The sequence below is a fragment of the Phacochoerus africanus genome, chromosome 13, assembly GCF_016906955.1.
Source record: "Phacochoerus africanus isolate WHEZ1 chromosome 13, ROS_Pafr_v1, whole genome shotgun sequence".
Classification (NCBI taxonomy): domain Eukaryota; kingdom Metazoa; phylum Chordata; class Mammalia; order Artiodactyla; family Suidae; genus Phacochoerus; species Phacochoerus africanus.
The window spans coordinates 22398477-22542655 of NC_062556.1; the positions used below are offsets into that span (position 1 = coordinate 22398477).

At 41.6% G+C, this 144179-nt stretch overlaps 2 protein-coding genes across 9 annotated transcripts; one reads left to right on the top strand and one right to left on the bottom strand.

Annotated features, from left to right (window-relative positions):
* Nucleotides 1–582: 582 nt before the first annotated feature.
* On the bottom strand, nt 583–3963 carry LOC125113238 (translation initiation factor IF-2-like). The gene is made up of 3 exons (XM_047755816.1): nt 3886–3963; nt 2905–3624; nt 583–2244 (listed from the first exon to the last, which is right to left on the bottom strand). Exons 1-3 carry the CDS (start codon nt 3961–3963, stop codon nt 1930–1932), a joined length of 1113 nt encoding a protein of 370 aa, XP_047611772.1. The 3' UTR covers nt 583–1929.
* Nucleotides 3236–121156, top strand: TSC22D1 (TSC22 domain family member 1). 8 transcript variants are annotated; one of them, XM_047756256.1, is made up of 4 exons: nt 3236–3439; nt 3881–6964; nt 118438–118489; nt 119684–121156. In XM_047756256.1, exons 2-4 carry the CDS (start codon nt 4059–4061, stop codon nt 119939–119941), a joined length of 3216 nt encoding a protein of 1071 aa, XP_047612212.1. In that variant the 5' UTR covers nt 3236–3439; nt 3881–4058; the 3' UTR covers nt 119942–121156. The 8 variants fall into 8 exon arrangements, 5 of the variants coding, with proteins under 5 accessions (XP_047612212.1, XP_047612215.1, XP_047612214.1 ...); XR_007131478.1 differs by lacking the exons at nt 3236–3439; nt 118438–118489; nt 119684–121156 and adding exons at nt 32196–32365; nt 33273–34162 and having other exon boundaries at nt 3605–6964; XR_007131479.1 differs by lacking the exons at nt 3236–3439; nt 118438–118489; nt 119684–121156 and adding exons at nt 30905–31062; nt 32196–32327 and having other exon boundaries at nt 3605–6964.
* Nucleotides 121157–144179: the final 23023 nt, after the last annotated feature.

Sequence of the window (144179 nt, forward strand, 5' to 3'; positions counted from 1 at the left end):
ACTGCACCTTCAGAATGCAAACAGGTGCAATGTAGACAAAGGATAACTTCAAGGGCTGGGTGTAAAGGAGTTAAGGACTTCATTGCATATGGCAAGAGGCATTTGACATCAATATATATAAAAAAAATCCAGACTTTGAAAATGAAAAGGTGGTAATATGATAACACCTGGTTGTTCAAGTGCTTCTGCTTGTTTTTAGGGACTTATATCTATGTACTGCAGGTCATAGATACGTTGGCAACTGGAGAAAAGAGAGAGAGGGAGAGAGACGATTTTTTCAAACTCAGGTTTCCGCAACTGCAGAGTTGCTCTTCCTACCTCCGTGGAACTTAATGCAGCCTAACCAGGAATTTGAGGTGAAATGGCCGATAAAAGGGAAATACATTTCAAAAGACCGTATTTTCTTATATCTTACCTCATGTCTTGCGTTATCCTGGAAAAGTTAAAACAACAACAACTTTCTTTTAAAAGAAATAAGATGTCCACCCTCTGAGCATCAAAACAGCCCACAACACAATACTCATCACCACCGGGTATCAGAAGTATCTGCTTTTACAGGATTATCACAATGACTCATTCTGTAACTATGGAAGACTTTATTATATGTGTTTCTTCTGCTTGGAAGCCTATCAGCACAATCACAGTGGGTATTTAGGTGGCCCAAGGGGTTCTGGGTTGTTGCTTGGGTTAATTTAAAACTTTGACCTAAGGCAACATTTGGAGAGATCGAGCACATTTTCTTTCACAGTGTAGCTCAGAGAAGCACTTTTTTGCCTTTGTACATTCCATTGCAGTTTTAATTCGTGAGGATATGTTCTCTTTTCCTGACTGTTGGAAAAGCATGTCAGAGCTGCATTTCAACCATGGATGGTGGCTATGAACCAGCTGTGTTACTTGCAACAAAAGCTATTGTAGTATTAAAAAAAGAAATGATTATTTGTGTAAAATACACAAATGGCCAGTTATATAAAAAAAAATCATCCATGTATGAATTCATGAATATCATAAAACAAGTTCGATCTTTTCAAATGTATTTGATTTTTACCACCATATCACTTGCAATGTTTTGAACACCTACTTTATACCTAGCCCAGAGCTCCACACTAAAAACACCTACTCCTCTTTTTGGGTTTAGTTCTGGGAGTCCCGCCACAAAAGATCAAAATTTTGATACAGGCTATACAAGGATGTTGAGGGTGTGTTTTTATATAAGAATATAACAACAGTGATACTCCTAACCTTTGGGGGATGGAATGAGGGGAAAAGTTGAGAGAAACCTAAAGGTAACATGTTGAATCACCAATTAGACGTCTATGGAAACCCTGCCGTCTACTTTTTACCAAGCTCCTGAAACAGGACTGTAGATCCGTGAGTCTGAGATTTAATTGAATCAGAGATCTAACCCTAAACGTTTAGTTCCTCAACAACCTAAGTAGAAAAAAACAAACCTTTCTCTCTAAGGTTTTCTACATTACTTTGCTGTGTTTTAATTCCTGGGCGAGATGTACGCTCTCAGTAGTAAAAAGTGCTTAGAGCTAGAATGTTTTGACATGTAATGCCAGGGAAGCAACTTCCAGTAAATTGCCTCCAATCAAAGCTAACATTGCTTCTGTAGAACTATGCTCGGACCCATGCAGGATTTTGTTTTTATTTTGTTTATGTTTTTAAACTTGAATCGCAGATGGTTCTCTTTCTTTTCTACCTCTAAAAGGTAGTGTTCATTTATCACAGCACTTGTATTGCCACAAAGACTAGGCCACTTTGTCTTTTAGGTCAAACCTGCAGGGGCTACAGCCTGGACAATTAAACTAGAAGATATCCCGGTTGGAGGTAAGCTCCACCTGTTGAGATCGGTTATTTACTAGGCTGGGCTGCTGCATCCCTCCAGGAAACAATGGCTTGCAAACGCTCCCCTCTCTAGAGAAGAGCCTAGGCATTTAACTGCAAACAGCTGCAACATCTGCCCGGCTGGCTCGTCCCTGCCCGTCGAAGGGCGAGGGGACCGCACGGCAGCAGCAACTGCACCGCACAAAAGGGAGCGCCTATCCTGAGGAGCCACCGGCCTTCCGCCGACCCCGCAGCACCAGTCTGGGGCATCCTCCGAGGGGGCGAGGGCGGCGAGGGCCGGGGGCGAGCCCAGGTGTGGCGAAGGGGAGGAGGGCTTCGCCACGCGCCGAAGAAGAAAGCCTGACTCATGTCGTGGCGGCGGCGGACTCCTGGGAACTGAAACTCGTGATGCTGTTGCTGCGGAGAAAAGCCTCATTACCCATTCCGCAGGCGGGGGGACACCACCCAGGGCGCGTACACCCGAGACCCGGGGCTCCAGCGGCCTCCGCCAGCCCCTCCCCACCGCGCCCCCTCTCCTGCCGCGTGCCCGCGCGCGCGCGCCGGCCGCGTGTGAAAAAGGAGCGGACACGCCTAACCTGCGCGCGCCCCGTACCCGGCCCCACCCCCATCAGGCAGAATCTCTCCGGCCGACCCGGATTCGCTCCCCCGGCCGAAACTCCCCACCCCCGCCGCCGCCGCCGGCTTCGGCGCCTCCGCCAGCCTTCGGCAATTTCCGCCGGGAGACCCGGAGCTCGGAGAGGTCCGAAGACCCGCCGCCAGATCCGGCTTTATGGCTGCGGCCCCCGAGGCGCATGCGCAGACGCCATCTTCCCTCCTTCTCCTCAGCCTGCCCCCTCCCCCCGCCACCGCCACCGCCTCCTCTCGCCGGCGGTCGCCCCTCCTCCTCCTGCGCTCGGGCGCTGGTCCCTCCTCTGCCGATGCCGCGAGAGACTCGCGGATACGGTGGAGCCGGAGAAGAGCACTAGTAACAACCACCGCAGCCCCCTCCCCGCCCGCCGCCCTCCCTCGGCAGCCACCCACTCACCCGCCCTGTTCGCCGACACCGACCAACCCCACCTCTCGTTCCTTTGAACGGCGTCGGCTGCAGTCGCTGCACCAGCCTGTCTGGCCACCAACACCGCCGAGAAAGGAGTCGTCGCCGCTGCCGCTGCCTGCGGCCCCCTCCTGCCTGGGCCGCGGGAGCAGCGGGGTGAGGACGAGCCGGCTGCGGAGGAAGAGGACGAGAAGCGGCTCGCACCGTCGGCGCTTAGCGCACGTCCCGCCGCCCTTCGGGGAGGCTCGGGCGCCGGCCCCTTCCTCCCCCAGGACGTGTGCCGAGCCGAGGCGCCTGCCCGGAGGGAGGAAAATGCTCGGGCTCCATGGCTGCCAGTGATGGAGCGGTCCCTGGGCTCCCGCTGCCACCGCCGCCGCCGCGCCCCTGCCGTGCTCCGCGAGGACCCGGCGTCTCTGCGCGCCCGCCCGCGCCTCGTTGCTGGGCTCACCGTACCGGGCGCCCCGCCGCCGCCCCGCTCCGAGCCTCGCCGCGCCGGCCCCAGCCGCGGCCAGCGTTTCCTCAGGGAGCAGCCGCCGCGAGCCCAGGGGGTTTGAAAGGGTCCGCGGGGCGTGGGGGGAGGGCCGAGCGGGGCCGGCGGGGCTGGAAGGGGAGGTTTGAGCGACACTGAGCTCGGGGCTCGCCGGCGGCGGCGGCGCTGGGGGTGGCGAGGGGAAGGCGACACTCGCTCGGCGCTGCCTTCGTGCAGAGCCACCGGGAGGGTTTTGCAGCGGCCGCCGCCGCCGCTGCGGCGGGAGGAGGGGTGGAGGTGGCTTCGGAGTTGTCCGGAGAAGGTGGGCATTTCTCGGCTTTCCCGCCCCCTCCCCTAGGCTCCCCCCTCCCTTGCTCTCCCCCTCCCTCCCGCCCCGCACCCCACGTGAAGCGGAATATAAAGGGGGGTGTGAGGCTAGAGGGGAAAGTGAATGGTGAAGGGCTGAAGGGGTACCCCCTTCGGGTCCCTCGGCCGCCCTGTTCACCCTCGTTCATCCTCCCTTCCCGAAGCTCGCCCTCGAAGGCAGCAGCGGCCGGCGCCCTCGGCTGAGGAGGAGTAGGAGGAGAAGGAGGAATCGCGCCGGGTGGAGCATCAGGTCCCGTTTTCCTCCCCGGGCGTCTTGAACACAAAGATTACGGTGCAGAAGGAAATTGCTCGCGCCTCCTCCGCCCCCCGGTCCCCAACACAATGCACCAGCCGCCCGAGTCCACCGCCGCCGCGGCCGCGGCCGCTGCAGACATTAGTGCTAGGAAGATGGCGCACCCGGCAATGTTCCCTCGAAGGGGCAGTGGCGGTGGCAGCGCCTCTGCTCTCAGTGCAGCAGGTACCGGCGTTGGTAGTAGTGCCCCATCTTCCGAGGATTTTCCGCCTCCGTCGCTGCTCCAGCCGCCACCTCCTGTAGCATCTTCTCTGTCGGGACCACAGCCTCCGCCTCCACAAAGCCTGAACCTCCTTTCGCAGGCTCAGCTGCAGGCACAGCCTCTTGCACCAGGCGGAACCCAGATGAAAAAGAAAAGTGGCTTCCAGATAACTAGCGTGACCCCGGCTCAGATCTCCGCCAGCATCAGCTCTAACAACAGCATCGCAGAGGACACCGAGAGCTACGATGATCTGGATGAATCGCACACGGAAGATCTGTCTTCTTCCGAGATCCTTGATGTGTCACTTTCCAGGGCTACTGACTTAGGGGAGCCCGAACGCAGCTCCTCGGAAGAGACGCTCAATAACTTCCAGGAAGCCGAGACCCCTGGGGCCGTCTCTCCCAACCAGCCCCACCTTCCTCAGCCTCATTTGCCTCCCCTTCCACAACAGAATGTTGTGATCAATGGGAATGCTCATCCACACCCCCTCCATCACCACCATCACATTCACCATGGGCACCACCTCCACCACGGGCACCACCATCCATCCCATGCCGGTGTGACTAGTACATCCATTCCCGCAGGGCCACCCTCAAGCCCCGGATCCAGAAAACTCTCGACAACTGGAAGCTCTGACACTGTTATGCCCGCTGCTCCAACTTCTGCTGTATCATCGGGTGGCTCGCCTGCCCCCGTCATGCCTAGTATCCGAGCTTCGAGTACGACGGGCAGTATAGGTATCAATTCTGTCCCTGGCACTAGTGCGATGAATAACGTTAACCTTGCTGCCGTGGGTAGTTTTAATCCCAGCGTGACCAGCAGCATGCTTGGTAACGCTAATGTCAGTGCCAGCGGTATTCCCAGTGCTGCTGGCGTGAGTGTGGGGCCTATAGCGAGCGGTGGTGTCAACGTGAATCTCCTGAGCGGCATGGGCAATGGTACTCTTTCTTCCTCCGCTGCGGTGAACAGCGCTGCCAGCGCCGCTGCGGGGGTGACGGTGGGCTCGAGTCAGCAGCAGCAACCCGCAGTGAACACGTCGAGGTTCCGAGTGGTAAAGTTAGACTCTAGTTCGGAGCCTTATAAAAAAGGCAGATGGACTTGCACCGAGTTCTACGAGAAGGAAAACGCTGGCCCTCCTGCCGAAGGGGTGGTGATAAACAAAGCGGTGGAAACTGTAAAACAAAACCCGCCTGAGGTGACGTCCGAGAGGGAGAGCACGAGTGGGAGCTCAGTGAGCAGCAGCGTCAGCACCCTGAGTCACTACACGGAGAGCGTGGGGAGCGGCGAGATGGGGGCCCCAGCTGTGGTGCAGCTGCAGCAGCAGCAGCCGCCGCCGCCACCACCAGCGGCCCTTCAAGCTGTGGCCCTTCCGCCGATGGACTTCGGTAGCAGCGCGGGCGCCCAGAGCCTCCCAGCGGGTAGCGTACCGCCCAGTGTTTCCCAACCCCAGGTCTCGCAAGTGCAGTTACAGCCTCCGCCTCCAGAACTGAGCTATCAGCAGAAGCAGGGTCTCCAGCCAGTACCTGTGCAGGCCGCTCTCCCCGCTGCGCCTGGTGTCCAGCCAACACCTGTTGGTGTGGTGGGCGTAACTCCAGCTTTGGGTCAGCAGCCCTCCGTTTCCAGCCTGGCCCAGCCCCAACTGCCGTATTCTCCGGCGGCCCCTGCAGTGCAGGCTCCCCTTCCAGGCGCACCACCCCACCAGCTCCAGTATGGACAGCAGCTGCCCCCCGTTTCTACACAGATGGCCCCAAGCCACGGTACGACAGTGACTCCGAATCCTCCCTCCGAGTACGTGCAGCCTCCGCTTCTTCAAACAGCAGTGCCCTCTGGTCAGCCTGCCCCTGCGGGAGGGGCAGCAGGAGCCCCCGGGATGCCTCTGGCTCAGCAGCCCAGCATCCAGCTGCCGGTGCAGCCCGCGGCCGGCCAAGCACAACCTGCGGGGGCATCTGGCCAGCCTGTGGGCCAGGCTCAAACAGCAGTCTCTGCCGTGCCTCCTGGGAGTCAAATCGCAAATATTGGTCAACAAGCAAGTATACCTGCAGCAGTGCAGCAGCCCTCCCCTCAAGTCACACCTGCAGTTCTCCAGCAAGGTGCTCCTCCGCCATCACACATAGTTCCACCTGCTCAAGCTGCGATTCTTCATCAGGGAGTTCAGACCAGTGCTTCAAGCCTTCCTCAACAACTGGTCATTGCACCCCAGAGTACCTTGTTAACTGTGCCTCCCCAGCCACCAGGAGTAGAGTCAGTAGCTCAAGGAGTTGTTTCGCAGCAGTTGCCCGCAGTTAGTTCTTTGCCCTCTGCTAGTAGTATTTCTGTTACCAGTCAGGTTAGTTCAACTGGCCCTTCTGGAATGCCTTCTGCCCCAACAAACTTGGTTCCATCACAGAATATAGCACAAGCCCCTGCCACTCAGAATGGTAATTTGGTTCAAAGCGTTAGTCAACCTCCCTTGATAGCATCCAATATAAATTTGCCTTTGGCACAACAGATACCACTAAGTTCTACTCAGTTCTCTGCACAATCATTAGCTCAGGCAATTGGAAGCCAAATTGAAGATGCCAGGCGCCCAGCGGAACCCTCCTTAGTTGGCTTACCTCAGACTATCAGTGGTGACAGTGGGGGAATGTCAGCAGTTTCAGATGGGAGTAGCAGCAGCCTAGCAGCCTCTGCTTCTCTTTTCCCGTTGAAGGTGCTACCGCTGACGACACCCCTGGTGGATGGCGAGGATGAGAGGTAAGATCATGCCATGTTTCTGCAGACATTCAACAGATGCAGAGTTAATCCATTCAGTAGCTATGTATGTGCATAAGATTAGTCGAAAGCATTACATACTTTTTCATTTTTTGTGTGTGAAAAGGCACTTTTTTCTGGTAAGTTTTCTAGAGCAGGAGTTAATGGAATGGCCTCAGCTGGATAGGAAATGGTATAATGGTATAAGCAATATGTAAACAGGATTCAACAGAATAGTTTTTTGGGTGTTACAAATAGGTTTGGGAGCACCAAGTCGTTTTGTTTGGTATAAAATGGCTTTTAGAAATATTAACCATAAGCAGAAACTTAATTTTTGTTAACCCATATAATAGTTAATCTAAGTCTTTTGAATTCCTAAAATTGTTAATGACCATCTCTTGGCGGGGCAGGGGGGACTTGCGCTTCCCATGTTTGTTTCTCCTTCACTGGACTGAACAATCCTTTTCAGTTCTACAGTGTTTGATCTTAGTCTGTGAAAGATAATGTTACCTGCTTTTCCTACTCAGATATTATAGGAAAGATGACCTAAGCTGAGTTATATAGGTTGCCCTCAAACTGTAATTGACCACCTTTTGCCTACTTATTTTATGGTCCTTTTTCCTGAACAGTAAAGAAATGGGAAATCTTAAAACGTGTTTTGTGGAGGAGGAGGGCATCCACTGTCAAAAAAACAAAAAACAAAAAACACAGGTTTATCTTTGGTAGTAGTATGCGGTACATTTTTCCTTTTGCATAGTGGATCAAGGTGGTAGCCATTTTAAAGAGTCAAGGAAGAGAAAGTCTTGGAGGTTTGAATTTATGGACATGAAACTGACTTTGTTCTCCTGCTCATCTACTCCACCTGTTCCCCTTTTCCCTTACCCAAGAAATAGGTAGAAAGTCTAAAATACATTATCAAGCAGTGTTTTCTTAATTGGATTGGAAATAATGAGGTATGTACGCTTACTGAAACAAATTATGTCTTTGAAGCTGGCTAGTTAGAAAAGTTGACCTCTCTCTTGATACTGCGTGGCTTTAAACTAAGTTGATTTTTTAAAGGAATGCTCTTTTCACACATTTGCCAGTCTGTGACTAACCTTGATCAAAATAATATAGGAGTTACGACAAAGGCTGTTCATGTTCACTCTGGAACTTTGAATAAGCTTGAAAGATACTTAATTATTTTAGTATGAGTCGAAGATTTTGGGGATTGAACTTTTATGAAACCAGTTGGAACATTTACATTCTAAATGGGTATTTGAGGTTTTCATTTTGGAAAAATTGGGCATATTTCAAAAGAGTTGCAGTTTTAGAAAAACAGAGACCAAATGTCTCAGGGAGGTTTTCATGATTTTTCTTTTTTAGTTTCTTGAAAGATGTAAAATCATGATTAATTGAAATAATTTAAAATCCTGTCTTTCAAGATTTTTATTGTTTTTCAAATAGTCATAAAATTAAAATCTTGTTGCCCAGCTGTTTTCTGTATCATGTGTGCAAAACTGTACTTTAGAAGATAAATGCTCTTCTAAGAGGTGGTTTCCTTTAGTCCTATTATGATTTTTGTTAAACCTTTAAATTTATCAGATTGTGCTGATACGGGCAATTTTAAAGAGTTACTTAGCCCAGATATTAATGTTTGCCAAATCTAAAGGGTGTGATCTCAGCAAATCCCCTGTAAAAATGGGTATATAGCATATGGATGCTCAATTGAGAGAAATAAAAAATGGGTGAGATAACACAAATGAAAACCACATATTTTGAATTCAAACCTTCCATGGTTTTTGCTAATTACCATTTGTGGTCTCTTGGCATGACTTTCCCCTTTTCTTCCCCCTCCTGCTGGTAGGGCATGTTAGAGCTTTCCACACTTGGCTGTTCCAGACAATTAAAGTCAGATGTTGCTACTTAACAACTAGGTTTTTAACTGTAGAGCTAGAGTCCCAGTTTAAAATATTAGTACAAAATTAATTTTGCATATAGCAACCGAGAAGAAGTTTAATTAGGGGCAGATTATGTAGAAAGATTTGAAACTAGAAGGGCAAAAATACTGAGAAATAGGACTAAATACCGGTGTAGCGTAACTTGAGTTGACTGTACCTGTTTTGAATTAACTACATATTTGAGCCTTTGTTAACATCAAAGTTAAATCATCAAGATGAGAAATTTTTTTTTTCAGAGATGACCTTTAAATCCTGAAAAATCAAAATGATTCACCCTGTAAAGGTCAGGTAGAGTAAATTGATTTAATATTTTCTTTATTGTGTTTTTACCGCAGATTATTTCTTTTATCACTGTAGTTGGGAGAAAGAAGTGTTTCATTTAAATTTGTTCTTGGAAGGGAATTTGAGAATATCTACAAGAGAAAAAAGTGACCGTGATTAAAAAAATTCTTTTTGCTTTTTCTTCCCACATTAGTTTCTGTGTCACTTGCATCTTCTGGGCTTGGGCACCTATTCGTACATTGTAATGTCAACATTATGACTTAGAAAACACGTTAGTTAACAGTAAAACTTTTGGGTGGTAGGACAGATGAAGATTGGTTATTTGGTCATCTCTTGAAATAAGTCTCTAACACCTTCCATTTTAAAATGTCCATTATACATGTGGAAAATGCTTTCAGTTGGCCACTGAGAGAGACTATAAAAATTAGAAACATAGACTGGGCATTAAGATTATATATTTTGTTTTTTAAAAATATTCTTGTTAAAAAATCTCAGTGTCCTTTTTTGGCCTTTAATGTGAACTTATTTTTATGCTTTTATGCCTCGGTTAAGATAAAGGTATTTGATATATAGTCTTGAGTGTTTTGTAATTCTTAATACAGCCTCTTGTGTGAAATTGGTCAAACTTCTATTCATCCTTCAAGACTCAGCATCCTCTTCACCAGGGCATGTTGTTTTCGATATTGAAAGCACTGCACACATTCAGTTAGAATTATGTGCACGCATTGTCTCCATAAGACTTGTGAGTTTGTCAAGGGCAAGAAGACTTGTGAGTTTGTCAAGGGCAAGAGCTAAATATTTTTTCTTTTTTGTCATTTAAAATTTATGTTGTCTCTCACCTTAAGCACCACAGTTCAAGATACAGAATCATATAATTTAATGCAACAAATTGAAAAGAAACAAATAAAAAGACTTGCTTTTTATACCTCTTTTAGCTTCTCATCCTTTGAGATGAATTGATATCTTCTAAATATAGTGCCTGGTATTCTTTGGTCATCTTTTGAAATAATATTCTTAACACCTTACACTTACCTTGTTAATGTTAATATTCTAACATTCTTACACCTACCTGATTTGAGTAGGCCGTCAGATATTTATTAAAGAGGAATGAGTTTTCTTATCAAAGAGGAGTAGCAGCATTAATTTTCCCTGACTCTTAGGGTGGGGGCATCAGATAAAATACCTTAACTGTAAAATACTAAACTGTTTAAGTTTTAATTTTTATTTAGGTTGTACCTGCACAGTTTTAAAGAGCCAAGTAGTTTACATGGTTATCAAAATGTGCTTCATTTTTGTTTTCCCTTTCCCAGAAGCCGTCACTTTCACCTCTTTTAGGTGATGATCGTGAGGTTTACCTCCTCGTCTACATAACTGCTAGTGCTGCTGCTACTAGATTCGCATCACAGCCAAGGGGTTAGGAGCATGGCCTCTGGAATCAGAGGGCTCAGTTCTCATCCACCTTCTGTCATTTACTTGTCTTTTTCGACCGCTTAACCTCTCTGGGCCTCAGTTTGCTTATTTTAAAAAGTGGGGATAACAATACCTACCTCAGGGTTGCAGTAATTCTTTGGAATTCTTTGGAAAGCCCTTAGAACCATGTCTAACTCATATATGTGTGTGTTAAATAAAATACTCCTTACTTTTGCTTTGGCTTTATTAACTTCCGGGATAGAAGATGAAGATTTAGCTTTGTCAGCACCTACTTGGCTGGTCTCCCTTCCTTCTGGTCCCCTTTCCTCTTCATAGTTAGGATTGCATCACTTGATTATTCATTGTTCTTGTAAAACATGGTTAGCTTTCCTGTCCTGTTCAGTGTCCTGCACTCCTCCCCCCACCCATCCCAGCCATCCAGTATATATCGTATACTTGTGTGTGTGTGTGTGTGTGTGCGCGCGCGCGCTCACACGCGCGTATCTGTGTACTATGTAGCATACAGAAATGTTAATGCCCTCTCCCCTGGCACCGCACCGCCCCAGAAGTTTTCATCTGTCATCATAGTATGTTTCCTCTAAGTTGCCTTTCTCTCCGTTTTTGTGTGTTTGGGGTTTTACCTTTTGTGATAGAGCCTTTTCTCCAGTGTCTGGCGGTTCTTGGTCTTCTGGGTGTACCTAAGTGTAGGAGACGGAAGAGCTGTGGAGAAGTTCTCCTTGTGACTTGTTGACTCTTGGCTCTACCATAGGATGATCTGGCTGGGAATTGAGTGTCTTCATCACGGCCCCGCTCACCCCCACCCATCTAATTTTCTCTGTGGTAATCACGAATTCAACTTTTCATCAAATGTCTCTTGAGATGGTCAGGCATAGTAGGTGTTGTGATCAATTTTACCTTCCTGGAAGCCTCTCTCACATTTCTCTGACCTCCATTCTGGACTGATTGCCTCCTGGACTTGGTATGAAACTCTTAATATTGTGGGATTCCTTTCACTCTCTTTTGAGGTTGGATCTCCATTTTCTAGTGGCCTCTGTGATGTTCATTCTTGATTTACTTGATGTTAGGTGAAGAATATCGGATTGAAAATTATATTTTATAATTTTGCTCCATTGCTTTCTAGCATCCATATTGCTTTTGAGAAGTCTGAAGTCATTCTGATTCTTTATATATTACATGTGACCCATGTTGTGTGTGTTTTGTTTTTCTTTTTTCCCCTTTACTCTTGCTTATGCTCTCCTCTCTCTCATTCATTAAATCTAAAATTTTAGTTTTTAGTTTTCTGCAACTTTACAGTGATGAGCCCTTCTGTGGGTTTCTTCTCTTCCAAGGTGTTGGTACTTGGTGTGCCTTTTCAATTTGGAAATATCTTTCAATTCTGGGACTTTTTCTTGAATGATGTTGTTGATTATTTCCTTCCAGGTTCTCTTTTTCTTTGTCAAACTCCTTTTACTGGGATAATGGACCTTCTTGACCAGTCTTGTAGTTTCCTCTCCTCTTTTCCATCTCTTTTTCTTTTTTCTCTACTTCTGTTGAGTTTTCATCTGTAATTACATTTAATTTCCAAGAGCTTTTGTTTCGTCTTTGTCCTTGTTAATGGTATCTGTCCTATTCTCATAACAATAGTACTTTGTCTTAGCTGTCTTGATACATACATGTTAGCTTTTTAAAGTTTCTTCTCCCTCTGATCTGTGTCCTCCAGTTTTTACTTTATTCCTTTTTATTTATTGGTCTTTATCAGTCATATTATAACCTTTCTTAGATGGTTTGGTGTGTGAGTGGAGGAGAGTAAAATGCTGATTAGAAATTCTCAGAGTCTTGTTAGCTTTCCTTGATGGTAAGTAACCTGGCAGGGTATCCCCGTATATGTTTCTTCACTCAGGCAGCGTGTTTTCAGTATATTCTCCTGCATACTGCTGTGCCCTCTTTCCTCAGTCCTGGAATCTTGTGTTTTATATTCATCAGACAGTACATTTTCAGCTGTTTTGTTGGGCTTGGGGAGGGGTGGTTGGGACTCTGGGGTTGATTACTTCAACAGACTTTGAAACAATCTTCCTTATTTTAGCACTTCCTCTCCCCCACATCCCACTTCAGATGTATGTGGTACTGCCAATTCCTGAGTCTTTTGGGGATTTTACAGTTTAAATTGGGTTTGTTCTTGGCTTTCCCCACTGTTTGCTAAAGATTTGATTTCCTAGTGTTTGCTAAGTCATTTGTCACTCAACCATCTGCTTTCCAGCTTCCAAATCTTTGTTGCTATTGTCTTTTCACCCACCCTCTCAATGTTTGGGCTTACGTTTTAATATCTTAAAAAATTCCTTTCCTGTCATTTCAGTGGAGTTTTTATGAAAGGAGTATAAAATAGACATGTGTGTTTAACCTTACACACCTGTTTCAGCTGTAGAGTACTGCACTGTTACATGTAAAGAATGGTGCTAATTTTAACAATTCATGCTTCAAGATTTGATCTATAATTAGTACATAAATTTTGAGTGGAATTTCTTGGCTCATATCCAGCAGAAATAAGAATGGCATATAACTCGGTATTTCAATTCACAGGAGTGATTAGAAATGTTGGGATTAGATTCGGGTTGATATTTATTATCGCATTTAACCACTCAGCGACCTTATGATGTAAGTTTTTTTTCTAACTTACTTTTGAATAAACTGATCCTTAGTTTATTGGAGAGGCCAAGTGAGTTGTGTAAGGTTGCATACCTAACAATAAAGGAGAGCTAGGATTCAAAGCTATTTTCCGGTTAAAAATCTACTGCTGTTTCTACTACTTACAAAGCCAACACGAGGTAAGGCTGATGCCCACCAATAGTATTAGAGTGAATACCAGAAAAAAAAAGGCAGGCTTTGTTGATTTGTGTATTAGTACAAATGACGGGATTCCGTAGAACATACCAACATTGACCTCCCAACCCTTGGTGAGAAAAAAGTGGGTAAAGTCATCGCAGTGGTGTACCTGGAATGTGGTAGACATGTGGTAAATGAATTAATTGTAACATTTTGGGGGGACAGTTGTATGAAAATGATCTTTTCGGCAAAACCATTTACATTTTCTAGTACTTTAAATCCAGTCTTTGTAACATTGGCTTGACAGTTGCAAACCATGTAGATTTTATTTCTTGTTTAGAAAGTTTCATTAAAAAGTGTGAAACCAGGCAAGGCATGACCTGCTTTGGTGCAGCAATATCAGAACCCCCGTGGTCGGTTTTGGCTGCATCACCATGTTGTTAGGGGTTGACTATGTCATGGTAAGAATATGCTTTAAGGGCTCAGTCAAAGAAATTACATGAGGGGAAAAAATGGTAAAGGATGTTTATATTATTTCAAAAGAACGGCCTGTAATGGCGTTTTAGATTCCAAGTTGACTTGTTTCCTAGTCTCACTTATGTTCCAATCGCCCTCTCCCCCACCCTTCTGCTGCATCTTCCTTGCCAGCCTGCTTGACCTGAAAGGCTTACTTGACCTTTCAGCCTCCTCGCATGGCTCCTTCGTTCACCTCCTCTGTCAGCCTCTCAGTGCGGAGTTTGGATTTGAGTCCTCTCCCTACCTCCAGCCCTTGCCTTGGGTCAGGCTGTGGCATGGCTCTAAGTACGGTCTGCGTGCTCTCAGCTCCTCAGTGCCTGTCGCTGGCCCCCACTTCTTGGCTCTGGGCTGCTGCAGCCCTCTGCCTTCCTGTGACCCTGGCCTCCCCGTCTCAGCACATCACAAACTTAACCTCTGCACTACCTAACCCCGCAGAGTTCTTCCTCTTTCAGTCATCCGCATTTGAATAAGTGTTATTTCTTGCTCTAGTTCTTCGCTTTAGAAACCGGTGTCATTCTTACTAGCTCCTTTTTTTCCTCCTCATCTTCTACACCCTGACCATTTCCTTTCAAATATATCTGAATTGTATCTTTTCTTTCCCTCTCTCTGTTGCCACAACTCTAGTCTAAGATAAACACAGCCAATTCTTCCTTTAAAAAGTGCAGTGGCTTCCTTACCAGCTACCTCTGTACATTCTTGCCTTTCTCTGATTTTCTGTTCTGTACTTGGAATGATATTCTTAAAATGGAAATTTGTTCAGGTCACTCACTTGCCCCAAACCCCTAAAGACGTCCCATTTCTTTTAAGGTTACATACATTTCGCTTTTGCTTACTTCTAGTCTCTGCTGCCACTTTCCCCCTCACTGCCTGGGTTCCACCTGCCTCCTCTCACTTCCTCAGGCTGCTGTCCATTCTGCTCTCCTCCAGGCTTTGGCACCTGCTGTCCTTTAGCCTGTTCATCCCCTGGTTCCCCTGCCCCTGTTCCTCTTTAGAGCCTCACTGTCACTTTGAGAGACCCTCTCCGACCTGCCAGTCTACACTGAGGTTCTTTGTTAATGCTGCTTAAGATCACCTTCTTCTTTTAGAGTGCTCTTCACAGTTTGTAATGGGATCCTTTTTTTTTTGTGATTATCTGTTTGATGATTTTAAACTCCATGAGCAGATGATGTATGTATCCAAAGTATATTTCAGTGCTAACAGACTGTAGGTACTCAGTAAAAAAATCTGTTGAATGGATAAGTTAAAAAAAATTTTTTTTTGAGGTTGGCAGAGGCACAGCTTTTTCAAAACACTATTTATGATGCATTTTTTTTGTATGATGTATTTGAAAGGTAAATAAGTTCTTTATAGATCCTGAGTTATCACTATTTTCTCCTTTAATAGGGATGACTGAGAATTAATTGATTACTCTTTGCTGTGTTGATGAGCAAAAGAAGTAATGCTTAGTTGCTGCTTTTAACACACATTTTATGTTTATTTTGTATTTACACATGTTTATGACAGTAAAAGTTCTCCAACGTGAATGAACCCCATTTTTTCTTAAATTAGGATGTCAGTGTTCTTTATCTCCTTTGGACTGGTTCAGCTATTTAGCATATAATGATTCTCAAATATCTCTGTGTTACATTGGAAATCCTTTGGTGCAGTTTCAGCTGTTTAAAATATAAGCATTAAAAAAGTAAAATGTAAGCATTAACTTGTAAAATGCCACTTATTTGTGTTAACAAAGTTTTCTTTGTTAGTTTAGTAAGCATTGAGTCACTTGTTTAAAATTCCTAACTGACCACTTTTACTTGGGGTAGTTAAATTGTTAGGAACCTAGTAAGTAACAGGTTCTATATGGGAAGAGAACCATGAAAAAGAGTTGGCAGTGATTAGAATTAGCAATAAATGCATGTGTATTAAGTGGGAGTAAAATACTAAGAGATGAGGCCTTTACTTTTAAGGTGGGGGTAACTGAACACAGAAGGGAAAATAGAGAGTCTGACACTGTAGTGCAGTGATCATCAGAGGCTAGTGCTGAGAGTCTGTAAAGGTTTTCATATTTTTTGTGGCCATACCCATGTTAAACCTGACGGCCTGGCTCAAAAACATGTTTGTGTTGACTGGGGAGATTTACTGTGCCTTGATTTTATTAAGGACTAACTTTAGGTGGTGGTGAATGATACTGCCTTTTCTCATCCACTAAGCCATAGAGGGTACGCTTGGGCTTCATGTGGATAAGACTGATGAAATTGCCTCTTATTTTCCCGGGCATCCCGGATGATTTTTTTTAACGAGTTCACTACTCACGTCGAGGATACCCCGTGTACCTGTCCTGATACCCTGTGCACATGCCTGGGTATTCTGTTTTTGAGTAAATTGTAGATGGATGGATTGATTATAAACTTGCTTGTTGTTGATGAGACTTCATTCTCTCCCAGCTCACCTCGTGATCTAGTTTCTTTGGGTTATTAGGCTTTCTGAGTGTATGGTCCTCACATGGCAGCAAACAGCATATTGACTAGTTAGGAACATGTCAACATACAATTGAAATAATGTCTAGCATTACATTTTTTGCTGTTACATGGCTGTGATGTATATCTAGTGGTGATAGTAAGAAAACCTTACTCTTGGATGATGTGGGGGGAGGTTTTAACAAAATGATTTGAAATGGGTTGTCTTCTTGAATCAGAGCAATGTTAAAGTTGATGGAATGCTTTTATTCAGTTTTTTTGTTTGCTTGTTTTTTGTCCATTTAGGGCTGCACCCGAAGCATATGGAGGTTCCCAGGCTAGGGGTCTAATCGGAGCTACAGCTGCCTGCCTACACCACAGCCACAGCAAATGCAGGATCCGAGCCATATATGCCTACACCGCAGCTCACGGCAACGCCGGATTCTTAACCCACTGAGCAAAGCCAGGGATCAAGCCTGCAACCTCATGGTTCCTGGTCGGATTCGTTTCTGCCTCGCCACTATGGGAGCTCCTTGTTCAGTTTTCACAGAGGAAGAAACTGAGCCTTGGGTTCATTTGTTCAGTCAGTAAATATTGAGCTCCTAGTATGTATTACATACTGTTTTTATCTTGTTCATGGAGAGACTCTACACTAGCTTAGTGTTAATAGTAGTAGTAATAGTTGTAGGAGTAGTTGAAAATTACAGTACTTGTTATATGCAAGTTCTCAGCACCTTAACATGTATCAATTTATTTAATTCTCAGAACAACCTTCTGAGGAGTGAGTACCATTATTATTCCTATTTCGCAGGTCAGGAGATTGAGGAGTAGAATGATTCAGTAACCTGTTCAAGGTCACAGCTAGTACATGGAAGCTGGGATTTAAATCCAGGCTGTCTGGGCCTGGAGTCTGTGCTCTTAGTCTGTGCTCTGCTGTCTCTGTAGCATATGATCAGAACCACGGTGTTCTGACTGTTGTTGCCTCCGTCAACTTGAATGCATTGGAGGGCCCTGGGAGCTGCAGATATTTCTTACTTCATGATATACTCAGATACTCTCGTTTTGATGTTGGAAGCTTGGGTGGGGAATGCTACTCTTGTTCTTGTAACTCCAGAAGATAAGCTCCTGGAGAGCAAGGATAGTACCCATCTGTTTTAGCCCATATTCCCCCTGTGTGCAGTAGAACCTGACTCATAGTATGTTCTGAAATAATTTGTTGAATAAGTGAGATCAGACCTGTGGCAGAACAACCCCCCCCCCACCCCCCACCAAAAAAAACCCAAACAACCATTTAGGGTAGGGATGTAATTATTGCCAAATACTTTGCCATCCTGTTGCCATTACTGCCTAACTGTTTTGATAGATAGGAGTAAGCTTCAGTTCTTCTCAGATACGCTACTGTACCTGTTATCTTGAATTCCTGTCTCCCCCTCCCTGGCCACTCAGATGGAGGTGTATTTATGGAGTAGGTTCTAGGTGTAAATCATTGTATTTGGAATAGTGTGGGCAAAGGTGTGATCTGAGACCGTTCTTATTCTCAAGCAGCGAATGGGGAAATTAGAAGTGCTAAATAACAGTTTTAAACAACATGAAATAGGAAATCGAACAGAGTCAGCAATTTAGAGCTGGAAATCTTGGTCACATTCAACCTCCGGCTCATAGGAAGAGGAACAAGTTCAGAGGGGCCGCGTGAATCCCTGACATGGCACTCCAAGAGGCCTTCTAGACTGGAGCTGGAACGCGAGCCTCCAAAAAGACGTTGGAAATGGCATTGAGAGTTCACAGATGGGAAAGCAGTGTTTTGAACTGACTTTTCAGAAGTCTTGAACTGAAGGAGAATGTTTCAGGCAGGAGTGTGTTAATGGGAGGAACTAAGGAAATTTTCCGGGCCTCAGTAAGGCAGCATTTGGACTTTCAATAGTGTAGGTTTGTCTAAGGAGAAGATAAGTGATGGGATTGGGGAGTGATTTTGTGCTCACTACTTAGCACTAAGTGAGGACCAAGTAAAATTAGTATAAAAGGAATCTGTAATTTGTTTTTGTTTGGCCGCACCTGTGTCATGCTGAAGTTCTCAGGCCAGGTATCAAGTCGGAACCACAGCAATGACAACACCGGATCCTTAACTGCTAGGCCACGAGGCAACTTCCAGGCAGGCATCTGTAGTTTGGATTAGAGCAGGGGTACACCTAGAAGCACAAAGGATGAGTTAGGAAATTACGGTTTTCTGTTATTTGTTAATGAATGAAAGAAAGATTTAGTGAGAGTAGTGATTTCCATTGTAAAATGACTCGGTATAGGAATCCTTAGGTTAGCAAATTTCTCAATTTGTATAAAAATCTTGTATTCACTTTCCTAGCTTCTTCTCCCTCAAAGCAATCAATGTTTCAGTTCTCATTTTGAAAGAGAAAAAAAAAAAAATTCCCAGAAAAGCTGTCATCTATAGCTGCAGTTTTAAAGGTCTGAAGGATAAGTGGTTATAACCTTCACGTAGGATTTTTGGCACTTCAGTGTTTTCGTAGGGTTTATCTGTGTCTATAATCCAAAGCAGATGTGTCCCAAATATATTTAGTAGTGCAAAGAAATCTAAGTGAATGTGAACTAAATATAAATACTTAGAAGTGGTTCTTCATGTGAGTAATGGTAGGTGCTTGCTCTGCGTTCTAACCAGACTCCATTGCCCATGTTCTCCAGGCAGGGCTTCCTCTCCCCTCAGCATTCCTAGGTCTCCACCCAAAGGGTATCAATTTCTCTCAACAGAGAAAAAGGATTCTGAAGCATGGTAAGGTGACATCAGGGAAATAGCAAGTTACAGCAAGGTAGGAAAACCCCAAAGAAATATAGTACAGTCTTAAATATTCACCTTTTGAAAGTTAATATATTTGTTTGTTTGTTTTGGCTGCACTGGCAGCATATTCATCAGCAATTTCACTAAAAATACAAATCATTAATATTACTTAAATCTTAGTATCTATTAGGGACTTTTAATTTTACTACTGAAAATATTCTCTGTAATTTCTGCCTGTAGAGGTCCAGCTTTTATTTATAACACATTATAAACCCATCACAGAGTAATCTTACCAGCCTGTAAGCTACGAAAATATGAAGCACTTGTCTTATTTTAAAATGAGAAAAAAGCAACATGGAGTAAGTAGCATAGTGATTTGTGGATGGTGAAATGATACAAGGGAGACAGATACAGTTAAAAATACTATCTCTTTATACTTATGCAGAGCTCAGTAATTAATACCAATAAGAATTTATTCAGGTCCATGCTTCTATAAAATGATACACAAAACAGCAGTTCCTGCTGTGGTGCTGTGGGTTAAGGATCTGGCGTTGCCGCAGCTGTGGCTGGAATTTGATCCTTGGCCCAGGAGCTTTCATATGCAACCCATGGATGAGGAGGGCCCACAGTACTACTGCAAATTTGGTATCTGCGAGTGGTCCTGGGACCAATTTCCCAGGGAATGCTGAGGAATGACTATAATTAAGCATTTTGGAGGTTGCCATGGTCCACTGATAAGTACAAGAGGTGATAGCCAACAACTATAAGAAAGCGGTCCTGGGAGCTCCTGTTGTGGCTCAGCGGGTTAAAAACCTAACTAGTATCCATGAGGGTGCAGGTTTGATCCCTGATTCAGTGGGTTAAGGATCCGACATTGCTGTAGGTTGCAGACCTCGGTACCTGCATTACTGTGGTTGTGGCATAGGCTGGCAGCTTTGGAACTCCCATATGCTGCAGGTGTGGCCCTGAGAAGCAAAAAAAAAAAAAAAAAAAAAGAGGAGTTCTTAGCCTAGGAGTATGGAGTCCTTTTGGCCCTGTACACCCCGTGCGTTCCTCGTTAGAGAGTGGTACGGAGACTGATGTTCCTAATGGCGATCCTTTCTGTCTTAATTTAGTTATTTTTTCCTTAAGACATTTGAAAGCATTTTCTACTCAAAATGATTAAATTTTCCAAGTTTTTGCTAAAGAAGAAACTTTTAATTTAGAAAATCTCCTTAAGTGGAATCCAATTTCTGAATAATAAATTGATAAAGAGATAGTTTTATGACTTGAGTATGTCAGTAAATCAGATTGGTATCCTCCCATTGGTCTCAGTGAGCTTTAAATGTAAATTGTTGATATTTAGGGTATTTTTTTATGTTTCACGTGATCAAATTATATCACAGTCCTTTTTAAAGTAGAACACTCATTTTAATCAGTTGAATCATAATAGCACATTGTGACTCATCTTAATTTTATGTAGTTATAGCTTATATTCACATCGAATAATTCTATCAAATCATTGGAATAAGAAAATGCTAATTTACTTGAACATTTTTATATTAAGTTGAAAACGGTATTTACCTATTCTTTTTGCTCATTAATCTGGAAGGGGAGTGTATTTTTTTTTAATGTAAGACAATTGCATTAGTTATCCTTTTAATACAAAGGGTTCATAGTAAAGCTGCTTTCCTTCATTTTTTTATTATATTTTTCCTAATTTGTTTACAAACCAACATTGGACCTATGAAAGAAGCAGTTGGAAATTTTTTGAATTGCAGTTAACAGCAAAGACTTAAAGGATATAATAGCCTAATTTATCGTTTAATAGTAATGTAGTATAAAATCTTATTGGCATGCTCCATAATTTCACTTTCCGCTAATATAAAATAGCCAAAAGCTGTTGAAAGCCAGTAATTTTCACATCTTATAGAGTTGTAGACATTTGACTTACTGGTATGCCTTTAACAGCCTGAATTTGCCATTCTTCCCAACCCATGAGGCAGTCACTTTGAAGAGAGAATGTTTTAAAAGTGAGGTTACCTTTGTGAAATTGACAGGCTGAAAGAGACCCACTTTGGGTTTTTTCTTTATATAAAGGTTTAGTTATGTTTCCAGTTATATTCAGATTCTTCATGCATGAGGCTCCACCAGTAGCTTCAGTTATTAGCTTATTAAGAAATTGATCCAATATGTAGAAACAAAAACAAGTGGACACATGGGCCTAACAGAAACCAAGTTGTGCTGTATTTGAGCTTATAAATGCCATCAACACCAGTGGCTCCAAAAGAGGCGAATGGGGGGAAGCAGCAGAGATATGGAAAGGTAATAGAAGATCATTTTACTTTAGGGAATGGAAGGGAAAGAGGAGGATCTGATGGTAGTGGATAATTTATTAAGTAATTTTGTTGCCTGCATCTGTAAATCTAGTTATATAAAGTATTATGGAAGAATTATCTAGTTAAAACAGTAGTCTGTTAGCCTAGAAGCTTTTGACAGTATTTCTGTTCTGTCTTGGAATTGTGATCATTTCTTTATGTTAGAGATATTTATTAAATGCTTGCTAAGTATGTTAACACTGAGCATAGGTACTAAGGATGCAAAGGAAAAAGTCATGGTTTTGGTCTTCAGAAATGTTGTCTAGTACCCAGATGAAATATCTGCAAGATCTTGATAGAAGTTCTGAATTATCCCAAATTGTTACACTTCGTTATTCTGTGTATGGTGTGCATGATAATTTTTTTTTATTTCCAAAAGTCGATTAATCTAGACCGTAGACTAATGAGCATGGAGCATAATGAGGTAGAGTTTAATGAGCATTAGCCTTGGCATCCGATCAGGTATCCAATCTTGTTTATGCTGCCTCTTCGCTGGATAACCTTTGTGAGTGTTCCTGTCAGACCAATTTCCTTACCTGTTAAATGGGAGTAATAGCTACCCTTGCACTGTTGCTGGGAGGATTAAAAGAGATAAAGTGTGTAACATACCTAGCTCAGTACTTCGTTGTGTAAATGGTAATTTGGCTATTATTGTGCCAAATAAGAATGAGTCCTTTCTTAAGTACTGTAAATTAACTTTAAAAGCTTGCCTACATGTTGTGAGACTTTCTCCATACTCTAGCCTTGAAAACCAGGGATTCTGTGCCTTTGTAACATTTTTGATGTAGCCTTTCTCACCTAGGGCTCCCTAAGAAAATTAATCCCTGTAGGAAAAGAGTGACTACTCTCAGTTTACTTAAGCATAGTGAATCTCTAGCATTACCATTCTAGATGCCTAAGAGAAAAGTGAATTTATTACGTGTAATGGAAGCATCAGGGATTAATTCTTTGGCTAACTCTCAGGATGCTAGTACTATGTCTGACTATTTGAGAAATGCTTCAGCATTCTGAAAGTTAGGGAAATTAAAGTTGTTACAACGCACACTTTCTTTTTTCTTAATGGGGGCAGGAAATATGTAGAAGGCATGTAGTGTCATGTAGCCGTTTGTTGATACTCCGAAATGGAACCATTAGTCTAGTCAAATGATTCCTAAACTTTTTCTTTGTGAAGATTGTTTAAGACAGGCATGATGCCCTGCAGACCATCTGTTCTATACTGAGTCCCATATGGGTCTCAAGATTTATCTCCTTAGAATGAATGGAATCAGTTTATTTTAATAAGGTAATGAGCCAGTACCTGGCTTTTACATGTCGAAGACTCATTGCACTAGATTTTGAAATTTAGTATAAATGTTTCAAAACTAGTGTTTTTGGAATATTAGTTCTTCCAAGTGAAAAAAAAATTAGTTCTAGAGCCCAGGAATTTTGGGGAATGCTTTTTGTTTTATATCTATATCTATACCTATATATCTTAGAATATATCTTGGAGACTGACATTGCATTTGAGTTTATTAAAGACTGAGGAATTCTGCAGAAGGGAGATCATTTTATTTATTGGCTCCAATTCTTTTGACCATATAGCATCTGTTGATGTCCTATAGACCCAGTGTTTTCTGGAACACACTTTGGGAAAGGTTGATCTGCTTCATTTCATGTATGTGAAATATACTAGGTCATTTGGTTAAGTGATGGCAGCCTTCAACTGGAGTCCATGTCTACATTTATTATTCTGCTGTAACAGTTTTTCTTTATGTTCTACCATCCTATTTTCTGTAAGTATTTGATTTATTTTAGAAGTAAAAGTGTAGTTGTTGTCATGTGAGAGTATATACCAAGCGAACCATCTGGCAGAAGTTGAAGAGCATATTTTGAGAAGTACAGCACTGACATATTCGCAGCCTCATTTAGTTGGCTCTGTCACTGTGAAGGGTTTGCAGACCTTAGGGATGGACTTCATATGAGTTAGTATATTCTCAGGGGATGTGTAAAAGTAGGATAGAAAGAACTAGTTAACTCGGTAAACATTTAGAGATAGGGAAGCTAATCAGAGTTTGTTCTGTGCTTTGCTTACTGTTCAGATAGAACCTTTTACTAACTTCTGTTTTTCTTATGTTTTAGAGTTAAAGCTTGACATTGCTCCCAAAGTAAAGGAGCCAGTTGAACATTTTCATCTCATTTATCTGTTTCCTAAGTTACACTGTGGAATAAGAAAGGAGTACAAAAGGGGGTGCCAGATTCCGAGGAGAAAAATTGAAAGTCTTTTGAGGTCTAAAAGATTTATCAGGAGGGTGAAAAGAATGGTTATTGGAGATGTTCCTGACAGTATATTGGTAGACTAAGGTATTTTTGGCTCTTTTGGGAATGCCTTTGAAGATAGATTGCCATGAAACTGCAGGAAGTCAGAATTTCTAAAGCATTTGGCAGTATCGGAGTCGATTCAGGATTTGAAAGAAGAATGGAAAGAAGTGTTTTTCCTACTCAGAAGTCCTCTAATCTGGTATTCTGAGTAAAATTTAAGGGAGTGAAAAAATGTACGTAAGTTTCATTTTGTACTGGAGATATACCCGCATTTGTTTTCTTACTTGCTAAATTGAAAACTTGAGGAGCATTGGCGTTTTCAAGGACCTCATTACAATTTTATTGATCGCCCATACAGTGTTAACTAAGCCACGTGCATCTCATGTCAAATCATATTTCTTAAATTGTTGGTTTGACGGCAGTAATGTTCTTTTCCCTTCATACCTTTTCGCCATTTTCTTTTCGGCAATATTTCAAGACCGGTTTTGTGATTATAAAAATCTCATTCATAAAATGTTTGGAAGGTGGAATTGGTGATGAAAGCTAATACCAGGATTAAAGCTTTTTCTCGAGGATTTAAATTGAGTGTAATTTTTTTGGTTTGTAGTCTCATTACTGTGTAGAAATTAACAGCCTGAGGAGTCCTTGCCAAATGCAGCCTTTCTTAATTTCTGATGGTTTGCTGACGTGGGCCCTAAAGTTCAGGGTACCCTTTCTCTAAGACTGATGGATGTGTTGGCCTTAGGGCTTTCTTTTTGTCACTGCAGGCTCAGTGTCCAGACAAGTTATATAGAATAGATTAAAGGTGTCATTTGTAATTAGTTATCTGTCCTGTCTTTTAAAAATCCTACCCCACTTTATTGATAAGGAATTTGAAAGCAACCTGTTCTTATATAAAGCGTGGAGTGCTTCTAATATCATACTCATATTGATTTGAGCATATTGATTTTTTTATTAGGCTCAAGTTGGGGTGGGGAAGGGAGTGACCTTTCTTTGATCTTGCCTTTATGTACAGAAGAATTTGAGTAGATATACTGTAGGCTATTTGTAAATTTTTAAAATATTTTGAAACTTATGACAACTACAACATAATGTATACTCTGTAACACACTAAAGTCTGTTCTCTGGGTAGCAGAATTATACTCTGATTCAGAAAATAAAATCCAGGAGTTCCTGTCCTGGCTCAGTGGTTAATGAATCTGACTAGCATTGCTGAGGATGCAGGTTTTGATCCCTGGCCTCGCTCAATGGGTTAAGGATCCGGCGCTGCCTTGAGCTGCAGTGTAGGTCGAATCCCACGTTGCTGTGGCTGTGGCTGTGGTGTAAGCCGGTAGCTATAGCTCCGACTGGACCCCTAGCCTGGGAACCTCCATATGCCACGGGTGCAGCCCTAAAAAGAAAGAAAAAAAAAAAAAGAATAAAATACAGCTTGTTATTGCGAGATAACTATTTTAATCATGCTCATAATAGAAATGACTTAGATTTGTAGATATAATGTTGAAAGTACACTGAGATTCATTAAACTCTGAAATTTTTTATCCTGTGTATTTGTTAAACAGGTTAATAGATACCTGTGACATGTAAACTAGAAATTAAAATTCTGCATCTTGCTTTTTTCAGGTACTTAAAAGGTGAGAGGAGTTTCTGATTACCGTTTCAACAGACTTCTAGGTATAGGCTTTCCAGGTTCCATATAAACATGTGTTCCTAGATTAATTGTGTTGCTGATACTGAGTTTTGCTAAACTTTTTTTCTAAGTTTTCTTGCCTTGTCAAACTTTCCTGGGTTGATAGAAATGGCAAAGCAAATAACTCATCAACCCATCTATGTTTAAATGAAATTGAAGGACAGAATTTCAGAATTCTACTTAGAACATTTATTTAAGTGTTTGATCGTATACTAAGTATTTTAAAAGAAAACATTTGTTAAAATAATATGATTTGGAAAAGTATAGAATTAGTTAAAAATCATCTTGGAGACAAACTGATTTTCAATTTCCTGCTTCACAGCTTACTAGGTGTGTGATCTTAGGCAAGTTTAGTATTTTGTGTCTTGCTTTCTTTATCAGTGAGATGGTGGTGATTATATTATATGTGTCATAGAGTTATTGTGAGGATTGAGTGAGGCAGTATATATAGAATGCATGATACGTTACTTGCTATATTCTAAGCTCTCAATAAATGTTAAAAAAAGACAAAGGTTGTGACTATTGTAACTGGTTTTCATAAGTGAAGGTATATAATTTGGGAGTTTTATAATTTGATTTTTACCAAAAATGTAGGAGGGATATTTATGGCACTATATTTCTTATGGAGATTTTTAAAGAAAGTGAGCAGAAATTTTTATTCTTTCTATTTTTATAATGCAGGATTAAAATTCATGTGTGGTAATTTCAATTTGAAGACTTTATTTTTTATCCACTTTTATTATATGCTTGCTTTAGTCTAAAGGTAATTTCCACACTAGTTTAATGTAAACATAATTCAGCTTTTCTGTTTGTAGCGAGATTTTTTTTTTTTTGATCTCTCATACTTCTGAATCAAAGTTCTCTGTATAGAGAACTATTTATCAAAGAAATTAAAAAGCATAAGCAAGACTATCCCATCTGATTACTTTCAAAACATAATGTCATTTCTATTAGGATTATTTTTTTAAAAGAAAGATTGGAGCGAACTTTATATTTCAACTTTATTTTAAAGTAAATTTACACTTAACAAAAAGTTACAAAAAACAGTATGTAGAGTTCCTACATACCTTCACCCAGCTTTTCCTAATGTTCATAGAACAAATGTAGAAGTCAAGAATTAATATTACTAGTAACCCGTCTGTAAGCTGTATTTGGATTTTGACCATTGTCTGTTAAATGGCCTTTTTTGGTCCAGGATCCTATCGAGAATTTCACAGTGTACTTAATTGTCATGTTTCTTTAGTTTCCTTCCATCTGGGCTGGTTCTTCATTCTTGCTTTGCCTTTTGTGACCATGACACTTTTGAAGAGTACTAGTTAGTTAAAATATCCCTTAATTTGTGTGTCTGTGGTTTTTCTCATGATCAGATTGAGAATTATACAGTTTTGGCAAAGATACCATGAGGTGATGTTATGTCCTTCTCAGTACTTTATATCAGGAGGTACATGATTTCGATTTGTCCCACTACTGTTGGTGATCCAAGATCATTTGGTTAAGGAGGCATCTGCCAGGTCTTACAGTGTTAATTTACTTCTTTGCCTTTGTATATAAATGTCTTACAGGGAGGTACTTTGAGTCTATGTAAATATTGTTTCTCATCATACTTCCATTAATTTTAACGTCCATCGGTGATTCTTCCTTGATCAAAACCTTTTAAATTTACTTCTTTAACATATTTTTGTTGTCGATATGATATTTTTTGTCATGTATCGATAAACACAAAGGAGTTAATGTAAAGGCAGCCTAGTTCATAAAACAAAAATTTTTTAGTAGTCTTTTGTATTCATCTTTTACTAAATGCACTCATTGCGAGTGTAGTACAACACAAGATCCTGGCATAAAAATGTAGTAGAAAGTTGATCCTCCCCCTACCCCATACGGTGTCTCTACTTTAATATATGCTGGCCTCAATTATAAGAACAAAGCCAAACATCTCACACTAGCAGAATAAACAGGCGAAGAAGATGCTAGAGAGGTAAAAGCAATGGGCTGGGTTAATTATGAAAAGAATTTGCCGGGGTGATTTAGAGATTTTTCTTAAAATTACTTTCACTAAGGTCTTCTTTTTTTCTTTCTTTTCATTCAGAGAATGTCATGGTAAATCTAAATATTTGTGTTCACTCGTCTTGACCCTGAAGTTGCCTGTTAGAGGCAGCTTGACTCTAAAATTGACTTTTTTATAGTCAATATTTTTATGGTTGTCTTTTATCCTTTATTCCGTAGTGCGTTAACTACTTTAAAAATGTATTGTGCACTTCTTTTCTAAAATCTGTTTTACTTCCTCATCTTATAGTCAGTGGAACATAAAGACATAATTGGGTTAAGCTGTTTACTTCTTTTCTATCTGTTAACGAATACTTGGCATTTAAACCTAGCGGAGTAACTTGAATCCTATAACATTTTGAGATAGTATCTTTTCCAAAAGGATGAAGAGAAACTGTATTGATAAATCTTGGAATTTGGTTAGATGTTGATATCTTGAAGCAATCTAATAATTAGGGTTTTTCATTCTCATTACAACTTTCTTCTCTTTTAGGTAATCACTTTCCACATTATGCATTCCTTAAAGTAGTGAGCTTTCTTCCTTATTTTGGTGTTTGTAAGGCATATCTCATTTAACAGTATATCCAGGGCTGTGGTTTAGATAAAATCCTTCTTTTCCTCCAGAGTCAGTGCAATACCACAGCTAACTAATTTTAAAGAAGCTGGCCTTTGTTTGCTTTTTGGCAAGATGTCTCACTTTTTAAAATTGGAAAATTGAAATTGGATGTTCTGGCAATATCCATTTGTTTTCTTACTAATTTTACGGCTGGAAAAGAACATTAGGAAATCTATGATGGCTGTTATGGGTGTTGTAGTTTAGCTAAAATTTGTATCATCTCAGGATACTATCTTTGACGTTGGGGCTGACCATACTTAGAAATCCTAGAAGCTGATGACCCCTCCAGAAGAGATTCCATCAAACTAATACTTTCAATAGTTTTAATTTAATTTAGGGTAAGAAACTCTAGATACCAGCCATTTGAAAAAATTCTCCTTTTCTTGCGTTTTGTTTCTTGGCCAGGAGACTTCATTTATTTGTGAAACATTTACTGAATGTATTTAACTCAGTGTGCAGTCTAGGGGCTGGAGATCCAAAGACTGCTTCTCTTAAAGATGTTCTTTTGTTTTCTTCTTAATGCCAGCTGGAACTGTCTGGACACTTGGTGGAACTTGTGAGAAATTCTTCTTCTTTTTAGAAGTGCCTTAGAGACAGTTAAGAGTGAATGATAACAGATGACTAGGAAAAAGATATTAGAGTACTTGGCTCCCAGTTAGAGTCAGGTGTCTTGCCTTAGGAATAATATGTAAATCTCTAAATTAGTAAGTTTGACTTAGGTCTCCTATAACACAAGTGAATAGAAATCGCAATCTTTCTAAAAATGCATAAGCTTCTATTTCATTGCTTGAAAATGATTCAGTGTAGCTTTCCCTCTTTTGTTAATATTAGAAATGCTTAAAACTAATAAACAGTATATGCTCATTTAATCATTTAGTATTGGGAGCAAATAGTCTAGTTTGTACATTTCAGGAGAATTTCTCAGTGGAATTTATAAAATACTTAGACTGTTTCTTATTTGAATATAACTGGATTTTCAGTACAGACTTTTAGGTATCCAAAGTGTTAAAATGGGAGATTAATAGACCTTTTAACACCTTGTTTGAGTTCCTTTGTGGCACTTCAGCATTGCTGATTGGGTTAGTTTTGCTTTGGAATTTATTCTTTAGTGGTTGAAATGCAAACCCTGCAATGAACTGGTTTCTTTTTTCTTTTTGAATATCACCTAGAAGAGTGCTGTCTATTAAAATAGAATTAGGTTAGGTCCTACTGTGTCATTCTTATGAGTCTCCATCAGTAGTAGTCTTGCAAAGGTTGTTCTTTCTTGTTTGAGTAATGATCTCATTCTGCTTGTGAAAGTGCTGCCTTTACATTTTCTGTAAGTGATATATTATTACATTCACAGTCATTAACTCCTGGAGCAAGAGATACAGCCTTCCTCAATGATTTGGAATAATTTCTATTTATGGAAATCTGTTTGTTAATTCATTTTTGAGGATGAATATGTTGAATCCACAAGTTTAGGTATACTTCAGGCAAAATAAGAATCTGATTTGGGAAAAGTTTTCAAGTGGATCTGTTTCTCCAGCCAACTTGTGTATTTAATTTATCCTGTAACTAGAGAATTCGCTTTTTTTAAAATCTCAACTTTCTTGCATTTTTAATTTATATATTCTGTGGAGTCTGCTAAATAAATCAAAGGTTTGGAGCTCCTACTAGAAAAATTGTAGGCTTGACCATTATTAATTAATCTGAGCAAGATATAATTTCTTGGGAGTTGTTTTTCATTGTCAAAGTGAAGTGGGCTTGTAAACCTAAATTACCAGGAGTATTATCGGGTCCAAAATGAATGCTCCCCTTTTGCCTGTATTTTCAACCAGATATATTGTTAAGTACTGATTAGTATTCAAGAAATGAAGAACTGGGAAATTTGTAAAGTCCTATCTTGTTTATAGCTTTTGAATAGATTTTTTACTGTATCTTAAAGTAGTTAGGTTTTACCTAGATCTCCTTCATTTGGGAATCTTTAAATTTGCATGGTTTATAGTGAAATATTAGACACGAAAAAGAATGATTTGTTAAGGGAATTGATCAGAAGAGGCTAGAGGAGGATGACTGTTTAATAATTTCAAAAGCACTTTTGTAGTACCTGTTTCCACTGTATGGGTCCACGGAAAACAAAAGGGCCCTGATGTATCAATTTTGAGCCTTTCTCATCTGTTCAAGAGCCACGCCTTAAGAATGTAGCTGGAATACTTTGCTAATCTATTTGGGATTTTTGGACTCTTGGAAATACCTGGTTAGATTGCATTTCTTGAGACATTCAGTATCCAGATCTTTTTTGTGCTCCTTTCCTTTTGTCATCCCTCATGTTCCTCCCCAGTGTGGTTCTGCCATGAAATACTGGGTTTGCAGCTAAAAAAATAGCCTCTTCAAAACCGAAAGACTTGAGGACTTAAAATCTATTGGAAACTTAATGAAAAATGGCTGCCATGTGGGTTCCTAAAATGCTTTTGTAGTTAGTTATTTGTTACCTCTGGTTAGATGGCAGTTTCACCCCCTCGACTTCCTTTAGATTTCTTTTTTCATTTCTGTAAATGTTGGAAATTACAGATTTGATGGTTAAATTTGTAGGTTTTCTTTTCTTAGCCCAAACTGTTTTCATTTCTCACTTGTACAGAATTGAATACATTCCGAAAGTACAGAAGGGTTTTTAAGTTCATTCTTTCATCTTCAGGCTGAAAAAAAAAAACAAACCAAATCAATAATGGCGTCTAACTGTTGTTAGGTAATGGAATAACCATTCCTTTTCAGCTGTTGGCATGTTTACACACTGGCCGGCAGAGCCAGGCGGAAGTGAAGGCATTAAAACACTAACTTTGGTTGGTTGCTACCTTCTTAGTGCTGAGACTCTAACCTTTGTTGGTTGATTGATAGCGAACAAGAGAGCACAGCCCTCGTTCCGCTAACAGGTAAGGAACCCTTTCGATGACCAGTTGGTGTGAGAGAGAGAGAGATTATTTGACTGCATTTTTTTCCTTAATTGATCCCCAGATGTGAACATGTCCCTGAAATCAGACTGCCCCTGTTCCATACAGCAGGAATATGCAGCACCTATTTAGAATAAGATCTGAAATTTAATAGGGATGTATCACTCTGTACCACAAAGTATAATTGATCTGTTTTCCACTGTTACAATTTATCCTGCAGTCCCTATAACTGTAAATACATATCTGCCTATCTTTTTCTCCTTTCAGCTTTTCCTTGATCAGATGCTATGTGCTTTGACCTTCCTTCTCTTATTTACCTTATTTCTATAATAAAGAAAACTGTTTTCCAGTATCTTTATCATCTGTTATTTGGGTATATATCTTTTTGCTTTAATTTCTGCACTGTAGCCGTTAATGATTATTTCCTGGTCCTTCTTGACCCCAAACCAAATGATCATGCATTTGAAAAAGATTTTTAGTTATGTATTGCCTATGTCCACTATTCTGCCCTCCCACTTTTAAACATGAGCGCTTGAAGTATAAGTCTTTTTCAGTGACAGTGGTCATAGCTTGATAAAATTCAGGGTTAGCTTTGTATTGCTGTTAATATGGGACTGTAGTCTGATTAATTCTTTAAATTACTGAAGACTTAAAAACCGAGAACAAATCCAGCTTTTCAGGCAATTTCCGAGGTTTATAGTATTCCTGTTAATATGCTTGATTATTCTGTTTCAAGTTTCAATCCATCATCTTCTCTTTGACAAAAGAATTAACTGGGACTCCTCCTTTGATATATCTGAGGTTGAGTGCCTTTCCCTTAGTTACGATCTTGTTTCTAGTCCTAATTTATCATTTTTTCGATTTGGTCTTCCACTTGGAGTTGAGTGGTTTGTCACAGAGTGTGTTATGGCTCAGACCAAGATAGGTCCCTTCCTAATAGTTACTGAGGAATTAATCCTTTGTGGTGACAGACTTCTAAAATTCAAATTAAGAAGGCACTAAAGAAAGAATGCCCAAGGGTAGCTCCTTTTTATCCTGAGGATAAGTCATTACAAGCTCAAATGACCAGAGAATGTAATTTCTTAATAAGAATTTTTTCTTAAATCTATATTCAGCTCTCTATTTCAGTGCTTCTCTCCTACCAGAGGTGCAAGGAGTGATCCTAGAGCCACAGATACAGCCAAGACCACGGAGAGCTTTTGACGTCAGGGGTCCACTTTCTCCACTGAACCCTTGGAGGCAGAATATCCAGCTTCTGGAGAGAGTGGGAAAGGATAATAAACAAGTGGGTGCTTTCCATTATTTACTTGGGTTTATTTATAGAGTGGAGTGTCCTTCCATTGGCCATTTAATTCTGTTGTTAAACTCCTGAGGTTCATCTAAGAACCAAGTAGGGCTGCCATCTGTTTGTTTTTCTAAGAATGCTCACCAGTGCCCATTCAGAAAATACTTAAAATTTACTTAATTTTCTCTCCAGATAATTAAAGCAATGGATGATTTGGGGGGGCACTTGACTTGGTGAATGCCTGTGTGGTCCACAGGAATTTTTAACAAGGAAATATTTATTTGCCCATTTTAGCCTTTACTGGTTATTTGTGGACTTCTAAGTGCTCTTTGATATTCCAGTATTTAAGAAGTTGCATTATTTCGTCTTTGGGCAAGCTGGACATCTGGATTCTCCTAATTTACACAGTCTGATGTCGGATGTCCAGGTGTTATCCTACCCTGTTAGTGAGAACTTTTTGGTCTTTTTTTCCTACCTCAAACTTTAGGACTTCATATTAAGTAGATCTTTAACAAGATGCAATGATAGTACCGTTATGGTTTTACTGTCAAATCTAGGCTTCATTCTTTAATAAGAAAATATTAATGCATATAAGTTTCAGGATATAGTATCCCTGGAAGCTATGTGAATTATACTCACAAGTAGTTTTCCAGTCCCTAGGAATGATGTTACTTGTGGCAAAAGAGCCTTGTCCTAGATGTCCCCCCATGGCATTAAGATGGTTTTCTCTTAGTTTCTTTGATGCCAAGGGTAGGATTTGATTCCAGGAAGTTCTTATCATCGACAATGGGTAGAACGTGAACTTGGTGCCTTTGGCAAGTTTTCATTTTTTCCTTGGTGGATTCCTTCTGTGACTCCAGGTATCTTGATAATGGGAGACCGGTTTATTTGTTCTCTAATTGCCCAGATTTCTTTCAACTGGTAAACATCATACTTCAGCAAAAGGAACTCCTCTAGCAGAGCCTTCATGGATGATATCTGTCACACATGCAGCAGCTGCACTTTGGAAGGCAGTGGTGAACGGAGCCACGCACTATGTCTAGAAGACACAAGGATGAGAGAGCCACCTGATCTTGTCATTTATAAACGTTAAGATTTACTCTGGTGTACTCTTGGTCTGAAAATGGAAGGGCTCAAATAATGACATAATTTTTTCAGAGTGAAATTATTCATGGCCATGAAAATATTCCTTTCTATTCAGAAGACTGAAATAGGGGAAGCATGAGAGACTCCTTTCTTTAAAAAGCAGCTCTTTGTTCCACGTAAAAGATTTGTGGGATTGAAAATCACCTGAATGAAGCAGGCAGACTTTTTATTTTTTAGTAGCCTAGGAGATTCAGAAAACCTAATGAAGCTGTCTTGTGAACTAGTAAATAAAGGGGGAACTTCTGAATTATTCCCCGGTTAGTCTAAATATTGGGGTGCACTCTTTTGGCTTATCTTTTTCTAGTCTTGAGCCTTATTCTTATTTGTCAAACCAACGAAGATTCCAGGGTAGATGTAGAGACGCCTTCTGAGTTCAGTCTTCTAAAGTAGTAAATACCTGTTAAACTTGAAGTGTTGTTCTGCACTGCAGGCATGCTAAAGTGGAATGATACTGAAACAAAGAGGTATTTTATATGTAGGGCAAGGGCAATTAGTAGTATTAGAATAAGCCTCTGGGTATGAGTTAGTGTTTGCAGGTAGTTATCCAAACTATTGATTAATTGATGAACTTAGTGATCACAGTGTTTTACTTCTCTCTGGTATCTAATAACTGGTCAGTCAAAAGCTATTAAAAGAAGGTTTTAAAAGTTACCTGATGCTGCCAGTTTGTTTTATTTGGTATAAATTTTAAGAGTAGAAATTCTGGAGTTGATAATACAGAAGCGTCTAAATGTTTTAGGAATCTTTTAGAAACCACATTTGCTAGGTTATAACCTGGCCCTCTGGTCTTTCTTGGCTATCTATGAGACCTGCTTTTCCCTCATTAATTATAAATAAATTTTTGTATGTATAGTACTTAAAAGTATGTTTAAAAGATCAATTTGAACGGAAATTTCCCTAGAGACCTCTGAATTCCCATACACAATTAGTTTCTTATGCCTGATTTATTTTGGTTAAATGTTAATGAGATAGTTCTTACAAACACATACAAATTAAAAAATAACTACGCAACATTTTGAAAAGAACTCAGGGAACTGAACGTGAGATTTGCTCGGAAATTAAGTTAGTTGAATTCTTTGAACCACAGTACAAACCATTTTATGGCCTGTGAGGTTATTAGCCTTTTTTTTCATCTTTGAAGATGAAAAGTGATTTAATCTCTTAATCCCATTAATCTCATGCTTCAATTAAATTTTAGCTCTGTTCCTTAAAGTGTGCAAAAGAAATGTAAGTGCATTTCTATTCACGTCATGCCACTAAAAGCTATTTAAAAGTGAAATTTTATGTGTATTAATGTGAACTGATTTGTTTAACTTTTATTTTGATACATTTTTCTTTCAGATTTTTTAATATCTCGTGTCACAATATGCAATCCTATATTTTTCAGTGTTTATTTATGAATATTAATATAAGCTATTTTTTTCTAGTATGACTATTTGTATAATATTTGTATTATGTGATCATTTGAAAAACTAATAAATATCTTCTCCATGAAAAAAATGCACTTACTGATAAATGGCTTATTTTTGTTTCAGGAGTAGAAAATGAAAACTACAACAGTATTAAGTGTATTTAATTGTATGTGTCTTCCTCTAAATATTGCTGAATATATATCCTCTTCTTGTCTACCTTAACCATTTTTTGAGAAAAAAAAATTCTATAATGTTGAATTTGGGTCATTAAAATGATTCTTCATTGGGTCACGCAATGCCAAGTGTATGAAATAGGTGATCTGTTTAGTCTATTTTTGCATTTTCCTGATTAGCTTTATCTTAGCTTTATTTCCAGAATTGAAAATTTTAAGGTGCCATTTTTATATGTCAATTTTGCAAACCATTAAAACTCTTGATATTATAAATATCAGGAATACTATGGTCAAATCTTTTAAAGTGAGATTTTGAGAAACATAACACCTTACAAAATAGCATACAAAAGACCATTATTCTACCCAGAAAAAAGGTCACTTGAAAATAATGGCCGATGGGAGAACTACCCAACTCATAATAGGAGAAGAAAATATTTTATATTTTCATGTTCTGCCTTGAACAAATAATTGTAGTGGGAGAAATCTTGACTTTAGAGTGTCTTGCTCTTAACCTTATCAAGACAACAAGGAAAAGGATTCCATTTGGTTCCAATGATTCTTATCTTTCTATCTACATAAACCTAATCAAAGCTACTGGAACAATTTGCCTTTTCTGTGCAGAGTCTCTTAGAAGCAGAGGACTTCCCTTTTGATTTGAAAGAAAACTCATAAGAAGCAGACTCCTAAAATTAAAAATAAACACGATGGGGTCCTACACAAGAAATAAAAGTTTAATTAATGACAACTTGTGGATTAAAATGAAGTAATTCGGCTCCCTAAAGAAATTATACTCTGAAAAAAGAATTATGAAAGGAAATTACGATTTAGAATTGCTACTAATTTGGAGGGGTGGGAAAGGAGCTAAAATTCTTGGCTTAGTCTGGTAAGTTTGGAAAAGATGAGTAAAGATTCTGTGGACAAAATTTGGTTTTTAGAGATAAAACTATGGAAAGGTTTACAGACATATTCCCATGGGAGATGGAAGACTATATTTTATTTGAATCCACCCCAAAATTTAAGCCTTAACCATAGGTGTATAGAAGGGTGGGGTGGGGAGGGTTACATAAAAATCTTGTACTGGAGATTTCAAACATATTATAAAAATAATGGTGGAATGAGTGTTTTAAATAATTAAATTTTGGAGTTCCCTTCATGGCTCATTGGTTAACGAACTGATTAGGATCCATGAGGATGCTGGTTCGATCCCTGGCCTTGCTCAGTGGGTTGGGGATCCGTGAGCTGTGGTGTAGGTTGCAGACAAGGCTTGGATCCCGTGTTGCTGTGGCTGTGGCATAGGCTGGCAGCTGTAGCTCTGATTCGACCCCTAGCCTGGGAACTTCCATGTGCCGCAGGTGTGGCCCTAAAAAGGAAAAAAAAAAATTTTTTTTTAAATTACATTATACAGACTTTTCCCTACACCATCAATAGCATCAAAATAAAAACATTACAGAATGTTGAACATAATTTATCTCTATGTCTTTGAGGTATAAAAACATAAGCTTATTGTTTTACTGTAATTTATGGGGCTAGCTATAGTATACAGTTTTGTTCTTTAGTGAGGAAACAGTTTTTTTTTTTTTTTAATAGCTTCTGTTTAAAACAAGGCAAATGTCACATAAGCATTGTGACTGCAAAGTACTGACCTTACAGCCTCTTGTAAATATGTGCACAGATCTTATTTTATTTTGCTGTATTCCAACAGTTGAGCAAAATGTCAGTGCTTAGATGTCCTAAGCTGTTTCTTGCTTTCTTTTTTATTCAGGTATTTTAATTTCCCATTTAAAAAACTCACTTAGTCCTAAAATGGGAAAGTTTCCTGTTTCCAAAAATAAGCACATAGGCACTGTCTAACGTTTTTTTCCAGTAAATGGACTAAGGTAATTTGATCACTGCCGTAAAAATGTTAGAGAACTTTGAAGTGTGCCTCGGAGTTTTCAGGAATTATGATCAAAGGGATTTCTACTCAAGAGGTAAGGTATGGCATAGGTAGCAAAATGTTCAACCTGTGTTCAGTGTAATGTCTGATGATGAACTACAACAGATAGCTTGGATTTTCAGACAAATGTAGAATTAGGAAAATGATTTTTCTTAAAAATCTTCCAGAAGAGAGCAATGGATCAAGCACAGATTTGGTCTTGTATGACTTTGAAGTGCATTCAGAAACATAGATCCACAGCCATCGTCCCCTTTTTGGTATTTGGCCTGCTGTGCAGAGCTTCCAAGGCATCTCCTATCCTTGTTCTCAGTGTTTATGATTCATGTTTCGTTTCGTATTTCTTAGGCCTAGAGCACTCTTAACATACCGGACTTGACGTGGAAAGTCGGGTACATATTCCTTTAGATTATTGCCTGGCTTCACATTTGCTGTGTATGCCTGTTTTGCTTAAGTGATAGCTAGAATTTAGAAAACAGCTGTCCTGAGTAATTTTAACTTTGAGAAATTAATTTGAGTTTTATAAACATTTACTTGCACTGTTAACTCAGGGGAACCTGTTATATGAAAGGTTAATAAATAATATTGTTGGCTGGTATGTAAAGTCATTCAGACCAGAAAATTATACTGTTAGTCTCTAAGGTATACTAAGTAGGTTCCAAGAACCCAGTGTCAGCATAATATTTAGTTTATTAGGAAACAAAGGAAAATGCAATATTCAGTAAAGATGAGCTAGAAAAATGATTTAGGATTTTCTTTCCCCCTAGAATTAAACTCCTAGTATAATTTACTCAATGGATGGCAATGTAGAAAACACAATAATCTTCCATCCTCTCTTCTAAATTCCGTTTTATAAGAACACCAGCTAATGGTCATCTGGCTCTTACATAAAGTAATTTGCTACCTATTCCACTTTTGCTTTTATGTAGAGCAAATGATGTTGCTGTGAACTAGTGATAGGAGGCACAGCTATCGGTGAGGTAGCCGATTCCATGTTCAGGATGTTCTGATAGGAAGAAGTTGGTCCAGACTGTGCTTCCAGGTAATTTTTTATTTGAAAATTACCTTAGACATTAGGTCAGTGCCCTCATTTTATAGTAAGATTATATCCAGGCATGGCACATATTTCTAATATCACACAATTGATAAATAGCCCGTAGGATTTAAGTCTCTAGACTGCAAGCTCAGACATCTATGCTTACCTGTCTGTCAGTGGCTCATCATGTTAGTCCAGGATCTGGCCAACATAGAGCAAGCCTGACTCCCTTCAAATATGATAGCCTTCAGGTATTTTAAGATGGCCATTTTGCTTTTTGAATTCCAAGTGCAAGTTTTGGTTTTTTTTTCCTTACAGGTTAATGAGCACACCTCCATTTTCTTACTCTTATTCATGTAGCATGGTTTTTAAATCCTTAAGACTTTTGTAGATCTCTGAACATGCTTCAGTTTATTATTTTTTCTTAATGTGTGACTGAACCAATGCAGTACAGGTGTGCCCAGCATGTGTTTGGCCCTGTAATACTCATACCACTTGGTTTATCCTTATATATTTATTCAGTCAGGTGCTTCATTTTATGAGATGCTCTTGGACAAAAGAGTTACACAGTGACATGCAAAATCTTTTTTTTTTTTTTTTTTTAAATTAGGCTAGTTTGTGCACAGGCTGATGTGCACAGTTCAGTGGAAAAGAGAAGAATTGACTCAAGTTAATAGCTAAGACCTTGAGGAAGCAAAGCACAATCTTTATTTCAATTATTGCTTAATTGATTCATGTAACTCGAGATTTTATATTTAAATGACTTGTGTAATGTAAAATGTTATTTTTCAGGTTGTCCTTAGTAATTTAAGGGGAACCAGACCCACTGGAGCTAAACTGTTGACAAGGGACTGACATTGAGAAGAAAATGAACTTGTGTTCAGTAACTCCATCTAAAAATAGAAACAAAAGGCAAGGCTTCAGTGGAAAAGTTTGAGACATGCCCCAGATGGCTGGCGATGGTGGAGAAGTGGCCTGCCCTGGAAGTCTGAGAGTGTGGCCGAAATCTTAACACAACCATCTTAGGCTGCCTCTTGAAATCTAGTGCAAAGACTCCTATAGCAGCGTTGTCTTGGTATAACAGAGTTTTCAGTTGCCAATAGTGGGCTTTCTTACCCCCCAAAATTTTAAATCGTGCCCCAGTAAGAAACAAGGTGTTTATTTAATGGTTGCACGTACCTTCAGGGTATGAGTAGCTCAGAAAGTCTGGATTGAGAATAGGATATGTCCTACCTTACCTGAGTTAGAAAGAATTTTGGGACGAGTGAGGGAGAAGGAACAACCATATACATGCCTACTTTGTGCAGCTTTTGTTTGGTGCTTTACATATATTTATCTAATTTAGTTCAGTTGACCTGTGAGAAAGGTAATTTTTTATTTTACGCACAAAGATGCTGATACTCAGAAGTTACAAAAACCTGCCCAAGGGCAGGCACATAATCAATAAGCAACAGAAATGGCATTTGAAAGATGGTTTGTCAAAATCTAAAAAAATTTATTCTAGTATTGATTGTCAAACATCTTTGCCAAAAAGAATGCATATTCTCGGGAAAATTTCATGTAGAATCTCAGTGTTTAAAATAGATAAAAAGGATATTTTACTTAGTAGGTCTTTCTTAAATTGACTCTTTTAAAGAGTCATTTATGTTTTACAGAAAAACTAACCAGAAAGTACAGGGTTCCTCCCCCCTTCCCATAGTTTGCTCTAGTGTTGACATCGTGCAAGGTGTGTTTATTACAATCAGTGCATGTTATTAGTTGAAATCCGTAGTCTACATGAGGGTCCACTCATGTCACATAGTCCTATGGGTTTTGCCGTATACATAATGTCATGTATCATAACAATTACAGCCTCATGCAGAATAGTTCGACCAGCTTACACATGGTGTTCTACCTATGTTCATCTTCCCTGCTTTCTCCATTCCTGGCAATCGCAGGTCTCTTTCTGTCTCTCTAGTGTTGCCTTTAACATTTTCAGACTGGCTTCTTTCACTTGGCAAATATATGGTATCTTTTTTGACTTGATAGCATATTTCTCTTTATCACCTATAACATCATCTAGGTCCATCATCTAGGTTTCTTTATCCATTCATCTTTGAAGGCCATTTTGTCACTTCCAGTGCACCCGTGGCATATGGAGGTTGCCAGGCTAGGGGTCCAGTCGGAGCTGTAGCTGCCGGCCTATACCACAGCCACAGCAACGTGGCATCTGAGCCATGTCTGCGACCTACACTGCACCACAGCTCACAGCAACTCTGGATCCTTAACCTGCTGAGTGAGGCCAGGGATCCAACAGCAACCTCATAGTTCCTAGTCGGATTCGTTTCCGCTGTGCCGCAATGGGAACTCCCTGTGTGTAGGTTTTTGAGGACAGAAGGTTTTAGCTCATTTGGAAAGATAGCTAGTAATGCCATTGCTGGATGTTACAATAAGCCTATGCGTAGCTTTGTAAGAAACCAGCCAACTGTCTTCCAAAGTGGCTGCACCATTCTGCCTTCCCAGCAGCAGTGCACCAGGGTTCCTGTTCTACATCCTTGCCAGCACATGACGGTGTTGGTGTTTTGGATTGTGGCCCCTCTGTTAGGTGTCATAGTGGCATCTAAGAGTTTGATCTTTGCAGTTCTCTAATGATAATTATTTTCCATCTGTATGTCCTCTTTAGTGAGGTGTCCAGATCTTTTTGCCCATTTAAAAAAATCGGTTGTTTTCCTTTTGTTGAGTTTTGAGAAGTTCTTTGTATATTTTGGATACCAGTCCCAACAGTTAAGTGTTTTGCAAGTATTTTCTCCAAGTCTCTGTTTTGTCTTTATTCTCTTAACAGTGTCTCTTACAGAGCAGAAGTTTTAAATTTTAATGAAGTCCACTTCATCAATTTTTTCCTTAATGAATCGTGCTTTTGGTGTTATATCTAAGAACTCATTGTCAAACCTGTGGCCACCTAGATTTTCTCCTGTTATGTTCAGCAAGTTTTACAGTGTTGAGTTTTACATTTAGGCCTGTGATCACATTTTGAGTTAACTTTTGTGAAAGCCATAAGGACAATGTTTAGATTGGCTTTTTTTTTTTGCATGTGGATATTTATTTGTTATAACACTGTTTTTTGAAAAGACTGTCCTTTGAATTTTCTTCAGTCCTTTTTGAAAGATCAGATCAGTTGACTGTATTTATTTGGGTCTGTTTTTTGGGCTCTTTATTCCATTCTACTGGTCTGTCTTTTGCTAATACCACACTGTCTTGAATACTATAGTTTTTTGGCTTTAAAATTGGGTGTCAGTCCTCTGACTTTGTTCCTCAGTATTGTGACTGCTATTCTAGGTCTTTTGCCTTTTCATATGGACTTTAGAATTCATTTGTCCACAAAATCACTTGCTCGGATTTTGATTGGGATTGCATTGAATCTAAAGGTGAAGTTGGGAGAAGCTGATATCCAACAAAATTCGGTGTTCATATCTATGAATGTGACTACTCTCCATTTATTTAGATCTTTGATTTTTCATTGATATTTTTTGTTTTTTTCCTCACATAGCTCTTGTATATATTTTGTTAGATTTCTACCCCATTTAATTTTTTTGTGCTAATGCAGATGGTGTGCTTTTAATCCCAGTTGTTCATTGCTGGTATATAGGAAAACAATTGACTTTACCCGAATATTACAACCTTGGTATAGCTGCTTATTATTTGCAGGAGTTTGTTTTTTTTGTTTTGTTTTTTCCTTGCTTTAGAGATTTTCAGCATACACAATCTTTTCATCTGCAAAGACAGCTTTATGTTTTTCTTTTCAGTTTTTTATACCTTTCATTTCCTTTGCTTATTGCATTGGCTAGGACTTCCCAGTACAGTGTTGAACAGGAATGGTGAGAAGGGGGACTTCCTTGTTTTGTTCATGATTATTAGGTGGATAGCATCTCGTTTCTCACCACTAAGTATGATGTTAGCTGTAGGTTTTTGTAGCTAATTCTTTATCACATTAAGGAAGTTCCCCTCCAGTTCTGATTTCTCAGAGGCTTTTTGTGTGTTGTTGGCGTTTTTAAAATCAGGAATTGGTGTTGGCTTTTGTCAAATGCTTTTTCTGCATTTGCTGCTATGATCATATGATTTTTCTACAGCTGCTGATGTTTATAATTGAGTTTTGAATATTATCCACATATATGTATATATATATATATATATACACACACACACATATATGGACTAAATGGAACTTGGCCATGGTGTTTAATTCTTTTTGCATGTTATTGGATTCAATTTGCTAATATTTTGTCAAGGTTTTTTTGTATCAGGGTTAATGAGAGATTGGTCTGTGATTTTTTTTTTTTCTTGTAATGTCTTTGTCTAGTTTTGATATTGGACTTGCCTTGTAGAATGGTAAGGAATTGTTCTCTTTATTTCTACTTTATGAAAAACATTGTAGAGAGTTGGTGTCATCTTACTAAATATTTGGTAGAATTCACCCATGAAACCTTCTGGGCTTTGTGCTTTGCTTTCTCTTTGGGAAGGTCATTAATTATTGATCCATTTTCCTTAATAGATATAAGCTTTTTCAGTTTGTTTCTTGTGTAAGTTTTGGTAGATAGTACCTTTTGAGGAATTGGTTCATTTCATATAAGTTAGTAAAGTTGTAGAGATGGAGTTCATAATATTCCTTATTGTTCTTTTAATGTCCCTGGGATCAGTAGTAATGGCTCCTCTTTTGTGATGTTAGTTGTTTGTCTTCTTTCATTTTATATGTTATCTGACCTAGAGATGTATCAATTTTATTGCTAAAATAACCTGATTGATTTTGTTGATTTTTCTCTATTTTACTGTTTTCAGTTTCATCGACTTCTCTGATTTTTATTTTTCTTCTACTTGCTTTAGATTTATATTGCTCTTCTTTCTAAATACTGTTTTTGCTGTGTCCCAGAATTTTGATATTGTATTTTCACTTTCTTTATTTTGAAATATTTAAACCTTTTTCTTGAGACTTTTTTTTTTTTTTGTCTTTTCTAGGGCCGCACCCACGGCTTATGGAAGTTCCCAGGCTATGGGTCTAAGTGGAGCTGTAGCCACCGGCCTATACCAGAGTCACAGCAACATTAGATCCGAACCTCATCTGCAACCTGCACCACAGCTCATGGCAATGCCGGATCAGCTGCCCACTGGGCGAGGCTGGGGATCGAACCTGCAACCTCATGGTTCCTAGTTGGATTCGTTAACCACTGAGCCACGACGGGAACTCCTTTCTTGAGACTTCAAGCCAGTGTTTTTTTTAAGGGTGTTTTTAAATCTCTGACCATTTTGGGGTTTTCCATCTGTCTGTAAGTATTTGGTATATTGCTAATTTTTAGTTTAATTCCATTGTGGTCTGAGAACACACTTAGTATGCTTTCTATTCTAAAATTCTGTGGTGTGTTTTATAGCCCTTAATCTTGGTGAAATCTCCATGTGTGCTTGAGAAGGTGTGTTTTTGTTGTTGGACTCAGTTTTGGATGTCAGTTGATGATGATGCTGTTCAGTGCAGCTGTCTCCACTGATTTGCTACCTGGATCTGTTGAGTACTGTAGAGTAGTGTTGCAGTGTAATAGTGGATTCATCAGTTTCTCATTTCAGTCCTGTCATTCTTTGGCTCACATATATTGATGCCCTCTTGTTAATTAAGCAAATACATATTAAGGATTGTTGTGTCTTCATAGAGAACTGACTCCTGTCATTGTTAGGTGATGCCCCTCTTTGTCCCTGATAACTTGTCCTTGTTCTGAAGTCAGGTTTTCCTGACGTTCATATGAATTTTTCTTTTAATTTTATCCCGGTATATCTTTCTCATCCCTTTAATCCACCTGTATCTTTATATTTAATGTGGGTTTTTTTTTTTTTTATGAACAACCAAAGTTGGGTCTTTTTTAAAAAATCCATTTTGATAGCCTCTGTCTTTTAATTGATATGTTTCAACCATTAACATTTAAAGCACTATTGGTATAGTTAGATTTATATCTGTCTTGTTTGTAAATTTTCTATTCATTGCCTTTGTCCTTTTAACATTTATTTGGCCTTACACTATTTCTGTCTTCTCTGATATTATGTATAATTCCATTTTCTTTCTTAGCATAACAGTTATACTTCTAATGATTTTTTTTTTTTTAGTTGTTGCTCTAGAGTTTGCATTATACATTTGCAACTCCTTTGCCTTCAGAAAACACTATGCCACTTCATGATGAGTGTAGGTATCTTATAGCTGAGTATTCCAACTTCCACCCTCCCATCCCTCAAACAGTTCTTTCCTTTATGTCACCCTTCCCTGAGCTATAATCATCCAGTATACCATTGGCATCATTTTGAATGGACTGTTGGCTCCGCTTAAAAATTTAAAGGAAATGGTTTTGTTTTACTTTTTTATTTCTTCTCTCATGCTCTTCCAGAAGGAAATTGTATAGACCCATGACCTATATCATGTGTCTTTTCTCTGGAGAACTTAATTTAGCATTTTTTTCAAGGCATAATTCCGTCCATTTTTGTTGGAGAGAGTTGTTTCCCTTCACTTTTGAAGGACAGTTTTGCTAGATACAAAATTCTGGATTAGTAGTTTTTTCCCTTTTCTTTTCAATACTTGTAAGCATTTGATTCTGTTCTTGCTTGCATGTTTTTTGAAGAAATGTCTGCTGCAATACCTACTCTTATTCCTCTATAGGTAAGGTTTCCCCTCTGCTACTCCTACCCCTGGCTTCTCTCAAGATTTTGTTCTTTGTCTTTGATTGCCTCCAGTTTGAATATTATATGCCTAATTGTAGATATTTTGGTATTTACCCTGTGTCATGATCTCTGAGCTTCCTGGATCTGTGGTTTGATGTCCGTTAAAAATCTCGGAAAAGTCTCAGCCGTTATTTCTTCAAATATTCTTCTGTTTCTTCTTCTTTCTTCTCCTGATAGTCCCATTATGTGTATTTAAACTGTCCCACAGTTTTGGGATATTCTTTTTTTATTTCCCCCCCCTTCCTTTTCTCTTTAATTTAGGAAGTTTCTTTTGACATCTTTTTTAGCTCACTGGTTCTTACGCCATGTATAGTCTGTGGCTCATGAAATGCATTTTTCATTTCTGTTACTATATTTTTGATTTCTGGCATTTCCTTTTGATTCTATAATAGAGTTTTCATATATTTGCTTATATTACCCATTTGTTCTTGCATGTCATCTTTTTTTCCCATTAGCACTTTTAGCATATTAGTGGTTATTTAAAATTGTTAGTCTTAGAATTCAGAAGTCTCTTCCATACCTGGACATGGTTCTGGTGCTTGCTTTGCATATTTAGATTGCATATTTTGCTAAATAGCCTGCCTTGTAATTTTTTGTTGAAATCCTAGACATGATGTATTGGGTCAAAAGGAGCTTGGGGCAGATCGGCCAATAGTGTGAGGTTTTGCATTAGTCTTGCTAGGTGTCTGTCTGTGTGCTGTTTGCTGTGCCTGTCTGTCAGAGGCTAACATCTCCTCTAGTGTCTTTTTTTTTGCAGGGGTGGGGTGTGGGGGGAGTCCTACTCTTTTATGTTGGAATTCTTTAGAGACTCCTTTAGAACCTCAGTCTTGCCCTTGTTTTAGTTGTAATTCCCTGCTGATGTGGTGAAGTGTCGGTGATGGGGGTGGTCTTTTAGTGGACTGTGCTGGGGGCTTTCACACACACACACTGAGATGGGACAGGAAGGGTAGAGAGGGCCTGCCTGATTTGCACATTTCCCTTGCTCCATTTGGCTAGGCTTTGCTACACCCCATGTTGGTTAGCCTCTGGTAAAATAGTTTTCCTTGAGGGCAGGCCTTTGACAGGGAGAAGCAATGGCTGCTTTGGGTGTCTTTCAAAATGTTACTTCCAAACAGCTTTTTCTCTGTTCTCTAGACTGAGGCCCTGATGGGACTTCTGAAGGTTAAAACTTATGAAAATGAGGGAGGCCCTCTTTGAATCTCTTGAGTTTGTGTTCTCAGTCTCAGCAGTTAATCAGTCCTCTTAAAGTCTTTCTCCCTGTTACTGACTCCAGCGGTGGTTTCTGCTTCTGGAAAGCTGTGGTTTTCTGTGTGTTCCTGATTCTTAGTGTTCGGGGTGACACCTTGTCCTGTGACCTCAGTTCTCTGATGGAGCTAAGAGGAGTTGTTGATTTTCACTTGAGCCTTTTTCTTGTGTGCACGGAGTGACAGCTTTTCTTGTTGCATTGGAAGCTGGAAGTCAGTATGCATTTTAAATACTTGAATTTGCTTTCAATTTAGTTTGAGTCCTAACATTTGCAAATAGTGGTGCTTCATAGGAGCCCTCTAAACCATTTCAGGTCTTTAATTTTATTCATTTAACTTTATTGAGCATCCACTTACTACATTTCATGCACCTCCCAGGCATTGGAGATATTAAAATACTTCTACCCCCGTAACCCTCTTCAAAGGCTTTTCTCTCGTTCTTTAGAGTCTGGCTCTATCCTTTGTATCTTATCAAGGACTTTGTGGTTTTAGTATTTTCTCTCCCTCTCTATACTGGGTCACTCCTATCACCATCTATTTATGCTATCGATTTTCATCTTAAGAAAAGGAAGCCACCTTAACCCTTTCCTTACCCGCTAACTTCTGCAGTCTACTCACTTTAATCACCAGGAACTGTCTACTCCTATTGATACGCTTTCTCAAATTTCATTTACTTCTCGTCTATCCCAATACGGCTTTCACTTCTAATAAGCACCGTGACTATTCTTGTCCAGGTCACCCTGCTCCTCCCTTTTGCCAAATCCACTGGATGCTTAACCTGTGCCGTCTGACCTCTCAGCAGAATTCAGTGTAGTTGCACACCCCTACCATCGCACATGGCCTTTTTTGACTCCCATTAACAGCATGGACTTGTGGTTTCTCTCCCAGCTTGTACTTTTTTTTCTTGCTCTAGCTGGTCTTAAGCTTTTCATCCAACTGTGGAATGCAGTTCAGTGCTCAGTCCTTGAGCTTTTCCTTGAACCTCTTCTTCTTTTACATTTAGATGATTTTATCCATTTCCATGGCTTCGTACTTTTTTTTTTTTTTTTTTTTTAACTTTCCCTGCCCAGCCACCTTCTCAAAGCTCCTGTCTTGATTCATTGAAGTACATCCCACACCGGATTACCTTCCTCCTAGACTTCATCTCTGCAGAATCATGATGTTCCTCTCGTGTCAAAAACCATGGAGCAGTCTCTTCCTTACTCCCCATAAACTGTTCATTATTCCTTAGTCCAATTGTTTTGGGACTTTTAAAAATGTCATTATTATTATTTTCTACAGTCCTTTTAGGTTTACAGAACAATTGACCAGGAAGTACAAAGAGTTTCTATGTTAATTCCCCATCTCGTTTCCCTTTCTACCATCTTAGTTTGGTTCCTTTGTTGTCACTGAATTAGTTTTGATACATTAAAGTCCATAGTTGACATGAGGGCTCACTCTTTGTGTCATAAAGTGCTATGGGTTTTGTAAACGTATACTTTCCTGTATCCACTATTAGGGCAGCTTACAGAAAAGCTTTCACGGCCCTTAGAAATGCTCTGTGCCCTACCTTTTTCATCCTTCACCATCTCAGTCCCTCGCAGTACCGATGTTTTTGCTGTCTCTAGTTTTGCCTTTCCCAGAATATCGTGTAGTTGGAGTCATACTGTATACAGCCTTCTCTGCCGGTTTCTTTCACTTAGCATCGTGAAGACAAGGTTTGTTCTTGCCTTTTTGTGACTTGCAGCCTGTTTATTACTGTCTAGATCTGTCACAGTTTGTTCATTTCCTATTGAAGGACATCTTGGTAGCTTCCAGTATTTGGTACTTACAAATAAAGAAAGCTACTATCGACATTCGTGTGCAGGTGTTTTAAGGATGGACGCTTTCAACTCATTTGGGAAAAATACCTACTAGGGTGACGGCGGGATCTTCAATGAGAAGCCTATGCTTAGTTTTGTAAGAAACCTCCAAACTGTATTCCCAAGTGGCTGAACTATTTTGCCTTCCTACCAGTAGTCAATGAGAATTTCTGTTGCTCTACAGCCTTGTCAGCATTTGGTCTTGTCAGTGTTTTGAATTGCAGCCACTTTGAATAGATGATGGTATCTCTTTGTTTTAATGTGCAATCCTGTAAGGACATGATAAGCATCTTTTCAGATGCTTATTTTCCATCTGTGTGTCTTCTTCAGCCTTTAGATAAGGCCAATGTTTAGATTAATATATTTGTTCCCAATGTGGATGTTTATTCTAATAACCAGTTTTTGAAAAGACTTTGACCTTTGAATTGCCTTTGCTCCTTTTTCAAAGCTCAGGTTCACCTCGTACATCTCTCTCAAATCTGCCTGACTTCTCACCCTTTCCATCTACCGACCTCTCCTCTAGGCTTCCATCATGTCTTGGCTGAACTATTGCAGTAGCCCTCACTGCTTATCTACTTGTTTATCTCTTAACTTCTCTGTCCTTCATAGAATAGGATTTATTATGGTGTTAAAATATAAACATAATCATATCTGTTTCGATTGGTTTTCTTTGGGAAAACTATAAAATCCAAATTCTTAATCATGGCCTGTGATCTCACCTCCAGCTTCCCCCCTTGCTCCTGCTCTCCAGCCAACCTTGGGTTTATGTCACTTCATCTCTGAATTGTTTATCCCCTACCTTAGGGGATTCCCAGTGCCTGGAATGCCCCTTCCTCTGCATTTAGGTTCCAGGAAACGTAAATATTTCCCTTTTCAGAGACGCCTTCTCTAGTCACTGTGTCTAAACATCCAGGTCTACATCTTGATTTTGTCTGACACTGATTCCTTCCTAGTATTTTTCTCTGTTTAAAAGCAAGTATTGGAGTTCCCGTCATGGCGCAGTGGTTAACGAATCCGACTAGGAACCATGAGGTTGCGGGTTCGGTCCCTGCCCTTGCTCAGTGGGTTAACGATCCGGTGTTACCGTGAGCTGTGGTGTAGGTTGCAGACGCGGCTCGGATCCCGCGTTGCTGTGGCTCTGGCGTAGGCCAGAGGCTACAGCTCTGATTGGACCCCTAGCCTGGGAACCTCCATATGCCGCGGGAGCGGCCCAAGAAATGGCAAAAAGACAAAAAAAAAAAAAAAAGCAAGTATTACTTAATTATTGCTTGACTTCCTGAGACCAGAGACCTTGTCTGTCTTGTGTATATTGGTTCTTAGTACCTGGCAGAGTAGCTGTCACCCAGTAGGCATTGAACGACTGTTTCCATGAGGAAGACACAGGCAGCCTTTGACATGCCCAAATCTGGTGAGGGAGATCCCACATAAACAGGTGAATTGCAGTGCTGCTTCAGTGCTATTGGATAATCACTGTCATCCTGGAAAATAAGCAATGAAGGACTAAAAAATGGAAAGAAAAAGAAAAAAACCTTTGGGATTCTTAGTAGTGTGAACTAGTGATTGATTCCAGAGGTCAGTTTATGAAGTCTCACTGCCTAGGCTTATTTCTGAAGCTGCCTTGCCTAGCCCATAAATGAACTTATATTCTTTGATAATGTGAGGTCAGCATAACTTTCATCCTAGCAGGTTGAGACTTAGGATCTTAACGTGTTCCAGAAACCATCAATCTGGAGTGACAATAAGGTGCTCTGGGGACAGTCTCAAGCCTGCCAGGAGATGGAACAGCATTCTGATTGAACATTGCCTGTGGAGGCGGGGTTTGGTTTGGAACACCCAGCGCTGCCATTCACCCTGGGCAAGTCGCTTAACCTCTGTGTGCAGCTGTTTCCTCATCTGTGAAGGATGAGGACCTACTCACTGCACACGGTTGTTTTTGAGGAGTAAGTGAACCAATATATATAAAGCACTTTTCCCTGCGCCAGACACTGAAACAAACACCAAAGTGTTTCTGTTATTTAACTAAAATTGTATTACCTTAGAATACACTTAACACTGACTAACGTGCAGCTTTCTCAACAGATACCCTCTCTGCCTACGTTAGAGAGAAAGACTTCATTCTGATGCCAAACATAACTCTTACCTTTTCAGCACCGTCCTTTCCTCCTCCACCGTGCTCTGCCTCAGAGCCCCTCTGCTTTCTCAGATGCTTTTTAAAGATTTTTTTTTTTATTCCTTTTTCTGTTTCCTCCTTTCAACTAGATCTTAAGCACACAAACATGTTGGCCTCTCCAGTTTAAAAAAGTAGAAGATTTCTAACTGTTGGCACTGCCCCCCCTTCTGTGTATCCAAACTTAACCTTCTAACATTCTCTGCATCCCTTTCAGGGCCACTCACTTCTCAGTCCACTCCAGGCTTGTTTCTGCCCCTTAAGTTCATGGCAGTAACACTGTGGAGGTGATCGGTGACCTTACCACCAAATCGTACGGCAGCAAATTATACCATTTTCCTACCTCATCATTCGTATCTCTCAGCAGCCATTGAACACCGCTGGTGGCATTCTCCCTTTGACAGTTGGGAGTCTGTGCATCCGCCCTCCTCTGATGGCCTCAGATCTTCCTGGCTGGTCTTTGGTCTGATTTGCAGATCAATTCTCTACTCAGGCCATGTTTTATATGTTAAAGAGTCTAAGCCCAGGTCCTTGGTCACTCTCAATTCTTTGTATCTATTCAGACTGTAGGATTAATTACTTTCCTACGATGACTCAAGGTCAATAATACTGGTCCAGCTTTAGAGACCAAATAACCTACTTGGCATCTTCTTCCTTCCGTGTGTCCCAAGGGCACATCAAACGCATTTTAGGAAATTATGATCTTGCTCCTTCAGGTCCGGGCTTCCTTTAGCGTTTCTCATTTTAGTGACCATCACCCCCTATGCATCCAGTTGGCCTGCTGCAAACCTAGGTGACACTTTGCCTGTGTGTATTCCTTACAGCTCCTTTCCCCGTCTGTCATCCAGTCCTGTTGGTTCTGTGTCTCTGTCGTCAGTGTCCTGGCTCAGTCTATCATTTCCTGCCTTGAACTGTAGCAGTTCTCATTGGTCTCCCTGTGTACATCCTTGTGCTAATCCAGTTCCTTCTCCACAGTGCAGCCGGAGTGATGCTTCTCAAGATAACGCCCTTAGTTAGAATCTATGGGTCAGGTAGACACAGAAACCCTTAACAGAATTTGTGAAACCCCGAAAGACTGAGTTCCTCTTCATCTCTTCAGTCTCTCCTTTGGGCACTTCTGTACTGTTTTTCTGTCTCTCCTTCATCCTGTTGGCCTTAGCTCAGTGGCCACTGCCTTAAGGCAGGAACACCGCTGAGGTTCTTGAATAGGTTTGCTCCATCTCCAGCCTGTTAGCTCTCATAGTGCCCAGTACATGCTGGATCAGTGCTTCCAGTTTTCCAGTTTTCCAGTTTTGTGTGCCATTTCTCCCTGTAGCAAAAAGCCCCCAAGATACCAAGGACCTTGTTTGCTTTTGTTTATCATTTGCCAGGGCGCAGCACAGTATGTGGCTTATACCCTTCATTTCATCAGCTCTTAAGATGTCCCCTTTATTTTTCTTTTACTAAGGACAAAAAAAGGAAGGGAGGTGATCAATGATAAGCTCACAATATTACTGAAAGAATTTTCTATAAAGGCTCAATTAACTTGAACTGTTAATTTTTCTCCCAGCTTCCTGCCTTTCTCAGGTGATGTTACTTAAGAAAAATATCCTAGAGTTTATTTCTAGACTCATACTTCATGAAAATAATGGGTACCTAATCATGGTTCCATTATTCAGGGCTTCCAAAACCGAGAAGTTAAGGTTTCTTCTTAAATTTGGAAATAAAATAATCGAGCTAGTTTTTTTGTTTTTTGTTTTGGCTTTAAGTGCAGGTCTGATGACTTGTAAGTTCCCAACCATGCCAACTTGTGATCATCTCTGGGAAGGGATATTTTTGAGTGATAATTTGGGTTTAAGAACAAGAATTTTTAAATTGAGGGTGCCGTGTAGTGAATCTTTATTAGTTTGTCTGGCTCTTTCTTTTTCTCCGATACTTTTGCTTCTTAGAGGAAAATCCCCACTGTCAGCATTTCTCTTTCCGTCCTTCAGTTTGTCTGGTTCTCAGCACCATTCCTAGAGGCGGTTCAAAGGTCACTTCCATCACAGATTTAATTTTTGCCTTGACTCAGTTTATGTTTTGGTATTAGAGAAATTTAGGCTGGAAAAACGCAGTTTGCCATTTAACACTGAATGTTTTTTAAAAAACTTATTGAAAAGACCTTTTTGTAATCTGAGGGTCTGCTGTGCTAGATTTGGAATAATAAACACTCCTGGCAGCCTGGCATTGTGGTCGTTGGAGTAAACTAATCACTTCAGCCTTTTGCAATCACTTCAAATGCTCATTAACTGTGAGTCATTGTTTTGAAATAATGTACATTATAGCTCTTTTTGTTTTTCTTGCTTGAATTGCCCAACATGCTGTGGAACAGCTTTGTGGCAGTTGTGAGCTTAGAGTACATTTTTTATTCTGAACATTGAGTGATACCAAAGTACGTTGCTGGACAACAAACATTTTATTCCCGTCAAATTGGTAGCAAGATGTCCCTCTTGTAGAGCAAAGTACACACTGAAGTATAGAGCTTTTTTCTTGCTCAAGTCCTGATGAGTTTTATTTTGAGGCAATGTGTATGTCCGAATTAATAGGAGTTAATTACTTTTGGCTTCTTAAAAACAAACTTTTTTTTGGCTTGAGATTGGACTTCATTTCTTTATTTTGAAAATTAGAGTCTTTCGAAAGCAGAGAATGGTCTTCACATTTCAAGAGTTAAAAGTCAGTATTATCACGTTCATTAAAAATGTCTGCATCAAATGCTTATTAAAATGCTTCCTAAAATGTGCTTTTCCTGGAAGATTTTGTGACTGATTTGAAACCTCCAGTTTTTAAATTCCCTTAGAAGTTACTCCAAAAATCAGTTGTTCCCTCACGAACTGTGACAATTGTTCCTTTTACATTGAAGGTACAGGTTCAAGTGTGTTTGTTTTGAAGATTCTGCTTGGTAGCTTAACCTTTTATCACAGAAAATCTCAGCAAATTTTGAATGTGTTTTCTTTTCGTACAAGAAAAACCCATAGCCCATCTTTTATATCCAATAGTTCTTTTAAGTTCTTTACAGTAGGGAGCTAGCAAGCTTAATAGAGGAAAAGGCATTTTTAGATATTCCTCATCTCATTAAAAAGACCCTAATGATTCTTCTACTTTAAAGTTTTTTTTTTTTAATAAAATTTAACCACACTGATGATAATCCTAGAGCATTTAGTGCACACTTATTTCAACTTTTTTGCTGCAATAACTTGCCTGTATCTGAATGACTCATTGAGTGACATTCACATGAATTGCTAAGAATCCCTTTTTCTCTGATTTATCTGAGAATCCCTTTTCTAGTTAAAGCAGCTGCTCCAACAAAAGTTACACATAACGTTTATAAAAGAGGAAATTTGCTATTGGGATTGCATCTTCCTCAGTAAAACTTTTCTTTAGTTCTTCACATACACAAAGGCAGCGTGTTTAATTTCAGAAACCATCTAGCAAATACCATAAGCTGAGATGTGGAAGAAGTGTGTCTTCTTTTTATCTTATATCCAATCTCTTGGACCATGTAGTTTGTTCTTTCTTCAAACACTATGCAGTCTTTCCTTTCCTTCTGATAATATGTATTGATTAAGGATTGTATTTCGTCACTATATGTTTTTTTAAAATCATGTACCCATTTTTACCATTGGAAGGGCGAAGTATTTCCTTATGTAACTATTTGTTATTGTTAGGAATACTTAGTAGGTGTTGGAAAATGTTGAAAAACTGGATTGAGTATTGATTGCATTGCATGGCTTTAAAAAAATGTAAGCATTTGTCGGAGTTCCCGTCATGGCTCAGTGGTGAACAAATCTGACTAGGAACCATGAGGTTGGGGGTTCGATCCCTGTCCTTGCTCAGTGGGTTAAGGATCTGGCATTGCCGTGAGCTGTGGTGTGTGGTGTAGGTCACAGATGTGGATGGGATCCCTAGTTGCTGTGGCTGTGGTGTAGGCTGGCAGTTACAGCTCCGATTTGACCCCTAGCCTGGGAACCTCCATATGCCATGGGAGCAGCCCTAGAAATGGCAAAAAGACCAAAAAAAAAAAAAAAAAGTAAATATTTGTCTTTACAGTCTGGATATTTAATTTTTAGGTATCTTGCTAATAGTGATAGCTTCATATTCTCATTAATGATCAGAGGATAGTATGTATTTAGGACTATGATTGTTTTGGTAGTGGACATAAATCTATCTTTCAGATGAATTCTGGATGATTTTGTGGGGTTCTTTTTTCATAGGTCTGATTGGCATCTGTGTGTATCAGTTATCGTGGTTAAAAGGGTGTTCAGCTCTGCCATTTTCCTTTTATTGGCTTGTGTTTGCATTATTAATATCCTCATCCTTATATTCCTTTCTAGGAATATTTTAAAGCCATTTCTCTATTGGGTGTGAGTTATTTAGTTAAGGCAATATAACATAACTCACTTAATCCGATGCCCATAAACTTCAGTAAAATTTATGAAAGTAACTTGGTAAAATTCCTACTGAAAATTCCTGTTTCTTTGTGGAACTACCACTGAGGAAATCTTAATGGAACATAAGTTGAACACTGTAGTTGATGAGACCATCTGACCAAGGGATAGAGGGTGGGTGCCAGTGTCAGTTTGAATATTAAATACCAGCACCGCTCAGAGTCTTTCCTATTTTTTTAAGATTACAAATTTTTGGAGGGGAGTAGTTCCTGTTGTGGCTTCACTTGTTAAGGACTCAGTGTTGTCTCTGTGGGGACGGGGGTTCGTCCTGGTCGTGCTCAGGGTCTGCAGTTGCCATGGCTGTGTCGTAGGTCGTAGCTGCAGCTCCAATTTGACCCCTGGCCCAGGAACTTCCCTATGCTGCAGGTGTGACTGTAAAAAGAGGAAAAAAAATTTTTTTTGTCTACTCCTGTGGCATGTGGAAGTTTCAGGACCAGGGACCCGAGCCGCTGCAGTGGCAATGCCCAACCTTTAATTCGCTGCACCACAAGGGAACTCCTAAGATTAAAATTGTAAAGTATTTTCTTTCTACTCCAAATACCCTGTTTATATACCCTGTTTTGGAGTTTATTGGTTTAAAGTATAGTTTTATTTATTGGGATTTTTTTCTCTCATGGTCCTTCAACAATAAAATAATTTGCGTGTCAGTTAAAATAAATTCCAGCCTTATTTAACTGCTCATGGTTTTTCCATTACCATGACTCCCTCAGTTTCTCATTTCCAAGGTTTTTGAACTCTTTTCTGAATCAGACCATTGTACAGTCTTAGATAAATATTAAAACAAAGTTTGATGAAAGTAATATCCATGTACTCTGATAGCTAGATGCTATAATTAGGACCGTCCATGAATAAAATAAGCAATCTAATTTTAACTTTGCCCTTTTTGAGGGGAGGAGACACTTTGTTTAATTAGAAATACTCTCTGTGAATTAACATATAATTTGTTTACCTCCACTTTGAAGCAGCATATTCATTTTCTTCTGGGATTTTTAACTTCTTTTTTTGCCACAACTATTTTTAAACAGGCTGACATATTCTTGAGATCGATTTAATTTGTAGATGTTTAAAGAAAATAACAGCATCGCTGGAAAATGCTCTAGAACCCTCAGGTTTTGATAGATGTTGCATGTTTAAAATAGATTTTAATGTTCCCATACATTTTCAGTGTGAAGTGTAATGCTTGCTTTCTGTTATTAATGTGGCTTAGAAACTGTAGGGGATACTAAACTCTTCTGGGAAGAATTGTAATTTATGCTCATTGTTGATTTTCTCCGGTTTTTACTTAATATTTTAGTGAGTAGGTAATAATTTAATATTTTTTTAAATGGTAACAATGACATTACCATTGCTCTCCTATTTTTTGAATGTAGTGGTCATAGGTAAGCACACACACCATGTAACAAAATAAAAATACTCGTTTGTGAAATGGCTATAGCGCAGGATGAGTTAAGTTTTAAAAATTAGCTTCCATTTCAGTTGTTACCTCTAATGGCTAAAAGGTGTGTTTGTGTGTATTTTACACACAATCTGGATCTAATTATATATATGTCTCATACATATACGTAGATTGGTGTAAGCACACAAACACATGAACACGCACGTGTATACGTGGGTTATAAACATGTCACGGATCCCTGACGGGAGGGAGCGTGGTGGAGCAGACAACTGTCACTCTTGGTTGCGTTTTTAGATTGTTGGCTCATTTTAGAGCTAAGAGATCAGCAGCAAGAAGGAGTGACTAACCCCGGGGTTGGTCTTGGGCGGGGGAACTGCTAACCCTTCCCCTCTTCATCTTAGTGGTCATCAACCAACTTTCGCCAAAATGTTTCATTTTCTTTTTTGAGAAGCTCCTGTTAATGGTATTGCTGTTTCCCCAAGTAGGAGAGGAAAGGAAGGGAATAATTCAGGCAAATCTTGACCTTTAAAATCCTCTCTTTGAGGGAAGAGGGTGCAAGTGCCTCAATCTCATCTTTTCTACTGAGTGGATTTTTAAATTATTATTATTTTTTTAATTCTTATTCTTTTTCTTTTTAGGGCTGCACCTGCTGCATGTGGAAGTTCCTGGGTTAGGGGTCAAATTGGAGCTGCAGCTGCTGGCCTACGCTAAGCCACAGCACAGGGCATCTGAGCCGAATCTGCAACATATGTCACAGCCTGTGGCAGCACCAGATCCTTAACCCACTGATTGAAGCTAGGGATTGAACCCACATCCTCATGGATATTGTTGGGTTCTTAACCCGCTGAGCCACAATGGGAACTCCATGAATTTTTTTTTTAATTGAAGTATAGTGATTTGCAGGTTTATATTTCAGGTCTATAACTTAGCGATTCAATATTTTTATGCATGATATTCCATTTATATTTATTATAGAATACTGGCTATCCTCCCTGTGCTGTACTCTACTGTATATCTGCGTGGCTTATTTATTTTGTACAGGTAACAGTTTGTAACTCTTAATCTTCTGCTTTTCTCTTGCCCCTCCATCTACTTAGTGGAATTTCGATAGAGTGCTTTACATTTTACCACCTTTAACAAACGTAAATCCAATCATATTTCATTTGTAGTATTACTGCTTTTTCATTATTAGTAAGGAAGAATATTTCTTTACTGGGGTAACACAGTCACTGGGTATGTTTTAAAGATGGCTTGGGTGTGTCTGATCTGTTGAGATGTCCTGGGTTTCTTTTCTGGCCTCTGGCTACCCTATGGCTAGTTTCCATTAGCCATTCTACCCAGATACTTTTTTGGAGCCTGGATCTCAAGTTTTCAGGAACTCTATTTATTAAGAGAGGTTTTTTTTTTTTTTTTTTTTTAAGTGGGGTCATTAGAATTGAAGTTGGTCCTCCAGGTGGAAGGGAAATGGGAAGAGGGTGTGCTTCTCATTCAGCATGAATTTCTAGTGTCCCCAAATCCCCAAGCACAGTAATAATTATCAACCAGAAAACTTTTTTTAATAGCATGTGTGCTGAAGTTGTGCAGATAAAGCAGCACATCACTCTAGGGACAATACAGATGAGCTAAAACATTTACAAACTACTTTTTGGAAATGGGATATGTTTTATTAAAATCAACTCCCTTTCCTCTTTCAACCATCCATTTCAAAAAGTATTATAGAAAGGCAGTTCCTGTTGTGGCTCAGTGGTTGACAAACCCGACTAGCATCCATGAAGACGCAGGTTCGATCCCTGGCCTTGCTCAGTGGGTTAAGGATCTGGCATTGCTGTGAGCTGTGGTGTAGGCCAGTGGCTACAGCTCTGATTGGACTCCTATCCTGGGAACCTTTTTAGGGTGCTGCCCTAAAAAGGCCAAAAAAAAAAAAAAAAAGGCAACATGAAAAATGTTTAGCTACTTTCCAAAATAGTATATTTGAATTATGGGTTTTGTTCATGTTAATATCCTTATCATTCCCTCTGTGAAGTTCCTTACTGCTTATCTGAACCGACGTTTCTTTTTAGAAATTATAAAAACAGTACATATTGGAAAGTGTTGCTCTTACCTCTGTTGCAAATTCACCAGCACTACCTACCTCTCCAACCCTAGCCCTAGCCGCCACTATTAAGCAATTCTTTATTCTTTCAGACATTCTATATGCATATTCAACCAATTCAGAATCAATATTATTTTTTCACTTTTAAACATTTCATGCAAAAGCTAGCACACTGTATACACTATTCTGTCCTTTGCATTTTTTAGTATGGTAAACAGACTACCTTCTCTCTCTTTTTTAACATAATTGTATAGTACTGCACTACATAGATATACCATATTTCACTTACCCAGCTTCTTTTTTTTTTTTTTTAATCTTTTTGCCTTTTCTGGGGCTGCTCCCTCGGCATATGGAGGTTCCCAGGCTAGGGGTCGAATCAGAGCTGTAGCCACCAGCCTACACCACAGCCACAGCAACGCCAGATCTGAGCCTCGTCTGTGACCTACACCACAGCGCATGGCAATGCCAGATCCTTAACCCGCTGAGCAAGGCCAGGGGTCGAACCCACAACCTCATGGTTCCTAGTCGGATTCGTTAACCACTGAGCCACAATGGGAAATCCAGCCAGCTTCTAATTAATGTATATTTAGGTTGTTTCTTATCTTTTACTAATACTGTAATGAATAACCATGTATATGTTTCATTTCTTAACTGTGTAAGTATTTTCATAAGATAAATTCCCAGAAATAGAATTTCGGGGTCAGAGGATATCATTTTGTAATTTCGAGGAATATTGTCAAGTGGCCATCTTACCAATTTATACTTCTACTAGCAATGGATGAGAATACGTATTTCTTTATTGCTTTGTCATTAGAGTATATTTTTGAATTTATAGATTTTTTGCCTATCCGTTAGGTGAACATTGTATCTCAGAGCAGTTTATTTGTTTGTTTTTGTTTTGTTGTTGTTTGGTTTTTTTTTAGGGCCATACCTGCAGTATGTGGAAGTTCCCAGGTTAGGGGTCAAGTTGGAGCTGCAGCTGCTGGCCCCCGCCACAGCCACAAGTAATGCCAGATCTGAGCCTTGTCTGTGTCCTACACCACAGACCATGGCAACCCTGGATCCTTAACCCACTGAGCAAGGCCAGGGATTGAACCTGCGTCCTTGTGGATACTAGTGGGATTCGTTTCCACTGGGCCACAGTGGGAACTCCTCAGAGCAGTTTTGATTTACATATTTCTTGTGAGTGACTTTAAGCTTCTTTTCATATGTTTTTGTTTCCTTGAACTACCTGTTCATATTTTCTGCCTATTTTCTATTGAGATGGTTTTTCTTTTTTTTTGATTAGCCCTTTGTCGGTGATATGAAGAGTAGCCGATATTTTTCTCACTTGGACATTTGTCTTTTGATTTTGCTCAGAGCGGATTTTGGGGAGGGGAACAGGCAGAGGGTTTTCCTTTTTATGCAGTCAAATTCATCAAAGTTTCCTCTTATGACTAAAATTTTGAGTTAGAAAGACTTTTACTCCAAGGGTGTAAAGGTATTATGTTTACTTTGACTATTGACTTCATTTTTTTCTATATAAATATTTGACCCCTTTGTAGTTCATTTTGGTTCACTGAGTAAATCCGACTTTACCTCTTTTGTAGATGGCTTCTAATAATTCTGACAACAGTTAATGAATAATTTATTTTTTCTTCAGATAATCAGATCATTCTCAGAAGGGGTTTTAATTAGAACATCCTTCAAGGTTTTGAATCTTAAGGGTGATAAAAGAAAAGATGAAAAAAAAATAGAAAAGGTAACATTTTTCTATTTCCTTCTTAGTTATTATGCTTTTAGTTGCTATAGCTACCCAGATGTTGAAAGGAATTTCCCCAAACTTTTCTGCCGCATTCGTTAGAGTTTAGTGTAGGTTTATCCATCAAAGCAGTTTTTAATTGGTGTCTGGGTCTGTTCATGCCTACTGAGGTCACTTGTCATCTGAATTCTCTTCTCCCAAGGATCTTAATTAGCTAAACTAGGAGAAAGTGGAAGAGATAAGACAGTTCTCTTCTGTGGTTCAGCACAGCCCTGGCTGACATTGCTTAGGGCGACTGCAGTTGGCTATGCCTCCTGGTAGCTGTTCCAGTTTCCAATGGTTTATGAATCAAAATGGAAACATCAGCTGGTTTTAGAAGCCGATCTCTGTTCCAGTCAATTCATACTTTTCAAGAGCTCTTTCTTTTGTGAAATATTTCTATTTTGCCAGGCCACTTTCTTCCTAATCCGTTCGTCTCCAGCTTTTCAAGTATGAAGACTTATAATATCAAAAAAACTTCATGGATCTTTGTGTTTTTTGTGTACGGTGACTTAAGAAAATGCATGACAGAGAATGATCAGTGAGATTGAAGTTAATTCGTATTGTACTGCTCACAAAAAGCCCCTGCATATGGTAGAACAAGTTGATAGGTTCCTCTGCAAGACCTCCAGGGTCGAGTCAATCGTTACTGTTAGCCACATTTTCGATCCTATACACGAAGTCATTTTAACGGAGCCCTAGATGAAATATGGCAGAACAGCACGAGAAAGGCAGCTCCATCCCTGATGTAGGAGCCGACTTTCTAGGGTGGATTTTCACTGCAGGAACCTTTAAGAAGTCTGAGGACAGGAGGTAGACGATTGCTGTGGATTGGTTGCAGTTAAGTCCCCTGGTCTGGGGGAGCAGGGAAGACCGACCTGAGGTGACGTTTAAGCGGATCTCTGAAGACGACGGGTTGAGAATTAGGGCTAGAGGCAAGAAAATCAACAAGGAGGCAATTTCAGGATTCAGGCAAGCCCTGAAGTGGCCCTAAGTAAGGACAGTGGCCTTAGAGACGTGAAAAAGAGGCTGCGCTATGGAAGGTTTAGGAAGTCTGTCTTGTTAGGTGATGGATGTAGGTGTAGGAAAGGGTTATGTTAAGATATATCCGGTTTTCTAGGAGGGAAGTATTTCTGTCTCTCAGAAGAAGGGAATATAGAAGAAACAGGTATCCAGAGGAAGACAAAATTACCTTTTTTTGGGAGGGGGCTGTACCTGCAATATATGGAGGTTCCCAGGCTAGGGGTTGAATTGGAGCTGTAACCATTGACCTACACCACAGCAACTTGATCTGAGCCGAGTGCAACCTATACCACAGGTCACAGGTCACAGCAACGCTGGATCCGTAACCCACTGAACCAGGCCAGGGATCACACCTGCGTCCTCATGGATACCAGTCAGATTCATTTCGGTTGAGCCATGATGGGAACTCCAAGTCAAAATTATTTTTAAGCATGTTGAATTTCAAACAAACATTCATGTAGAGATGGCCAAGGAGCATTCTAATTTGAGCCCAGAGACAGGGATAAAATTCTGAATGGAAGATACTGATGGGGGGGGGATGTTGTCGTTTTCATGGTGATATTGAAAGGTGTGAACGCAGGAAGTGTGTGTACAGTGAAAAGAGCAGAAGGCCAAAGGTAGAGGGCTGGGGGACAGGCGCATTTTAGAGATGGGGCGCTTCTAACTGTGGCCTCTGGTTGGGCGGTTCCTCTTTACCTGAATTGCTATCCAAGCTCTTCACCTAAGCACATTGGATCAGTCCTTCTGTGTTTGCATTAACACCTATATTCATGAAACCATTTCCCCAGAAATTAGGAAAAAGAGGCATTTATTTGTCAGTATCATTTATTTTTAATCCTAATCAAATACTCCGTCACAGAGTCCCAGACTTTTGGCTTGATTGGCTGGTTCTTGATTGTTAGGAAAAAGTTGGTGTATATTTCTTTTTGTTTAGAAAGCTGTTATTTAGATTTCCATTTTTTTTTTCTTTTTTGTCTTTTTGCCATTTCTTGGGCCACTCCCGCGGCACACGGAGGTTCCCAGGCCAGGGGTCAAATTGGAGCTGTAGCCACCGGCCTACGCCACAGCCACTGCAGCGCCGGCCTACGCCACAGCCACTGCAACGCCAGATTCAAGCCGCATCTGCGACCTACACCACAGCTCATGGCAACACCGGATCCTTAACCCACTGAGCAAGGGCAGGGATCGAACTCGCCACCTCATGGTTTCTAGCTGGATTCATTAATCACTGAGCCACAATGGGAACTCCTAGATTTCCGTATTGAGCAAGTACTATGTGTCAACAAATATGCTGAGTCTTAGAGATAAAGAAATCAGATGCAGCTCCTGACCTCAAGGTACCACCCACCTAATGGGGAAATTAAAGTCAGGCAGCTGGTGGATGTTTTATGAAGTTCATACATTCTCTACTCTCTTCTCCCGAATGAAAATGAGAGTTAATTTATTGCTAAATTACTCCTTCCCCCTCCTATTACAGGGACACAAAAGTAGAGAAATTCTAGGCAGAGATTTTTGTTTGTGTTGTTTGGAAATATCCAATGTTATGATACCCGGTATAAACACTTACCCATAATTCTTTTTCACTCAGCATCTTCCCCTGTCATCACAAGTTTCTTCCAAAACATTTTTTACCTCCTGTATACAAACATTTTACGGATGTACCAGAGTTTATTTTCTTACTGCCGGGCATTCATTTCCTTTTTTTTTTTTTTCCCCTCTTCCATTGTAAACAGTGCTTGAATAAGCATTCGTGTTTGTGCATGAATCTTTTTATGCATTTAGGGTTGTTTTCTTCGGATTAATGCGTGGAAGTGAAGTTACTGGGGAGAAGCGTACACATGTTTTTACTACTCTAGGTGTTTACTGACAAATTCCTTCTCAAGACAGCCTTGATGGTAACTTTGATTAGCAATGTATGAGAACATTCATTTCCCTGGCCTGGATTATTATTGTATCTATTTTGAGGGGGCTAATTCGCTAATTTGCTCTGTGTTACTGTGCTCTTTGATTATTAATGAAGATAAATGTGTTAAAAGTGGGATCGCGTTTCTTCTTCCGCTTAGCTTCTTTTTTTCCCCTTTTTGTTCTAGTAACTAATTCAGTGAGCAACTGCAGTTTTATGCCCTCTGTCATGATTTAATAGATTTAGATCACAGACATCTTAGCTTTTATGAATTTTCGTAGCAAGGAAGTCCACGTTTTTAGTCTTTTTTTGTTGTTGTTAAAGAGTGGCAAATATTCTTTAATTTAATTTTTTAATTATTACTCAATGAATTTATCACACCTGTAGTTGTACAATGATCATCACAATCCAATTTCACAGGAACGTCCATCCCACAACCCAAGCACATCCCCCCACCCCCCAAACTGTCTCCTCCAGAGACCATAAGTGTTTCAAAGTCTTTGAGTCAGCATCTGTTCTGCAAAGAAGTTCAGTCTGTCCTTTTTTCAGATTCCACATGTCAGTGAAGCCTTCTTGAAACGTTCCTCTTCTTGCCCTCCCTTTCACTTGGGGTTAACGATGCGTCACATAGAATTTACCATCTTAGCCCTTTTTGGGCGCACCATTCAGTAGCGTTAAGTACATCGCCTTGTACCAGTGTTATTGTTCGTGAACCATTCTTCTGATTGTTATTTTCATACTAATTTTGTGGCGACTGATTGGCTTCTCTGGGTGTGGAAACATACTGTCTGGATGCAGAAGCTGGGATTTCTGGTTTCTATTGGGTCTCGGGTCATTGCTAATAATTTAGGGCCCCTCAATCAATGAATATGGCCTGTTCGCATTCATTTCAATTTTCCCTACACTTATTTTGTGCTGTCAAAATGGATAGTCATCTGCCACTTCAGACTTATCACCTGGGGCCTCAGGAGATGGTTTTGTGGTTTATTGTTCTTTTCACCTGGACACGTGGCTCCTCATGTGTTTTTGCCCATGAGGATGGGGGCTGTGTGTCTGTCTCCTTTTCTGGGTGCTGGCGGATGGCATAGGGTGTGCAAAGGCTCTGCCTGAGAAGGCGCTTGACTTGCTCAAGGAGCAGAAGGGACCCTGGTGGCCAGGCTTGAGGAGCAAAGGGGCATCGGTGTTAGATGAAGTCACAGGGGCCGGATACGGCAGGGGCCCCTTACCACTCAGGTTCCTGCTGCCCTGTGGATAGAACTCTGTTAAAGGCTTTTAACTGAAGCAGGAGTAGAGGGAGCCACATAGCCTTTTGTGGGTTTATTTTATTTTTTTTTGAATCTCACTCTGGCTGCTGGAAGGGGAAAAATGGATTCTAGAAGAATAGACCTAGCAAGCAGATGTGTTGGGATGTTGGGTGTATAACCCAGATGACAGGGATATCTTGATTTATCTCCCCTTTCTCAATCTTTCTTTCTCTCTTTTAAACTAAATCCACACTGTGACCATCTGCAGCACAGCCGAAGGTCACCTGCCAGTGTACCCTGTAGAAAAGCAGGACTTATCAGAACGCGTCAACATTAGAAGGATGGGTTCATTTACTGTGGTACTTCAACCAAGGAAGCTCGCTCGCCCCAGGCTAAATAGAGTTTGCATATGAATCTCAAAAGTTCCCTGTCAATTCTCTTTGAACATCCTGCTGAGCTTCAAATGGACTTTATATAGGATTTAGTGAATTCAGAAAGATAGTCATCTGCCTATTTTATATTTAAGAACAGGACATAAAATCATTAATAGTACTGCAATAAAAAGCAGAACACATGTCAGTTTTCTCCTAATTGCAGGCACTCTTTAGACATAATGCTATTAGTTGAATTCCTTCCAAATCCATTATAGTTCAGGGTATAGATGAAATCTGAAAGTTTTACGCACATTTTGGGCATTTGTTATTTTGGTGTCCCAGACTAAAGGTCGTGTCCTTCCTCTGATTCCCCAAGACAGGGAAAAGTTCCCTCTTATGTGCTCTTTATAAAACCTTATATTCCCCTATATTAACCATTTCTCATACTGAATTATAAGGCTCTTTGAGGACAAAGATCTTGGGGAGAAGGAGGGTAAATGGGGGAATTAGAGAAACAAACTTGAAGGAACTTGAGGCAAGTGTGAAATTTCCGTGAAGTTTTGTGACTATTCTTCCCTCCATGATACCGTTTTTTGGGGGTTTTTTTGGACACCCCTGTGGCATGTGGAAGTTTCCGGACCAGGGATCGAACCTGGCCTGCTGCGCCACAGAGGAGCTCCTGTAATACCGTTTTGTTATATGAAACAGTATATTAAATAACTGAACGCTGAGTGAAATTGACATTTCAGGGAGCCGTGTGTTGGTTACACTGTGGCTTCCTCTGTTTTCAGCATATTATCATCTCCAATGTGAGGAGTTCCAGTTCTGTAGTATTTGGTGAACTTGGAAGCTTTCTTTGTTGGCTTGAGGTGATCATATCCATACCTGCCTGATTAGACTCTGTACGTTTTAAAAAAATAGTATGAGCTATTTATGTTTCTAAAATTGAGGTATAGTTACTGTACAATATTGTGTAAGGGTACAGCATAGTGACTCACAATTTTTAAAGATTATGTTCCATTTATAGTTATGATAAGATGTTGGCTATATTCCCCATGCTGCACAATATATGCTTGTTTATGTATTTTGTATATAGTAGTTCGTCCCTCTTAATCCCCTACCCCTATATAAAGTATTGACTTTGAGAGTAAAATTGTGAAAGGAATTCAGATTCTTAGTTCTTCAATGTAATATTCCTCCACCTCCTTGCCTTTTTAGACCTCTCCAAGCTTGGTCTTCCACTCCTCTTTGAGCCTTGTTTTGACATGGCGCTACGCTGGTTTACTCCTTCCTCCTGCTCTTTTTATCTCGTTTCTTGGCTCTTTGTCCCTCCTCCCATGAGCTGCGGATAGCTATGTAAAAGGTTTCTCCTTGGTTCTGTTCCTTCCTGCCAACTTACTCCTGGGGCACTTGCCAGGGTCCTTAAACTCTGCAGGTGACTCCAAATTCTTATCTTCAACCTTGGGCCTCTTTCCCATTGCCCTGTCCTCTGTAGCCGGCTGCTCGATGCTCTGTCTGGCCTCCTTCTCCTGAGCGTGGAGCTTCTATTGACGGTGGCCCTCGTGTTCCTGTTATCCAGGCTCCAGAGCTTTGTCCCTTGGGCTCCACTGTCTCATGCCGCCCACGTGCTTGCTCTTGGGTCCCCAGGGCCTGGTTCATAGCAGATAGTCTGGGCTATGAGTTCTGTAATCTCCGATTCTGTCATATGTCTTGCTTTTTCGTTCTTTTCCCTTCCACCCCCATCATCACCACCATGGTCCATACTTCTTGGGATTATTTGCTGACCTTACTGACTCCCCGGCATCCAAGCCTACCTCCCTCCTTCCCAGTGGAACTCTAACTTATGAAAACATTCTCTCTCAGTACCCAGGCCAGACATCATTGGTGGGTTCCTGTTGTTCTCTTCTAGATGATTATTTACTCATAACTTTACTTTTTTTTTTCTTTTTTTTTAAACGGTACCATGGCACAAGGACGTTTAGGGCCAGGGATCCAACCCGTGCCACAGCAGTGACCCAAGCCACAGCATTATCAACACCAGATCCTTAACCTCTAGACCACCAGGAAGCTCCACTCATACTTTTAATATATCACCCTAACATAACCCCTTGCTTTTTCCTCATATGTCCTCTTTAACCAGAATTCCCATTCTATTCTTTCCCTGAAAACGTACCTATCCTGGGAACACATTTCAACCTCTATCTGATTGGACGTGATGTGATTATTATTTTTTTTTTTTTTTGGCTGTGCCTGTGGCATGTGGAAGTTCCTGGGCCAGGGATTGAACCTGAGCCATAGCAGTGACAATGCTGGATCTTTGACTGCTAGGCCACCAGGGAACTCCTAGCTGTGATCTTTTGGAAACTCAATCCATGTATATTTTTTGTACTTCCAAAAAAAAACCCTGCCACTCATCCACACCCTGCCTTGATCATTTTTTTTTGAGTCATCATGGGCAGAGTGGTTAAAAGAATGGGGTCTGGAGCTGCATCATCTGCATTCTTCTCCCAGTTGCACCTCTTACTAGTTCTGCACCTTGAGCTGATTGCTTAACCTCCCTGAGCCTCCTTTTTCTCATCTGTAAATTGGGAGAAGTAATAGTACTTAGCTCACAGGGCTGATGTGAGGGATAAGTGAATTGATATATATTTAAAACACAGCCTAGTGCCACTGGCTGTTTGCTGTTATGACATGCTTAAAAAAGATTTCTCTTACTCCGTAAATGCCTTAAGGGTAGGGAATCTTATTCTTATTCTGCAATGCCTCCTATACAATCTATCATGATACCTTGGTGGGCATTCAATAAATTATTTATTGAAAGAAATTGAAATTTTTTGAAAAATCTAGTCGTCCAGTAATAGCTGCCTTTGGTTTTGAAATAAGGCTGTTAAAGCTTGTACAGGGTGGTTTCAGCGGTCATAAAGTGAGGTCACAGAGTTTTTCTGGGATGGTTTAGTAGCAGAGTATACTGTTTCCTTGTTTAATTACATGGTTGGGACAAAAACCCACTATGTACTTTTAAAAAGTATATTTTAAACAGAATCATACAAAGATGATGAAATAGTGAACCTTGGAACACTAACACTCTTAAAACATAAGCTTTGGCATTTTAAATTAAAAAGCAGCAACAGGAGTTTCCACTGTGGCTCAGTTGAAATGACCCCGACTAGTATCCATGAGGATGCGGCTTCCATCCCTGGCCTCCCTCAGTGGGTTGAGGATCTGGCCTTGCCATGAGCTGTGGGCCTAGGTTGCAGCTATGGCTCAGATCCCGAGTTGCTGTGGCTGCGGTGTAGGCCCGCAGCTACAGCTCCAATTCGACCCCTAGCCTGGGAACTTCCATGTGCTGTAAGTGTGGCCCTAAAAAAAGCAACAAAAACTAAGAATCATATTGGACAACAGTTTGCATGCAATAGAGTTAACCCTCTAAATGAAAACACCCCAGAGTAGAATTGGCCAGTTATATGTATCGTTTTCTTTCAGAATGCTAGTTTTAGGTTCCATTCTGGAATTTCTGACTTAAGTATGAAATTTGACTTTTCCACATGCACGCCTAAGTTAATATGTACACGTATATGTAATAGAATTTCTGGGTAACACTTAGAATTGAGTAAGAGATGTCCAGGACTCATATTGGCTGTTGGTCTTGTATGTTAACCTTTAGTACATTGTGAATTGTGGGTAATAATATTGTTTCAGGTTTAACTGTTTGAAATTGCATAAGGTAGTAGTTTTATTATTTATGTGGTTTTAAAGAAAGGATGACATTATCATTGCCCATTTCATTGAAATTACTTTTATCGATCTGCTTGAGACTTTTAATAGGAATTTAGAGTAGTTCTCAAACTAGAGCACAGGTAAAATATCACTTTTGGCTCTGATGGGAAAAAGGGAAGAAATATCCGTTAACTCTGGGCTTAATTTTTCTGACTCCCAAGAGAAGAAAAATTGAATTTTCACAAGCAAACAGAAACCTGACTAAATGCCCCAGGAAAGTAAAATTAGTTTCCTCACTTTAAAATATTTTATTCCATTTGGTAATATCAATGAAAGTGGCTTTTTCCTCTGTAGGTTTTACAGGGGGCTTTGAAGCATCAGCAGAAGGACCCCTTGCAATGCCAGTTAACCCAGGAGCTCAAATTCCCATGACCCAGTCATTATTTGTAACAAAACCTAGGTGTACTATCTTGTATATTTACCAGAGTAAAAAACTAAATTTCCATCTTTTTATATTCATTTATGTTAAGGCTCTAAGACTTGGTCAATTCAGTTCTCCTAATTTTGCCCTGAATTTCCTTCAAGTACCTTTTAATGTGTGTGAGTGTTCTAAGTATTTCTAGTCAAAATACAAGCATAGCTGTGTTTAAGAATCTATAAAATTGGGTTTTTGTAATGGATGAGGATTTAAGTAAAAGGAGGCAAGGTATCAAGTCATTGGGATGAAATATTCATCAGCTGTAGAATGACCTCCCCAGCCTCTTGCCACGTGTTACTGTCTTTCTGTTTCCTTTATCTTTATAAGCTTCCTGCTGAAACGCTGAGAGCTTACGCTATAAACTTCTCTCTCTCGGCTTTAGGGTTGGAAATACTGAAAGATTTTTACATTCTAGATGACATGTCCCCTCCCAGCCCCCACCCCCGCCCAGCTGATGAAAATTCTTGGGAAAGAAGTTGATTTACGAGCCTAGTAGCAATGGGAGGACGAACATTCAAAGGCATTTATGTGTAGCCTCCTGGAGTTTGAGTGGCGGTCATTTATTTTCCTTTCTCTTTTGCCATGTTAACTTTAGTCTAGATTTATACATTCTGGAGTAGAGTCCCAGCAGCTTTCCTGGGACTTTCACTTTTCACTGCATCACCTCGCTGCCCTCTGTTTCTCCTGTGCACTTTGGGGTACCTGTGAGGGGCCATCAGAATCTGTCCGGGAGTTCCTGTCGTGGTGCAGTGGTTAATGAATCCGACTAGGAACCATGAGTTGTGGGTTTGATCCCTGGCCTTGCTCGGTGGGTTAAGGAACCAGCGTTGCCGTGAGCTGTGGTGTAGGTTGCAGATGCGGCTCGGATCTGGTGTTGCTGTGGCTGTGGTGTAGGCCAGCGGCTGCGGTGTAGGCCAGCGGCTGCGGTGTAGGCCAGCGGCTGCGGCTCCAATTCGACCCCTAGCCTGGGAACCACCATATGCCTGCGAGTGCAGCCCTAGAAGATGCAAAAAGACAAAAAGAAAAGAAAGAAAAAAAAAGAAACTTCTACCAAAGGAACTAGGAAGTAAAATTGCTGCACTAGCAACCTTCATATTAGTAATTATATATATGAGGACTTAAATGGTATTGACTGTAGATATATCTGTGTTGTGTGCATTTTTTCCATATTTTTATCTTCAAATTTCATTATGTTCAGTGTATACATATTAGCATATCTTTAATAACTGATGACTATACTTTGGCTCAGAGGAGGCTTATATCAAGTAAGTTAGTGTTGACTGAATTCACTCTGTTTCTTGATTTCTTATAGTTATACTTAGTTGCAGTGATCACTTAATACATTCTGAGTACTTTTTTTTTTTTTTTTGCATTTTAGGGCTGCACTCTCGGCAAATGGAAGTTCTCAGGCTAGGGGTCAAATCAGAGCTGCTGCTGCCGGCCTACACCACAGCCACAGCAATGCCAGATCCAAGCTGCATCTGCAACCTGCACCACATTTCACGGCAACGCCGGATCCTTAACCACTGAGTGAGGCCTGGAATCAAACCTGCAACCTCATGAATACTAGTTGGTTTCCACAAAGGGAACTCCCACATTCTGAATACTTTTTTGTAGGCCCAAGGCAGTGGGAATAAATACAAGGTAAGTTCGTTGTGGTCCTTATTTCAAACAGCTTGCGATTTTGCTGTGAAAATATGTATGTGTGTGAAATAATTATAAAAAATGGCACATCGTTGAGGACTGGGTCATAAGGTATAGCTAAGTGGGTTCAGAGCAACAGGGTTGGCCTTCCAGAAGTATTAAAGATTCTGGAGCTTGCCTGGATTTGAATATTGGTTCCACTGCTTAACTTACTAGCAATGTAAGTTGTAATGCAACTTCTGTCTCAGTTTCCTCATCTGTCAAATGGGAATAATACTGTAACTTACCTACTGGGATTGTTGACTTGTGGCCTTTCTAAACAGGGGTTTCTTGAGAAAATGAAGTCCTCATGACCTCAGGCATCTGTTTATATAATGTCTTCTCTCCTGTGGATCTGGAATGGCAGACTAACTGTCCTGGGAGATTTGAGAAAACAGGCATCAGATCATTTTCCGCATGCAGTGGTTTCAATAAGGAACCCTGGTTGAGGGTTAAGTGAGTAATCAATCATGTGGAACAGGGTTCGAATGTGTTAATTATCACTGTTGTCAGACTCTGAAAAAAGAGAGGATTTAATTAGAGGTAAAGGGTTTTTTCAGGCTGAGAGAAGTTAAAGGTTATCTGAGAGTGTTTTCCATCTCAGACAGCTCTCCCATTACTTTGTGTCTCTGGGACCAAGATGGGACTTCGAAAATCAACAACTTAGTTATCCAAAGCGCAGAGCATTTGAAAGGAGGGTTACGCATAGGGGGAAAAAATGCTTCTTAAATAAGCATCTTACCTGTATCAAAGTCACATGTATGTATAGACATCATCATTTTGAAACGATGAGAGAGAAAAAAGTTTTTAGTGAGCAAGAGATGGCAAATGGAAATTAACCATATCCCAAAAAGGTCATTGACACACCTTTTTGGGGGAAGTTATATGTATTTTTGTGGCATATAAAGGCAGGTTGGAGAGGTGCTTGTTTAATTTGATCTAGAGTGCCCTGGGAGCAGGTCATGAGCATCGGCGACACTGGGAGGCCATCTCAATGGAATTCACCCCATAGCGCGTGACAGTGCTCGCTCTTCCCCTCTCTGTCCCTCTCAGCCCTGCCCCCTCCCCCCGCCAGGTTTCAGTATATTTGTACATTCATATGTCTTTGAAACTGTTCATATGCTTCTTAAGAAGCTTGCCGTATGCTGTTTTTTTGCTATAGTAGACTCCCAGCTCGTCCCCCCACATTCCGGGTCCCTCTTCGTGCATTTTATCCTGCATGTCACACCTGTGATCATTTTCTTTCCTCTGTTCCCCTTGACCCCCACTAGCATGCTCGCCCCTTCTCCAGACCAGCCTCTGGGACCAAGGCTGACCTTAGCATCTAAAGAGGTCCAGTTCAGTACTGACGGATTCAGCGCTCAGGGTGGTTATTGCTAATTTGGTGCTTTCTCGTTGAGAGGTAGTTGTGATCGTTGTACTGCTTTGTTCCAATGATCGCTTCCCCACCTTGCACCCCAATTTGTGTACCTGGGCTATTTTTATTTCTCTTTGCAGAGTCCTTTGATCACTCTTAAGCCTACTTGTGAAACTCAGAGGCCGACTCTCTCTGATGTGTGACATTTGTGGTGTCTGTCCCCTCTTTGGGGGCATCTGATGTAGAAACTCCCTGAGACTAACTTCCTGCCTCTTTATTACCTGTTGCCTGTCCGGGGTTTATCTGTTTTCCGCCTACTGAGCTTTCCATCGCTGCCCACTCTTGGTTTCCCACCTCCCAGTTTCCTGTTCTAAATCCTTTTCCTTTCCAGGTTCCCACTGCAGGAGCCGCTGGCACTGCCTAAAGGATGACAATGGCAGAGGGTGAGATGTTCTTTATAAAAACTTCCCTGGCAAAGGAAGAAGCCAGCAGAGTGTAGATGCCATTAAATATATGAAATAAAGTAAGGCCATAGGAAAAAAAAAAATTGAGAACATTTTAGCATTAAGACCTAGAGGGGAGTTCCTGTTGTGGCTCAGTGGGTTATGAACCTGACTAGTATCCATGAAGATGTGGGTTTGACCCCTGGCCTTGCTCAATGAGTTAAGGATCTGGCATTGCTGCAAGGTATGGCCAAGGTCGAGGATGTGGCTCAGATCTGGCATTGTTGTGGCTGTGGTGTAGGCAACAGCTGCAGCTCCGATTCGACCCCTAGCCTGGGAACTTCCATATACCACATGCATGGCCCTTAAAAAAAGAACCTAGACGGAAGGTTTTTCTTTCTTTTGGTTGAGATTATAATGTAGAAATTTTAAGATGGAGTGTGGGGAGGTGAGTGGGGGAATTTAGTTGATGGGCCCTATCATCTCTGAAATTTAGATGGAGATGTTGCTTGTTGATAATAAGATAAATTGCAGTGAGTTCAAGAGAATAAAAAAAAGTAGAATGGTTTCTATGGGAATGGGATATATAGTCAACCAAGAATGTACACACAGATGCTGAACAGCTGTGGAATAAACCTCAGTAGGTCTGGCTCTTGTAACATTTGGGAGCCTGGCTAATCATTATTCAAATGTGTCTATGAAGTTTTTCTAGGAGTATATGCCAGAAGGAGTTAATGGAAACATAACAATATACCCAGCATGACAAAATTAAGTATATATTGAATGTAGATATCATTAAAAAATGATAAGATGGAGCTCAGATTATTACCCAGACAACATATGAGAAAGTCTAGAAACGGGCCATAAATTAGCTGTGGGCTTTCTAGCAGCCAGGGTAAACCTGGAAATAGTAATTGCTAATCCCAGCCCTGTAAGATGTAAAACAAATGAGTTCATTAGGCAAAAACACAAGACCTGTTGGCAATGAGAAAATATTTGCCCAGAGTCTTTTCTGAGAATTTATAAACTAATGAAAATGGTGAACAGGTTTTGGGTCAGCAAAAATAGCTCCAGGAAAAAAAAAAAAAAAAGAAATCAGTCTCGACCATAAGTAAGAAAGTACATTTGTTCATTAGTAAATAGCAGTGTTTCATGGCTTCAAGTGTTGGAAGTCTGTTGCTATGGTTCAGTGGGCAGAATTAGATTGGATTAGAACAACTAGAGTAAAACTAACCCCATTACCAATGACAATATGGAACTATAGTTTGTCCTTCAAGTACTTTTTTAGAGGAAGTATTTGTAAATTTTATGTTTGAAAATATCAGTTTATCCCTAATCATCAAGGTGGTCTCAAGGTATATATGTCACGGCTCATCTTGAACTTAGCCGGCCACGTTCAAATTCAGATGGTCGAACGCGCTATCAAGTGCTTTTGGCAGAAACAAGTAAAAGAGTAGAAAATACTTTTCTTTGAAAAATATTCTGAATGAATCCTGTTTCTTGCACAGTATGTAATGGCACCCAGAAGACTTGATGAGGCTGAGAACACAGCAGTGTGCCCGGGGGCTGGTTGGTGGTGGTGTGGGACTGAGTCTAGCTCCACAGGTCAAAGCCAAGCTGTACTTCCAGCGAGGGAGAGAACTGTTAGTTAAATTTTGATATTTAAGTTTTTCAGCTCAAAACTAATTAAGGGATTTTACCTTGATGGCGGCCTTATTTAATAAGAAAAAGATTTATATTTCCTTAGATTTACTTAGAGGAGTTTTTTTTTTAATAAGAAGGATTAGAAAATATTCCTTCATGTATTAAAAGCATTCATCAAGTCAGAAGCCCTTGTTTTAATTAGTTTGAGGATGGATTACTAGGCAGAAACATTGCACAAACAAGTTGCTAATTATTCTCTCAGATGTTGGCCAGCCACAAAGACCTAATGATTGAGTGAGTAGCCCAGGGTGAGCAGCTCTAGGGCTTATTTCATGTTTGACTGGCAGAGTAAAGGACTCAATGGAGGATGAGCATTTGCTGAGCGAGGCACCTGGGGTGTAAAGCAGATAAAGTCATGGCTCTGCCCTCCGTCTACTGGTGGGGTAGGGGGGTTGGTATCTAGTCTATGGGGAAGTCAGCCAATTATACCACAGTGTGATAAGTCCTCTGATAAATGCGCAGTGTGCAGTGAAAATAGTGAATTGGGAGTTGGGGCATAACTCTTTCTAGAGGCGGAGACATGGAGTTGAACTTTGAGGGTAGTTACTCACTTGGGAAAGGCTCTCCCAGTAGAGGAAGTCCAGAGCCCTTAAGCAGCGTAGGTCTTTGAAGTAGGAAGAGTGTGCCTTCTGTATGCTGAGGGAAAAGGCGAGCAATGGCAAGCGACAAGGCCAGAAGGGGAGGAAGGGGCTAGAATAGGAAGACCTTCTGTGTTGGGATAATGGCCTTTGCTTTATCCTAAAAACCATCGGGAATCATAGCAGGGTTTGGGATAGAAAAATCATGTGATTAGATTTGCATTTTGGAAAGGTGGATCTGGAAGCAACTTAGAGAAGGGATTAGCTGTTAAGAACAATGCTGTCAACGATGAGACCATCTGGGACAAAAAAAAGAAAGGAGAGAAGAAAAAAGCAAAGTAAAACTCTGTAGTAAGTAAGCAGAGATTCCCATTGGCCTCTGCCTTCTGGCCCCAGCAACCCCCAGTCTTTTCTGTTTGTATGGATTCACCTCTTAGGAATATTTCACATGAATAGCGTCATACAATAGGTGACCTCTTTTGTCTGGTTTTTACTTAGCATAATGATGCCCAGGTTCTCCTGTGTTATAGCATGAATCAGTACTTATGACTCAGTGCTCCTTTCATTTTCATGGCTGAATAATGTTACGTGGGTACAAGTATCACATTTTGTTATTTAACTGTTAATGGACCCTTGAGTTGTTTCTACCTCTTCTTGTAACTCAGACCTTTTTAAGGGAACATTTTGCTTCTTCCTAAAGAATATTTGTGGGGGAGTCCCTTCAGTGTGTAGTAAATGGTGGCAAATTTTTATATTTATTTGAAATTGTCTTTATTTAACCTAGCTCTTGAAAGGTCATGGGTACCAAATTCTGGGTTGAGAGTTATCCTAGTCATCTGTTCTTTCTGCAATAGCAGGACATTTTTGAAATGTCTTTCTAATGAAAAATGTAATCAGAAACCTAATATTTGTTGTGCGTGGGCTCAGTAAAAATAATCTTACTAAGAAGCCTCTTAATAACCTTGTAAAACGTTTGTATTAGGTTACTGGCAGAAATTTGAAATATGACTAAGAGAAGTATCTACGCACATGTGTGGTGACTGCCCTTAGGTTTGTAGCTAGGGTCACTGTTTATGCTATTATTGTTTATGGACTTGAGTTTTTATTATTTGCTTATACTAAGCACCCATTTCTCAGAAACTCCTACTTTATTAGGTCTTGGTGGTAAGAGGACAGGCTGGCTGCATTTCATTCTTTAAAAACTTTATCTTCTAACCATTTCAATGATTAAGTGGATTTTACTATTATTTCTGTCTGCTCCTTACTAATTCTATCATATGACAAAAGATGTCGTCTTACATTCAATGAATCTTAGAACATCACTCACGCTGTATGATCTACATATCTCTTATCCTTTAGTTCTCACTATAAATCCATCTTACTTCCGTTTATAAGTGAGGACCTTGAATCTGAATGTTCTTTAAGTGACTTTCTGAGTCATCATAGTAGGTTAAGTGTGGGGACTAGGAATCAAAACACAGTCAGATATTTTCTGCAATGCTGGTGTCATTTGAATGCAGCCGTCCTATGGTAATCAATCCTCTTAATGCAGATCAGTAAGTAGACTCTGCAGCTTGCTGTTAGACCTGGAAAGAGCACCTCAGCTCAAAAGAGTGCTGTACTGTTATTTTGGGTTGCATCAGGATATTCAATGAGATTCCCTTGTGGGATGTGAGACGGCTGTCTTGTGCCGCACATCACTAAAGGGTTTATCATGAGTATCACTCGTACTTCCAACAATCTATTGCTCCCTGCCTTCCCCCACCCCAACTCCCATCCTAGGCTAGCATGACAAGTAATAAGAAACAATTGTGTATTTTTTCTCCTCCGGACTAATTAACTTATTACATACTTATGAGCCCGACATCCAGAGACATTATGTACCATCGGATTGGCACTCTTGTTTATAATATAAAAGATGAGCTAGGATGGGAAGCGGGGAGCGACTGTGTTCCCTTACCTGTGTTCCTTTACCTGTCAAGGAGATTAGAATATTCTGCATAGTCTGTAAGGATTTTATAGAAAGATAGGGAAATCCATTACTGTAAATTCTAGGGGTTTTGGAGGGCTTTTTGAACATTCCTATGGTTGACCGTAGACATAATTTCAAACTTTATGGCTGCTCTAATCTCAAAACATTCATATATTATTTTTGAGTGTTTTTTATCTGTTCTTTTTTTCCACCCTCAATTTTTCAAATTTTATCAAAGTGTGTCTATTAAATTTAACACATTCTGTAAATTTTAATTCTGTATTTAAAAATGTAATACATTTTTAAAAAAGTCCAAGATTTGTGTACAAGTTGCCCGTGTGTTCAGCTTTAAAAATTAGGTTAGACATTAAATTATATAGAATCTTCTATAAATAAAATTATATTTAATTTAAGATAGCCCGGGTTATATTAAAAAAATGCTGTCCTAGAAGGGAATGGACAGCTGTTCTGGTTTTTTTTTTTTTTTAAATAGATATGATGTGTTGGCGCCACCTACTGTTGAGTAAGAATAACCACTTCTTTGCGTGTACTTGGATTTTTCCCAGCCCCTATTAAGTCCTGCATATTACTGTGGGTATATTCTCTCCTAGTTGACCACTCTGTAAAATCTGGGTGTTGTGGGATAGTCAGATGATACCATATCTATGTTTAGAGTTGACCAGTTTTTGGAGATCTTGCTTCATAATTCTCGTCAGAGTAGCAGTGGCAGATTTCCTATACTATTCTTTGACAGTTAAGGGTTTTAAAAATAAAGCTAGCTGATTATGCAGGCTTTCTGTATAGCATCCTTGTTTTAAATCTTGCTGATTGATCGATCACGGCTATAAAAAGATGGATTAAAATTGGGGTTTAAATGAGTGCCCCATTTGTAGTTGAAAGACTGTCCATGGAAAATTATGTTTCTGTATGTTGCTTGTTATTTAATGAATTGAATATGAATGTCCAAAAGTGCACGGCACAGTATTGAGTGTATCTGTGATTTAGAGGAAAACCTAGGTTGAAATAATATAGTAATTTTCTTAGAATTTCATTCGTTAATGGAAAGGACATTGCAAAGATGGCTTCCTATAATGCTGTTCGCTTTACTGCTTGTTCCACTTGTGATCCTGAGACCATTAACCTCAACTTTCTGAGCCTCGGTTTTCTCGTTTATAAATGAGAATGACAATAATAGTACCTACCTCTTGGGATTGTTATAAAGCAGAGATAAAATATTCCTTCTAAAGCACTTAGCATAGCTTCTGGCACATAATAATAAACTCAATAAATGTTAGTTTATCATTGTCATTAATATTTCTATCTCTTTGTGTATTCAAAGTGAATGTTCCAATAAATATATTTTTATCTTAGTAACTAGTACCTGTTAAGTAACATTTGTAGCTTAAGTATATAAATGCTCACAATGTTTACTGTTTATTTCTGCAGATCATTTAGAATAGAGGAGGAATGATATGGTAGAAAGTACAAGGCCTTTTGGGTCTCCCGTCCTGGACCTGTCAGTTACTAGCGGTATAATTTGCCGTGAACGATTTAACCTCTCTAAAGCTCAGGTTCTTCATCTGATAAATGGGGTGTTTTGAGGATTAAGTGATATAATTTATGAATAGAGCCATTGTTCATGGCATTTTTGTGACTAACAGAACATAAAAATGAATTCTCCCTTCCAGTAACAACGTTGGACGAGTTTACTCACATGCACATATTTCTGTAGTTTTGCTTTGTGTTACTCATACTCAAGTAAGATATTAAGCATCTTTATGTTTGAAAGCCCTGGAGTTTGAGAGGATATAAAGAAATTGTGACATCTTCAAGCAGTATAATTGAGGAGATAGGATCTAAATGCATAAAGGTTTTATTTATTTTTCATTTTTTTATTTTTTGCGTTTTAGGGCCTCACTTGCTGCATTTATATGGAGGTTCCCAGGCTAGGGGTCTAATTGGAGCTACAGCTGCCGGCCTACACCACAGCCACAGCAATGTAGGATCTGAGCCACAGTTGTGACCTACACCACAACTCATGGCAACGCCTGATCCTTAATCCACTGAGCAAGGCCAGGGATCGAACCTGCAACCTCATGGTTCCTAGTCAGATTCTTTTCTGCTGTGCCATGACGGGAACTCCTGTATAGAGAGAGGGTTTTTTGTTTGTTTGTTTGTTTGTTTTTAATTTGAATAAAGGAGTAATGTTTGTGTATTATTGTTAAGTAAATTATATAGAAAATGGTTTTTAGGATTTCAGAGAAGAAATACCTTCTACACCAGACCCAGCTTATCTCCCCTGCCCAATACTCTTATTATCATTTTAAAAATTATTTTGATACTTGTGGCCCTTTGGGTATTCTAGGAGGACATAAAGAAGATAACATTCACTCATGGATTGATGGAAATATTTACTGATTACATGTTATCTACCAGCCTTCCTGGGGCAAGGGTTGTGTGTGGTGGTAACTGATTAACACTGAATATTGTTCTGAGCACTGGACACACTCTGTACATACAAGAACAAATAGCAACAATACCAACTGAAACCAGTGTTTTTACCACACGCTCATTTAACTCTCTGTGTATAATTATAAAGAGCTAATTCCCTCTGAGGCCCTCTGGGTCTTTGCCTCATCAGGATACATCACCTCTTGGTGTCTCTAATCTTTTCCTCTTTACCGGGCACCTTGGGTGGACAACAGGTCCCGGCCCCACCCCAGACCCTCCTTCCTCACCCCCATTCATCCCCGGGGCTGTGGGGTGACTCTTCCTTAGCCCCCCTGCAACCCAAGCTTTTGGAAGTCTTCTCGACCACTGACTTCCTAACTGTCCGGTCTCAAGTCCCAGGAACACTCATCCGTCTTCTCTCCTTTGATCACGGGTCTTTGGCGGCCTTGCTGACTTTCTCCTCCCTCAGCTTCAGGGCATCAAGCTTGCCTAGTTCTCTGTCTGTCTTGACCTTCCCCGTTTAGTCTCCTTTATCGTTTTATTTTTGTTTTTTTTCTTCTTCCCAGCCCTCTTGTCTGTTAGTGTTTCCTTAGTTTCTGTCTTCTTTTTACTCTGCAGGTGTTTTGTTTTTTTTTTTTTGCACTGCAGGGACCCCGCCATCAATGATGATTGGCTGCTTCCTCTTGAGTTTTATCTGCGGGATCCTCGGTCAACCCTTGGGAGTGGGGGGGGGGGGTGGGGGCTAGAGGGGAGGGGGCATGAGCTTTAGCCCCTCATAACTTCCATCACCTCTCAATACACTAAAGCTCCCCTGAGTAAACATGCAATCTCTATAAAATGAACAACCCCCAAACACAGACATGTAGAAGCAGTAGGTTTGGTGTGGAAACTCAACTTGAAAAGGTGTCTCTAACCTTTTTTGTCCTTGCACTTCTGCTCTGTAGAAGTTCTGGAGCTGTCCTTGAGTGACCTCAAGGTCCCTGTGCATACACTCCTTGCATGTCCCATCGAGCTGGGCTTCTCACTTATCACCCCTTTCAAACAGTCTGCTGCTCCTGTCTTCTGCCAGTTAACACTACCAAGATATACCCTGTCTCCGAGCCAAACCCCCAATCATCCTAAACGCTGCTGCTTCTCTCTTATCTTATGGAACCAGCCAGTCCTGGGATAACTCCTGCCTTAGCATCTTTCATCTGTGCTGGAATTTACTCCACTGTATTATAGTTATTTGATCAATGTCTGTTTCTCTCGCTGCAGTCTTTATGTCCCAAGTACCTGCCATAATTTTTATATAGCAGCAAATGCTCAGCTGATATTTTTATATGTTAAAATAAATTTCTCAACCATCCTTAGATCCCAAGAAATCAATAGCATCACCCTACTGTCCTAAAAAACACCAGAGCACAATAAAATAATAATTACTGGATGCTAAGTTACTGGTGTATTGAAGTGAAGTACTTTAAGATTGTTTGCTTTTATGGCGTCTCAATTAAAAAGAGGTTTTGTTGTTGTTATGGTTGTTGTTGCACCCACCAGGCGTTCTAGGCTAGGCATCAAACCCCGACTACTGTAGTGGCTGGACCCACTGCAGTGACAATGCCAGATCCTTAACCCTCTGTTCAACAAGAGAATTCCAAAAGAGAGTTTTTAATATGCCATTGATTTAAAGAAATCCTTTTCCAATCCAAGTTCTTTAAGATATTTTCCTATATTTTCTTATACATGTCTCTGATTTCTAGTGTGATGTAAAAAAATGATTTTTTTTTTCTACAGATGAATTGTAAAATGTCTCAAGTCTGAAAAGAAATATGCCGTTGATACCTTTTGGATCATGTACACTTCTAATCCCTTCAATTTTAAAAAATGAAATCCACATACCCTATGAGTCTTATGTTACTTATCCAGGTTTTCTTATTTAATAATATTTCTCAGCATTATTTTTGTTCCTTGGAGACTGTCACATGACAGTTGGATAGTTACATTTTTGTGAAATGCATACTGTGCCTTCCATTTGTTATCATTTTTGAAATAAATTGTTCCCATTATTCAGCTGTGCTTTCAGGGCCAGGCTTGGAGGGGCAGACTAAATAAATAAATAAATAATAAATAAATAAATGTCCTAAATAAATAGAGTAGGCAAGGATGGTGCGTTCCCAGCTCTAAATGATTACAATGTATTTATGTAGATTTTCCAGGGGTTTTATTATTTGACACGAGAAGTATTGAGCTAACTGAAACAAACTTTCAGATACCTCATCTTATTTTAAACTTCACATCTTCTTTAAACCTTCTGAGATGGTTACTGTTTGAGGATGACTCCGGGTTCAGTGCTGGGGTGATGAGTTGTCTGTATGCAGGTTGCTACTTAGCTCTCAGCCAAGACAGAAAAATGATCTCTTCCTAAGACTGTGTTTTGCTTGGTTGCTTTTAATTTCTGGAGGGGCCCAGGAAGCCACGTCATCATGTTCTAAGAATTGAATGATAAACAAGAGTCAGTAATTCCCAAATAATATCTAATGAACATTGCTTATCCACTTTAAATGTGATAGTCCTGCTGTGTAGCGTGGGAAACTAAATCCCATCCCTTGTGATAGAGCATGATGGAAGATAGTATGAAAAAAAGAATATATATGTATGTATCACTGGGTCACTTTAACTGTATAGCTGAAATTGACAGAACATCGTAAGTCAACTGTACTTGAATAAGAAAAAATTTTTTGAAAAGATCTAAGGAATAGAGCATGTCTTTGGTATGATAGCTTTATCAGAGCGTCTCTTCAACTGTCCAGAGTTAGTCTTCATTCTTTGAATTTCTGGGCTGGGTCAGTTAGGGTTGCTGATTCTAGATACCTGGATGCACTTCCCAGGCATTTATGGTTCATCTAGTTCTGGTGTTTTCTGGAATCCATCAGCAGGTTTATTTCATTGCACCTGCTCACCTGGGGCAGAGCTAGAGGTCTTAATTTCTTTCTTTCTTTCAGTAATATTCAGAGGGCTTTAATCTTTGGTGAGGGAGGGCCTGAATGAAAGTCTCTTTTTCTTCACACGCGAGTGCACATGCGCACGCGCACACACACACACATACACTACATGTGTGTGTTTGTGTTTATACACACTCGTAGCAGGTATTCATTAACCTTGTTGCTGTCGCTTCATGGCCAGAGTCCCCACCTAGCTCTGTTTATAAAGATTATTTTCCATATGTGCATGCTCACAGCTCAGCTTTCTTGCTGGGTGGTGTGCAAGGCAGGAAAGACTAGATACTCTGGTAGAATGTGGGAAACAAACTGTGAGTTTTCCAGAAATAGTCTGATGCTAGCTTATGTTTTGGAATGTGATGTAAATTTACTACCATTGCCTTACTTTAATTATATAAAGAATTGCTGTCCGTTAAAAATATGAAAAAAATTTCAATATACCTCTGTTTTACCTTCTTCAGATTCTGAATTGTCATATTCTTTGCAGAGGCAACAGTGCAGGACATTCTGGCACCTGCTGCCAGATTCTAAGCCTGACTGAAAAAATTATTCACTATGTCTGTGAACTTGGGCATGTTTCTCAGTCTTTCTGTGCCTCAATTTTCTTGCCTAGAAAATGGTAAAACAGAGTCATTATGGGGATTAATTTTATGTATCTATATCTATATAGTATCCACACTTAGTGTGTGGCTACTTGTCACCCAACAGTGGTAATATTCTCTGTATTATTTTTCTTGAGCAAACATTTGAAATTACTTTTTCAAGTACATTTAAAATGTAACTTTTAAAATTTCTTCTAAGTTAAAGCTTCTGGAATCTTCTGGTATCTCTGAGAGAATGCTGTGATGGAACTATTTAAGCAACCTAAATGTCAATTCAGATTTTAAGCTCTAGCCCAGCTTTTCACAAAGAATCTGGTGAAATTACTTGACCTTTCACACAAGGACTCGATGTAAAAATAGGAGCAGTACTTAATGTATTGTCCACAGTCCCTCTTTTCTCCCCCTCACACCCATCTGACCTCTAGTCAGTGTGTTGGGCACAGGGGATGCAGGGGTGCAAGAGCAAGAAGGGTTCCCTGACGCATACCAGGGGTGTTGGACTGTGTTGCCTTCCATTATACCGGTGATGAAATTCTATGAAGCAGTGATGTTCAGATCTGTGAGTGCATTTGGCAGCGAGACCTCACCTGGTCTGAGAGTTCAGGAAAGACTCACTTCAGGAGGGAACTTGAGATTAAGTCCAAAGAGTGACAAGTATCGTTAACTACAAATGGAATGAACAGGGCGGGGCATGCATTTCAGGCAGAGATGGATGATTAAATGCCCCAAGATGGAAGGGAGCCATTGGTATGAAAAATGTATATACATATTTTTTAAATTAATTCTTATTTTTGGCAGTTATGGTATTTTGCTGTTAAATATAGTCTACCTAGAAAGATTCATGTAACAGTCTTAAATTTTTAAAGTAATCATTATAAGCAGTAATCTTAATAAAATCCTTATGTTTAAAAAAATGTAGTATAAGAATGTGTATGTATGAATGACTGGGTCACTACACTGTACAGCAGAAATTGACACAACACTAAATCAACTATGCTCTAATTTTTAAAAATGTAAGAAATGATGTTTAGGAATTCTCTGGTGGCTCAGTGAGTTAAGGATCCAGCATTGTCACTGCTGTGGCTCAAGTTGCTGCTGTGGCACAGGTTTGATCCCCAGCTCTGGAACGTCTGCATGCTGTGAGCATGGCCAAAAAACAATTTTTATTGTAAATTGTAATTACTAAATATTGAAAATAGTCATAAATTTGTTTTAATTAGCTATGCTTTTAAAATTAAAGATTACTTCAAGTATAAAATATTCTTAACATCTGGGGTCAGATCATGCAGTTGATGAGTAATTTTCATCACTTTTTAAAAAATTGAGCACATTACCCTGTTTTGCTATTTATTAGAGGATATTTGCCATTTTTATTAGATATTTATTAGAGGATATTTGCCATTTATTAGAGGATAATCAAACAAAGCAGGAGAATCACTTCATCAGTTATTTTATTTCCAGTTACAAATACTTACATTTTTTGGATTTAGAACCAACCATTCTGTTTTATAATAATTCTAATGCATTTTTTTTCTGTGTTTATATTCCTGGAAATAAATTACTCTTTGTAGTTTATGTAACTGTTAAAGTATAAAATTGAATAGACTTTTAACACCTCATTTGTATATTCTATCAGCAATTACATTTCAGCTAATTTTTATTTTTATTTAAACATTTTTTTGGCTGTGCCCACCGCATGCAGAAGTTCCTGGGCCAGGAGTTGAACCCACAATACAGCCGTAACCAGAGCCACAACAGTGAGAACACTAGATCTTAATCCACTGAGCCACCAGGGATCTTAACCCACTGAGCCACCAGGGAACTCTATGTCCCTCAGGACTTAAACATTTCTTGTTAGAATAATGAGTTATGATAACTGTACAGTCTATGCCTTCTGATGCCCTACCTCCAAGTGTTTTGGAGTCTAATGGAATCTCTCTCACAGGCTTATGTAGTTTCTCTGGTGTCAACCACAAGGAGCTGGTCTTAATTTTCTCCTTTGCGCCACCTGCTAAGGTTCGGACTGTCCTGTTCACTGGGCAGTGCTGCTTTTGGTGGTTTTTGTTGCTGATCCTTTTCTTGGCTGTTGCAAGGACCATCTGGGCTGGGTCACTGACCAATTTCAAGGACTGGCTGGTAAAGCTCTCTAGTCTGGGAGTTTTATTTCTAAAAAGATTTTTCATTATTGATTTAATTTTATTTAGTGGCACATTCGCCCCATCAGTCTGTTGTGGTAAATAATAGTTTTCTAACAATTTGCCCATTTAATCTGTATTTTAGAAATTATGGTGATATTCCTTTTTCATTCCTGATATTGCTTATTTCTGCCTTCTCTTTTTTCCTAATCATCCTGGGGTGGGGAGGGGTGTTGACAGTTTATTTTACAATCTTTCCCACAAAAGCCAATTTTTGGCTTTGTTGATCTTCTCATACATGTTTTCTCTTTTAATCAAATTTGCTCGTATCTCTATTCTCTTTTGTTTTTGGGTTTATTTTGCTGGGTTTCCCTCCCATTGTCTTGATGAAGCCTTATCCCACTCATCTTTACGCCTTTAAGACATTTAAGACTGTACATTTCCCATATGTGTTACTTTGGTTGCATCCTACAGGTTTGGAGATGCACTGTATGCTCTATCCTTTTGAATCTCATAATTTAAAAGAGAGTCTGTGCTGTTGATCCCTTCATGTTACATTTTTCTATTTTTCCTTCATTTTCTAAAGCTGAACTTAACCTATTTTTTTTCAAAGCTCCAATATGGACACCTACTAATCATTTTTTCTTTTATAATTGATATGGCCCTGCTTTGGCTGATTCCCATTCCTCTCCCTTTGGTTGCTTTTTATCAGTCTTTTCCCACCTTCTGGAGTAGCACAGAAGACGGTGCAGGAGAAAAAGAAATGAAGAGCCATGTGTTTCTATTTCCCACCCCATCCCCACCTCTGCTCCAGTAAGAGGGTATGTTTATAGGACTAGAATAGACTATCTTGGACTCAAATTACAGGAAGTACTATGGGGCCTCCCGGAACCGGAAAAGCTGCTGAACAGCCTGCTTCTCCATCTCCCTCCGAGACCTCCAGGTCTGTCTGCTTGTTTCAGCTTTGCTTGGCCTTTTGAGTTGTGCTCTCTTGCCTCCCTCTCTCCTGCCGTCCCTTATTTGCTCCCTCTCTGCCTCCCGCCTACCCCTTCCAGCCTCTCTGCCTCCTCCCTCCCACTTTCATTCCTCCCTGCCCCCTCCCAGTCCCCGTTTCCCAGCTTCATCCTTCCTTCATTCTCTCCCTCCAATCTTGCTTCCATCCTTGAATTCTCAGTGTGTCCCCGCCTTCGCACTCCCCCCACCTCCAGACACAAAAGTTGGAAAGTTTCAAAAGTTGGGTAAACCACCACTCGATACTCCTGATTTGGGGATCAGGGAGATCCACAGAAGCCATATGGCACTGGCTCGTTACCCTCTAAGAAAACCTTAAAGAAAATCTCCTTTGCCCTTTGAAGTCCTAAATGGAGCAAGCTGGCTCTGTCCATAGCGTGTCTATTCTCTCTGCACCGGGAGCATCAGGAATAAACAGGGTCACTGCCCCTTTAAGTAGAAACTGCCTTGAGGGAAGGGTGGAACCTAGGAGACTCCCTGAAGGACCTGGTCCAGGGGAGTGTCAGTTGGGCCTGGGTGGGAAGCCAGCCCCTAGGAAAGCTGCTGCTGTGCCTCCGGAAACTTTCCCTGTAGTCTAGGCAGACACCTGCTGTGAGTATTTAACTGTAATTCAAAGAACTGTGCAAAGAATTGCCCCTTGGTGCTCCTGTTTGTGGTTTATTACCTTGAAAGGTAGTTGGCTTCCAAATACCCATCTTGGAGGGTGAAATAAGGTTCAGTCCAGCCATGTGTTACCCCCCTAGTTGGAACATTGTAAAAGCTATTTTTTTTTTAAAAAAAAAACCAATAACACCACTTGGAGGATTATTTGGAGATTACGAAGGGAGGAATTTTTTCCTCTCCTTGTTAACTGAGATGAATTGTGAGTCCTTTTTCAGTTTAAGGTCTTGAAAGATGTAGTTGCATAACAGCTTTTTGATTTGACTCCCCAGCTGAAGCCACTGTGAATGGACTTAAAGATGATTTCGAATTTTCTCTTGAGCTTTTCTATCAGAAAACATTACCTTCGTTTATCCATACTTGGAAAATGCTGTTGCTGGACTTGATAGTATGTTTTTGAAATCGAAGTCTTTAGATTTCTATGGAAAGCATCAGTTGCATGGTTCTTTTGAAATGTTCAAAATTTTGGGGACTGCTTCTTAGAGCTGATGAATTCTAGCTTAAAAAAATGTAATAGTATGTATATGTGTATGTATATACACACACACACAGTGTTTCTACAGTTTCTGTAGATTGAGCTGATTTGTATGCTGGCAAAAGTACTTATCCAATTGTATAGTGCTACGTAAATTTAAAATACTTCAGAGTACTTGGTGTTAACTTTTACAATTAATAATTAGTTTAGAATTTAAAAATTTAAAACCATTTAAGGTTCATGAAAGAGCTGTTCACTAGCTTAAAATTGGAGAAAATAATTGCAGGAATTTTGCATTTGGCTCACTTACAAAAACAGAGTATAATTAGTTTTATTTAAAGAGAGGTGAATCAAAAGATAATAGACAAGTAAACTTTTAAGTTTTTTACAACTAAATCTGTAGATTTCATCAATGCTGTTTGAAGAAAAGATAGACATTAGAGCTGAAATTGCAAATGGGAGATTTTCTCTTTGGGCATAAGTGAAAATTCTTGAATCTTGAGAAACAGGCATTTTGCCTAAATTAACTGTTGCATGTGATGGCAATTTTTTCTAATTATTTTTAGTGAAAGACAAATTAATCTATTTTTGAAAATTCTTATATAGGGAGTTCCTGCTGTGGCTCAGTGGTAGTGAACACAACTAGTATCCATGAGGACGCAGGTTTGATCCCTGGCCTCCCTCAGTGAGTTAAAGATCTGGCATTGCCATGAGCTGTGGTGTAGGTTGCAGACTTGGCTTGGATCTAGCTTGACCGTGGCTGTGGCATAGGCTGTCAGCTGCAGCGCCAATTATACTTCTAGCCTGGGAACTTCCACATGCTGCAGATGCGACCCTAAAAAAAAAAAGCAAAAATTCTAATTTATCTTGATTTATGGGTTCCTGAAGTGTTTATAAACTTTCTAATAAGTTTAGGATAGCGAGGGAAGTTAGAGATAATTTAATATCTGATTGCTAATGATCAAATAATGTTTGTTTTCATAACAATACAGATGTAGATGGAAAGATTATTTTTTAAAAAATCACTGAAATAACTTAGGTTTTAGTTCTTGATAAATAAACAACTAGGAGTTGTTTATGATGTAATTTTTTAGAATTGGCTTGTAATGATTTTTTAAAAGATATAACTTTTGTTAAATAGAACTTAGGAGTTGCAAGTGAATATCCCACTGAAATTAATGATTAAATGAAAACATTTGGCTATATGTTTCAGCTCACTTATAGCATTAAATGATTTTATTTGCCCACGTGTTTTGGATTTTGACTTCTCTGAGTATTGGCTTTTACATGTGTTGGCTCATTTGGATCCTTGGAATAACTTGTGAGGCAGGTAAAGCAAATACTCTTATCCTTACTTTACCAGTGAAGAAGCTGAGGTCAAGAGTTTGCTGCCTGTGGAAGCCTCACTAGTCAGTTGGCCTGTCCCAGTCTTTCACCTTCTGAGTTTATAGTTTATATGTAGTACATCTAAAGTATGCTTAATAAATATTTGTTGGAATGAATTAGCATATGCTTTTTATTATAAAGCAGTATATACTTCCTAATGATTGAATTAGAAATCTCTTTACTAAGAAATTTGGAAGATATTAAGAACTTAGAAGGGAAAAGTCTTCAAATTCAACTACATGGTATTGGGTGAAAGAAAATCATCTCATTTGTATGTGAAAATCATATCATTTGTATGTGATTGTAATATATAAAAATGTAATTATATATCTAGGTACATTAAGAATATGTAATTATGGAGTTCTCGTCGTGGCACAGTGGTTAACGAATCTGACTAAGAACCATTAGGTTACGGGTTCGATCCCTGGCCTTGCTCAGTGGGTTAAGGATCCAGTGTTGCCGTGAGCTGTGGTGTAGGTTGCAGATGCGGCTCGGATCCCGCATTGCTGTGGCTCTGGCTTAGGCCGGTGGTTATAGTTCCAATTCGACCCCTAGCCTGGGAATCTCCACATGCTGCGGGAACGGCCCCAGAAATGGCAAAAAGGCAAAAAAAAAAAAAAAAAAATATATATATATATATATATATATATATATAGTGTATATTGTGGTATGTGTATGCATACTTATATATACTTGCATATGTATTTAATGGATAGCATGTTTATTAGCAATTTAAAATCTGATAATTGATCTGGCTGAGTTTAGAAGCATTTCTAGAGGAATTTATATTCAGTTTTTGGGACATTTAGGGAAAAATTTAAGAAAAGCTGTATATTTTATCTGGAAAGCTAACAGGGGAAAGAAAGAAAGGGTTGTAATGGAGCTTTAAAAGCTGACGCTTGGTTAAAACAATGGAATTTAAGACAGATGAACTTGAAAAGCTTTGTTTCTTTAATTTTCTTCAATCTTCTCTTTTTCTGAATTTACCTGTAGTATTTATAAGTAATCCTGATATCCTTGCTTCTCCTGGAGCCATTCAGTGGATTATTTGGACATTTTAACTTATCGAGAGACAAGATAAAAAGATCGTGAGAACCTTTATTTGCATCATTGTTATTCTTGAGAAAACATTTTGTTTTGTACTTTCTCCTATTAATATAGCACAAGACTTTATACTATCAAAAGAAACACTTGGCAAAGCTGTGTGATTAAATGTGAAGGTTATTTTAGAGAATGACTTGGAAGATGGAAGGAATGAACCAAAATAGATACCACGAACCAAAATTAGCTGCCATTCTCCCCAAATTCCATTATACTCTCTACCTCCTTGTCTTGAAATACTCATTATCCTGTCTCATTATCTGTCCTACCAAAATATAAATTTTTGATAGGAAAGACTGTGCTTTTTCATGTTTTTGTCCTCAGAGCCTGGAACACGTAACGGGTTCTCAGGTATTTGTTGAATGGATGAATGGGGGTGAGGGGAGAGAGACATCAGATATGACAGTGGGTTATAAGAATGAGGGATTGCTGCCAGCATACAAGGTAAAAACTGCTGGTTCCTATGAAAAATGAGAAGGCTCAGTCCCAGGATTGTGAGCTAGAAGAGGTGACCAGTTGTTCTTAAGGAAGTCAATTCAAATGATGTTATACAACAGAAAAATGCAAGCTTCTGCTCTGCCGTCTCTCCTTAAAGTTTGACTAGTTGGATGGAAGCATGAATGCTATTTAAGAATCATTAACAGAAAGACAAAAAAAAAATTGGCTAAAAGATCTAGTTAATTATCTTTTCGGAAACATTTTAAGCTGATATTCTATTTTTATCTATATAAATATCTATTTGTTATGGTGGTTGGAAACAGGAAGCAGGCTCTGTCACTAAGGACAGGTTATTTGACCTCTAATCCTCAGTGACCTTCTCAGTAAGTTGGGGAGAAAACAGGTTATCTCCTCCACACAGTTAGCGTGAACAGTATTAAGTGAGATCGGGTAAAGTACCTAACATGGATTCTCTTTTGTGTCTTTTTAGGGCTGTACCTGCAGCATGTGGAAGTTCCCAGGCTAGGGGTTGAATCAGAGCTGCAGCTGCTGGCCTACACCACAGCCACAACCACAGCCACACCAGATCCAAGCCACATCTGCGACCTACACCACAGCTGACAGCAGTGCCAGATCCTTAACCCACTGAGTGAGGCCAGGGATGGAACTTGCATCCTTATAAATCCTGGTCAAGTTCATTACCGTTGAGCCACAATGACACAGATTTATGGGAAGCTCTCAATAAATGATAGTTATTACAAGGAAGTAATAACTCTGTTATAGTTCAACTATATTCAGTATTCACCTTGAACAATATTCAAACTTTGACCTACAAAACAGAATTTCATATGGTTTAACTTACTATTACCATCATCATATTTTTCTGTAATTGATATTCATGTTTTCACAGTGTAAACTTCCAATCCTTTATACGTCAAAAGAGACTTCATCTGCATTGAATAATTTTCTTAAAGGGAATTGTTACAGATGGTGCTCTGAAAAACATCAATAGTCCTGTATTTTTATCCACCATTTTAAAGCTAGTCTTTTTATGTCATGATATTAAGTTATTTCATGATTTTTTATTTAGGAGTTCCTGTTGTGATGCAGCAGAAGTGAATCTGACTAGTACCCATGAGGACGCAGGTTTGATCCTTCGCCTCGCTCAGGGGGTTAAGGATCAGGCGTTGCCTGGAGCTGTGGTGTAGGTCACAGACGAAGCTCAGATCTGGCGTTGCTATGGCTGTGGTATAGACCTGCAGCTGTAGCTCTGATTTGACCCCTAGCCTGGGAGCCTCCATATGCTGAGGGTGCTGCCTTAAAAACAAAAAACAAAAAACAAACAAAAAATTATTTAGGTTCATCAAGCAGTCTGAACAATTTAAGAATTATACAATAATATGTAGCCAAGATACTGTAGATGTTTTATTCCTACTTCATAGTTTAAAGTTGATCAGGCAGCGCTATCTAGTGGGCCATATCAAATTTGCAGTTCCATTTATCCAACATGATGGTTACTTAATTATCAGAAAGGAAAGTGTGTTCCATAACTGATGTGAAGAATTTATTGGGAGTTGCAGGTGCTCGCAGTTGCATTTCTACATCTTGTATTTGAACAGACAATTTAGTTTTGGTCCTAGAAACAATTTCATTAAGTCAAACATCAACAATTTAATGGAGTGTTATAAATTTTATGAATGTGAACATCAGTATTTACGATTTTAAAGTAATTCTTACCTTGATAAATATTTTTCTAAGCAGGCACAGTTTTCAAAATGAAATTTGTTTGAAAGGATGAGGTGGTGAAGCGCTTTTGAATAGGTACCACAAGGTGGCAGGCTTGTGTTGTCATAGATTCTCTTTGCTTTGCGGTACAGCAAATTCTTAGTTATCTAAAATCAAAGTTTTCCACGTGGTTAACAGGGAAGCATGTTATATAGCAGAACTTTTAAATTTTAACTTTGCTGATGGAACACCTTTAAAGTATATTCCCTGCTTTATTTATTTATTTATTTATTTATTTTTGTCTGCTTTCCTGAATTCTTAAGCAGGAAAATGTAACTTAGCCTTGATCCTTGAGCCATTTGAATACTGGTTACTGGGTTGTGGTTAAGATGAAGTGATAGATAAAAGTGGTGGCGAGGCAAGTGAACAGGGCCCAGCAGAGACTCTAGAACTTGTGTTCTTAAATCCTGTGTTTGCATCAATTGGCTTTTGGCTCATCTATATTTTTTTTTTTTTTCCCTAGAAAATTGAAGTGAATCCTGTCAAAGTGCCAGATTTGGGGGCAGCAGAACGTAATTGCTTTCTGCAAAATTAAGTAGCAAGTAAAGGCCTGCATTGTCTTCTCCTGGAGGCCAGGGAGGGAAAAATAAACTCTGAGGCTCTAGAAAATCTTCACCAAAGGCCACTCTGGTCCAGGCAACCCAAAAGCATGAGGACTAAGATTCGATAGTTATAAGGGACATGAGGAATTAATATAGCTGCTTGTGGAGCAACTCTCAGAAATATCTCCTATGAAATGTTTCAGGCTCTGAAGTGTACATAATTTGTATGAAAGAGGTAATATTGATTATAAAAGATGTAATTAGGGATGGATGTAGTTCCCTGGGGACTCTCTTTTCCTGCTCTGGTCCCGGGAGCGCTGTTTCAAGGCAGCCTCTGCCTTTATTGGTGTGACAACAAGCGTTGGGTAAGATCTTCAGTCTCTCTTTCTGCCAGAGCCTCTCTTTCCACCTGCCGTCCCTGCCCCATTCACTTCCAGCTCTATAGTTGTTCTGCAGATCTGTCACAGAGGAATGCTGAACTCAAAACAGGTTTTCTTGGAATTCTTGGTGTGGCCCAGCGGTAATGAACCCAATCAGTATCCATGAGGATGCAGGTTCGATCCCTGGCCCTGCTCAGTGGGTTAAGGATCCATCATTGGCCATAGGCTGTGGTATAGGTCCAAGACGAGGCTCGGATCTGGCGTGGCTGTGTGGCTGTGGTGTGGGCCAGCAGCTGCAGCTCTGATTCGACCCCTGGCCTGGGAACTTCCATATGCCCTGGGTGTAGCCCTAAAAAGACCAAAAAAAAAAAAAAAAGAACAGATTTTCTTCTGGATTTGTTTCATGTCTTCGAAGAGGTCTTGTGAATGGAATTCATTGGACCAAATTTCAGGATGAATCCATATAACCTCCCATAAGTGTGAAGAAAGCACTAACTGAGCTCAACTGATTAAAGCAAGAGAATGTGGCTTCCAACAGCCACCCTGTGTTTCTCCGGCTCTCTGGAAAGTTCCTCTACTTACCTGTTGCTTCTCTCCATAGTAAGCCGCGACTTTATGGAGGGGTCTTGTTTTTTCTTCCATCTTTCATTCAGGCCTCCTGGGGCAATTAGAGAGCTTTGTGAGCGCTCCAGAGAAGCTTCAGGAAATGACTGCTAAGTTAGCTCTGCCTGAAATGGATATTTGCTTATAGACACTTGATCCTTTCTTCTCAGTGGTACAACTTTTTTTTTTTTTTTTATAATAAGGAATTTCGTGACTAAAATATAAGGATACCCTTCCCTAGATTGTAATGTAAGGATGTGTACATTTTCTTCTTGGTCAGGGATTATATATTTTTGAATGAAAGTCATCTTTAAGACTTTCACACTGGTTTTGTGGATTATAGAAGAGATCGATGCTTTCTGAAACAGCCTGAACCCTTCCTGTTGCGTCGGGGCAGTTTTTGTGTAACTGTACAGCTGAAACTAAATTCACCTTGAGATTACCTGAAAGAGGAGATGCAAGGGTTTAAGAACACCCTACACAATCTGCAAAAAATAAGAGCTATGAGCAAAAGCAGCTTGTTTGAAGTGATACCAGGTTTGAACATTGAACTCCAGAGAGAATCTCATTAAAAGCAATAGTCCACAATGGAAGCATTTTTCTCATGTTAAATGTAGTTTTTAAGATAGATTTATTAATTCTTATTTCACTCAAGGAATTTTTGGGTGAAAAATGCATTGTAGTTGAATTTTTGGAAAAGAAGTTAGAGATGGGTCAGGGCAGTTAGTTACAGACCTTGAATGCCAGGCTAAAGGTTGGGGTGTTATCCTGTAGGTAGTGGATCATTAAAGGACTTGTAATCAAATGAGTGACAGGCAAGGTTAAGACAATTAAGATGAGCCTGAAAGCAGCGTACATGATGTATTTGCTTGTATCGGGCTGGACAGAGATTAGTGCCAGATTGACCAGTGGGGATAATATGGCTATAATCTAGAAGTCTTTTGATAGAGGTCTGGATTACGGTGTTGGCAATAGGAATAGGAAAATAATTCAAGGCAGAGATATTAGCAGGGAAGAATTGACAAGACAGCAAATTACTAGGTGCAGTTAAGAAAAAATATGTATAAAATGTCTATTTTTGTCAGAGACAGAAATCTTAGAGACAAGCCCATCTTCTATAGGAAAACCATTTCTGTACATTTAGCGTATTGTAAATTCTTTTTTTTTTTTTTTTTGATCTTTTTAGGGCTGCACCTGCGGCATACGGAGGTTCCCAGGCTAGGGGTCCAATCAGAGCTACAGCTGCCTGCCTACACCACAGCCACAGCAATGCCAGATCTGAGCCAGGTCTGTGACCTACGCCACAGCCCACAGCAATGCTGGATCCTTAACCCACTGAGCATGGCCAGGGATTGAACCCTCAACCTCATGGTTCTTAGTCTGATTCACTTCTGCTGCACCACAACAGGAACTCCCGAGCATATTGTAAATTCTTCATAGAGGAGATAATGCTTCTTGATTTAAAACCCAACAATAGAAGGTGGTGTTGATACTGAGCCTGATCTGACAGCCTGGTGTGGCTAAAAGTGACTTTGAAAGACCATAGTTGAGTGGTTCTCACATACTAGCAGCCCCAATACTGGGAAGGAGAAGGGTGTTTTAAAAGATGAAGAAAGAGCACAGACTCTATGCAGGTCTGCAGGTTTGAAGCCTGATCCACCCTTTACTGTGGGCAAGTTGTTTCTCTATGTCCCAGTTAACCATTAGAGTTGTTAGGGGCACTAAATCAGATGACACATACAAAGTGCTCAGACCAAGATTGCCTGGCACATTGTAAATACCATGTAAAAAGTAACAGCCATTGATATTATTAATTTATTATTTCCTGCCTCATACCTCTGACACCGGGCTCAGAAATCTATATTTTTATTTATTACTTATTTAGTTTTCTTTCTCTTTTTTTTTCTTTTTTAGGGCCACACCCAAGGCATATGGAAGTTCCCAGGCTAGGGATTGAATTAGAGCTGCAGCTGCCAGCCTACGCCACAGCCACAGCAACGCCAGATCTGAGTGGCATCTGTGAACTACACCATAGCTCATGGCAATGGCAGATTTCTAACCCACTGGGCGAGGCCAGGGATCGAACCGGCATCCTCATGGATACTAGTCGGATTTGTTTCCACTGAGCCACAACAGGAACTCCAGAAATCTGTATTTTTAAAATACCCCTTCCTCCAGCTCTGATCACCAAGTTTGAAACCTCCGGTGCAACCTGCTTTTCTACCTCCGTATAATAGGATTGTGTTGAAACCTCTCTATCCATTTTTATTCTTTATTTTGACATTCCACAGATGGCTGTGTTTTTAAAGAGTCTATGCTCTAGTTTCAGTGTGCCATGTCAGGAGCTCCTTTTGAATCGCTTGTCTAAATACCTCTGGAAGTTCCTCCAAGCCTCCCCCACCTCCTCTTCCCTCCCCTTCATCTCCCAGTGCATTGAAGATCCTAGCCTTTAGGTGCCAGCCCTACCTGCCGCCTCAGCCGGCAGCCAGCTTTGCGTTCCGGGTCTTGGCCCTCATGCTCCAACTCTGCTTACCTCCAGCCCTACCTGCACCCTCAGAAATATCCTTAAAGACTTTTGTTGGGGAAAATGAATATTCAGTGATACGGACTAATTACGGTTGCAAAGCTTTTTAATGCGTAAATAATATCAGGGTTTTGTTTTTTAATTCCTCCTAAGACCTCATCTCCAGTCCTCTGGCTGTTGGTGGACGTCTTCCTCGGGTCTAGTGGTTCTTAGTCCTGGCTTCACGTTGAAAGCACTTAGGGGACTTTTCCAACCTAGTGATGCTCAGGCCTTGCACAGCACCAGTGCGATCTGGATGAACCTGAGTATCTGTATTTGTGAGAAGCTTCCCACTTGAGTCTAAGGTTCAGCCAAGGTTGAGAAACACTGAATTAGCCTCATCACTGTTGTTTCCTCCTCTGATCCCGTCCCACTCCATCCCACCCCGCCCTGCCTCGCCCTGCCACAGGTTTTAGATAAAGGAATGCTTCCACCATCTGAAGTGAACAGAGCTCTCTTAATTCTGGCAGAGAATTTGAGGTGATAAAAGGACAGCTTACTGAAGGCTGTGTTTTTTTCTGGCAGACTCTTCCTTCTTGTATTCTTGTCTTTGCTTGAGACCTTCATGCATGCGATTCCCATATCAGGTCAAGGTCTTTTAGAACTGTAAAATTGTCCTTAACAGGGCAGGCAATTATATTCCATGATAGGTATCTTTTGAAAGACCTCATTTTGTAAACTTGCAAGCAAAAAAAATGAGACAGCTTCTGGAGAAAATGGAGTTGGGACCAACCACTCAACACTTAGCTTTGTAACCAGAGTGCTGAGAAAACCAAAAACTGGTACCAGCTCAATATAGCTGGAAGCGCTCATGGTAGCTATTAAAAATACACACAAAAAAGTAGAGTGAAATGCCAGCAGCATTTTAATCAGAGCAGAGGCGGCAGGTGCAAAGATAACGCAGAAGGAGATGGAGCTGTAAGCTGGCGGGGCTGTGATGAGGCTGCGTGCTCGCCCAGAGGCTGCCTTGGCAGATGCTGAAAGCCGCACAGAGCTTTCGGTCTCCTGCGCAGACTCCTGGGGAAGGGCTTGCTTTTAAGGTTTGTGAAATACACATGAAAAAGCTCCTGCTGTCCCTAAAGCCCAAGAGCCTAGAGCCCTTCCCTCTCTTGTTAAAGGTTGTATTTCACTGGCTGTCGTTCTGGCTCCTCTTGTGTGGGAAGACTGCCTGTGAATCAACACAATTTTTGTGTTAGACTGACGTCATTTTTCCATTTACTAATCACTTAATGAATTAATTCGCCTCCCAGAAACACGTTACAGCAAAAAAGACTATACGTCATAATTTGTTATCCTGGACTAATTTATGACATGAATTGATTCAGGCCTCGCCATCCCACTAGAATGTGAGCTCCATGAGGTTGGGGACAATGGCTGTTTTGCTCCCATCCTAGGAGGCATTTGCTGAATGAATGAATGAATGAGAACTTCCTCAGTGAAAGTGCTGGGAGTAATTTGAGTTAGGAGCATTGAATACATACTTTTAGGAGTTCCCCCTGTGGCACAGCAGGTTAAGGATCTGGCATTATCTCTGTGGCAGTACAGGTTCAACTCCCAGCCTGGCACAGTGGGTTAAGGATCCAGCGTTGCCTTAACTGTGGGGTAGGTTGCAGCTGCAGCTCAGATTCAGTCCCTGGCCCAGAACCTTAGATATGTCTTGGGTGCAGCTGAGAAGGGAAGAAAAAGAACAAAGAAAATATACTTTTAAAAACGAACAGTAAATATGACATAATGTTCAGAAAGTTTAGGAAGTAGAGGAAGATCTTGATACTCTGGTACTGCAGCCATCCTCTAGTACTATTACTATTCTAATAATAGCATTACCTGGCCTTTTGAAATATATATTCTATTCTCAATTGCTGCAACAAATTACCCTGAAATTTAGTGGCTAAAGACAGCAATGATAAACACTTATTATCTTAGTCTCAGGGGGTCAGGAGCAGCTTAGCTCACGGGTTCTGGCTCCGGGTTTCTCAGGAGGGTATGTGAGCCAGGGCTGCAGTCATCTGAGAGCTTGACACTGGGCCGCAGGACCCACTCCTGAGATGGCTCATTCATGGGGTTGGCAAGTTGATGCTGGGTGTTGGCAGGATGCCTTGCATTTCCTTGCCACCTGGACCTCTCCGGAGGGCTGCATGAGGGTCTTTGTGATGTGACAGCTGGCTTCTCGCAGAGGGAGTGATCTGAGTCTTAGAAGTCACACACTGTCCTTTGTGCAGTGTTTCTCCGAGGTCAGCCTGACTCGCGGTAGAAGGGGACTGTGCACCGGTGTGAATACCAAGGGGGAGGGTCGCCACAGGCATCTTGAGGGCTGGGTACCACATACCTGCAGTCGTGTTTATGGCTGGCATCCTAGGATATGTATGGTCTGTGTCTCTTTGTTCACTTAACGTGTACGTGCTTTCATATCGCTTAGTTTCTGTTAATTTTGGTGTCTATTAACTTCCTGGTTTCTAAACATGAGATTATAAAATGTAGTAGTTATACTTAATTTTCTCTAAAATTCAATTCGGCAGGCATTGGGTACCCTCTGTGTACAGAGCTAAGCATTTTAAATGTGCCACTTTACCCCTGAATATATGAAAATGTAAGCTAGGTAACTACATGTAAAATAACTCTATTATAGATACAGTAAACAATATGGAAAACGACTGATTTTTCTTTTCTTTTTTCTTTCATGATTTGATCTACTTTCCTGGCACTGTTCTTTAACAATGATTGTGATCGGATTGCAGGTAAGGATGCTTTTAAACTTTTTCTGCTTTGTTACATCTTAAGAACAAATGAATATAGATTTGCAAATAGAATTTTTTAATGAAATCCTTGAATCAAATGCCACCCATTTAAGGAGACAGACATTTCTTTTAAAAGTCCAAGGCGGGAGTTCCCGTCGTGGCGCAGTGGTTAACGAATCCGACTAGGAACCATGAGGTTGCGGGTTCGATCCCTGCCCTTGCTCAGTGGGTCAAGGTTCCGGCGTTGCTGTGAGCTGTGATGTAGGTCGCAGACGTGGCTCGGATCCTGCGTTGCTGTGGCTCTGGTGTAGGCCGGTGGCTGCAGCTCCGATTCAACCCCTAGCCCGGGAACCTCCATATGCCGCAGGAGCGGCCCAAGAAATAGCAAAAAAAAAAAAAAAGTCCAAGGCGATCTTCGAAGAGAACTGTTCTCTTTATGTAAACTTCCTTATGAAATTCAGTAGTTATTATGAAGATATTCCCATTGAGCCATCTCTGAGCTCAAGTGCCTACATTTTTACCCATGGGCTGGTCAGCCACCTTAACTTCTCGTTCAGAGTCATCTAGTGTAAACTAGTCCCTGAGCTGCAGTCTACTGTTTCTGTAATTCTGATAGACTGAAGGTTAATGCAGGTATGTGAGAAGTTTATGAACACGTCAAGATGAGTTGAATGCGATTTACAGGTAGTAGGTTGTAACTGCACTTCGAAGACATTTCTATGGACTTTTAAACTGAAATTCTATATATTTTAGGAAATCACATACAGTGTTTATATCCACTGATACTTTTTTGTTCCTTATGCTCATACACAGATGCTGATTTCTGTTTCTGTTCCTTTGTCAAGTAAAATTCATCTCTTTCATCAAACACTTGAGAAACTTAGGTGTAATATCTGTTTACAATCAATTTTAGTCCCCCCCACCCCCAGAATTAGGGTTAGTAGGGGTAAGGGACTAAGTGGATGTTTTTTCGTAAAAAGAGTGGCATGATTTAAATTATTTTTCAAATTTCTGAAGTTTTTAATAAGCATAGCATGCATCTGAAACCTTATTTATATTTATGCACATTAGCTTGATTTTTATACATTATATATATACATAAGTCATAGCCTTGTGACTTATTTTAACATGAGGTTTACTTCTGACAGATAAATAAACAGAGTTTTAAAATATTTCCAGACACATTAACCATCTTTTTTAAAAATTGAAGTATACTTGACCAACAAATTACATTGGTTTTTGGTGTATACCATAGTGATTCAGTATGTTTATAGATTATACATCATATCACGTTATTATAATATTATTGACTGTATTCTCTGTGCTATGCATTGGAACATTGTGACTTATTTACTTTATAACTCTTAACATTTTGTACCTCTTAACCCCCTTTACCTATTTTGCCCATCCCCCTACTCCCCTCTCCTCTGGCAACGACTGCTTTGTTCTCTGTATGTGTCCGTCTGTTTCTGTTTTGTTATATTTGTCCATATGTTTTGTTTTTTAGATTCTACATATAAGTGAGGACATATTGTATGTCTTTCTCTGTGTGACTTCTTTCACTAAGCATAATCCCTTCCAGATCCCTCAGTGTTGTTGTGAATGGCAAGATTTCATTCTTTTTTATGGCTGAGTAATATTCCATTGTATATGAGTGCCACATTTTCTATATCTATTCATTGGTCAGTGGGCAGTTAGCTTGCTTCCATATCTTGATTATTGTAAGTGTGCTGATATAAACAGTGGGGTGCATATATCTTTTTGAATTAGTATTTTTTCATTTTCTTTGGATGAACACCCAGAAGTGGAATTGCTGGATCATGTGATAGTTCTATATTTTTAATTTTTTGAGGAACCTTCATACTATTTCATACATTTATATTCCCACCAACAGTGTGCTTAGGCTTTGCTTTTCTCCACATCCTTGTCAACACTTGTTATTTCTTATCTTCTTGATGATTGCCACTCTGAAGATGTGGGTGATATCTCATTGTGGTTTTGTTGCATTTCTGTAATGATTAGTGATATTGAGAATCTTTCCATGTGCCTGTTGGCCATCTGTATGTCTTCTTTGGAAAAATGTCTATTTAGATTTCTGTTCATTTTTTCAATGGTTTTTTTTTTTCCCCAATATTGAATTGTATGAGTTCCTCATATATTTTGAATATGAACCTCTTATGGATATGTCATTTGCAAATATCTTTCCCCATTCAGGGAAGTAGTTTGTTTTTACATTTTGTTGATGATTTCTTCACTTTGCAAAAACTTTTTAATTTGATAGAGTTCCATTTGTTTATTTTTGTTTTTGTTGCTCTTGCCTGAGGGGATAGATCCAAAATAATAACTGCTAAGACTGATTTCAAAGAAGAGTATACTGCCTACATTTTCTTCTTCCTAGAAGAAGATGGATTTATTTTTTTAATTTTATGTATTTATTTTATTTATTTTATGGATTTATTTCTGGGCATTCTATTCTGTTTCATTGAACTATGTGTCTGTTTTTGTGCTGCCAGCTCTATTCTGTTTTGATTACTATAGCTTTGTAGTCTAGTCTGAAGTCAGAGAGCATGATACCTCCAGTTTTGCCCTTTTCTCAAGGTCGTTTTAACTACTTGGTGTCTTATGATTCCATACAAATATTAGAATGATTTTATCTAGTTCTGTGAAAAATGCCATGGATATTTTGATAGAGACTGCATGAATCTATAGATTGCTCTGGGTAGTCTGGACATTTTAATGCTATTAATTCTTCCAATCCATGAATAAGGAACATCTTTCCACTTTTTGGTGTCATCTCAATAGATGCAGAAAAAGCATTTGACAAAATTCAACATCCATTCATGAAAAAAACTCAACAAAATTGGTATAGAGGGAACATACCTCAACATAATAAAAGTTATTTATGACAAACCTACAGCTAACATCATACTCAGTGGTGAAAAGCTGAACACTTTTCCTCTAAGATCAGGGACAAGATGGGGATGCCCATTCTGGCCACTTTTAGTCAACATAGTATTGGAAGTCCTAGCCACAGCAATCAGACAAGAAAAGGAAATATATATTCCTTTTCAGATTTTTTTCCATTATAGGTTATTACAGGATATTGAATATAGTTCCACATGCTATAACAGTAGATCTTTGTTGTTTATCTGTTTTATATATAGTAGTGTGTTTCTGTTAATCCCAAATTCCTGCTTGGTATTTTTGAACCAGGGTGCTTGTACATGTTTAGGCTTTGAATGATTGCTTTTTTAATAGAAAAATTAACCTTTGCAAAAGAATAGCAAAACAACATTATAGGATCACAAACATGAACTGAGTAGCTGGTATATGTTTGAGCTATGTGTGTGTTTGTGTTTTTCCAGGCAGCCTGATTGAGCTGCATGCAGTTTCCTGTGTTCAGCTAGTATTTCTTGAAGACATAAGCATAAGCAAAATGTGAAATACGAATTATGCTCAAATTATTCTTTAACATATAGATTGGGTTGGAACAACTTTGTGTTTTCCAAACAAGCTTTATAACAGAACAGATTGTGCTCGATAGGCTCTTTTAATTTAAAAAAGCATGATCTGTAGTTCTAGGAAATTTGCCTGATTTATTTTATGATACTTTCTTCTCCTCCATAGTCTCTGTTCTGTTTTCAAAACTTGTCATTCAGCTGTTAGCCCTTTTAAACCACGGTTCCTTCTCTTCTTTCCTATTTTTCCCTCTTTGGCATTAGTTCTAGTTCCGAGATGTTTCTTCAACTTACTTTCCATTCATTCGAGGGAATGTTCGCTGGTGCTCTCGTAATATCAGTTTTTCAATCACCTCAAGCTTTTCGTGGTGTTTTGTTAATTATCTATCCCCCCCCCACCCCGCCCAATTATTGTATCATGGTAATCTTTTAGGATCTTGAAAGCTTCCTCACTCCCTACATGGTCTCAGTATCCTCCAGCTTCCTTTTTCCTGAGCGTTGGTCCTCTTAGAGGAGGGCTAGCCCTTGCTCAGGTATTCGGTCGGTAAGGATAGGTAAGGCTCGGTTCTGTTTTTTTCTACAGGCCTCTCATTTTGCCTGAACCTTGTACTTTGAGAAGCCTGTGCTTTAGAAGTATTGGATTCTTCAATGCATATCATCTAACTGTCTTCTGGACTCTGCTTACTGCTCGCTTAGGTTTCAGCTCCATGAACTTCATCTTTTTTTCCAGGCACTGTTGAAATTGACTCTCTCCCCTCTACTCTCTCCTGGTGTGTTTAAAACCGGATTCTCCATCTCTTTAGTGGTTTGTAGGCAGGAACTGAGATAATATAAACGAGTGGCTTCAATCTACCGTGTCCCCTCAGAAATAGTTCAAAACAGCTTTGTAGTCGAAGAAAATAAACGCTTTGAAATTCTCTTGACTTCGTGAAACTCCCCACACCAAGATTCAGAAAAGAGCTATCCCTGCATTTCTCGTGCCTGAACTTTGTAGGCAGATGATTCTACAAAAAGGCATCACTTGTTTATGCTTCCAGACAGGAAAAGATTTTGAGTTTTTATTGGAAGGTGAAAAGCATCCTGAAATAATCTTAAGAAACCACTGTAGGAGAGCACGAAGTGGTGTATAATACCTATGGCTCTTTGCTGTTACAGACACACAGCAGTGCTTCTTAAAGACCCTGTATCATAGTGCTGATCTCAGCAAATACTCTTCTCTCCAGAAGAAGAGAGGCATCTTTCGGAATGCCAAGACAGCCCGGGCCAGCTCTTGCATCATCCGCTGCTTCTGCACATTCCCGCGATGCTTCATGGTGGCTTGACTTGGTAGGGACTCTGGAACCATCCGATGAGCGCTTCCTCTTCCTAGTCTGTTTGATAAGCTCTTCCGTAACCGCGCTCGTCATTTCTTTTAGATTTTTACTGAAAATTCACTTTCTCTGGGAGGCCTTCCTTGATGACGTCATCTGAAAGTCTGTCCTCTCTGATCTTGCAGAGCCCCGCCTCCATGCTTTGTCTGCTCGGCACTGTCGCCCTCACACACCATGTGCTTGCAGGTTCATCACAGTTAGTTTTCATCCCCCTTGAACATAGGCTCCACGACGGCAGGGATTTTGTCCATTACCGACACCCCAGCGCCTGACATAGCTCAGTATGTAGGACTTGGGTTGTCATCACTTTCCCACCTGCTTCCCTGGTCCAGTCATAACCAGTCTTTCAGAAGGCTGTCACCAAAATGTGATGGCATCTGTTAAGACGGCAGACGTGTTTCTTGCTTTTCGCAGTGGCACGAGGGTGACCTTGATCGAGTCACTGGATTCCTTGGCGCCTCGGTTGCCTCCTCCGTGTAAATGCAGATAATGATGGTATTTAGATGAGCGGGTTGTTGAGAATTAAATGAGTTGATGTATGTCATGGGTTTAGAATAGGGACTGGCAGGTGATAAGTGTCATTGTTTGCTGCCATTGTCGTCAGTATTGTTACTGTTCATTTTCCTTCCGTCAGTAGCACCGTATTGCACTTAAGTGTGTGACAAGCTCAGTGCAGGTGCTCTGGGCACACTGCTAAGTACCAGTCCCCATCCCACCCCACCCTCAACTCTTCTCTGGACAGTAAACATAGTAACTCAATAAACGGAAATGACTTTTAGCTCTTTCTGGCCAGGGAAGCGCTGCCCTTGGTGTGGAGTTGAGGGTGTACGGAGGATCCTGTGGGGGTCTTAATGGTGGTGGGTTTGGGGCTGTTTGTTCTATTGTTCTGTTTCCTAACTTCCATGTAGGTTACATATATTTTGTATGCTTTAAATACTTCATTAAAAATCGTTTTTATCTCAAGCATACTTCAGTGTTGAAACAGCTTAATTATTCATTGGATTTAAAAAATTTCCCTTAGTAAAACCTAATCGGACTCCATCCCCAACCCTCATTTATTAAAGGCAGTCAAAGTTGTTTTTAATTAGCTCTGTTTTTACTCAAATATGTATTTGATGCAATAAGTTTTATCTGATTTGTGCAGGATTATCCTAACTTGGGATAATAGGTGACAGGACTTGTGGGGTTTTTTTTTTTCTTTCTTTTTTTTTTCTTAGGGCTGCACCTGTGCCACATGGAAGTTCCCATGCTGGGGTCCAATCAGAGCTATAGCCACCGGCCCACACCACAGCCACAGCAACGCCAGGTCCCCAACCCCATGAGCAGGGCCAGCAATTGAACTTGCATCCTCATGGATACTAGTCAGGTTCACCACCACCAGGCCACTATGGGAACTCCACAACGTTAGATTCTTAACTCATGAAGCCACCAGGGAACTCCAGGACCTGTGCTTTGTCACCGACATCATTTTAATGACTTTTGCAAAAATGTCTCTATTCAAAGTAATATGATTGCATTTTAAAGCACACATAGCATTTGTGTGATGGAGTGCAGGATTTAATGTTTCTACATTAGACTAAATGAATCATTTTCTGTTTAAACTTTATCTTCAAACCAATTATGAAACTATTTAAATTAAAGCACGTTCAATTAAGAGTATTTCTTTTTTATTAGCAACACATCTCTAATAATCTAATAAATAAGGAAATTTAAGATATAAATTATTCCCACTGTCTCTAACCATAGTGGCTGTGAATATGTTTACTATTTTAGGGACAGGCATCTAAGTTCACTAAGTTCCCTGAAGTGGGCATTTCTGAGGCATCTAGAAACAGCCTAGTGGTGGCCTCACGCTCTATAGGAGAGTCAGCTGGCTCAAGTTTGGGTCTTGGCTCTGCTGTTTATTTCAGTGTTATGTTACCTTGGGTGGTGGTTGGCCACTGTAGGCCTCAGTTTTCTTTGCTTTAAGTGAAGAAAAGAATGGTACCTACCACCTCAGCGTTACTGTAAGGTTTACATAAGAAAATGCATGGATAGCCAGTTTATTGAAAATTCTTCATTTTCAGGAGTATGAATGTGCAGCAGCTTTCTTTTTCTCATAATTGCCACCAGATTCGCCCTTTGAAATCCCTTCTTTTTGTTTCATAGTGGGGCCACTTCACAGTGTCTCACTTGAGTTCTGTAAATTTTCAGTGATTTTTGGTTACTTAGCCTCATTTGGGTTGTTAAGACTTAGTTCAGGGAGTTCCCATTGTGGCTCAGTGGGTTACAAACCTGACTAGCATCCATGAGGACTCAAGTTTGATCTCTGGCCTCGCTCTCTGGGTTAAGGATCCAGCGTTGCCATGAGCTCTGGTGTAGGTCTCAGGTGTGGCTTGCATCTGGCGTTGTTGTGGCTGTGGTGTAGGCTGGCAGCTGCAGCTCTAATTTGACCCTGAGCCTGGGAATGTCCATGTGCCCCAGGTACAGCCCTAAAAAGACCAAAAATATATATATATATAAATTTGTACTTCCCACTCCACTGGCCTTAGCAGCCACGAAGCACTTTATTATTTTCATGACACTGGCTTCTCACTCGGACTCACTTGTGAATGAAGAGGAAGGTAGTGATGTCGGATCCACCTTCTGGCCGAGAGATGGGCAGGGGATCCCAGGTGAGGACCACGGAGAAGAAAGCTCTGTGGGGCCTGTATTGAGACATTGAGGGACTTGGCATGATATGCTGATAAGGCTGAGTTCTCCTCCTGGTCCTGGCCACATGCCTGGGGACACATCCTCCCTGCCTTCTTAATTATTTAAAAAAAAAAACAAACGTCTTTTTCTTTTTGCGTCCATACCTATGCCATATGGGAGTACCTGGGCTAGGGGCTGAATCATAGCTGCAGCAGCAGGCCTACGCCACAGCAACTCAGGATCCTTAACCCACTGAGTAAGGCCAGGTATTGAACCTGCATCCTCACAGAGACTACACCGGGTCCTTAACCTGCTGAGCCTCAATGGGAACTCCGTGCCTGCCTTCTTCATGAGTGAATTTTGCTCTCTGGCCCATTTAGGTTCCCTTTGGTCCTTCTCACAGCTCTTAAGGGCTCTCCGAGGAACCACCAGGGCTTATGAAAAGATGTTTGAAAAATCCATCTTGGGCACGAAGTGACATGCTCGTCCACAGGCTGGGTCTGTGCGTCTTTCGTGGGTCCCCCTCCCTCCAGGACCTCCTCCCAGCGGCTGGAAGGCCCCTCCTCAGATGGGGAAATTCACTGGCACTGGGACTCGGCTGGGGCCGGTCAGCCTCTCCAGCCCCCATAATCTAATAATGCCAAGGGGTGGGGTGGGGGAGCAGCTTTCAACATCTCTGCTCAGGGCAAGGCCTGGAAACCGAGCAGCCAGGCTGCCACCCCCATATGCCACCGGGGGCTCTGGCTCTGGTCCCCACACAGTTGCTTCATCTGTAAAATGGGTGGCTTTACGTGATTACTCAGATTCCACTGAGACTGGCAGGAGAGAGCTCCACCTGAGTCCCCCAACACCAAGACTCCCTTGTTTAGACCTGTGTATGACCCCCGAGTTCCTGGTCGAGAGGACAGCCTGTTGAATCCGAGGCTGGTTCTCTGGCCTGGCCTACAGTGAATTAGAGAAACACTGCCCAGCCCACACAGTGCCTTCGAGCTTCAGTGTCTAAACCTACAGAATCAGGAAATTAGAATCTCATGGGGCCATTTCAGCTCTAAAATTCTGCATAGACCAATTAAAGAAACCCTCGGGTCCCAGTGAAGTCACAGAGCTGCAATCTAAGAGATCATAATATGGAAACAGGTCCCTTGATCGAAGCAGAAGGAACTTACCAGACACGCAGTGTCCTTAGCGCAGAGCTAGCTTTTCCAATTTGTTAATCTTACCTAAGTCTGTACTGCAGTCAAAATTCAGGAGCTGCGTGATCCTCTAGGATTTAGCTTCACCTTTGTAAATACAGCTATTGAGCTGTATTTTACTGAGCTTCATCTTACTGTTTTAGGATCACCAAGGATCAGCTCCAATGGCCCTAGGTGGTTCTGTGGGTGCAGAATAAAGGTTCATCTGCTTCCCACGGGCTCTTCCTTCTCTACTGCTCATCACTGTGTTGTTATCTTATGGAATTCATTGGGGCCGGGTGGGAATTAGCTTAAAGTAACCAGTTACTTTTAAAAAGTAGAAGAGCTCAAAGCATCTCTTTGCCATAGCTGTGCAAAAGTGAAATAGAAATGGTTTTCATTTCTGATTGGAGACTGGCACGAGGTTCTTGAAATAGCACATCATAATCAGGACGGCTTTTCACATCTTCAGATGTTTTATTTAGAATAGCATTTGGTTTCTAAATCTGTGAAGCCCTTTGTGCCTGTGGCTTCTGATTTTCATAATCTACCACAATTTGGCAAAAGTGGTGATGTATGAAGAAACTTGGCTTTGAGGAGCTTATTTTCACCGAAGATACAAAGGAGAAAAAGAGAATGTTAACCATTTGAATCCTATTGACTCTTTTAGAAAATGGACAATTCTTTTGGAATTAGTAGTTATAAAGCAAAGACAGACAGACATGTGCAGACAGATATGGAAGAACCAGAGGTTGTTTCTAGAATTGTAAAATAATTTAAGAGTAATCGAAACTGTTGAGAGAAAATATACAGGAAAAATATATGTATAGGGAATTCCTCTTGTGGCTCAGTGGTAATGAACCTGACGAGTATCCATGAGCACACAGATTCAGATCCCTGGCCCCGCTCAGTGGATTAAGGATCCGGCATTGCCATGAACTGTGGTGTAGGTCAAAGATGCAGGCTCGGATCTGGTGTTGCTGTGGCTGTGGTGTAGGCCTGCAGCTGTAGCTCTGATTCGACCCCTAGCCTGGGAACCTCCATATGCCACACCTATGGCCCTAAAAAGACAAAAAGAGGGAGCACGTAGAGGGAGGGAGGAGGGAGAGAGAGAATCTTATATACTATATATGTGTGTACCTAAATAAATAAAAGAGTTATATTTGAATTTGCTAATATTTTGTTAGGATTTTTGGAATTCTCACACTAAGCAGATAATTTGTTCAATCTTTTAATCCTCATAGGGGCTTTAGGGACCCTGTGGTGTCAATATACCTGTGTTAGTTCTCCTACATTTTAATCACCAACAACTGCTGCTCCAGTTGACATGCCCAACAGCTGATATTTTTAGGTTTAAATTTTTTTTTTTTAATTTTAGCTACTCTAGCATATGTGTTGCTGTATTTCATTATGGTTTTAGATGACATTCCCTTAATGATTAATGATGTTTAGCTTTTTTTCCATGTGCTATTTACCAAACATATATCTTCTTTGATAAGGTGTCTTTTGCCCATTTAAAAAAAAAAAAGTGTTGTTTGTTTTCTTGCTATTGGGTTTTAAGAGTTTGTTATATGTGCTGGATATAGGTCCTTTATCAGGATGTGTGACTTGCAGTATTTAATTACCGTCTCTATATTTTTATTCTTACAACAGTGTCTTTCCAACAACAAATTCTTCATTTTCCCAAAGTCTAGTTATTGTTTTTTTCTTTTATGGATGATACTTTTCATGTCATATCTAAGAACTCTTAGCCTAAGCCAAGATCCCAAAGATTTCTCTTGTTTTCTTATAGAATTTTTGTGCTTTGAGATTTACATGTAAGTCTATGATCCATTTCAAGTTAACATTTTATATGTGGAAGGAATGGATCAAATTGTTTGTTTTTGTTTATTTTGCTTTTTAGCACTGCACCTGCAGCATATGGAGGTTCCCAGGCTAGGGGTTGAATCAGAGTTATAGCTGCTGGCCACAGCCACAGCAACACTGGGACTGAGCCACGTCTGCGACCTACACCACAGCTCACAGCAACACAAGATCCTTAACCCACTGCGCAAGGCCAGGGATCAAACCCGAAACCTCATGGTTCCTAGTCAGATTCTTTTCCACTGTGCCATGATGGGAATTCCTGTTTGTTTTTAATGTGGCTCTCCAGTTGTTTCAGCTCTATTTCTTGAAAAGATTATCTTTCTGCACTGACTCACCTTTACCTCTTTGTCAAATCAATTTGCCATATATGTGTGGGACTGTTTCTTACCTGTTCTATTATATTGCTCGACACATCTGTCCTTTTACCAATTCCACGCTGTCTTGATGAGAGTAGCCTTTTTTAGTTTTATTGGAGTAGAATTGACTTACAGTGTTGTATTAATTGATGAGAGTGGCTTTACAGAAAGTCTTGAGTGGAAATCCCTCACCTTTATTCTAAAATTGTTTTGCTTGTTCCACTTCCTTTACTGTTACATATAAATTTTAGAATCACGTTGTCATTTTCAATAAAAAGTCTTCCTGGAATCTTGGTTGGGATTACGCTGAATCTATACATTCATTGGAAGGAGAGGGAATTGACCTGTTAACAATATTGACTCTTCAGTTGGTGAACCCAGTATAGCTCAGCACTCGTTTGATTCGTTCTGATTACTTTCTCAATGTTTCATAGTTTTCAGCATACAGATTTTCTACACATTTTGTTATTTATACCTATTTCATGCACTTTTATGAAATGCTAAATGGAACTTTAAAAAATTTCAGCTTTTAATTGTTCCAGCTAATATGTAGGAATACAATTGATTTTTATATATTGAACTTTATCCTGTCACCTTGATGAATATACCTATTGTTAGTTCTTGTAGTTTTTTGTATTTTTGTACATTCTTTGGGATTTCCTGTATAGCCAGTCATATTATCTGTGAATAAAATAGTTTTTTTTTTCTTTACAATCTGGATGCCTATTCTTTTGTTCATTCTTCCTTTTTCTTCCCTACTTCCCTCTCTCACTCCTTCTTTTTTTTTTTTTTTTTTTTTGGTTGGCTTATTGCCTGCCTATTACTGTTACCTCCAGTATGATATTGAAAACCATTGCTGAGGCTATTCTTGCCTTTTTTTCCTAGTCTTAGAAAGGAAGCATTAATTCTTTTAATTCTTTTTAATGTAGAAAATCTCCTTGATCCTCTAATTTTACCTATTCATGCCTTTATGTTTAAAGTATTATTTCTTAAAAGGCAGCAATAGTTGTGTCTTGCTTTTTTTTATCCAGTCTGATAATCTCTGCCTTTTAATTAACGTGCCTAATTGAGATATTTACATTTAATGGCATTATTACTATAATTGCTTTAAATCGATTATCTTGCTATTTTAAAAATGTTGGTTCTTTATTCCTCTTTTCTACTTCTTTGAGATTGCAATTTTTCTAATGATTCTATTTTGTCTCCTTTATTGGCTTATTAGCTCTAACTCTTTGTATTATTATTTTAGTCGTTACTTTGGAGTTTTTAGCGTGCATCTATAACTGGTCATATCTACTTACAAATAATATAAGAACCTTACGGCAGTATCCTTCCCTTCTCTCCTCCTGGCCTGTGTTCTATTTCTGTCACACCTTTTACGTCTGCATATGATAGAGCTCCTCACTGTTACTAACCCAGCCATTGTCATCATTTTTATTAACTCATATGTTGTTATTATTTTTGCTGTAAACAATTATCTTTTAAAAGCGATGCAAATAGTTAAGGGAAATATTTTTTGTATTGAATGACATAGTTCCCATTTCTGATGCTTTTCATTCTTTCGTGTTTATCTAAATTTCATCTGGCATCATTTTCCTTCTGCCTGAAGGACTTAACTTTAAAATTTCTTAAAGAGTGCGGGTCTTTCAGTGATTGAGACCTTCCAGCTTTTGTGGGACTGAAAAAGAATTACGTGTTCATTTTTGACAGCTATTTTCACTGGGCATAGACGTTGCAGGTTGACAGGCTTTTCAAAATTTCCTTTCAGCACTTGAAAGATGGTTGCACCATCGTCTCGCAGCCAGAAGTCTGCTCCCTATCTTATCTTTGTTGCTCTGTGTATCATCCAGGTCTTTGCTCTGGTCTCCTTTTAAGGTGATCTATTTATTGCTGGTTTTAAGCCACTTGATTATGATACATTTTGCTGTGGTTGGCTTCACAGTTCTCTTGCTTGAGGTTTGTTTAGCCTCTTGGATGTGTAGTTTTTTTTTTTTTTTTTAATAAAATTTGGGGGAAATTGCCATTATTGCTTCAAATATTTTTCCTCTCTCCTTGCCTCTTCTCTTCTTTAGGGACTTCACTAAAGATTTAGGGGCTTCACAGTTCTCTTGCTTGAGGTTTGTTTAGCCTCTTGGATGTGTAGTTTTTTTTTTTTTTTTTAATAAAATTTGGGGGAAATTGCCATTATTCCTTCAAATATTTTTCCTCTCTCCTTGCCTCTTCTCTTCTTTAGGGACTTCACTAAAGATTTATTTTTTTGAACCAAATAAATCTTTAGTGTTTTTTTTTTTTCTCTCTCTGTGTTTTGTTTTGGATAGTTTCTGCGGCTGATATATCACTAATATTTCTTCTGCCCTGTCTAATCTGCTGTTCATCCCATGCAGGAGATTTTTCTGCTCAAATTGTATTTTTCATCTTCACACCTCTAATCTGTGTTTTCTTAATACCTTCCATACCTCTACTTAATATGCTAAGGTTTACCTCTACCTCTTGAACATCTGAAATCTGGTTACAATAATTATTTTAACGTCTTTATCTACAAATTATGTCATCTTTGTCATAGCTAGGTCATTTTGATTGATTGATTTTCCTCCTCATTATGAGTCATATTTCCCCGCTTGTTTGTGTGCCTGATACTTTTCATTGGATGCCAGATATTGTAAATTATGGGTTGCTAACTGTATTTTATTTAATATTCCTGAGTCTTGTTTGGGGAAAAAATTAAGTTACTTGGGAAACAGTTTGATCTTTTCAAGGCTGCTTTTTAAACCGCTTTACACAAGACCAAAATGCCCTTCAGTCTAGAACTAACTTTTCCCCATGACTTTGGCAGTATTCTTCCAACTCTCCAGTGCCCTGTGTTTATGGGTCTTTTGTTTGTTTGTTTGTTTGTTTTTAACTCAGGCTGGTGGTAACACCAACTTTTCCCAACCCTGTGTGATTTCTCTAAATTGGTCTGCCTGCTCCTTTGGAGTGGCTCTTCTCCAGCCTCACATGTGCTGCAAAGGACTCAGGTGAAGCCTGGGAGCAGGGGAACCTTCCTGCTGATCCCATTCTCTCTCTTGTACTTTGAAATGGTTGTTGTTGTTAGTTGGTTGGTTGGCTGGGTTTCGTTTCCTTCTTTGGAAATTAAAAAAAAAAAATGATTAAAGTTGATTTATAATGTTCTGTCAATTTCTGCTCTACAATATACATATATATATATGTATATATTCTTTTTCTCACATTATCCTCCATCATGTTCCATCACAAGCAATGAGATATAGTTCCCTGTGCTACACAGCAGGATCTCATTGCTTGTCCACTCCAAATGCTATAGTTTGCATTACATCAGACCAATACCTCTGCAATGCCATTCTGTGAATAGAAAGAAAGAAAAAAGAAAAAGCCAGTTCCCCTTTTCCAGTCCCCCAGTCTATTCCTCAGAGGCAGCCACTTTTAATTTTTTTTTGCTTTCTTGTACTTACCCACACATGTTCATGTCACATATTTATATGGTTATTTCTTGCTTTTTCAAGTGTAAGTATTTTATAAGCAAGCAGTAGTAGATTAGGATTTAACCCCTTTAAACCATTCTTACCACACATTTCTCCTTCCCACCACCTTCCCAATAAAGTTACCTTTTTTTTTTAAATGGTTGCACCCTCAGCCTATGGAAGTTCCCGGGGCCAGGAATTGAATCTAAGCCACAGTCGCAACAGTGCCAGATCCTTTAACCCACTTTGCTGGGCCGGAGATCAAACCCTTGCCTCTGCAACAACCGGAGCCATGGCAGCCAGGATTCTTAACCCACAGTGCCACAGCGGGAACTCCTAAAGTTACCTTTTGTAAAGTTAAAAACCCTGGAAGTTTTTAAGAATGAATATAGTCATGTAGATTTTATTTACAAGCATACTTTTTTTTTTTTTCTTGTAAAACTGTCTTTGAATTTATCTAGTTGCTCCATTAGGTCTGTCCCGTACCTGGCTGCAGTCCCCCTGCCTCTGCAAATGCTCGGATGTATTAGATCATCTTTCTGTTTATTATTATTATTATTCCCAGAGGCTCCCTTTGCACACGTTACACACCACTGACTGCTTAGGCTTGCTGAGCACTTGTCATCCCCGGATTTCCTTCCCCATCATCCTGTTAGTTCCCTTCCTTTCCAGCATTCGAGTTCCTGGTTTGTGTTTCCTATGCCTCTTTGTTTTCCCCCTCTTTTCAAATATTCAGTATTTCTTGATTTTATAAAAATTGTATTTTAGGAATTCCTGTTGTAGTGCAGCAGAAACAAACCCGACTGGTATCCAGGAGGACGCAGGTTAGATCCCTGGTTTCACTCAGTGGGTTAAGGATCCAGTGTTGCTGTGAGCTGTGGTGTAGGTCGCAAATGCAGCTCAGATCCTACATTGCTGTGGCAGCGGTGTAGGCTGGCAGCTGCAGCTCGGACTCTATCCCTAGCCTGGGAACCTCCATATGCTGCAGGTGTGGCCTCAAAAAGCAAACACACACACACATTTTTTTTTTTTTATCGTGGAAAGAACGTGTAACTTGAGACCCACCCTCTTAACAAAGTTTTACGTGTCCAGCGCTGTTGCCTTGAGGCACCAGCAGATGTGTAGAACTTACTCACCTTGCTTTAAACCCCTTTTCTTTTCTTTCTTTTTTTTTTGGTCTTTTCTAGGGCCGCACCTGCAGCATATGAAGATTCCCAGGCTAGGGGTCTAATCGGAGCTGTAGCCGCCAGCCTACACCACAGCCACAGCAACTCAGAATCCGAGCTGAGTCTGCTACCTACACCACAGCTCACAGCAACCCGGGATCCTTAACCCACTGAGCAAGGCCAGGGATCGAACTCACAACCTCGTGGTTCCTAGTCGGATTCATTAACCACTGAGCCACGACGGGAACTCCTAAACCCCTTTTCTTGCTTTGCAGTTCCATTCGGGTGTTTAAAATGTCCAAAAATATGTTTTCATTCTCCATTTATACTTAAATGACTTGGCCAAGTGAAAACCCTTTTTCTCTTCGAATTTTATAGCCATTTACTCCATTGTTTTGTGGCAGCTAACGAAACCATTCTCATACTAGTTCCCCATGTTTTTACCCTGTTTTTTTGTTTGGAAGCTTTCAGGATTTTCTCTGTCCCGAATAGTAACGATCTTCAGTTTTGTGCTGATGTGCTTTGTTCAGGGCCCTTTTCCTTGATTGTGGTAGCTGTTTGAGCTAGAGTCTTGTACCCTTCAGTTCTGAAAAATTTATACAATGATTTCTTTGCTAATTTCCTTCCCTCTGTTCTCTGTTTTTCAGAGTTGATTGTGTTTTGATGTTGGGCCTCCGAGATTGATCCTTTTAGTCCCTTGTATCTTTCAACTCCATCTGTTTTTCTTTTGTTCGACTTTTGGAAGGTTTTCTCAACTTTGTCTTCCAACTTTTCTCTGGAAATCAAGGAAATTTAAAATATGGTTGCATTTTCCTGTTTTGATTTCTTGAACATTGTTTCCAGTTCAGATAGTATGTGGGACCCAAACACTGAAACATTATTCGTTGTTTATCTGCAAGTCAGCTCTAACTGGGAGTCCAGTAGTTTCATTAGCTAAACTTGGTAACTTTACGCTCAGCATCTAGCGAGAGAATAAACTAGGAAAGGGGAGGTGACACGTAGGCCCTAGACAGCGGTGATTGGGTCAGGCATGGGGTGATGTCCTTTAGCCTCTTCCCTGGCCGTCACTTTAGGTTTGCCAGGAGTTTGGACAGAGGAAGAAAGCGGTTATGCTGTTTGAGTGCTGGATCCCCAGCTGTAGCTACATTGGCCAAGTTAGATCAAGTTTGGAACTAGAGCACATGTGACTGAATTAGCATCCCGTGCTACCAATATGCAGAAGTGACTAAGTTGGAATGCAGGTAAAAAGTCTTTCAGGGCAAAACAACAGAAAAACAAAATCAGCAGCAAAGACCATCCCAATCGCAAAGGTCTAGGCTCTTTCCTCTGCTCCAGATCCTTCACTGGAGGGAGACTTCCTGATCCCTGCCCAGTGCCTAAAGGTGACCAGTATCACCTGGGTCCTTAGGGATCCCCCTGGAGGCATGGGGGTGTCTGTCCTGGCCTATCAGTTGGTCCTGCGTAAGCTCTGGGCACTAGACTCAAAGGTGTGCTGTTTGGCAAACGAAAGCACATCTTGTAATGCCTAGGAAGTAATTTTAGTTGCTTGGGCTCCAGGCATTTCAGATCCATGAGTTTTCTGACGTGGAGCTTTCCTCCAATCACTTTTTTTTTTTTTTTGAAATTATGTCTTTTCAGTTTTTATATAAAAATCCGAACCCAGTGCATTATGTGAAAGACAGGAAAAGAAATAGACCTCTCATCATATTTTTGGTTGTGTATCTTTTAGCCCATTAAATTCTCCAGAAATTGTGCACAACTGTTCATGGATGTATGCACAAGGATATTTGTTGCAAGTCTGTCTAAGATTGCAAAGTACTGATGGTGACCAAAATGTCCCACTGTAGAGAGTTGGGTGAAACAGACTAGGGTTCAGATATTGGCTCCTATAGCTTAATACTTGGCTGATCAGTTGGAATGAATGAAATGAAAATATAATCAACTTGTTTCTTTCTGTTTGCTTTCAAGAACATCATGAATAAATAAAATGCCGTTAATGTAGTAATCTTAAACTTTCAGTGGGAATTTAAAATTCCTGTCTTTTTATGACTGTAGAGTTTTGGTTTTTTAAGCTCTTTTTACACCTTAGGATGATGCTTTAATAACTTTTCCTGTCCAGTTGTCATTCCACTTAAATATGTCAATGAGTTAATCCCATAGTTTTAGTGATAACTGTAACTTTCAAAATATACAAACTATCATGTAGGTAAATAATAACTGTGCCTGCCATTCATAGACAGGGACCGCATTTCTGCCTCCCAAATTATGATTTTTGAGCTACCGTTTCCTTTTACTTAAAAATAGGTGCCTTTCTCATAAATTTTTATCATATGAGATCATATAAATATTTATTTAAATAGTTAAGTTATAAATATGCCAACACATATTTCAATATCATTTGAATATTATTTATTATTCAAAAAAGCAAAAACTTAAAATGTGGAGAACAATATGAACCTTACAATGGAAAAAGAATGGTACTGCTTTGATTTTTCTAGCTCCAAAGGGCATTGCCCTTTCATCAGGTACCACATTCACCAGATTTGGTTCCTAACCACTTTGGACAATTTCTAAAACCAAGTACACTCTGCCAACACTGGGTCAACTTAAAAGAATGTCCACGAAGCTCCAATGGCAACAAAAGTTTCCTAAATTAAAGGATGCTGCTTGAGGGAAAATGCTTGTTTCGGAGAGAAAAAAACTCCATTGTGTGACTGTGTGTATGCATGTGTGTGTGTAAACTGAATATGCACATAGGTATGTTCTGTGGTGAAATTTTTTCTTGGAATTGTGATGATACAACTTGCTTACAGATTAGTATTTGTAGTTTTCTTGGTTTCTGTTTTTATAGGATTTTGCCATTAGAGGGCAGTATTGTAGAAGTTTAAATGTACCTTAAATGTATTGAATTGCAAACTTTATAATTTGTAATAATCAAGTGCATTTAAGGCTTTAGACATATCAAATTATAACCTCAGTGTGATACATCCTTTCAAATATTTTAAATTAATAGAAGAAATTACGTAAGGGGTTAAGCTATTTTACACCCAGGTCTCTAATTTTGGTTTGGAAAGGGAATTAAATTCTTTGATCAGTGTAGCCATAAAGGTGACATACATACTTTACAGTTTTCAGTTCCTCTAAAAAGACTGAGTCTTGTAGGAATTGCATTTAACGTCCAAAAACTCGCCTTAGGGACTTAACTGAAAATAGATCTATGTAGGCAGGATTCAACCTGTGGATTGATTTTTTTTTTTTTTTTCTAGCTAAAAATGGAAGAAGGAGCTGCAATTTTAAGGTTTATGGCTCTAGGGACAGTTTGGAAAGGTCTGCCTGATTTTATCTGGTGGATTGCTTTTGGTCTCAATTTATATATGCCTAGCAAAGACTATGTAGTGGTTTCTTGTTTTATTCCTACAAATAACTGAAATTTCACGGGAAGGTAGACTCTCTCAAAAAGGAGATGTTATGTTTTTTTTTTCCTCTAAAATTCACTGGCTAAAAAAAAAGTATTATTACAGTATGGTTTTTACCTTATAAATAAAACGTCTATAAAATCCTATTACTGCTGTCTGTAAGAACCAGATAATTGAAATCGAGACACTCAGGCTCCTGCAAGTCTTTAGTGGTGGGACTGGGCATGCCCAGTTACTCAGACGGTTCTGGTTGCAAATAAGCAGCTTTTCCCGTTCGACTGCCACCGGTACAGGCAGCTCCAGGAACGGGGGTCTGATTCCCTTAAACGTAAGCACGTGCGGGGCCCCAGTCGTCTTTTTCAGGGCCCTTTGGCATTTTCTACCGTAGCACTGCTCCATCTTTCCTTGATCGTGGAGGCCTTAGCTGCCCTGTATCCCGGCCCCTCTGAGAGCCGCCAGCCCACCCGAGGAGCGGATCTGAGGCTGGGGGCGGGGTGGGGGTGGGGAGGAAGGCGGGGAAGCGGGAGGAGGGCGGGGAAGGGAGAAGGGGGCGGTTCCAACAGCGTGCTGTCCAATCGGCGCGGCTCTTCCCTGCATATATTTTGCACGGAGACTGGGAGTCCTAGTCTAGAGCCTAGTGGAGCCCGGCTGCCGACCTGGGAGCCTTCTCCGCACAGCAGTTGGATCTGCATCTTCCCGGAATCGCCAAGCCCCAGAAGCCGGGTTTCTTTCAATTAGGGTTGCTGTTTTCTGTTTCTCCCTGAGCCGCATAAAGCTAGAAGATTTTTATCTAGCTCAAACAAGGCCTCTAGAATTCCCTCTTTTTTAATTTTTTTCCTGCGAGGGTGTTTTTTGGCTGCAATTGCATGAAATCCCAATGGTGTAGACCAGTGGCGATGGATCTAGGAGTTTACCAACTGAGACATTTTTCAATTTCTTTCTTGTCATCCTTGCTCGGGACTGAAAACGCCTCTGTGAGACTTGACAATAGGTAAATGTCGGATGGGATAGTTTCTTTAAATTTACTCGTGAGCTACTTGTAATAATGCAGGTGAAAAATAGCCAGGCGAATTCCTTTGTCCATTGCTGAGAGACTACGGTGACATGGCTGTTGCTTTTTGAAATGTTCCGAATAGCCTTCTTTTTACAGGTCTGGCCAGAGAACAGGCTTTTATCATATTATGTAATTGAGCCTTTGTGGCTCACTAAAATAGGGAAATGTCTGGATATTCGTTAGGAAGAGAGCGGCTGGTGTTTTCTGGAGGGTGATCATAGCATTAGAGAATATTCAAAAAAAATATGCTAGTACCATCACAGAATTGGGAAATCCTTTTTGTCTTGGGTGTTCAAGATAAATTCCATTTATCGATTTTTTTTCCCTTTTTTCAGCTCTTCTGGTGCAAGTGTGGTAGCTATTGACAACAAAATCGAGCAAGCTATGGTATGTACTGATTAAAAATCATTTGTACTAAATGTGGGCACAGTACAAAAAGCGAGGTATCTTGGGATGGAACGAGTGCACCCCTAGTTAAGGTGATGATTGCTCTCCATACATTTATAGAAATGCCGGCACTGTCTCCATTCTGCCAGCGTGAAGCCACATACCCTGGCTGTTTAGGAGGGAGAAAGGGGCCCTCAGGGTATTCAGTATTCTTCCTTGGCCCGATTTCACTCAACTGCCTGGGTTTCGGCAGTGGTGTCCCTTTTTGCCGGGGAATTGCTAGGGAAGCGCTGGCCCGGCGTGCCCTTCGGTCGCGGGCACATCTCTGGCGATGCGGCTCTAGTAGGAATCCTAAGATTTACCGGGGCACCGGGAAAGCGGGGAGGGCCCCAGAAGTGGGGATCTCAGGAAAGGACCTCCCAGACCGGGTACAAACGGATCCCCAGTGGTGGAGGCGACTGCACAATGAAGAAGAACCGGAGAAAAGTTTCATCTTCCCAGCCTGCGCCTGCATTTCTCCTATTTTTTATTTCCGCCTTGGCCGTTCTTTGTTATTGGAGCAGCGCCTGTGGCTCTTCTCACGGGATTCTCTGCCCACTGTTGCTAGGCAAACTCCGAACCTTTAATTCGGAGCTATAAATAACTCGAGCACCCATTGGCTGCGACGGCTGCCCAGGTTTCTGTGATGTCAGCTTAATCACGAAAAAGAGGGGGAACGTGGGGGTGGAGGGAGGAAAATGCGGCAACACGCTCGGTAGAAACTGGCTGCAGCCGGTGCTGAGGGAGGCGGTCCAGCGGGCGGAGGGAGGGACTTGGGGGCGGGGAACCGGCTACCGTTGCTCCGGGGCTGGACGTCCCCGGGCCCGGCCCCTGCGCAGAGCCCTCGAGCCCGGCGGCGCATTTTGCCATCGCAAGTAGGAAACCTGACCCCAGGCATCACTGGCTGCACCGAAAGCAGAGACTTTAAAAAAGCGCGATCCCTTTATACGTTAAACATAAGTACTGCACAGTTGGGGTTGTGGTCCGTAGATTTCCCCCTAGAGCCTGTTAAATGCACTCCAAAGGGAAGATATGTAAATAGATACGTACATGGTTCGGGAGAGCCATGCAAAATCCTGCTTTAGCAAGTCAGTGTCCAGAAAAACAGTAAATCCGTAAGTTAAACCTTTTTGTCTCTGTCTCTCTCCTTTGCAGGATCTGGTGAAAAGCCATTTGATGTATGCAGTTAGAGAGGAAGTGGAGGTCCTCAAAGAGCAAATCAAAGAACTAATAGAGAAAAATTCCCAGCTGGAGCAGGAAAACAATCTGCTGAAGACACTGGCCAGTCCGGAGCAGCTTGCCCAGTTCCAGGCCCAGCTGCAGACTGGCTCCCCCCCGGCCACCACACAGCCCCAGGGGACCACACAGCCCCCGGCCCAGCCAGCGTCCCAGGGCTCAGGACCGACCGCGTAGCCTCCTAGGCCCCCCGCAGAACTGGCTGCTGCTGTCTGAACCGACTGACCGACCGACCAGAGAGGATGTGCTGGGGGAGGGGGGGGGGCCGCCTCCACCACGGTCACCCATTTCAATGCTCAGCTGCGAAAGAGACGTGAGACTGACATATGCCATTATCTCTTTTTTCCAGTATTAAACCCTCATGTGCTTTTGGCTTGAAGAAGTTTCTTAGTTGGGCGACTTAAAGGTTAACCAGAGAATTAGCATGGATGTACTGGGACCTCATGCAGCGGGGCAGATCCGTGAGAAATGGTTTCATTCATGCTGAGGAGCTGTGTGCCTTTCCGCCCCTCCCCGGCTCCGCACCCCCACCTCCACCCCCACCCCTACCCCCACCTCCACCCCCACCCCCACCTCCACCCCCACCTCCGAGAGGTCGTCGTGCTTGCTCCTGGCGTGCTGCACGCAGTCCCCAAGCTGTGGAGCGCCGCCGGACTCTCCTCTCGCTCCTCCCCCACGAGGAACCGGAAAGGGGGGTGAAAGTCAAGACCCAAGCTTCGTCTCACCTCGGAGGAGGGGAAACGTAGGTCATTGTACACGTTGACGACTGTCACCAAAATCCATAAAAAACGAAACAAAAACCCAAGAGTACTGTGCCTCTTCCCAAAGCAAGGGATGACGCGGGACTATTCCAGAGTGACTGAAGGGTGACAGGTAGCTGGCACCTCGGCTATCAACGTGCAGGTGGTTTTGCTCATTGTATATTTGTGTATGTAGTGTAACTATTTTGTACAGTAGAGGACTGTAACTACTATTTAGCTTGTACAGATTGAGATTTAGCTGTTCCATTGGCCGTCTGAAGAGGTGTGGCTTGTCTTTTATATAGAGATCTACATTACAAAATACTACGTGAAGAAAAACACACCTACCGAAAGAGATTTTAAGAATTTGGCACAGTTAGTCCCTTTGTGTAATCTGAACTCTTCTAGCTGCTGAATATCTTGAAGTCAGTTCCTGTTCACTGAAGTCTTTCTGATTGAGCTGGTTGAATACTTTGAAAAATGATGCGTTCTAGCTGTTGAAATGGATTTCCCAGTAGGGGTTCCTGCATATTACCTGTATAGTAGCTCTATGCATATGTTTCTGTGCATGCTCTCTACCCAGTTGTAAGGTGTCACTGTATTTAACTGTTGCACTTGTCAACTTTCAATAAAGCATATAAAATGTTGATAACCAAGTGTTTCAATGGTACAGTGTTAACATAATTGCAGGTCACTTCCACCATTATTTCCAAGTAAAGTGCAAACAATTTGGCTAGTGAAATCCTGAACAGGGGGGTGGGGGGGTGGTTTGACCGGAGAAGTAAAAGCGATTAGACATTGGCGATTAGACTGGTGTTCTTTCAGCCAGTAAGGCAAGAGTCGTAGCGAAGGAGGCAAGAGCTTAGATCTGCAGACTGATGGCCTGGACAAGTGGGCTTCTCCCCTCAGGGCTGATGGTGGGCTGTTGAGAGAGATCATCTCTAAGTTCCCCTGTGGCTTTCACATTCTAGGAGTCCATGGAAGGACTGGTCTTCCAGTGTTTACCAGCTGAGGGGCGTGAACCTTATTCTGTGTAATCTGAACAAGCAGCTCTACTAGGATTCGAAGAGGGAAGTTCGAGAAGCCAGTTTCCACTTTAAGAACTCTGTCAGGTGGGAATGTCTTGTGGCGCAGTGGAAATGAATCCGTCTAGGAACCCATGAGGTGGCAGGTTCGATCCCTGGCCTCGCTCAGTGGGTTAAGGATCTGGTGTTGCCGTGAGCTGCAGGGTAGGTCGCAGACATGGCTAGGATCCTCCGTTGCTGTGGCTGTGGTGTAGGCCGGCAGCTGTAGCTCTGATCAGACCCCTAGCCTGGCAACCTCCAGGTGCCGGGTGCGACCCTAAAAAGACAAAAGACGAAAAAAAAATCTGTCACCCTGATTTTGGGGGGCTTTTCCAGTGTGGATTGAGTTCCCAGGTCCTGGGTACGCCCAAGCAAAAGACAAGAGAATTCTACAAACTTCCCCTGCAGGGTTTGGGGAAGGACCAGAGGAGCAAGGGAGTCCCTCCCAGTTAATTCCTTAAGACTGTAAAATAGGTCAAAATTCAAAACATGATGGAATCCGCAAGCCAATTGGCACCTCTGAAGAGAGCCTGAGGCAGTCCCACTCCGTCATCTGAGCCATGCCAGCGAGCAGGTGAACAGCGCGGATTTTTGGCTCTGTAATCTACCCCAGCATCTCAGCCACCACCCCTCCACCCAGTGGAAGTTGGGCATTTGCAAGCCTTCCTCAAGCCCAGGCAGGATAGGTAGGACTCAACTCTTCTGAATCCTTCACTTCTCTACTGTAGAGCTGGTGGGAGATTGATGGGTGGATGGAAGGTTCATCAGAGCTGCCTGAAAAGAACTGGACGGGGGGAGTTCCCATTGTGGCTCAGCAGTTAACGAATCTGACTAGCATCCATGAGGACTCAGGTTCAATCCCTGGCCTCACTCAGTGGGTTAAGGAGCCAGCATTGCCGTGAACTGTGGTGTAGGTTGCAGATGCGGCTCAGATCCTGCATTACTGTGGCTGTGGTGTAGCCCAGCAGCTACAGCTCTGATTCAGCTCCTAGCCTGGGAACCCCCATATGCTGATAGTGCAGCCCTAATAAGAAAAAAAAAAAAAAGGAACTGGACATGGACATGGCACATGTGTTATAAAGCTCCAAGTGACTGGTGGGGTGACACAGCTCCTGCTTAAGCAATAAAGCCCTGGGAGGTGGTGGTTGCCATGAAGATGGCTTGGAGAATTTGGAGAGGACTAAATGTCGTATTTGTTTGAAGGTTATGTAACTTCAACTTGAAGGGGTACTTATGTAGTAATTACATTTCCTTTGAAAATGAAATTATACTAAATAGAAATCTTGAACTATTTCACCTTTTATGTATGTATGTATGTATTTGCTTTTTTAGGGCTGCACCTGTGGCATGTGGAAGTTCCCAGGCTAGGGGTCGAATCAGAGCTACAACTCCCTGCCTACACCACAACCACAGCAACGCCAGATCCAAACCATATCTCAATCTACACCACAACTCATGGCAACACTGGATCTTTAACCCACTGAGCCAGGCCAGGGATCGAACCCACATCCTCTTGGATCCTAGTCAGGTTGGTTAACTGCTGAGCCAGGACAGGAATTCAATCTTTTATGTTTTTTTTTTGTCTTTTTTTTTTTGTTGTTGTTGTTGCTATTTCTTGGGCCGCTCCCGCGGCATATGGAGGTTCCCAGGCTAGGGGTTGAATCGGAGCTGTAGCCACCGGCCTACGCCAGAGCCACAGCAACGTGGGATCCGAGCCGCATCTGCAACCTACACCACAGCTCACGGCAATGCCGGATCCTTAACCCACTGAGCAAGGGCAGGGACCGAACCCGCAACCTCATGGTTCCTAGTCGGATTCGTTAACCACTGCGCCACAACGGGAACTCCCAATCTTTTATGTTTTTAATGAAGATCCTCTATAGCGAAGGTGGGAATTGTGGAGAATTTGAATGAGTCAGTGTCTCATTAAAGTAAAGGGGAACTTTCTTCATCAGTTAGTGGAATTTGGGGCCTTTTATTAAATATGCGAGGCTCCCATACAGCTGAATACTGTATATGAAGTAACAATGAATGATTAAAGTCAAAAGATGTTTTTCCATACATTTTCATTTTAGCAATTACTAAACTTGATATTTTCAGTGATTGACTTAGATTTAAGCTAATTTTTTATTATAGTTGACATAATATTCTGTCAATTTCAGATATTTAAGGTAGTTATAAAAGTGGGACTGCCCTTTACTCTTTGCTTACAGACCTGATTAGGCCTTTGCTGGCCTGTGGGTTGTTATATAGTTGATTATATCATATTTAGGTTTTGTGGAAAGATTATATCATATTTAGGTTTTGCGGGAAAGATTTTTAAGGGGAACAAAACGTTGTCCCAGCCTCGTTCTTGACATCGGCAACGGCAGCAGGAGAGTCGCCGTTCTGGAGAGGAGAAACAGAAGGAATTTTGCATGATCTTAATGAATTCTGCTTTTGGTTTCCAATGAACAGAACTCAGTAATTCTGTCCTTTTCTTTCTTTTTCTTTTTTGGCCTGCCTTAAAAGCACAAAATTATTTTTCATTATGTGCTAAATACACAATGCCAGAATCAACTTTGAGTCAACACAACTAATGGATACAAATTCATTGTAACTGAACTCGGAAATGAAAAATTAATTTCAGCAGACAACTAGTCTGCCCTTGATTTCTGTCGAATAAAGTAGTCGAAGCTACCAGAGGCCTGACAACACAAGCACTTTCAGCCGCCACCTTCACAATCCCTTCTGACAGCAATCGTGGCATAAAGATTAGAAACAGAGATCACCTCGGAGTCCCCGTCGTGGCGCAGTGGTAAACGAATCCGACTAGGAACCATGGGGTTGCGGGTTCGGTCCCTGGCCTTTCTCAGTGGGTTGTGGGATCCAGCATTGCCGTGAGCTGTGGTGTAGGTTGCAGACGCGGCTTGGATCCCGCGTTGCTGTGGCTGTAGTGTAGGCCGGTGCCTACAGCTCTGATTCGACCCCTAGCCTGGGAACCTCCATGTGCCGTGGGAGCGGCCCAAGAAGTGGCAAAAAGACAACAACAACAACAAAAAGAAACAGAGATCACCAACCAGGACGTACTGTATAGCACAGGGAACTATACTCAAAATTTGGTAATAATCTATAAGGGAAAAGAATCTGAAAAAGAACAAATATACACACACTTGTGTATGCATAACTAAATCATGGTGCTGGATACCCGAAACTAAACTTTGTAAATCAACTATACCTCAATACCAAAAAAAAAAAAATTTGTTTGTTTGTTTTTTTAGGGCCACCCTTGTGGCATATGGATGTTCCCAGGCTAGGGATCGAATTGGAGCTGTAGTTGCTGGCCTAGGATCCAAGCCTCGTCTGTGACCTACACTGCAGCTCAGCCCAATGCCAGATCCTTAACCCACTGAGCAAGGCCAGGGATCGCACCTGTATCCTCATGGATGCTAGTTGGTTCGTGAACTGCTGAGCCACGATGGGAACACCCCCCCAAATTTTTAATTAAAAAACAAGATTAGAGGGAGTTTCCATCCTGGCTCAGCAAAAATGAATCTGACTAGTGTCTGTGAGGACACAGGTTTGATCCCTGGCCTCGCTCTGTGGGTTAAGGATCTGACGTTGCCATGAGCTATATGTATGGTGTAGGTTGCAGACGTGGCTCTGGTCCCGAGTTGCTGTGGCTGTGGTGTAGGTCAGCAGCTGTAGCTCTGATCCAACCCCTAGCCTGGGAACCTCCATATGCCACAGGTGCAGTCCTAAAAAAGTAAAAAAAAAAAATTGCCCAGGAGTTCCCTGGTGGCTCAGCAGGTTAAGGATCTGGCATTGTCACTGCAGCAGCTCTGAATGTTGCTGTGGCATGGGTTCAATCCCTGGTCTGATAATTTCCACAGGTGCCAGGCACCGCCCCCAACCTCCCCCACCCCCCGCAAATATGTTTGGAAAAGGAGAAATATGCCGGCGGACAGAACTTGAAGCAGGTTGTGCAGTGAGCTCCCGGCACTGGTGTGAAGCAGCACAGGAGCTGAAGGTGAGGATCTCTGGCTGCCAGGCGCAGCCCTGGAGTGACTGGCTCTTTGACCTTTGGCTGTGTAATGGGACCTCAGACCTGCATTCTTATCTGTAAAATATGGACTTGGATCAGATCTTGAAGATTCTGTCCGGCCGTAAGATCCTACTGTCCTTTGCTTTTTCTGATGACTTTATTTCATTGGAACTATGGTGGAGGGCAGAGGGGGGTGTTGTTGCAGGGGGAGGGTTGGCCGTTTTGTTCCTCGAACTTCTTGGGCTAAAATTAATTTGACTTTAACCCTAGCTTTGCCAGTTACTTAAGTGACCTGGGGCAGGTTCTTTTCCTTGCTGGTCTGTTCCTCATGCTAAAATGGGGACATGACACGCCACAGGGCTTTTGTAAGGGTAATCCTGGAAAGCTGTAGCCGCAGAGGTGGGTTCAGAGCAAGGATTCAGGAATTGTTAGCCTTGGAGTTCCTGTCATGGCGCAGTGGAAACGAATCCGACTAGGAACCATGACATTGCGGGTTCGAGCCCTGACCTCGCTCAGCGGGTTAAGGATCTGGCGTTGCCATGAGCTGTGGTATAGGTCGCAGTCTTGGCTCACATCTGGTGTTGCTGTGGCTGTGGTGTAGGTCAGCAGCTGTAGCTCCAATTGGACCCCTAGCCTGGGAGCCTCCATATGCTGAGGGTGCGGCCCCAGAAAAGACCAAAAAAAAAAAAAAAAAGAATTGTTAGCCTATTATTTTTGACTCATTCATCCCCTAGTTTTGTTTGTTCATATATTTAATTTTGTATCTTTTGCAGAAATAAAGCTATGGTAGTTTTATTTTCTAATAGCCTTTGATTTAACCTGAGATAATAGAAATTAAAATTTTAATATAAAAACACACATTGGAGTTCCCGGTGTGGCACAGTGGGTTAAGGATCTGACGTTGTCTCTGCAGTGGCTCTGGGCATGTGTTTGATCCCCAGCCTGGCACAGTGGGCTAAGGTCCAGCATTGCCACAGCTGTGGTTTAGGTTGCAGCTGCAGCTCAGTTTTGATCCCTGGCCCAGGAACTTCTATATGCCTCGGGTGTGGCCAAAAAACACAAAATGAGCCCTCCCTCAGACCAAACATTAAAAAAAATGCCATTTATGGGAGTTCCCCTTGTGGCTCAGCAGTTAACAAACCCGACTAGGATCCATGAAGACACAGGTTCGATCCCTGGCCTCACGCAGGGGATTGAGGATCCGGCATTGGCATGAGCTGTGGTATAGGTGGCAGACATGGCTTGGAACCAGCATTGCTGTGGCTGTGCTGTAGGCTGGCAGCTGCAGCTCCGATTCTATTCCTAGCCTGGGAACCTCCGTGTGCCTCAAGTGGAGCCCTAAAAAGCAAAAAAAAAAAAAAAAAAAAAAAAGGCCACTTAGAATATGGACAGAAACCCATCATTTCTTCTGTATCTAAGGAAGTAATACCCAGATGCAGCTATTTGATGTATCTGAATCAAAGAAAGGGAACTGTTCATGTTTGAAAGTCAGAGTGGAACATGTATATCTTAAATGATTATGTTCCTTAAGGAAAAATTTCGAGGTGGACCAGGGCTGCGAAACGCTGAGTTCTTGAGGCAGATGTACAGCGTAGGGAGCCAGACGTCAGGCCCGTGAGCCAAGTCGGCATGGGAGCTGTGCTTTTGTTTGGTCTGGAAATCGGGAATTTGCAGACAGAGCCTGGATTTCTGGATCCTGAAAAGAGGGGAGGATCTGGGATTAGTAATCGGGCTTTATCGACAACTGTTTTAAGAGGTTCAGTGTGCAAAAATGACCACGCTACTGCCCTACAGATCTGTGCTTCCAGCCAGGGGTTTTGGACACGGGTGAAGTCTCTTGAGTGAAGTCAGGCCAGAGAGTAGGAAGAGACGGTGACCGTGGCCACTCCAGGGACCGGGGAGCGTGTGTGGGCTCCTCAGGCGAAGGCAGCCGCTCGGGAGCGCCGTGCGATTGTGGCTGTGTGCGAACTCAGGCTCTGCATTACCAGATCCTCTGCACTTTTCAAGATCCAGAAATCCAGGCTCTGTCTGCAAATTCCCGATGTTCAGACAAAACAAAAGCACAGCTCCTATGCTGATTTGGCTCGCAGGCCTGAGGTCCAGCTCTCTACGTTGTGCTTCTGTCTCAAGAACCAGACTCCCCTGCTCACTGGCAGCTCATCCTTCAGCACCAAACCCAACAGAAAACCTCTTCTTTGTTTTTCCTTTTGTCTCTTTAGGCCCACACCATTAGCATATGGAAATTCCCAGGCCAGGGGTCGAATTGGGGCTGTAACTGTTGGCCAACGCTACAGCCACAGCAGTGCAGGGTCTGAGCCGTGTCTGTGACCTTCACCACAGCTCAAGGCAAGGCTGGATCCTTAACCCACTGATCGAGGCCAGGGATCGAACCTGTGTCCTCATGGATCCTAGTCAGGTTTGTTACCCCTGACCCATGAAGGGAACTCCAAAAACATCTTCTTTTTATTAGAGAAAACAGGCACAGGCTGTCTGATAAGCTAAATGTTGGTTTACTCAGAGAATATTTCTTGAGGACCTTCTATAAGCCAGAGGGAACACACAGGACAGGCCACAGGCCGCCCTCAAGGGCAGCCTAAGTATTGCCTATGAGAGAAGTGAGGTACTTTGTTTTCTGGCAACATTTGCCTTGCATGACATAATCCCTGAATCACTCCTCCTTTCTCTCTCTCTCTCCTCTTTTTTTTTTTTTTGCCCTGCTCCAGCATGTGGAAATTCCCGGGGCCAAGGATTGAACCCACGCCACAGCAGTGACAACACCAGATCCTTAACGCCCTGAGCCACCAGGGAAGTCCAGAATGGCTCCTTCTTTATTCCTTTGCACATAAATCCTGGGGCAAAACTATTTCTGGGTGTTCTCTTAAGAACTGTGGTTAGGTTGGTAGCAATTCCCCATGGTATAGTATAACCCCTCCACTGCGTTTTCTAACTGACTCATTCAAAGTCAAAGGCGGTGTTTGCAGATGTGCGTGCTCCATAGGGGTACATCACAGGTGCCCCACATTTCCAGGAAGAGCATCTCTTTCAAGAAAACAACCTGCCCTATGGGGTGGAGGACATTCAAACCTGCCCGGATGGTGGTTTGTTTCAATGCCCACGTAGGGGACCATGAAAACAGGAGAGAGGGAGATGGAGACCTGAGGGTGACCTGCTCTACTGGTTTGTCCTGGATCGAGGGCGTTTCCGGGAAGTGGGACTCCCAGGGCTAAAACCGGGAGAGTCGCAGGCAAACTGGGACAAGTTGGTTTCCCTAGATCCCATTTCCTCTTCTATGTGGACACACAGCTGGATGACGCCTCCTGGTGTTTCACAAAAGGCTTTCCGAAAAACATTTGGAATGGATAAGCCATGAGATCCTGCTGTACAGCACAAAGAACTATATCTAATCCCTTGGCATGGAACATGATGGAGGATAAAGAGAAAAAGAATGTATATATAGATATGACTGGGTCACTTTCCTGTATAGCAGAAATTGACAGAACATTGTAAATCAACTATAATTTAAAAAGTTTAAAATAAAGAATAATTATAGTGGTCAGGAAAGAATGAGCCCAGTTTGCAAATACAAGGGAAGGGGTATAAAATGTACAGAAACGGACTGCTGTCTGGTGTTGGAAAAGCCTTTGCTTCTAAATCCCAAAGAGTTGAAAATAAGACTCAAAGGCAATAAAGTCCCATTAAGACCTTTCAGTTAAACAAGGTGCTCCACCCCTTCCACAAACACAGGATCCAGGATCCAGAGTCTCCCAGATGCCTTTGGTTTCAGATGGCTTCCGGGTGCTCCCCCTTGAACTGATAGAGGTAGGTGAGACCAAGAATTAAATACAGTCTTGAAATCCCATCGTGGTGCAGCAGAAACGAATCTGACTAGGAACCATGAGGACGCAGGTTCGATCCCTGGCCTCGCTCAGTGGGTTAAGGATCTGGCGTTGCCATGAGCTGTGGTGTAGATCACAGATGTGGCTCGGATCTGGTGTTGCTGTGGCTGTGGTGCCGGCTGGCAGCTGCAGCTCTGATTGGACTCCTAGCCTGGGAACTTCCATATGCGGCAGGTGTGGCCCTAAAAAGCAGGAAAAAAAAAAAGAAAAACAAACAAACAAAATCAATAACAACAACTACTACAACAAAACGTTGTTGAAACCTTCAAATAACCCTCAGACTCTTACACGGAGGATACCGGGCAAGGAAACCTTCCAGAGGCAGGAGGCTGGAGCTTTGGAGAATAGTGGGCCAGGGATTTCTTCCCACAGAGCAAAGGCGTCAGCTAAGTTCAGAGTCACCATCTGGTGATCCCTGGGCGATATCCAGCTCTGCTGACCAGAGCTGGTCTCTGACCTGTTGTCACAGAGAGTTTGGGCCACACCCACACCCACACACCCCAGTGGCTTAAATCATTTTAACTGTTTTGTTTTTGTCCTTTTGCTATTTCTTGGGCCGCTCCCTCGGCACATGGAGGTTCCCAGGCTAGGGGTCCAATTGGAGCTGTAGCCACCGGCTACGCCAGAGCCACAGCAACGCGGGATCCGAGCCTTGTCTGCAACGTACACCACAGCTCACGGCATCGCCGGATCGTTAACCCACTGAGCAAGGGCAGGGACCGAACCCGCAACCTCATGGTTCCTAGTCGGATTCGTTAACCACTGCGCCACGGCGGGAACTCCTTTGACTCTGTTTTTAAGTTTCACGTCATTTGAACTCTTAAGGAAGAAAAGAACTAGAACCTGTTCTGTTATCTCGGATGTTCTTTTGCTTCATAGATCCAAGCTGTTGGAAAGAAGCTGAACTGCGCTTTTTCCTTCATCGATGTGAAATGATTGAACTTGGCCTCAGCATGAAGATCTGCAGCCTTTTTTGGGGGGGGGGGAATGGAACCTGTTTGTCATTACTGTCATTGCCTGTGTCATAGCTGACTGTGTGCCAAGCACTTGAAATACAGTACCTCCTATGTTCTTCGTGCCAGCCCTGTGAGGAAGGTACCACCCCATATCAGGGTCAAGTGTAAAAGAGCTGATAAGTGTGATGCAAACCAGGTGTGTCTGACACCAAGGTCAAAGCTTGTAGCCACCATCTTGGCCTCTTCCAAAGCCAGGCAGCCCCAGGCCTCCATGGAGCACATCTGGGGCCCGGTACTGCCCAGGGGCTCCCCCAGTGCTGGCATTCTGTCCCACCCCCCATGTGTACCCGGAGAGGGGTGCATGTGGCAGTGCTGGTCAGGGCTGGCCTGTGAATCCTATTTCCTCAAAAAACAGTGGTAGATAACAGCCTGCCCCCAAGTCTCCCAGGCCTGTCAATCTACTTGGCTAGCAGGGTTCAGTGGCCTTGTGTGTCCTTATAAGGGAATTTCACACTGCAAAGGGAAGAGTAGGTATGCAGAGTCAGGGAGGGTTTGCAGGTGAGTGTACAATAGGAAGGCAAGTAGCTCCCCTTCCTCCTGTCCAGCATGGCACCAGATAGACCACAGCATCCATGAGTGAAACAGCTACCTTTCTTATGCCAATATCCCTGCCACTTGACTCCGAAAAGCCATCCCTTGAGAATAATATAATTTTAGAGAGGGGGCCACTCTTCATTCATTCATAAAATCCACCACATTTATTAAGCACCCACAATGTGCCAACCATTGGGAGCCCCCCTGTGTCCTGTGGGCAAAACACTGAAAACATTTCTGCCTTTGAGGTGCCCCAGTCCAGTGGCAGAGGCAGACGATATTAGGAATTTTGGGAGTTCCTGTTTTGGCTCAGTGGTAACAAACCCAACTAATATCCATGAGGATGTGGATTCCATCCCTGGCTTCTCCCAGCGGGTTAAGGATCCAGTGTTGCAGGTTGGGGATGTGGTTCAGATCTCCAGTTGCTGTGGCTGTGGTGTAGGCAGGTTGTTACAGCTCTGATTCGACCCCTAGCCTGGGAACCTCCATGTGCCACAGATGCAGCCCCATAAAGACCAAACAAACAAACAAACAAACAAACAAAACCCCACCAATTATTCTAGGAGTTCCTCCTGTGGCTCAGTGAGTTAAGAATCTGACTGGGTCACTGCATGGGCATAGGTTTGATCCCCAGCCAGGTGCAGTGCCTTAAAGGATCTGGCATTGCTGCAGCTTCAGCATAGGTCGCAGCTGCGGATTGGACTCAATCCCTGGCCCAGGAACTTCCATATGCCATGGGTGTGGCCATAAAAAAACAAGAGAATTATTATGATATGAAAGACGATATCTTTCAATATCATCATACACTGAAGTTTTGCGGAGCAAAGCAGCGTGGAGAATTCATTTTGTCTGGGAGGTGGGGGACTCAAGGGGGAAGAGTCACGGCTCCGAGGAGATATTTGGTCTTGATCCACGTTTGTTTTGAGATAAGGTGTTGGAACACTGCTGCTGGCTGCCCAGCATTCATTCTTCATCCTTCCTCTGGGAAACCCCAAGGCGGCTACCGAAACGGCCCTGCTTGACAGCTGTCCCTCCCCCGGCCACGGTGATGCAGCCTAGTTTAGTCAGAGTGAACTTTAGCCCTCAAAGAACGCAGAATCTTGCCCCAGGCTCTCTCTGCTGGGCTCGGCAGTGTGCACATGAAATGCTTGCAGTGCCACAGCCATGAGCAGAAAGCTTAGGGCACCTGCAGGAACCACTGAGTGGATCCAGACAATGAGACAGCCTAAAGAAGACCGGGCCAAGACGAGAATCTTTGTGACATCAGTTGAACCCTGCATTCAACTAGATTTAGAGACAGATCTACCCCTGAACATGACTCTTTTCTCTGAAGCTGGTTTCACTTTTGTTTTTTTCTTTTTTGGCTGCACCCATGGCATGCGGAAGTTCCCGGGCCAGGGTTCAAACCCAAGCCACAGCAGTGACCCAAGCCATGGCAGTGGCAACACCAGATCCTTAACCCTCCGAGCCGTGAGAGAATTCCTGAAGCTGGTTTAATTTAGGTTTTCTTGTGGCTGGCAAACTAGAGGATCCTTAACTAATACAAACCTTTTCCCTGTTTCCTTGTCGAAAGATATTGTTTATTGTTTTTTAAAGGAATAATTATTGTTGCCTATTTTGAATTTTGGATGAAATAATTATTGCTGTATACTTTTTATATTATATTATATTATATTTTATATTTTGCTTTTTAAGACTGCACCTGCAGGATATGGAAATTCCCAGGCAAGGGGTCCAATTGAAGCTGTAGCTGTAGGCCTACACCACAGCCACAGCAAAGCAGGATCCAAGCCACATCTGCAACCTACACCACAGCTCACGGCAGTACTGGATCCTTAACCCACTGAATGGGACCAGGGATCAAACCTGAGTCCTCATGGATACTAGCCGGGTTCGTTAACTAGTCGGGTTCCTGAGCCATGATGGGAACACTTTGCAGGGCACTTTGGCAATAGTATCTGAAACCCTAACTACGTGCATATACTTTTTTTTTTTTTTTTGTCTTTTTACAAAAAAGGGCTGCACCCAGGGCATATGGAGGTTCTCAGGCTAGGGGTCTAATTGGAGCTACAGCTGCCAGCCTACACCACAGCCACAGCAATGCCAGATCCGAGCCACATCTGTGACCTACACCACAGCTCATGGCAACGCTGGATCTTAACCCACCGAGCAAGGCCATGGATTGAACCAGAAACCTCATGGTTCCTCGTCGGATTCATTTCCGCTGAGCCACGACAGGAACTCCCCATGCATATACTTTAATCCAGCAATCCCTCCACTAAAAATTTTTTCTTAAGAAAATGAGTATATTCTTTTTATAAATATATGTAGGAGTTCTCGTCGTGGCGCAGTGGGTTAGGAATCTGAGGGGCTGGGATCACTGTGGAGGCTCAGGTTCGATCCTGAGTTAAAGGATCAGGCATTGCCACTGCTGCGGCATAGGTCGAAGTTGTGGCTGGAATTGAATCCCTGGCCAGGTAACCTCCACATGCCTCGGATGCAGCCATTAAAAAAAACAAAAAAAGGAGTTCCCGTCGTGACGCAGTGGTTAACGAATCCGACTAGGAACCATGAGGTTGCGGGTTCGGTCCCTGCCCTTGCTCAGTGGGTTAACGATCTGGTGTTGCCGTGAGCTGTGGTGTAGGTTGCAGATGTGGCTCGGATCCCGCGTTGCTGTGGCTCTGGCGTAGGCCGGTGGCTACAGCTCCGATTCGACCCCTAGCCTGGGAACCTCCATATGCCGCGGGAGCGGCCCAAGAAATAGCAACAACAACAACAACAACAAAAAGATATGTAAAAATGTTTATCAGTGTCTTACACAATAGCAAAATTAAACATCTTGCGCAATAGCAAAATTAAAAATCAATCAAAAACAGAAAACCGAAACCAGAAGAACTCATTCCCAATATATTGCCAAGAGGGCAAAACCAAATGTCGCTGGAACCAAAAGAGTATGGCAGATGGGGGAGCTCCCGTCATGGCTTAACAGTAATGAACCTGACTAGCCATGAGGATGTGGGTTCGATCCCTGGCCTCACTTAGTGGGTTAAGAGTCCATGAGCTGTGGTGTAGGTCAAAGATGTGGCTTGGATCTGGCATTGCTGTAGCTGTGATGTAGGCCAGCCGCTGCAGTTCTGATTCCAGCCCTAGCCAGGAACTTCCATATGCTGAGAGTGCAGCCCTAAAAAGACAAAAAAGAAAAAGAAAAAAGAAAAAGAAAAAGAAAAAGGAGTATGGCAGTTGGGTGGCAGTTGGGAGCGCTGAGACATAGATTCATGGAAAGTGCCAGAAACACTCAGGATAACAGTTGTCATCCTTGCATGTGGGATTACCGTGGCTCTCTTTTCTCTGTGTGCTCTGCTTGGGTTCCTCAAGGTCTTGTAGGGGGCGTTTCGTATGTGATTCAGCTAAAGACACCCATTTTCCAGGACACGTATGGTGAAATTTATGTCTGATAGAAGGACCACCACATGTCACAAAAAGCATTTCTCCATGAAATGAGAGCTCAGCTCAAAACCTCCTAACAGTAAGAATTCAATGAGGACAATTTTTTTTTTTTTTTTTTGTCTTTCTGTCTTTTTAAGGCCGCACCTGCAGCATATGGAGGTTCCCAGGCTAGGGGTCGAATCGGAGCTGTAGCCGCCGGCCTACACCACAGCCACAGCAACATGGCATCCACTCTGTATCTGCGACCTACACCACAGCTCGTGGCAACGCCGGATCCTTAACCCCCTGAGCGAGGCCAGGGATCGAACCCACATCCTCACGGATACTAGTTGGGTTCTTAACCCACTGAGCTCCAAGGAGAACTCCTGGTTTTGGTTTTGAGTCAGTTCTGGGACAGCCTGGCAGGGAGCTTGGGTTTGCAGGAATTTGCAGCTTGGGAGAGAGGTGGGTGCTGGACCAGGGCTGAGCTTTACACAGTCCTCTCCTGGTAAACAGGACCTGCTGCAGAGCCGGGCAGCTGGGGGGCCGCCAGTGCTACCACCTGTGACCTTGGGCAAGGCCTAGTGTTCTCCTCTGTCCGATGCATCGGGCTTGTGGTATGGGTGTGATGACATAACCTACATATTGTGCACAGACGTGCCAAGTGTGTTAGCTACTGTCTAGAACTGTTTGGGACTCTCGGGTTTTAAGTGGTGGTTGAATCCTCATGAATAGATGAAATGACTGGGGGGAGAGACAGTTGTGAGGGACCACGAGGGGCCAGAGATGGCTGTGACCCTGAGCACGTATGGGTGTTTTTTCACTCTGCCCCATTTCCGAGCCTCTGAGTCAGAATAATGGCCAGAACAAATCACAGGGCTGTGGTTTAAAATCTTTTCAAAACACGTTCTCATCAGACCTTCTAAATATATCAAACCACTTCGTTTTATGAGCAAGCCAAATTAAACCTTTAATCTTTATGTTTCGAAAAGCACAAAGTGATGCCGTAACTGCCACGCTAGACATTTTTAAGGTACGTGGGAACCACAGTTGATTCCGAACTTGCTGTTAACCGGCTGTGTGGCCTTGGGGAGTCACTCGGTCTCTCTGAGCCTGAGTTAATTCACCATAAAATGAGTTGCTCAGATTAGAATAATTGCTCCGGTTTCTCCTAGTTTTAAAGGTCTAGTTTTAGGAGTTCCCACTGTGGCTCAGTGGATTAGGAACACAACTAGCATCCATGAGGGTGTGGGTTCGAGCCCTGGCCTTGCTCAGATTCGACCCCTAGCCTGGGAACTTCCATATGCTGCAGGTGCAGCCCCCAAAGCATAAATAAATAAAATAAAATAAATAAAAGTCTAGTTCGATAGGCAACCAACTGGCTGGTTTTAGTTACTGGATGTACTTCAAAGCTAAAAGGTGGATCTTCTTTGAAGACACATGTATGTGGCACCCCTGGCACATGGAAGTTCCCAGGCTGGGGGCTGAATCAGAGTTGTAGCTGCTGGCCTACACTATAGCCACCGCAACACCTGATCCGAGCCACATCTGCAACCTACACCGCAGCTAATGGCAACGCCGGATCCTAACCCACTGAGCTAGGCCAGGGATCAAACCCATGTCCTTATGGATACTAGTTGGGTTCATTGCCACTGAGCCACAACAGTAACTCCTATTTCTCGTTTTATGATGGAACTTGCAGAGCGATTCACAGAGTATAACAGAAGATAATACATAAGGACCTGGGGACAAAGGGCTGATAAGGTGAAGGAAAGGTAAGTTAATCTCCCAATTGCACATGGATGGCCCTGCGTAGTTGCTAGCAGTGGGCTGCAGTTTCAGATCTGAGCATCTGAGAGAAAGCAGGAAATTCAAGCAGTCTGATCTTACCACTTAGGATTAAGATTTTTTTTTTCTCTTTACATCCATACCTACAGCATGTGGAAGTTCCCAGGTTAGGGGTCGACTCGGAGATGCAGCTGCCAGCCTACATGCCACAGCAATAGGGAATCCGAGCTGCATCTGTGACCTATGCTGCAGCTCATGGCAACACCAGATCCTTAACACACTGAGTGAGGTCAGGGATGGAACCCATGCCCTCAGTGACACTATGTCAGGTTCTTTACCTGCTGAGCCACAATGGGAACTCCTGTTAAAATTTTTTAGTGGCCTCCTCTTGTCCTTAGATAGAAGCCAGGCACCTTTGTCATGTCACCGCTTCTTCAGCTCCCAGCTGCTCACATTCTAAAGCAAAGTGCAGCCCACCCTCCTTCTCCCTTGGGCCAACCATCTTCCTGCTCTCCTCTTCTTTCTTTTTTTTTTTGTCTTTTCTAGGGCCGCTTCCCATGGCATATGGAGGTTCCCAGGCTAGGGGTCTAATCCAAGCTGTAGCCACCGGCCTACACCACAGCCATAGCAACATGGGATCCGGCTGCATCTGTGACCCACACCACTGCTCACGGCAACACCAGATCCTTAACCCACTGAGCAAGGCCAGGGATCGAACCTGCAACCTCATGGTTCCTAGTCGGATTCGTTAATCACTATGGTGCGACGGAACTCCTCTCCTCTTCTTTCTTTCTGGGCTCTAGTCGCTGTCTCTTCCTCTGGGAACCTTTCCTAACCCCAAGGCTGCTAAGACAGCGCTGCTCTCTGCCCTCCAAGAATCCTCCCCCTCCTGCCTGTAATCGCTGGTCCATCTTCTCTCCAGTTCCCCCACCTCCTTCCCCACGGCTCCTTCCCTCCCTCTCAGAGGGCTGAACACACAGCAGGCGCTACGTGAATCTTGGCAGAATGAATGGATCTGCTGAAAGCCGCACAGCATTTCTGGTCCTGAGATCTCTGGGTCAGGCTTCCCCACAGATCTTCAGAAAGGGGATGTCATGTGGTGGTGGGGAGACACCCTGCCTGACTCACACCCACCCTGCCTGGCCCGTAGGACTGAACAAGTGATGAGCTGGGAGAACTGCAAAGAGGCTTGATGGTGTGGGGGTTCCAGGAGGACCTGATACCGAAAAAACCTTTGATGATGAGAACTGAGATGGGAGTCAATTGCAAGGGAGGGCAGGAGAGGGGAAAAGAGTGTGCTGAAGGCAGGTGACAGAAAACCTGCCCACGGCGCATCGGGACCCTGCTTTCTAGGAACTCCCCTCGTGAGCGGGACCTATGGACGTTAGTATTATTTTTGAAAATAATCAAAAGATCAACCCCAGAAAAGGGATGGTAGAGGGTGGTACTAACTCAGAGACCCAGGGGACATATTCTAGGGCGAGGAGCGCAGTGGCAAAGGGCCAGCAACTCATCTGACTTATCCAGGCAATGGGGACTTCAATGGCAAAACTTTCCAGACCCGCTGAGCTGAGCAGGTGCTCTGGTGAACTTCATGGAAGATGCACAGAGAACGGTTCACAGTGACAGTTCACCAGTAAACACTGGTGCAAAGGTCTTTAATCATTTTATGTATTGATGCCTCATTACATACACACACACACACACAGTTGGATTCTAAGCTACTTGAAAAGAGTAAGAACACATCTTGTCCATGTACTTCCCACAGTATCTGTCCTAGAATCTTCACCTCATACTCGCTTGTTGAATTAAACTGGATTCAAAGGCTTGGAGATGCACAGTTTTCAGACATAGGGAAGGCACACTCAGCTTAATAGTATAGGCTTGGAGTTTCCTGGTGGCTCAGTGGTTAAAGATCTGGCACTGACATTGCTGTGGCTGGGGTCACTGTTTCGTAATGGCCTGGGAACTTCCATATGCCATGGGCGCAGCCCCCTCACTCCCATCCCCGAACCCCCAGAGAAAGAAAGAAAGAAAAAATAGCATAGGCTTATACTTCAGATGGGTTAGAAATGATCACTCATTTGTAAAAATACTCACTCCCCCATTAAAACACATGACCCTGAGGCTCTGTGAGAAAAGACTCAGGGGTTTTACAGAATAATATGTTCCAGGCGAGTCATCGCTGCGAATGACTTCCCAGGAGAGCCCCCGGAGCCACAGGCTACGTTCCTAAGCATGTGACCACCTCTCCTCCACTGGTCAAACCACGTCTGGCTGGAAGACTAAGTTCTATTCTGGGCTGCAGACTTTTCCCATGGGATGGCTTAGCCCAGAATGCATTCAGGAAATGGTGACCAGGAATGGCAGGAAAAGCCCCTCACAGGGATGAGAGGTAGGAAGCAACCGAAGGGAGACTCACCTTCTCACCTAAACCAGCGCCTTGGATACCCATTCTAGAATCTTCCACCCCCCTCTTGGATCCCGGCACTCCTCTGCATCCCTGTGTCCCAGCTGAGCTCTGGTGCCCCTTGCGTCTCCCCCAGGCTCTGCAAAGGCCTCTTCCTCCAGGACCGCTCCCCTCCACCCGTCCTCCCCATGGCTCTCAGGGCGAGCTTTCCAAAATGCGCATCAATTTGCGCCGCTCCCTGCTGAAAATCCTCAATAAATCCTCACGCATTCAGCCTCGGACTCAAGCCCATCGTTAGCCTTATCCTATTCCCGCCCCATCATAAGCGCCCTCAGCTCCTGCCAGGCCACAATCCCAGCAGGTCCTCCACTATGCCATGCCTCTTCTTGCCTCCCACTTTTGCACACATGGTTTTTATCTCCACAGCGAGCTGGAATAGAGATCAACTCCAGCTAACAACCACAAAGAGAAAAGAGGATCATGAAGGCAGTCTATGCCTTAAGATAGCTCTGAATAGAAAACATTGTCCAGTAAGAAGCTTCTCTGCCCTGCCTTAATTTTTTTTCCCCCTATGTCAGGGAGGAGGGAGAGATGGCAGCCAATAGTTCTAATTTTACAACCACCCAGCACCCTGAAATCAGAGGCAAGAAACAGGTTGCCATCTCCAGCAAAAGATCTCCAAGGGAGACTCTGAGGGGCTGAGCTTTGGACCTCCCCGGAGCCAATCACTGTGACCAAAGGATAGGGGCTCACTCTGATTGGTGCCTGCAACAGAGAGGGGCGGGGCACAGTGTGTGGGACCGGGAAACCCTGAAGCAGAGAAGGTGGTTCCCACAGGAAAGGATGCCGGCGAGGCAGACCACAGTGTCTTCTCTCTTCCAAGCCCTCCTTAACCTTCCTGAAGAGTCAAGTGCTTGTTCCCAGGTGCATCCAAAAATCCTCATTAATACTCCTCTCCCGGCATGGATTACATCCCTGTGATTTGTCTGGGTATATTTATGCCTTCGCATCCATCAGATATGAATTCCTGGAGAGCAGGGATTGTGTTTGTACTGGTTATCTTCTGCCTAACCTCTGTGTTAACTCTCCACCCTCTTCATCCTGCGTCGCTCGGCCCCTGGGTCTGGATGATCAGCAGGAGATGAGAAGGAGAGAGGAAAACCAGGCTGAGATGTCCCTCGGCTCCTCGCCGGCTCTGCCGTTCACAGCCCCCGGGCTCTGCACTATCTCTTTAGCTTTCCCTGTACCCTTTCCACACCAGATAAATAGCTCCTTTATCGACCTCTCCTCGCATTACCCAATTAGAGCATGCCACCTGGTTCCTGCCAGATCCTGCCTAACACAGTGCTCTATTCATCTTTGTTTCCCCAGGACGCAGCACTGAGCCTTCCACACCACGGGCACTCAATAAATTCAGGCATGAAGGAATGATTGAGTGTTGGCTAGAAACAGGAGTGCTGAGCCCTTCGTGGAAAATGGACTGGGGAGTAAATTTCAAATGTGTTTCTGGTCAGCACTCATAGTAAGAAACCCAGCTCAAATTGCAATGCAGTAGACACATACGTATTTATACATATAACCGAACAAAAAGTTTCATGAAGCCACGCTTACCTTGACTGTTTGCAAGGCGCTGTGGTACTCTCTATGTAATTCTGCTCAGTTTCAAGTTCAAATTCTCACTGTAGTCTGTTACATTGTCTTATGATCTCCAAAATGTTTGCAACCACGGCCTAAGGTGCACCAGCCCAGAGACCTTTAGTGTTCCTTCCATGCTGGAGATAGAGTCTGGGATTCCAGCGGTAGTATTCTAAGGCACAACCAGGGAGAACGTATTAGTATTACGGTAATGATGCATTTAATGAGAGTTGGCTTCATCGCCTTGAAAAATCAAACGAAATTGCCATTCTATCCTCCGTTTTTCCTAGAATTGTTACTCAGAGTTGGCCTTTTTCAGGTTTAGCCTAATTTGGAGGAGGAGGTGAATGACAGCTCTTAAAACACGCTGAACATGAGGAATTTTAAGCATCAAGTTCATAAAAGTCGGTGTGGGGACCACAGGTGTGGGTGCTCCAGAGCAAAGGTAAGGAGGAAAGCTAATCATGTGTGCCTGCCTGTGGGTCCCTGGGCCTCTCTTCTAGGACCCTCTGCCACCAGCAGTTCTTTCTCCTCAGCAAAAATATATCTTAGTACCCTGGATTTATGTAAAGCTTGACCAAGAGGACACCGCTGGCCAGTCCATGTCACCAGGGGACTGGTAGTCAGCAGGCCGTGCCTTCCATCTGCAGTTAGATATTATCGCCCTGTTTCAAACTCATGGTGATCCTCTCCTTCTCAAAAATGGTATGATTCTATTTTTAAAACTGAAATAGATGTCGGAGAAAATTGACTCTCCCCTCCCAATTCACCATCTGTCATTCTCCCCATGTCTGAACTGTAAAGTCAACTTGAAGGGCAGGAGGTGCTAAGAGATTTTATTTTTTTATTTTATTTACGGGCCGTACCTGCAGCATGGGGAGGTTCCCACGCTAGGGGTCAAACAGAGCGGCAGCTGCCAGCCTATGCCACTGCCATGGCAACGCCTGGATCCGAGCCTCGTCTGTGACCTACACCATAGCTCTTGGCAACGCCAGATCCTTAATCCACTGAGCGAGGCTAGGGATCGAACCCAAATCCTCAGGGATACTAGTTGGGTCCTTAACCCCCTGAGCCACAATGGGACTTCTGTAAGAGATATTATTTAGCTGTGACCCAGAATCAGATGCTCAAATCCCATCTTCAACCGGACGTCACCTCCCTGAAAGGTTCTTGAGAGAGAAAGATGCAAAGAAGACAAGCCAGGTAGGAGGACATGTAACCAGATGGAGCACCAAAGTGGAGACTTGGTCCCGCCATGCGGGGAAGCTGCCATTCTCCTGTTTATTCATCTTCATTCTTTTAAAAAATCCCTATCAGCGCCTACAAGATGGGAGGTGCAAGGGAGAGAACAGTGAACAGAGTCTTTGTCCTGGGAAGCTGACGTCCTAAAGGAGGAATCAGAAAAGAAACAAATAGGAGTTCCTGGCATGGTGCAGCAGAAACGAATCCGACTAGGAACCATGAGGTTGTGGGTTTGATCCCTGGCCTCAATCAGTGGGTGAAGGATCCGGCGTTGCCGTGAGCTGTGGTGTAGGTGTAGGTCGCAGACACGGCTTGGATCCTGCATTGCTGTGGCTGTGGTGTAGGCCAGTGGCTACAGCTCCAATTAGACCCCTAGCTTGGGAACCTCCTCCATATGGTGCAGGTGCAGCCCTGAAAAGACACACACACACACACAAAAGCCAAAAAAAGAAAAAAAAGAAAAAAAGAAAAAGAAAGAAAGAAAGAAAAAAGAAAAGAAAAAGGAAAGAAACAAATAAACCAATATCTAATTACCAACCTAGGAGATGGTGGTAAGTGCAGGCTGAAGTTACATCCAGCGAGGCCAGGTGGTGAGTGTGTGTGTGTGTGTGTGCATGAGCGCACACAGACGGGAGCATCCTTTTAGTTAGTGGTGTCAGCGAGGGCTCTTTGAGGAGGTGGTATCTGAGGAGAGAGCTGAGTGGATTTGAGCCAAGGGAATATTTAGGGCAAAAGCACCTGGTGAAAGAAGAGCGCACGCCAGGCCTTGAGACCACGAAGCTGACTCCATACACCTGGCGGTAGAGGCAGGTCCAGGGCCTCCTCTGCGCTTCCGCAGCCCAGCCCTTGCCAAACCTTTGTCGCTATTTTAACACCTAGACTCAAGGAGCTCAAAAATTCTTTTTAATTGTGATAAAATATACTTGACATAAAATATACCCTCTTAATGATTTTTTTTTTTTAATGGCCACACCCAAGACATATAGAAGTTCCTGGGCCAGGGACTGAACCTATGCCATGGTTGCAGCAATGCTGGATCATTTAACCCACTGCGCCAGGCTAGGATTAAACCTGTGGCTTTGAATATGAGCCGATTCAGTCAGATTCTTAACCCACTGTGCCATGGCAGGAGCTCCCCTCTTAACCACTTTTAAGAGTATACATTTCAGCAGCCTTAAGTATATTCATACTGTGGTACAACCATCATCACCACCCACCTCTAGAACTCTTCATCCTGCAGAACTGGAACTCTACATCCACTAAACGATGCCCCATTCTCAGCTGCCCCCAGCCTGTAGGAACCACCATTCCACTTACTGTTGCCAGGAATACAGCCATTCTAGGTTTCTCATTCAAGTAGCATTGTATAGTATGTGTCCTTTTGTGACTGCCTTCTTACCTGGTGCCACATCCTCAAGGTTCATCCATGTATAGCAGGTAGCAGAATCCCCTTCCTTTTTTAAGGCTGAATAATATTCCAAAGTACGTACAAACCACATTTTATTTATCCCTTCATCCGTCAATGGTCACTGGGTTGCTTCCACCACTTCTTGGCTAAGGTGAATCTCACTGCCTTCAACAAAGGTGAGCAGAGGTCTCTTTTCGTCCCAGTTTCACATCTTTCAATTCTTTTTTTTTTCTTTTTTGCTTTTGAGGGCAGCACCTGTGGCATATGGGCGTTCCCAGGCTAGGGGTCAAATCAGAGCTACAGCTGCTGGCCTACACCACAGCCACAGCAACGCAGGATCTGAGCTGAGTCTTCGACCTACACCATAGCTCATGGCAATGCCGGATCCTTAACCCGCTGAGCAAGGCCAGGGATTGATCAAACCTGTGTCCTCATGGATATTAGTCAGATTTGTTTCAGCTGCGCCACAATGGGAACTCACCCAGCTTTCAGTTCTTTTGGGAATATGCCCCAAATCAGATCAACAGTTTTAGGGCATTTTCCCTTGAGCTGACCTACTGTTCTTTCCTCATGATCCCTGTTAATTAGGCACCAGCACTGTCTCATCTGCTTGCCCGTCCCTCGGCCCTCTGGACCGCAGTTTCCTGGTGGGCTGGGAGTCTGTGTTTGACATTCTCCAACTCCGACGCCATAGAAGGCACACAGTCTGCCTCTGGAAGGATTTATTAAAAGCACAAATCTGGGCAGGGCTGCTGCCGAGAGGAGGGCCAAGGGTGGGTTGAAGGAACCCCTCCCTAACACCCCTTGCCTCTAAAATAAAATGTGATATAAATCAACTCCCCATGGGAGAAGTGGAAACCCACAGAGGGGAAGTGACCTGTCAGGTGTCAGGTGCAGTTAGTGGCCCAGATGGCACCCAAATCCAGAAACCCCTTGTTCTCTGTTAAGAGATGCTGCCACCATGGGCTTTGCCAAGAAGGGAAATTATCTTCTCCTCCTCTTCCTTCTTTTTTAGGGCCGCACCCATGGCATCCGGAAGTTTCCAGGCTAGGAGTTGAATAGGAGCTACAGCTGCCAGCCTACACCACAGCCACAGCAACGAGGGATCCAGGCCACATCTGTGACCTACACTACAGCTTGTGGCAAGGCCGGATCCTTAACCCACTGAGCGAGGCCAGGGATCGGACCTGCGTCCTCACGGAGCCTGTACTGGATTCTTAACCTGCTGAGCT

What these genes read in the sequence shown, in the direction of transcription:
- LOC125113238 (XM_047755816.1), bottom strand. Translation starts at nt 3,963, where the DNA reads ATGCTCCACCCGGCGCGATTCCTCCTTCTCCTCCTACTCCTCCTCAGC. An exon ending in GGCCGCTGCTGCCTTCGAGG is followed by an intron (nt 3,625 to 3,885) that starts GCGAGCTTCGGG and finishes CTCCCGCCGCAG; the next exon opens with CGGCGGCGGCGGCCGCTGCA. An exon ending in GCCGTTCAAAGGAACGAGAG is followed by an intron (nt 2,245 to 2,904) that starts GTGGGGTTGGTC and finishes TTTTCTCCGCAG; the next exon opens with CAACAGCATCACGAGTTTCA.
- TSC22D1 (XM_047756256.1), top strand. Translation starts at nt 4,059, where the DNA reads ATGCACCAGCCGCCCGAGTCCACCGCCGCCGCGGCCGCGGCCGCTGCA. An exon ending in GTGGATGGCGAGGATGAGAG is followed by an intron (nt 6,965 to 118,437) that starts GTAAGATCATGC and finishes CCCTTTTTTCAG; the next exon opens with CTCTTCTGGTGCAAGTGTGG. An exon ending in ACAAAATCGAGCAAGCTATG is followed by an intron (nt 118,490 to 119,683) that starts GTATGTACTGAT and finishes TCTCCTTTGCAG; the next exon opens with GATCTGGTGAAAAGCCATTT.